The sequence below is a fragment of the Erpetoichthys calabaricus genome, chromosome 11 (genome assembly GCF_900747795.2).
Source record: "Erpetoichthys calabaricus chromosome 11, fErpCal1.3, whole genome shotgun sequence".
NCBI classification, from domain to species: Eukaryota; Metazoa; Chordata; class Cladistia; order Polypteriformes; family Polypteridae; genus Erpetoichthys; species Erpetoichthys calabaricus.
The window spans coordinates 80,314,800-80,458,978 of NC_041404.2; the positions used below are offsets into that span (position 1 = coordinate 80,314,800).

The 144,179-nt window shown below is 38.8% G+C and overlaps 2 protein-coding genes across 3 annotated transcripts; one reads left to right on the top strand and one right to left on the bottom strand.

Moving 5' to 3' along the window:
- Positions 1 to 19,146: 19,146 nt before the first annotated feature.
- LOC114660618 (caveolin-3-like) lies at positions 19,147 to 29,002 on the top strand. The gene is made up of 2 exons (XM_028813418.2): positions 19,147 to 19,469; positions 28,215 to 29,002. Exons 1-2 carry the CDS (start codon positions 19,353 to 19,355, stop codon positions 28,554 to 28,556), a joined length of 459 nt encoding a protein of 152 aa, XP_028669251.1. The 5' UTR covers positions 19,147 to 19,352; the 3' UTR covers positions 28,557 to 29,002.
- Positions 29,003 to 29,747: 745 nt separating this feature from the next.
- arhgap4b (Rho GTPase activating protein 4b) lies at positions 29,748 to 117,554 on the bottom strand. Of its 2 annotated transcripts, none has more exons than XM_051933638.1 (24): positions 117,200 to 117,554; positions 106,669 to 107,433; positions 85,879 to 86,074; positions 85,464 to 85,626; positions 78,762 to 78,824; positions 74,287 to 74,472; positions 72,317 to 72,445; positions 62,114 to 62,335; positions 61,816 to 61,917; positions 61,443 to 61,640; positions 59,583 to 59,667; positions 58,829 to 58,856; positions 57,928 to 57,955; positions 56,976 to 57,036; positions 52,435 to 52,512; positions 50,374 to 50,508; positions 43,415 to 43,517; positions 43,007 to 43,234; positions 41,582 to 41,664; positions 41,228 to 41,408; positions 34,385 to 34,483; positions 33,825 to 33,995; positions 33,536 to 33,653; positions 29,748 to 31,164 (listed from the first exon to the last, which is right to left on the bottom strand). In XM_051933638.1, exons 2-24 carry the CDS (start codon positions 106,733 to 106,735, stop codon positions 30,943 to 30,945), a joined length of 2,946 nt encoding a protein of 981 aa, XP_051789598.1. In that variant the 5' UTR covers positions 106,736 to 107,433; positions 117,200 to 117,554; the 3' UTR covers positions 29,748 to 30,942. The 2 variants fall into 2 exon arrangements, with proteins under 2 accessions (XP_051789598.1, XP_028669237.2); XM_028813404.2 differs by lacking the exon at positions 57,928 to 57,955 and adding an exon at positions 58,356 to 58,458.
- Between the last annotated feature and the right edge of the window lie 26,625 nt (positions 117,555 to 144,179).

Below are 144,179 nucleotides of genomic sequence, written 5' to 3' on the forward strand. Positions count from 1 at the left end.
TGTGTGACACATTATGAGGTGTGCCTAGGTCAGACCAAAATCATTGACCTTGAAATAGCCTAAATGATACCATACATGCTTATGTTTGAAATTTGTCATTTTTAACCTTCTGGTAGTGTCTTTTAAAGGGCTAGGACCACCGGTAAAGAATTACACATCAAAAATACTATTATACTCATGATCTGCAACCTCAGAAATAGTATAAAACAACACTCCACATGCATATATTACAGATCCTCATTTTTTGAAGGAGTAACTTTGACCCGTCTTATCCCATTAGGGGGTACACCCCTGGGGTCAGTTGAAGTGGCCTACACAACTTCGAGTCCTTCTGATTGCTTTTGCTGAACACACCAATTGGTTTACTCTTTATCTTAACACTGTCATTTCCCTCAAGGGTTTTTGGGTCTAGAGGGCCAAAAATAAAAGGGAGCTCCAAAAAGCTTGATATCTTGCATAACTAGACCAGTATATAAAGTATATAATAAGAAGGGTTTTCTTGTACTGGTGAGTCGGGCATTGAACAAAAAAACGAATGTGATTTCTTATGAATACAGTACAACTGATACACACAGGAAATGATAGACTTGTCTGTCCAATATGCATTCTTTGTACAGTAATAAAAGCAGAACACTAAAGAACAATAGCAATGCTCTGAATATGTCCTTGATGGTGGAACCTGCCGTCTTGTTTCCAGTTCTATCCTGAACTTGCTTATAAGAATTACTGTGATTTTTTTTTGTTTTTTTTAAAACCTTACAATTTATACAGGGTCACTAAGGTGGTGCCCCAACTCTTTATCCTTGTTTGTCTCCTCTTTTACAATACAGTAGATAGATAGATAGATAGATAGATAGATAGATAGATAGATAGATAGATAGATAGATAGATAGATAGATAGATAGATAGATAGATAGATAGATAGATAGATAGATAGATAGATAGATAGATAGATAGATACTTTATTAATCTCAATGGAAACTGAAGATCCATAGAAAATTACCAGCAACCTGTGTATGTTATTGTCTTAAAATATTTAATAAGCTGGTCAGATTTTAAAACCTTACATTTGGCCTATCAAAATAGCCGCCCAAAAGCAACCTCCGAGTGTCCCAGCCTGGTGGTCCTGCCAAAAACACAGATAAAAACCAAAAAAAACACTTTGTGAGTCTTCAGAAATTCCTACATAAATTTCTACAGTAGTACAGACCATGAATGTAACACTCTGCATAGCCCAGCAACATTCAATCCACAATGCAGTGGATTGTTGTGTGTCGATAAGTGGTGATAGTACTCTGTGATACTGTGACGACCTGTCGAATAAGACACACAGGAGCTGTTTCTCTGGGGAAGTCTTCAAAATGCTGACTGGCTTTTTATTTGGTGTGCTGCACTATAAATGATGCCCTACCAGTCCTTGTCTGGGGTCACCTCCAAAAGAAAAAGGTGGCCTTCTGCTTTTCTGCCTCCTCCTGCTGTTTAACCATTTGCTCCCCTCTCACCCTGATCCTGTCGCTCAGCCCTGACAAGGTGCCCTGAACCCTCACAAAGTGCCTCTCCCCTAAGACCCCCCCCCCCACACACACACACACACACACACATACATGTGTTGATTTAAAACAAACCTGTGTTCCCTCAGTGTGCAGTACACATTGTATTCATGTGTGCTGGTCACTGTTATCACTTGCTATGGGTTTGTGAACTGATAGTTCTTTTTTATTCTGTTAAATGTACTTTGTGATGTGTGCAATGGTGCAATCATCGAGTTGCTGCCTCACAGTAAGGAGCTCAGGCATTCCAAGTCCTCCCTACATGGAGCATAAAACACCTTGAGTAATGTGAAAAGTGCTATATAAGTGTAAAGAATTATTATATGACCAAAATATTTATTTTATTTCAAAAGGGAAACAAATGTTATTGCTAATACTGTGCACTCTTTGTTTTAATGAGATGTACCTAGGTCAGACCAAAAATGTTTATTTTTTTATTTCAAAAGTTAAAAAAACTATGGCTACTCTCTCAGATTCAATTCAGATTACATGCTGCTTATGCCGGCTGCTGAAAATGTCTGGCCTGGGTACATTTTTTGGTTTGAAAATCTGAAAAACCAAAACTGAATTTGTAATTGAATAGCCCTGCCTTATGTATATTTTATATTCATCATGACTTATTCTGTTTTAGGAATAAGGCAGGGCAAATTCTCACACTCTGACGATAAGTTACAGTTACTCTCTCTCTCTCTTATATATATATATATTTCTCTTCTGGTTTGTCCTGCTTCCACTTCAAAACCAGTCCTGCCCACATGCAGCCGACACGGCATTTCTCGATTCCTATTCATCGTCTTCCATGTCATGCACTATAATGGCCTGCTGAGCGTAAGACATCCAACAAGTACTCGAGGTGCTGCCACAACGGTAAAGTAGCTTTACCACCTTTGCTGGAGCCACCTGTGTCTTTACAACAGCTTCTTACACAGCAAACATCAGAAGCTAAAAGTATCGTGAACACATTTGAGAATACAACTCTTCTTTAGCGTTTGCTTCCATGGGTGCACAGATAACTCAACCTCCTGGCCACGGACCATACTGTTTTAAAATACACGGGAAAATTTATCACCGAATCTCTCCACTATACGCTAACACTTCTGCCTCTCCAGGATATGGACAGTTGTATGTATTTGACACAGTGCAAGCTACTGCAGTACGCTTACAAAATAAAGCAAACTCTGCATTCAGCGAAAATGTACTTCTTCAGCTAGACTCCATACTCAGAACCATCAACCCCTTCGCTAAATCATACAAACACATGCATGAAATCGCTCAGTCCAATCCAACAGCATCTGTACGAATGGTGTTCAAGGAAAACCCTAGGCAGGATTTACGACGATACAATGCCCCGACATTGCAGCGATTTTCGTCGGAGAAGATGGCGAAACGCCTGCCGAAAGGGACATTTGCATCTATCCCATAGGCAACTCCTGAAAACTGATTTCCACGCGCAATATGAATTGCGATCATATGGTTTACCCACTTTTATTCCCTTACGGAGACATTGGCTGGCACAAAGATTTACAACATGTTCCCGATAAAAGAACCGCCAAGCGAATAAGGCTTACTCAATGTCAATTTTACGCATACAGATTAGCAATGAGGAATACATTTAGTATTTTGCACTCCAGCGGCAAACTATTCCAACAGTACGTCATAGATGCGTATGTTAAAACAGAGGGCGTGCGCGTCTCAACTATCTCAGATTACATCATCAAGATCTGCGCTTGGAACAATACAATGTTTGAATACAGACGCACTGCAAGCAAACGCTGAAAATAACAACGTACGTGTAGGCAAAATGATCATATTACCATCCACATTTCCAGGAAGTCCAAGATACATGCAACAAAACTATCAGGATGCCATGGCCATAGAACCATAAGCCATAAATTCGGAACATTCACATGTAATCCTGCTTGGCCGGAAATTCTACATGCACACTGCATCTTTCAAGAAGTATTTATTTCTTCTTGATTTCTGAATTCCTTTCTCACCATTTTCCGTTCCTATTCTTACACCGCCGTATGCTACGGCGGGCGTCGGCTAGTCAACATAAATGTCTGTGTTTGAACTGTAGGAGGAAATTAGGCTCCCTTGAGGGAAAGACATGTACAATTTTGGAACACACAGTACACACTAAAGGTAGGGGGATCTAAGTAATTTGTGGCAGCATCACTAAATGAATGGTAACAATGGAAATCTACTATAGATGTGCGCCCATCTCTCCTGCTGGTGGTCCTGGCAGTAGCGCAGCAATTTTCAAACTGTGCTGCAAATCTATTTTTGAACTACAGTGCAGGTGTCATCAGGGGATAAAGCTTGTGTGTGCTTAGAGGCACACTGGCAACCATTGCTTCACAGGGTTCTCCAATCCCCCCATCCCCTTGATCACTGATCATGTGTCATTTTCACAAGGCGCTTGATGTTTTGCAGGATATTCCAACCCCCAGATCATCAATCAAGTGTCTAAGCTTCACTGAGGACACATTTACAAGATTGTTGAGATCTATAAAGGTAAATTGCTTAATTTATGTTTACATTTTATGCACTGAGTTAAAACCTTATTTTTGAGTTCAGTTTGTAGTGTATACAGTAATCACTCGCTATATCGCGCTTCGACTTTCGCGGCTTCACTCTATCGCGGATTTTATATGTAAGCATATTTAAATATATATCGTGGATTTTTTGCTGGTTCGCGGATTTCTGCGGACAATGGGTCTTTTAATATCTGGTACATGCTTCCTCAGTTGGTGTTGCCCAGTTGATTTCATACAAGGGACGCTATTGGCAGATGGCTGAGAAGCTACCCAACCAGAGCGCGTATTACCTATTAAATAAAACTCCTCAAATATATTGTGAGCACGGGGGCTGTTCGCACCCCTAGAAGATACGGCCGCTCCTCAAAAAACACTGAAAGATTACCTTCACATTGCTCTCTTCCTTGCTGGGCTTAAATGTGGCTGTTTTGTCAAGCGATATGCTTCCTGCATGGTGCTTCGCATACTTAAAAGCTGGAACGGCACGTATTGATTTTTAATTGTTTGTTTTTCTCTGTCTCTCTCTCTCACTCTCTCTGACATTCTGTGCTCCTGACGGAGGGGGTGTGAGCATGGGGGGCTGTTCGCACCACTAGACGATACGGACGCTCCTCTAAAAAAATGCTGAAAGGCTACCTTTACATTGCTCCCTTCCTAGCAGCTGCGTTGTCCGGCGGTGCTTCGCATACTTAAAAGCCAAAACAGCCCTATTGATTTATTTGCTTTTCTCTCTCTTTCTGACATTCTCTGCTCCTGACGCGCACTCCTTTGAAGAGGAAGATATGTTTGCATTCTTTTAATTGTGAGACGGAACTGTAATCTCTGTCTTGTCATGGAGCACAGTTTAAACTTTTGAAAAAGAGACAAATGTTTGTTTGCAGTGTTTGAATAACGTTCCTGTCTCTCTACAACCTCCTGTGTTTCTGCGCAAATCTGTGACCCAAGCATGACAATATAAAAATAACCATATAAACATATGGTTTCTACTTCGCGGATTTTCACCTTTCGTGGGGGGGGGGGTCTGGAACGCAACCCCCGCGATAGAGCAGGGATTACTGTATTGTTTAATTTGTGGTACACAAATTAAAAAATCTTCAAATGTGATACAACTTTTGTAGGAGGTGCAAACATAACTCAGGCATTTTCTAAGGGTGTGGGGCATAAAAGAGATTGGAAACCACTGGTCTAGAGCCGGGGTCTCCAATCACAGTCCTGGAGGGCCAAGTGGCTGCAGGTTTTTGCTCCAACCCAATTGCTTAATAAGAAGCACTAATTGCTCAAGTGACACTTCTGCTTCACTTTAGTTGTCTCGCTCATTAAGATTTTGAATGCTTATTGCTTATTTTCATCTTAAACAGCTGTATTCATTCAGTTTTTAATGGATCCTAATTAGTAATAACATGCGAATGACAAAAGAGACCAGCATTCTCTATTTGGCTTGTTACCATTTATGCCAGTGTGTATTTATCTTACATTATTTGGTTTAATTAAATACTTGGAAGGAAAGTAAAGAGAAAAAAGTGAATGATTGAGAATTGCTCGTCCATTTTAGCCTTCAAATCATTTGGATGATATCCTTAGAAAGGGGAAGAAAGTCTAGGATATGAGAATGACCTGACATAGCAGAGTTAAAGCACTAACAAGCCATGAAATTAAATTATTGGCAGAATTGCTTTCTAATTAAGCAACAGGGTTAGAACAAAAACCTGCAGCCACTGCGGCCCTTCAGGACTGTGATTGGAGACCCCTGGTCTAGAGTATGTGCTGACCAGGAAGTATTATAACCAACAGTACCTTCACCCTGTTTCAGGTTAATGCTTGAACATTTGCTTGAACACTTTCATCCTCAGAAACAGAGCTGATCTCTTTTAGTTTTATTATGCTTAGCTTATGAAGAGAAGTTTTTACACAGAACAGTTAACATTTACACTTAAAACAAGTTAGTTTAGACTTAAGTAGCATGCAAGCATTAAGTCAGCAGCAATTGATGAACAAATCTAACAACTCTGTTACTGCTGAGGTGATTCATTAGACTTTTCAATAAATGGAGATGTTTAGATGTCACTAATGCTCACTGCACCTCTCCGCCATACCAGAAGAGAGCTGAAAACAGGTTCTTGTAAATGAAACAAGGAATCTTCGCCAGGAAATACACATTAGGAAACAGTGTGGGGACACAGATGATATAACTTGGCTTTCGAGATTAAACATTAAATTGCGTTATGTAACAGAAACAGTGCCCAGCACTTGAGAATTTCCCAGTCCACATTTTTTTTTCTGGATGATCTGATACCAGTTGGTTTCTGCTCTTCCAAGAAGAACCTCACAATAGTAGTTCCAGTCATTCACCTTCAGGCAAACAGCTTCAAACTCATCTTCTGACATCATAAAAGAGAGACTTAATGCTTGAACGCACATGATTTTATATTTTTAAAACTAGGGGGCTGCTCGCTTTGCTCGCCAACCCCCGGGCGGGCGCTACACGCTAGCCACTTTGCAGTTCTGCCGCTTGCGAATGGGGAAGCAGATGTACAATTAAAACAGATTGTTATTTTCATGGGAATTGTTACATATGCATAATAGACCTAACTATTTTACATTTCAGCGAGTAAATAACCATAGTAAAAAATAGTAAAACATAATAATTTGAAAGAAAATTATGTTTCATGTTGCGTTAGGTATTCGTTGCATTATATGTTTTCATTCTGTTTGGCTTTAAAATTAACACGCAAATACTTTTTAAACTTACACTTTTACTGTAAAACTTCAGTAAAAACAATATTTGGAATTAGCTTTTTGTCAATATCTCTTTGAATTTTGATTCCATGTTTGGAGTTACATCGTGACAACGCAACATATACTGTAACTGCCTGTGAGTGAATATCGTTTTTTTCCCTCTAATAAATAAACTGGCTTTTCCGAATGTTTGTCCCTGTGATTTGTTAATTGTCATAGCAGAAGCTATTCTAACAGGAAACTGTAAACGTTTCAATACGAATGGCATATCAAGATCTCCTTTGGTATCTAATGTTATCCGTGGAAGATGTACTACATTACCCTTCTTGTCGCCTGTTAAACTTTTATATGTCAGAATTGTTCGACCAATTTGGAATACAACTAATCTGGTCCAATTGCATAGCCCATCACTAATACATAAATTACGCAATAACATTACGATACATCCTTCTTTCAACAGTAATTCGGCTGGTGGAAGACCGGGTAGTGTTAACGGTTGTAGATATTCTACGGGATATTGTAAATTGATGTTTTCATCTTCCACACAATCACCACCAACTGTTTCAACATAGTCTATTGATACTCATTTAACCAATTTGCCGTGTAACTGATCAACAGTTTTCACGTTAATTCATTTGACTTCATCGTTTCTCTGTGCTAGAATTGCCCGTGTACTCATTTCTTCTGTTGATAACCCTTTGGAATGAAATTCTTCAATAAGATTTGGATATAGTAAGTCTTCTTTTATTGGGAACTTAAAGTGAGGAAAACGTAAAAATTTCTAAGAGCTGAGAGCACAGAAACTGTGTCTGACAAAAGCATTCACACGAATGAGAGGTGAGAGGACCGTGAGCGTGGGCCGTTAACCGTAAATGGTTGAGAGGAGGGTGGGACTTGAAAAAACCTCTTGACAATAGTCGCGTCTCATCTCAGGATTTTCTTTTATAATAGAGAGAAACAATTTAAAAACCTCGTTACCTTAGAAACTGAAATGATGAAATGATGATACATTTTTGCATGTAGGCTCCCAGGATTTTGTAAGCATATTTGAGAATAAGAAAGAAAGTTTTTCTTTTTTATTATTAATCATATATCAATTTGTGTACTTTCCTGTATGTTTCATTATTTATTTCATCAGAAGCTGAGTGTAAAGCTGGTCTACGATGTATTGTTCTGGAACTACATGTTGGAACTTGGCTTAACAAAAACCAACAATCTCAGGTACATCATTCTTTTACATGCTCTGTGCTTATTGTGTTTTGTTGTCCAGGGAGTGTTCCAACCTTGCGCTCTATGATTGCTCAGACTGGCCTCAAAACTCTGGATACGTTGGTTAGGAAGTTGGATGGATGGGTAATATGACACAGGTACTGCTTGTTCCAGAAGTCATGACAGCAATGATGGGCCTCAAATGATTAAATATAATGTAATGTACATGTAAGTCTTACCATGGAAGTCATTATTTGAGTTGCCCAGGGAGAGGCTGGATGCTGCCTGAGGTTTCCCTGTAGCTTGATTTCCACAAGGAATACATACTCATGGATTTATTTTCTAGAATAATCATCCATCACATTGGAGCATGATTTCCGAATTTTGCCAAGTGGCTAGTAACATGTACTGCTGTGCAAGTCGTCATACAAAAAGATTTAACTTTTAGTGATGTAACCTGACCTCAAAGCAAATGGAAGAAACAGATCCAACGGCATGGCCCTGTCATGTTGGCACCTCATTCTTGGGCACATGCATACTGTATATAGATGTTTCTATGTGACTGCCAAGATAGTGCCTGAGTGAACAGGTGGTCTCGGTCTGAAGGGCCTTTTCTTAGTGCATGGGTCATTGGTCAACAGGAGTTATTTTATGGTGTAACTTTCGTGTTTTCCTTATCTTTTGTTATTCTGGTAAGTGCTCTGTATTTGAAACTTGCTGCTTTGGTTTAGATTATCTAACTCTTCTAATCATTGTTTGGTTGGCTTGGTGGTCTCTTCAGCACAAACAGCCATGTAATATTGTGAAGAATATGTATTAGATGAAAGTGTTTTATATTTGTATTTAGCTATTTTGTAAATAATTGGTGTTGTCACAAACTTGACAAAAAGACAAAAAAAAAGGTTTGGGTTAGCCATCCCTATATTGTTTTCCTTGCTGCAAAATTGGTTGAATAGTGGTAGTACAAGTTAGAGTCCACAACAGAACTGATTTGCTGGCACAAACATGGCAGCTTTCAAGGAGAACTTATGTCATCATTGGGGCCAGAGACAGAAGTGGTGTCATTGGGCCTGTGACCGAAAGTGACATCATCAGTAGGGCCGGAACCAGAAGTGATGTTATTGGGCCTGGAACCAGAAGTGTCATCATTGGGGCCAGGCAAAATTTCCCATAACTGGTCGGCAGAGAAGTGAGAGAAAGAGTTAGTGTGCTCTGCCACCCCCTGGTCTGGCATGAATTACTCTCATTCAGGCCCTTTAGCTGCCTCCCATGTGCGACAGTGTTTACATATTGACTGCTAATGTTTACATTTTTATGTTGATATTTTGTTTGTCATAAATTAGAGAAATTGTATTCAGGCTGTGACAATGATATCATTATAGACAACAATGAAGCTAGTCAGTAGAGATACAGAGAACTTCACACAGCTCAGCCGGTTAAGTCACCTGTGTGTCTAGTTGGTAGTGACTGTCAGTGTAAGGATCGAAGTTTTGACCCCATCTGGGGAATGAGCCATGGCAGGTGTAAAGATTGAACCCAGTCTCGGTTACAATGGTGTAAGGAGTCGATGATGGTAAGCATACTATAAATAGGAGAAAGCCCAATGGTGTTTGATAGGCAAACTTGTTATGCTGATGGTACAGTAGAGCATCATAAAACACAAGGCCAGCTGCATGCTCCACAAATTCTTTTTAAGATACTTATGAGTCTCCTCCATGGTAGAATTTAGAGTGAGCGGGCCTGGAATTCAAATGTACTGATCCTGCAGATGACATGATGCTATCCATCTGCTCCACGGATGGTTTTCTCTGGCTAAGCTTGGTGAGGTGCTTGTGTGTGTTTACCCAAAAGTGAACTCAGAAGGTGATGGCTTGTAGCGGGGCCACATAGTGTTTAAATGTCAGTTCTGAGTGCGTCTCGTTTCATTGTCCCGTTTACTGTTTGTGCTTCAGTTAATGCCGTCCCCGTAAAAGGGGACGGATGATGGAAGGAGACCACAGCCACAAACCTGGAAAACACCTGTTTACAATCAATGAATCACAGCCGTCACAGGATTATTTAAGCCAGCAGGAGGAGAAGGAAGGGGAAGGAGAGAAGGAGATTTTTTTTCATCATCACGACCACACTGTACCTGTTCTTTTCCATATCGCGCTTAGCCATCCAGTTTGTTTTTCCATCTGCCGGATTTACTTCAAGGACCTCACCACGAGAGACCCCGGGGTAGGACTTAATCATCCACCACACACACGAGGATTCACGGTGAGGCTGTTCCATTTTTCCGGGGAGAATCAAACAACTCAATATCACTAATTCAATCATCCACTTTCAGGACATTTTCTTTATTACCGGACTCACGTTCTCATTCATTTTCAGTTTATCATTCATTGTTATTTGTGTTGTGTGTTTATTTGTTACAGGGACAAGGGAGGGTTTTTGTTGTGTGTATATATATATTTGGTGGTGTCTTGTTATTGCTGGGGTGAAGGGATATTTATATTTATATATGTTTCTATTTTTTTTCCTTATTTTACTTAATACATATAACCCATTTAAATTTTACATCCTGTTTTTGTGTGGTTATATTTTTCACCGTCGATTGTGGGGGAAAAGTTCAAATGGTAAGAAGTACGGCTTGATAGTAGATTATTTCTCAGTCAATTATCCAAGCCACAGGTCTTGGGAGTGTAGCTGCCGGCTGGGTAAAAGGGGTCGGCCGTTACAGGCTTAAATTCCATTACAGGGTGTAGAACTACAAATGAGAACGGGAACAACCCTTACTTAGAGTATTGTCAGTTCCTGTAATCCCATCACTTAGGATGGCATATTTAGGTTAAGATGTAACCACACTTGCTGAGCAAGTGTTGTGTCACAGTGAGGGTTCCTCCCCAGCTGGGGTTCTAATTCATGTTTGATGTCTCTTTTGTTAATGCTTGATTCTTTTATTTATGTTGGTTATGTGTATCATTCTTTATTTTTGATTGTGTCTATATAAGTAAGCTGCCTTTGTTATGTTCCTTGTGTTTTGTGGGTGGTTCTCCAAGAGGTAGGACCACCTGCCAATCACTGCCAGGAACTGCACTCTGCCCTATAAATCTCGAGGGTCTTCCACAGATCCTGGCAGTTCATCGTGAATATGCTAGGGAGTTGTTGCATGTACTTGTGTTTATTATAAATTATTGAATCTCTAGTATTCAACTTTCTGCTCTGTTTTTAGACATTGATTTTGGAATTTGTATGGGGACTTGTTTGATTCCTAATTCGTTTATTCTACAGACAACTCCATTTTTTGTGCTCTATGAAGCTTCATTGTGATTGAAAAACTTTTTTTGTGAAGAAAAAATCTTTTATTTTATAAAGATCAGTTCTTGCCCTTATTACTAGCCAGGGTTTGACGGTGATATCCCCCTCTAGTGTGCATTATTGGAAGTGCATTGGAACTCTTTAATGCTTGATACTCTTAGTTCACGACTCAGGAACTACCTCTTCACCATCTTAAATACCCTTCAAGCTATGATGTCACTCATCACTATTTCCAGATGTCCCATGGTAGCAAAAGGACAACATTGCTAACAACAACATGGCGATTGATTTGAAAAAATGAACCAAAATGGTGTCAACAACAGAAAGCACAATGGTGGCAAACAACTAAATACAGTAATCCCTCCTCCATCGCGGGGGTTGCGTTCCAGAGCCACCCGCGAAATAAGAAAATCCGCGAAGTAGAAACCATATGTTTATATGGTTATTTTTATATTGTCATGCTTGGGTCACAGATTTGTGCAGAAACACAGGAGGTTGTAGAGAGACAGGAACGTTATTCAAACACTGCAAACAAACATTTGTCTCTTTTTCAAAAGTTTAAACTGTGCTCCATGACAAGACAGAGATTACAGTTCCGTCTCACAATTAAAAGAATGCAAACATATCTTCCTCTTCAAAGGAGTGCGCATCAGGAGCAGATACTGTAATGTCAGAGAGATAGAGAAAAGCAAACAAATCAATAGGGCTGTTTGGCTTTTAAGTATGCGAAGCACTGCGGCACAAAGCTGTTGAAGGTGGCAGCTCATACCCCCTCCGTCAGGAGCAGAGAAAGAGAGAGAGAGAGAGAGAGAGACAGAGTTTGTTTTTCAATCAAAAATCAATACGTGCCCTTCGAGCTTTTAAGTATGCGAAGCACCGTGCAGCATGTCGCTTCAGGAAGCAGCTGCACAGAAGGTAGCAACGTGAAGATAATCTTTCAGCATTTTTAGACGAGTGTCCGTATCGTCTAGGTGTGCGAACAGCCCCCCTGCTCAATCCCCCTACGTCAGGATCAGAGAAAGTCAGCGCAAGAGAGAGAGAAAAGTAAGTTGGGTAGCTTCTCAGCCATCTGCCAATAGCGTCCCTTGTATGAAATCAACTGGGCAAACCAACTGAGGAAGCATGTACCAGAAATTAAAAGACCCATTGTCCGCAGAAATCCGCGAACCAGCAAAAAATCCGCGATATATATTTAAATATGCTTACATATAAAATCCACGATGGAGTGAAGCCGCGAAAGGCGAAGCGCGATATAGCGAGGGATTACTGTAAACATAATGATTACATTTTGTCACATCTTGAAAATGAAGATTACAACAAAACAAATACAAAAAAAAAATCTGCACAGTTATAAACCCTGGAATCCTAAAAAGTTCAATTGCAGCACTAACTGGTAGACATGATTCTATACCACTATACAATCCTGGAACACCCTACGGTGAATATATGGTGCATCTTGTTAATTGTAAAGGGGCATTTAGCAAACTGACTTATAGCTCAATGTGAGTTTTATTAATATGTGTTTCAAAGATAAACATTCTCAGCCTTGGTTGCACTGGTCAGCATTTTTCCCGCTCTGCCATATGTATCTAAACACGCAAGGCTCCAAGCGCAGAGATGAAACATTATGAGGATCTAAAAGCAGTATATGAGCTTCAAAGGCGAGGTCGCCTTCTATAGTTAGTTAGGCAGCAGGTGTGTGGGTGTCAGGGGGCTGCAGCAGACCGCAAGGGTGTGTGCATATCTTTACTGACAGGAGGAAGTCCTAGAAAGTTAAATGTGGAGGACTATCAAGAACATGCCCCCTCAGCCTTATAACTGAAATGTAATAAATTCAAGTGAGGAATTTTATGAAGTGATCCCAAGAGTAAGAGGCTGTCTTTTGGTTTGGAGTTAGTAGCTCAATGTTATGGTGGTTACCTTGGCAACAGGGGTGTGGTGGGTGAAGCAGGAATCTGGAGCCACTGTAACGTGACCTTATTACTGCTTTAAATATCATGGATGCAGGTCGGATGGCTAGACTCCCTTTCTGGGCATGCTCAGTTGCATTTACTACAGCATTGCAGAGCTGTTCCTTTAGGGTTCCATTTGCTGTTGGAGACAACAGCTGCAGGGCAGGTAGGGAGGCTGTACAGTTAACTACAGTAATAATACATAAATAGCAGGGCAACTAACCCTTTCAAGGCTTCCACACCTCATTACATAGTCCTTGTCTTGGTCTCGAAATAAAAATAAGCCTGATAAGTAAGGGATGCATTTTGACCAAAATTTTCCCATCCTCAAGAATCTTTGACTGACGTGTCCAGTGTCTATCTCCTGAAGCTGATGCATGGCCTGAATTTGACTACTTGTTAATATGAAGTGTATGGAAATAAATCAAGGTTCCCTCGGCCAACCTGTCTGACAACAGAGAAATAGAAAGTAGTGTGCTGTAACACCTAAGGCGACAGGCTAAACTATGCATTTTTGGTTTAATCCCATTGCTGACACCAAAAGTCCTGGCTCCACATGTATATTTAACAAAAATCCAAAGCATAGGTGCATGCAGTAACATGAATGAGTGGCCCATCAGGGTTTGATGGGGACTGGATCAGCATTCATGTGCAAACATACATACAGTAGTTCTGCCAATTTTCTCTTTAGCACTGTAGTGTTTTAATTAGGTATCTGCATCCGCCTAACAATAAATGAAGCCTAAGTAGGACAGAGAGGGAGAGAGAATAAAGAGAGAAGTAAAAGAAAGGAAAGGAAGAGTAAGGAAGAGAGTCAGGAATGTGGCAGAGCCGGTGTTGTAAAAGGTAGGAGGCAGGTGGTCGGGAAGTGGCTTCTAAGTGGAGTGAGTAGATGGAGCCACAGGGGCACAGTTAAGGTTCCTAATAGGCTCCTTCTCCTAATGGGCTCCCGCTGAAGGAATGGCAGAGGGTGAAAGGAGTAGGGCTCACAGAAGTCACCTGCTGAATGCAGGGACATAAGCCAGATTAAGGAATGGCTGTGCTTGTCGGAAGGCATCTCTCACTCCAGAGCAGACCAGAGGTCAGAGGCAGGGATGAAGTTTTAGAAGAAATCACTAAGGCTCATAAGGATTTTAAAAACGGATCCTGACTGTTTTAACCTTTGATTTTAACTATTTGGATTATTTATTTGCCATTTAACCTCTATGAAACTCTTTATTGTTAATAAAAAGCACAAAGCACTGCCTCGACTATGTTATGTGTCCTCATTGCCTAGTCCAACTTGGTTTAGGTCTATTGATGTCTCAGGTTTAAGGGAGTGATGCCACCTGCAGCCAACTTGGACATCACCCAATGACTACACACCACTTGCACTTGCATGTCACATCATGAAGACCCTTGAGAGGTTGGTATTGGATTATACAAGTCTTGTTGTGTTAGACCATATGGACCCACTACAGTCTGCAAGTCAGACAAAGGTTGGAGTGGAGGATGGCATTATTTGTGTGCTCCACAAGACTTATTCTTAACTGGTCAAAGCTGGCAGCACTGAGAGGATTGTTTTTTTGATTTCTCCAGTGCCTTCAATAAAATATAGCCATCCCTGTTAAGGGGTAATCTCAGAGATATGCAGATGGATGAGCCTATGGGGTCCTGGATAATGGAATATCTGTCAGGCAGACCACAGTTTGTGAGACTCAAGGAATGTTTCTGATATGAATGTTAGCAACACTGAAGAACCACAAGGAACAGTCCTGTCTCCTTTTCTATTCATTCTGTACACCTCTGTCTAGATACAGTATAGAACACCAGGGCATGTCAATTCAGATGATTCTGCACTTAAGGGGTGTATCGATAAAGGGGGAAAGACGGAGTATAGAAGACAGGCGGAGAAGTTTGTTTCATCCATCCATCCATTATCAAACCCACTATATCCTAGCTACAGGGTCACGGGAGTCTGCTGGAGCCAATCCCAGCCAACACTGGGCGCAAGGCAGGAAACAAACCCCGGGCAGGGCGCCAGCCCACCACAGGGCACACACACACAAAGACACCCACACACCAAGCACACACTAGGGACAATTTAGAATCGCCAATGCACCTCACCTGCATGTCTTTGGACTGTGGGAGGAAACCGGAGTACCCGGAGGAAACCCACACAGACACGGGGAAAACATGCAAACTCCACGCAGGGAGGACCAGGGAAGCGAACCCAGGTCTCCTAACTGCAAGGCAGCAGTGCTACCCACAGCGCCACCGTGCCACCCGAGAAGTTTGTTTCTTGGTGCAAATTGGTCATTGACTTTCGCCACACCAAAGAGCTTCTATGTCCGGTCACTATTCAAGGAGTGGATGTAGAGGTGGTCCACTCCATCACGTACTTGGAGGTGCACATCAGTGACAGGTTGGACTGGTCTCAGAACACAGAGGAACAATATAAGAAAGGAAGAGTACATTCCTTAGGAGACAATGTTCCTGTAATGTGGAAAATTACATCCTGTGGTGTGCTGGGCTAGTATCATTACTTCAAGAGAGGCCCACCAAATCAACAAGCTAATTGAAAGGGCAAGCATAGTTGTGGACCCTCTGAAGTTAGAAGTGAGGGAGAGAATTAAAACTGACTGCCATTATGAACAAAGCTGCACATCCTCTCTCTGACACACCAACACTTAGAACTTTCAGCCACCGAAGTGTGTCAAGAAACGTTATAGGGCTTCTTTATACCAATAGCAATACGCCTGTATAATGCCTCACTGGGACTGGGACTGCCAATTATCTCCATTATGTCATCATTATAATGGTAAAAATAGGAGTGTTGCTCTTATCTATATATATGTATATATATATATATATATATATATATATATATATATATATATATATATATATATATATATATATATATATATATATTGTAGCAGTAGAGCATATTAGTGCTCCCTTGAACCCTCAGGTACCACTCCAAACACCAGGTAAAACTATAAGTATTATTTATTTTATGATAATACTGTGCATAAAGCACCCTCCACTCCACACTACACATACAAGTATAAGTACAATAATCAATAATCACTAACAATCCTCCACTCCCAGACACTTCGCCACCCTACCTCCCAGCTCAGCTCAGCGTCTGGGGTTTCCCATAGTCCATTTATATTCTCCAACCCGGAAGTGGCTCCAGCCCAGCAGTCCATGAGTCCTTATCACTTCCGGGTCAGATTAAAAGTCCTTTTCTTCAACCCGGAAACACGTCGTTCCTTCTGGTCATATGATCATGACGTGTTTCCGGGTTATAGGGCATGCATAAGTCCTTGAGCCTCCCTGCAGCATCCTCTGGTGGGCCCCACGATGTCCAGCAGGGTTGGGAATAAAAACTCCACTGTCCATAATTCCCTGCTGGTCTTTGAGGCACTCCCATGCTACAGGGAGGGCTCCATCTAGCGGCCTGGGGGTGCTGGCCTGGATTAACAGCCGGCCATCTCCCACAATATATATATATATATATATATATATATATATATATATATATATATATATATATATATATATGTACTGTATATTTATATATATATATATATATATATATATATATATATATATATATATATATATATATATACTGTATATTTATATATACTGTATATTTATATATATATATATATATATATATATATATTGTCACACATGTGCGAATGGAAGCCAGCAACAGGGTCTAGTTGTTCTTGAAGCACAGCATGGGACTGATTATGTGCACTAATGCCTTCTCTCATTCCTTGCAGGACCACTTAAGAGTTTCCACTTCTTGTTTCAGCATAAAGACGACCCCACGATGATGTCACTTCCCCCTGATGACCTCTTCCTCCCTCTTCACTATGTAATCCCGATGATCCCCCTGGTCTGCAGTTTGATGTATGACTCGGTTCGAAGAGGTTACTCTCGTTCCTAATCAAGTATTTTGCCTTGCAGCAGAGAATAACAGTATATGGGGTGGATCCCCCAAACCCTTTATCTTGTTCCTTTTGTATTATTACAATATATAAAATCCAATGTCCATCTGTCTGTCTGTCCGCTTTCACGAGAGAACTATTTAACAGATTTAGATCAGGTTTTTTCTATAATTTACTTGAATATTCTGGTTGATTTTGCAACTTCTCTCATAGCACTATGTATCATAGATCGCTTGCAGTACTGCTTTATTTGCGTGAATCCAAGAGACACGCAATGAGCCAAGGGGACGGGAGGCAGTGCCCTCCTCATTCACACACCAGCCTCGGGGTGTATCTTACCTCTGCTTAGCTAGAGAACGAGAAAAATACTTAACGGATTTAGATCTGTTTTTTTTCTATAATTTACTTGAACATTCCAGTTGATTTTGCGACCTCTCTCATTGCGCTAAGAATCATAGTTCACTTGCAGGAGCGATATATTTGCGCTAATCTGAGACAGAGGCTGCGGGCCGAGGGGAGGGGGAAGTGTGACGTCAGGAGTGGGGAGCCAAGCAGGGCCCTCAATATCCTTTTTCACTAATACACGGGCGGAACCACGGGGACAGTTAGTACTCTATATATAGAGTATTAGCGGACAGAAGGAATTCTTGGTCAGGTAGCTATCAGTACATGTTATTATATTATCTTAGTTAATATGCATTCTGTGGATCAGTATATACCATCCATTCACATATTCATTTTTATTCTGGTAGTGGAGAGCAGGGTCTGTTCTAGCAGCTTCAGACACAATACAGGAATGAAGCCTCAGCGAGACACTGGCCTGCTTGCTTTACAATGTGTATTCTACATGTTAATTCCATGAGAATGAAGTATCAGATATTAAAGTTCAGTAAATCTGCAACTTTGTTTGGAATTTTTTTTCCACCGAATTTTTGAGGTGAAATAACAGATCAGGAAATGACCCGAACAGGTTTACGACACTGAAAGTAATCCTGAAAGCCAAAATGTTCACCATTATTTATTATACATTGATAACAAATGCGTGCATTGTTATGAAAGAGTAATCACATTATACGATTCAATGAATTCTTTATGAAGAGGCCAAAATTGTGATGTGGAATACAGTAACTGACATCAAACTGGCGCATTTCAACGTAAGAGAGAACCGGTGAGGTTGTCATAAGGCAGAGTCCAACAAATTGAGGCTTTTTCACAAGTCAGGAGTTGAAAAGTTCCGCTAGAGTACAAAGGCACAGAGGCCAGCAGGCTACCCTCTGTGAATTGCCCATTTTATTTTTAGACAATGTGTGTCTGTCTGGGTTTTCCTTTCCTCTCCTTCATTGACTTCTGCTGTTTCACCCTCTGTGCTTTTCATCAGTCAGCTAAATGTGTTTTATGTTACGGTCTGCACAGCACTCTGCACAACAAGGAATAGAAGATATGGGTGGCACTGCTTTGTGACTGCTTGAAACAGAGCAGGCTGACAAGCCTAAGGCCAGAGCAAAATGATAGGATGCATTTGGGAAAGCCATGGTCCTAATGGCATTCGAGAGATTAATGAGACAGAGAGAGTGATGTTGGTGCGTTTGGAGTACAGTAGTTTTCATAGGGCTTGCATGTTACCATTTAGGAAGAGAAGCACATTCGAAAGAGATGATAGCAGCTATGACATAGTAAAGAGCATTCATTACTGAACTACTACTTGTTCAACTACTTTTGTAAACCCGCAAAAACAGTTAGGAGAGAAGAGTGCACGCCAGAAAGAAAGCCAAAAGAAAAATTAGAGAATGGTCCAGCAGTGTTCAGGCCTCTGCACTGGTTCACAACTGGTTAATACCCACCCCTCTAAAGCCTTCAGTTTGAGTGCCAGCTATTCATGTCTCTGGAGCTCCTCAGCTGTTCACATTGGCTCAGTGTCACAGAGTCAGTGCTTAATTTAAACTGCCTGGCTGCACTAGCGGTGAAACCTCACTTCAATCACAAAGTTAAAACTTCTACTGGAGAGACCACCGCTTCAGCCTGGGGCCATAGTGGCTCCACTTCTCCCAGGGAAACAGGCAGAGACGTAGACCCCCACTACAGCAGGAGCAACGCCAGAGGTGCAGCAACTCAACAATAATGGCACTTCAACAGCCTTCGGCAAGTGGTCAGGTGATAAATGGCAAGGAAAGTCTGACCAAAGAGATTGACCTGGTCAACCGTGATCCAAAGAATATCAATGAGGAGATTGTAACGGTAAGTGAGCAAAAAGCCCTGTTGTACTGCCCTGCTACTTTTGCCTTCCATTGGCATTCTTTGTGTTGTACTGTTTGAATGTGAGACGTTTTGAATTGTGTGGTAGGAAAAGGGCAAAAAGAGCAAACAGCCCAGCCTCTGATTCCCTGCATTTACGCTTTCTGAACATCTTGGAGAGACAAGCCGAAGTGGGCTGGTGTGAGGGGAGTGGGAGGGGTTCAGGTCTCTGCAGAATGGTGCACAATGCCCTCATGTGGTCGACAATGGGCTCTGCAAGCCTAGCAGGCACCAAACATCCTGACCCATTCATTCATTTTCAGTCTGATTCATAGTGGTCCAATTCACTGAATGAAGAAATGATCTCAGCTGACTATTCACAGTCAGGTCGCCTGCAGACAGCACGTGTCAGGAGAACATTACGTCATTATAAATAGACACTTGTTTTTGCATGTTGCATTAAAGCTGGTAAGTGCCCAAATAAAAAGAAAAAATATTATTGATTGAATGCAAATTCTACATACTTGCCAGCTAAATGGCTTGACTTTTGTACCTTATCAATTGACACAGTAATGATTTTTACATCAGCATTAATTTTATCAGGCTTTACTGAATTGTTGCCAAATATATTAAAAGGTTAAATGTGATATACAATTAAATAAGAGCTATATAAATAAAAACAATAAAATAAACATCAAAATATTAGTTATGAGGAGTACTGAACATGCAGAATACTTAAATAATTCTGAGATACACATAGCTTCCTAGGTCCCTGCCTTACAATAAACAGGTTAAGACAAAGGGTGGATTGTTACAAGAGATGAGACCCCAATTTCATCACTTTCAAAGACTAGCTTTCTTTATTTTTTGAACACTCACTTGCTATTTAGTTGTTTATCTTAAATTCCGACTGTGATTAATAGAGGACTTATTTGTCATTTATTCTGTGTTTCACTGTGAGGAGACTCAGCAGAAACAAGCAGGCAAACTCCAGTTGTTCAGTTATGTTAACTGTAACAGACAGCTGAGAGCCATTTTGCATAGTCTTGTGGATTTTATTGTTTTCCTTTATCACATTGTTTTGCCCTGCTGGTATGTGATGCCTGGGTAGTCTGCAGCTGTTATTCTCTCTTTGTACCTGGGTCATTGATAGTCATGAACTGAGGATGGACTAGTGCAACGAGAACACATACTAAGCAAAGGTTGGTACAATACATGCTCAGTGCATTTTATTTTCAAACAATAAACAAAGCAGTGCCCAAATTAAAGTAAATAATAATCCAATAAAGACTTGGAGATCAAAATCCAGCAATAAATAAGATCCACAAATAAGTTAAAATCAAGAATAAAATTTATAGTTAAGATAAGTCTAACAACAAAAAAAAACAAAAACATGGGCCTCAGTACTCCTTCCACATCCACATGTCTGCTGCTCACCCACAGGATCTGCTCAGCTGGCAGAGATGCACTCCAACTAGCAAAATCAAACCTTTACGGTTCATGTCCCCATCACCACCCCTTTGAGTTCATGGGGACCCTGTGAACCCTACTCCCTTGTCCTACCGCCATCCCTCAACTCCATGGGACGTTCTTGAAGCAACTGGCTGCTCCTGCTCCTCTGCAATATTCAACAGGAGTGACTCTACCTCCAGATCCCCACTGATCCACACCGGTTAACCTTGATCCTGATATTCTCTTCTTCTTCTCTCTTTTTCACCTCCGACTTCCATCTTTTTCTCCTTCTCAATCTCTTACTCAGTCTTAGCAATCTAAATAATCCAGGCTCCTTTTTGTCATATTGTAGGTGCAGATGCCTTAATTACGACCCACGGAGTATTAGTGAGGAAACTGGCTGACATGATCACGCCTGCACTTGAATACATTCCCCATTAAACACACCAGAGACACACAGCCTTCCAGCAAAGCATTCTCACACCCACCGAGCTTGAACACACTGTTTTGATAATAAAAAACACACACCATCTTGAACCCATAATGCTCTTCACCACATGGCAATCTTGCATTGTTTACAAGGATTCAAGATGGCTCAAAATTGTGACGTCATGTGTTGCAGTCGGCATAGCCAAGCGAGTAGTTCAGAGATGTCACCATGGATTTTTGCAACTACAGAAAGGTGACTTGAAGCATCATAAAATTCTTTATTATTTATTTCAAAAGTAATACTCAATTACATTTGACATTTATTTTTGGAAAACTTGCAGTTACTCCTTTTCTTTCTTGTTTACCATAGGATACATCTACTATATCATAAAACACTATGGTTGGCGTGTCCAGTCCCTCTGAGCTATTTGATTGGTCAGTTTGGCTTTGTTGATGTGATGAAAGAGGAAATACGAGTGTGAGATGCGCAAGGCAAAGTAAATGTGTATGAGGCACGCTGAGAGAGTCGCCTTCAAAGACAGCAAGTATAGAACTGGACAGGAGGTGTGAAAGGAGCCTCAGAAATAATGATAGGAATGTGCTTGAGCGAGGGAGAAAAATTCCGACACATAGGGCACAAGATAGAAAATATTTTTAAATTATTCTATTACCCGTCTTCGACAGATTTTGTGGCTAGTAAGAACATAAGAACTTAGAAATTTGAAACTCAAGAGATACTATCCAGTCCATCAAGCTTATTTGTTTAGCTAATTCCTAAGCTGGTCCAATATCTCGATATCTTTTTAAAGGTTGTCAAGGTTCCTGCTTCAACTAAATGTCTCAGTAGTTTGTTTGAGATTCTCACAATTCCTTGAATAAAGGAGTGCTTTCTGACTTCAGTCCTAAATGCACTAAATGCACTGATGTCCTTGAGGTCGTGATTCACCCTTAGGCTGAAAGAATTCTGCTTCATCTACTGTAGTAATGCTTTTGAGAAATCTGAAGACCTGGATGTGGTCCCCACGCAGTCTCTTCTGCTCAAAACTAAACAGACTTAATTCTCTGAGTATGGAAGAATACGTCTTGTCCTTAAGTCCTAGGATACACCTGGTTGCTCTCCTCTGCACTGCTTCATGTGCTTCTACGTCTATTTTGTATCCGACTTGAACTGCACACAATATTCTAGATTTGGTATTCACTCGTGCAATTTGTAGTCCAAGCATAATGTCCCTTGATTTATATTCAACACTTTTCACGATATAGCATAACATATTATTTGCCTTTTAAATTACATTTGCACATTTCTTCAGTGAAAATGGTTTGTCAACATAAGCCCTTAGATACTTTTTTTTCAGGGGTTGCTTCCTGTAGGACAGTCTCCCATCTTGGGCCCTGCACTTTATGAGCAATTTTTTTGTGATTATTTTTTCAGCATTGAAATATTAGTTTGTGTGTGTTAGCAGCTAGTTCAGTTAGACAGGCACTCATATTTGACTCCATAATGTCCAGTCAGTAAGGTAATCTCATGCTGTCTTGTCCATAAAACCTTTGTCATAAGGCCTATTATGGTTTTGTACACCATTTATCTCTCTCTTTCTCTCTTTGGCTGTTGAAGTTAAATTTAACTATCCAATTGTTATGATTTTTTCAGTTTAAATTGCCAGTAAATGTGCTCCTCAGCTTCTTTTCCCCAGTGTTCCTTGTCTACAATATCTAATAATATCTACAGATCCAACTGGAACTATACTCCATGGAAATGAAAATGCATGTGGGGAGACATTTTCATAAGATCTTTAGTTTTGTCAGTTTTCAGAAACTTTCCTCAGGGAACATGAACAGGATTTGAATATAGGACGGTGTGCAAGTTGTTAGGAATTCATTTAAACTTTTTTTTGTTCTATTTAATTTTTGCAATGCCATCATTTGTTGTTTTTGTTTTAAATACTACATTTTTATTGTTATGTCACCATTTTATAAATTTAGTTTTCATTGTCTGGTCTTTAAGATGATGCATGGTTGCTAGGCACGTTACCCATTGACGCCTTGTCAGCCTTGATATAAAATATGGGTGCTCATTTTAAGAAAGCAAACGTAGGGAAGACTTTTAAATATGATCAAGTAAATGAATAACACATTCTGGAAGATTTTTTTGATTTATAAATCTTGTTTGGTTTTGACTTACAATTTGACTTTAGTTTTGGTAACATTCTCAAAAGAAACTTGTGTAACAGACCCTTTTGTATTCTCGTATTAAAGAAGCATGTTGCTTATCTCTGCAACCTAATGCTGATGGGATTGACACCATCCTCTGTGATTCTGGACTGAATTACGCTGTTCTGATAGTGAAGGGGCAGGTGGACTTTCAGTGTCACCGTCACTTTTCCGATGTCCGATGTTGCAACTTACATGCCCTACATTTTCAAGGAGTCTTATTCATGGAATGTTGAGAATACATTTTTTACTACTAACTATTTATGCATAATTTTTTTTTTATATCCTTTTAAAATTTAAAGGGATTTTTTCCTGCTACTACAAAGGAAAACATAACAGAAATATGTAAAAAAAAGTATGACTTTCAATGTTTGGAGTATTTATAAATCTCTTTAGAGAGCAGTCACTTCAGTCCTGCAAAGCCTGGCCATTCTTCTTGTCCAGCCTCTCTTTGCCGTAAGTTGACCCCAGCACGTTAATACAGTTCTTGCATCTTGTTGAAGAAATGGACACACAACATTTCTTCTGGAAAGTAAAGTTGATTTTAGAATCTTTAATGCTGCATACAATGACCCTGGCATTGATGTTAAATCGATGCTCACAACTATGATGCCATCCTTGCATGACACGCAGTTAAGCATTTCCTCCTGGGCTCCCAGCAGTGGAAAGCTCATTGACTTCAAACTTTCCTAACAAAACACAAAAGGTGCTCAAAACTAAAGATCAGTCAGTATGAAGCATCATCTTGTTTCACTGAGAGCCTTAAAGATGCTTCACTATGTGTTAGATTTATTCATTCATCTAATTCTTGCATCATGAACTGGTGGATAACAATCAAAAGTAACAGTAATTAAAGGAGCAGATTACTGTGTCACACAAAATCTGTTGCAACCAATAAATGATGATCATGTTGACTGGCTCAGAAATATAATTACATATATACAAATACCAAATGTGTGAACATACAATAATGAAAATTATGGGGGTTTTTTTCTGTTTTTTTTTTTCACCTGTATTATTATCATTCTTTAATTTAATATTATTTATTGTATCAGTATGCTGCTGCTGAAGAATGTGAATTTCCCATTGGGATTAATAAAGTATCTATCTATCTATCTATCTATCTATCTATCTATCTATCTATCTATCTATCTATCTATCTATCTATCTATCTATCTATCTATCTATCTATCTATCTATCTATCTATCTAAAAAATATATGGTCAGATTGCTCAATATTCTTAATAAAATTCACTTCTTTTTACTAGCTAGATACCGCATACCCATCATGAGATTCTGATTCAGACACATGGACATTGGCTTATTGGCCGTTTAGCCCATTTTGTTTTCGTGTATTGCCATTACCACAGGGCTGAAATGAAACACAAAGGCAAAAAACGTCTTCTGTTGAAAGCAAGGAATTTAAAAATCTGACTGAAAATCAAGAATGCATGTGTAACATGCCAAACTGACTTCACTTTAGCAGAACTATTATAAATTTTCAGTATAATGACATGCGCACAACTGAGGTATTAATATACAGTATTATGAAAGTGAGCTGGCACCATAGGTTACGGTAAGTGTTTTGCACACACACTTAATTTGGTGGGTCACATCTTCAGTCCAGTACAACAAATCACAACATTGTTCTGTAAATGTACTACTACATCCACAGGATTGTTTTCGGACTGAATTCTTTTGGACTGAAAAAGCACAAACTTACTGTTGGACTGGAACAGTCCTCATGATATACGTACTCAAACAGCAACTCTCACATGCTGCAGATGTGAGGCCAAGTGCTCAACACATCAATACGCCTTGCGCTGACATGGATTCCGACATAGGGGCCGACTAAGTAAAGAGGAATTATACAGCAGCACATTATGTAACAGCAGTTCTCTAGCATGGCAGAAGGAGAAAGCAGCCAAATCCCCAATGCTTGGTCAAATCACACATCTGTCCGTGCTTCAAGTGAAGGGGATATTGTCCCAGTGAAGAGGTCACAGCTTCATACATTTTCTTAAAAGGAAATACAATATTATAAGGTTCTTCATTGATCTAATCAGGACCCACAGCTAGTGGGTCAGGAAGGCATTTAAGCATGAAATAAAATGAAAGCCATTGTTGGAGCACTAAACAACAAGATAAATTTAAATTTGGATGAATAAGGCCATTATTGTCTCGTGAACATCATACAGTGAAATTCTTACTTGCATGTGCTAATTAAAACACAACACATCTTATGTTACTGCAGTGCAAATATTTAATGTTAAGATTATTTTATTTTAATAAAAAAGCTTACTGTTAAAGTGTGTGTATTTGCACACCACTTTAAAAGTATTTTTATTGTTTTCATTTACGAATGTCTAATAATTAGTTACACAGAACAAACAGTACATGTACTTTATGAGAATTTCATATTGTATTGTGAAGCTTGAATTGCAATATGATTTGTATGGTGGGCTTTTTGCATTGCCTCATGCCTAACCAAAAGCTTTTCTTTGTCAAATTTTAATGAGCTCAGTTGCAAGATGTTTCCAGTCATTTGTGGTGATCAGAGAATGGATCTGTTTTTATGTTTGGTCAGTGATGCAGTTCCAGCCTGGTCACCATATATGTGGAGTCTGCATATTTTACCTGTGTCTGCATGGATTTCTCCAGGTATTCCAGTAATCCTCCCACATCCCAAAGCCATGTATACTAGACTTATTAATCAGTTGATGAGTACCGACTTTTATACTTTTTGTTAAGTATCAGATTAAGTGTTTATTAATCAGCCTCAAGTTCTTGAAGGATTATCTTAACTTTTGTCACTAATATATTGTGGTCGTCACTCAATGGTGCGAATGGTTGAGGCGTGCATTGTGAAATGAAGCACATCTTGATTGTGCTACAAAGTCTAAATGGCACAAGACAATCCTGTTACATATGAGAAGCAGGGTGGTTTAGTTATGATGGAAAAGGTGCTTATGGAAATTTTAAAAACATAAATCAGTCTACCAATAGATGTGGTAAAACAAATAAGTTGCTTCCTGCTGTGGAACAGTTGATCATGACTTACTACAACTTCAGGTTTTAAGGAAATAAATCCATTTCATAGTAAGTTACTGTGTTCAAAATGTCGTGCATTAATGGAGCTTTAAGTGTGTCATCTAGTTCTTTTCAGTAAAGAGTTACCAAACCAAAGTTAGGTTAAGAAATTTGAATAAAAATAAATAAGACAATTGTTCTGAGAAGATCAAGTGTCACAGAGGGACAGAAGCACAAAATGGGGGGATGAGACAGTAGAAAGGAGCAACAAGCAGAGAGGGTCATGGTCAGCTTGCCTTTGATTTGTGAAGTCCAGTGTACCTCTTCCACACAAAGATCTGGCCTCATTTAAAAAACTTTGCATGAAAATATGCACGTGCAAAAGAAAAAAAAAACGAACCTGTCGTTCACTCATTTTTACATAACTTAACCTTTATAAATAAATACGTAAATGTGTGTTTGTGAACATGCCTCAAACACAGCCCTGAAATTTCCATATGGAGCTTGCTAATCAGCTTCATACATACTGTATACAATCACAATGCTGTAGAATTTAATTGGCTGGCAGAGCAGCCTCCCACCTGATGCATTAAGATTAATTCACGAATATCTGGTTAAACTCTGCAACTGAATGGGTAAGATCATGCATTGCATTATAACACCCCTCCTCTGCATTCTGAGGGTCAGGGAAAGGTGTAAGTTGCCAGTGTCTGAGTGGATAGCCACTATTACCTGGCACATATATTGACATGATTGCTGGTACAATGGATAGCACAGGACTTATGAAAAACTGAGGGTTTAGCCAGTTACATTACCAACAGGGCAGCCATCACTTACAGTGCTGTCATGTCCGCCAAAGTTACTCTGACTCAAAATAAATGATTTCTAGGTTGACGCAGGTCACTGAGCCATGATGTTTCTCAGGCTTATCCTGGTATTACAAATGACTGGTATATTAATGGAATGTCACTACTCATGATTAACAAAAGCAGATCCATTCTCATTAGGTCCCCTAATTGCAATATGAGTGCAGTAAATTGCTCCAATTATGTTAGGAGAACCAGACACTGCTGCAAATTGCCTTTTAATGCTGGCAAAAACATGGTATGTTGGATGGGAGTGGGTGGTTGGTGTTCCTTCATATGTTATGTCCATTTATTGTTTATATCCTGTCATTTTGTCTTTGTTTAATAAAAAGTTGATCACCAAAAAAAAAAAACCTGTTTTATGAATGTGGACCCACACCATATGATAAATGGATGTAGCGCCCTGTCACTCAGTTAATGGCTTTCAGCACAGCAGGCATGACGGAGTAAAGTTTGATTGAGATATTCAATCGCCAGATAAGGTATTCAGACGCCAGATAAAACTTCCAGCAGTGAAGAAAATGTGGTAGAGGGGTTTCAGAGTAAAGAGAGAAAACTTTTCTATATATGTGTTTTGCAAGAATCTAGTTCAAATTTGCTTTAAATACACTGAAACCCACAAAAATAAAAAAACTCCTAAAACTCAGCCAGTTGCCAGATTTTCTACAGGTGACTAAACCTCACTATCCCATGTAAGTAGTATGCTTGGATGTGATTTTTTCACATGTTGTTATAACTGTCTGTCTGTTCATTTTTCCAGGTAGATTTTGAAGATGTGATAGCGGAGCCTGATGGGACACACAGCTTTGATGGTGTCTGGAAGGTCAGCAGTACAGTCTTCACAACATCTAAATACTGGTGCTATCGTGTTCTGTCTGCAATTTGTGGGGTGCCACTTGCACTGATATGGGGATTCTTCTTTGCCTGCATCTCTTTCTGCCACATTTGGGCAATAGTGCCATGCATAAAGAGCTACCTGCTGGAGGTGCAGTGCATCAGCAACATTTTCACGCTCTGTGTCCAGACCTTCTGTGATCCTGTCTTTGAAGCCCTGGGCAAAGTGTTTAGTGGAATACGAGTAGCCCTGCGTAAAGATGCCTAATGGGCCATTAATCTTAACTAGGTATTGGCTGCTGCAGGACAATGGCCTGACCAGATTAGGTCCTCAAGGAACCGAGGCCTTGTTGCAGTAGTGCCATTATTAATGAAGAGACCTACTTAAGAAGTTAAACTCTACTGTCATGCTATCAAGAAACCTCTTGCAATAAGCCTTGAATTGAGTCATACAAATCAAACCTGGATCAAAATATATGATTATACTAAGCCTAGTTCCCAGTAATGTGTGTTTAACAACAGGTCCACACCCCAGAAGAATCTCTTTCCAAATTCAGACTCTTTCCTCTAGGCAGCTTCTAAGGAGATGACTGATCATCCAGCTCACATTTTAGCAATGCTGTTAAGCCAATGAGTGCACTACAGGACAATCTTTTTGGATATGTATTTTATGAATATTAACATTACAAACCCAATAAAGTATGGTTCACTCCATGGTTCTACTTTTCCTTACTTTGTTGCACTTTACTTTTCTACAACATATTTGACTGGTGAATCTGACACTGGGACTAAGGTCTGTACCATTAGATCATGTTACAGTGCATTACTGGTTCTTGCAAGTCTATATGAATTTTGTGGTGTTTCACAAAATAAGGCAAAAAATTTTGTTCCTGGGTAAAGTGTAAGTTTATAAAAGTGTTGGAATCCTTTACTTAAGAAATGGAACTAAATGGAAGAAATTTGGCTACAGCCTAAAAACACAAATGCAATGTTTGTTGAACTCAACAGGGAACACTTCTTGATCTGCTCAGGTATCAGGTGTGACACTTAAATCTAGTCAACACATGTGCTCCCCTGTGCTCACCTCTTACGTTGATAAAAGGGTCATGACTGATCAGCACATTTCACTTTCTATACTCTCAGATTTCTCACCTTGTAATCAAATCCCAGCCAATGGGGTTCAGTGGGTTGAGTTCAGGCTGCAACTTTTACATCTGGTCAAAAACAGGGTTAGTATTGGATACGACAATTCATCCACATCAGAGCTCAGCGGGTCATTTCTGTTCATATTTTCTGACTGGATCTGGACCCTTTTTTCAGAGTGCTAAAACAGAATTTTAAACACATATTTTCATCTTATTATGAAAGAAATTGAATTGAACATGTCTTGACTGTCCAAAGTTGGACTGGCATAACTGTTCCAACTTCTCAAGCATAAAGGAAGACAAGGAGACAAAGATTCAAAAACATACTGTCTTTACTATTTATAGGAAACATGAAGCATACAATCTGGAATTTTTGTTGGAGTTTTCTTGTCAAAATTTTGAAGACACTAACACATAGGACTCAAGCTTAAAATAATTGAACAACAACTGTCAAAAGTATATGTGAATGAACTAGAGCTTCCCATTGTATGCCACTGATTCAGTTTGTTTGCTTTCATAAAGATCACTTAACAAAAGTTAGTCTGCCTGCTTTATAAGCTGCACCTCCTTTGAATAAGACATTGGAGTAAACAAAAAATTACTGGAGCCTTATGATGGAGCAGACTGCTGTAAAAGATACAGAAAGCATACTGTAATTGTAAGGTTAGCATTTCCATGCCTGCCTAGGCTTGAGAGTCACAGTTTAGCAGATGGGGAAACAGAGCGTCCGTCTGTGCCGTGCTGGCAAGGGACTTGATGCAAGAGTTTTAGAGTGTTTGTTTAGCAGTACATCCTACTAATAAAGAATAGTGGGAGAAAAAAATAAATTCCAATATTGGATTTTCATAGCTCATTTCTGTAGCAAAGGATAGGTGCAGGTTATAAAAGAACAACGCCAATAGATCATGAAATGGTTACCTGTACAGCACACAGCTAAAGACAGACCTGCCAAGAACGCAGGGAATGCAAGGCAACTGCAATAACGATGGCTTTGGAAAAAACACAAAACAAGCAGGCCAAGAGGCAGTTTACAGACAGGGGATGACTACAGCATGTGGATGCAGAGATGCTGAAGCCAGTTTAGCACAGAATATCCATTGTGATTAGAAAAACCTAACTGGTTAACTTGCTTACTGTGGCATGATTGCTACTTAATTCAAAGAGTTAAAAATATAAATGAAGATGAATAAATCCAAACTAAACTTTAAAAAAAATCATTTTGTACAACAAAGTGAAGACGAAAGAATATTTGATGCCAAATGAATTAACTCAGTCCTAATAACACAGTGCAAAGTAGCCATTTGGACACTGGAATAAAAGAGCCACAGTGTGAACCAGCATCTTTCACATCAAACAGGATTAACAAATAGATCATCCTGCTCGGATCTGTCTTTCTCTGTCACTTTGCTTTTTCCTAGCCCCTCTACCTGGGGTTTTATTTCTGCTGTATAAAATCACCAGTCAGAAGCCACTCCTTTACAAGGGGCTATAAGAGATTTTTCTCCCCCTCTAATCCTGCTGCTCTCCACTGGGATTTGGACCTGTCCCACTTTTAAACAGAGCCCTCCCTCTCAGGCCAAATGGCTTCTTTGGAGTGGAACTTTGCTTGGCATCAGAACCCATGCTGCTTCCTGATATTTTTGTGGGTGTACTCTCTGCCACCTCTTCTGGTTTCCCTTGCTTCAGAGACAGCAGCTCCTTGAACACACTGTTCATTTGTTTAGTAACCTCCTGGAGAGAAAAGCAGAAAACATTAACTTGTCTCAAAGTATAATCCAATGTTGTAAATGGTATACAGTAATTCATGCTAATGTGAATGTTGATCAATGTTTCACATAGCAAACTGTCCTATCTGGTACTTTTCATTCAAACTGAGCTCCTTCTCACTGTATAGGTCTTTTTCTAAAATGTCTGTGCATCATTCATTCTCTACTACCTTTCTTCAGTGGAATCACCAGTTTTAACATTGAAATCTAAATTGAACAAACTGAATGATTTCAATGTTGCTTTTAGATATTCCTGTGTACACTAACATTTTTGTCACTATTCAGGTATTTGCAATTATCTTAAACTTCAGATCTTGATCTGAAACCATGTTTGTGCTATTGACTGTATCATTCATAATCATGCCATATCTGACTGGCAGTATAGCTTGATTACCAAAAGTATGTTGTCACACATGTGTGCATGGGAGACAGCTAAAGGGCCTGAATAAGGGTAATTCCATGATAGATGAAGGGGTGGCGGAGTGCACTGACTCTTTCTCTCTTTCCACTGCAGACCGATTACGGGTAATTCTGCCTGGGTCCAATGACCTCACTTCCGGTTCCAGTTCCGATTACATCACTGCCAGTTTCCAGCCCTGATGACCTCACTTCCTCTGCTCGCCCTTAAAACCGCCATCTTTTCCTCCTCAAGTCAGTTCTGTTTTGGACTCGTATCTGTACACAATGTACTCCCAATTTAACTCTTTCACAGCCAGAACAAATTATACAGGTGGCTGCCCCAAAACTTTTTTCGACTCTATTGTCTCATCTTTGACAATGTACATCTTCAAATTTTACAGTTGGTCATGTTACATTTCCCCTTGTATTTGTTGGAGTAATAATATCTTACTTAATTACATTGTAATATAAATGCTCCATGAATGGTGCTATATACCAGCTGATACATTTACATGGCAAGGTCTCAACACCTGAATTGGAATTGGCAAAGAAATCTGATCCGATGTCTGTGCTGTTAACATTACATAATGGAGATGTCAACTGAGCATTTACATACATACCCAGCTTGCATGAAATGTTTCCTGTGCACATGTGTCGGACCATAGGCTGCATATTTTTTTTCTACTGAAGCTCTTCAGTTTTCTAGTTTTCACTGAGTCAGCATTACACATGCCTCTGCATTTTCTATTATGATTTATTTCCCTTCCATTCAGAAAAGAATACGGATACACAACAGTAGTCAAGAGTAGTGGGCCTGTATCATTAACTGTTTTTGATTTGGACAGCCAGAGAACTTTTCAATGATTTAAGTAAAACTTTAATATCTGTGCAATGTGAGTAAAAGCTTGCCATGAAACACGTCTAGCATTCTCACTTACAGTTCAAGACACAAAAACTTAATTGACAGGGCCAGTGGGTTAAAGTAAGTGCACTGGAAAGGCAGTAGTGAGCCAAAGAAATTCTCCATTATTTAAGAGTATTGCAAAGATACTACTTGGTGTGACATAGTAATTCTTTATGCGAAGCAGCAGAGTTAATAAATAATAATATTACATTTGATTTATATAGCAGCTTTCTAAAGCTCACAGTGTCTGTCAGACCACTCAGGCTTTTACACAGGTTGCAAGGTGAGGGGTGAACTAATGTTTAGATACATTTCAATGCAGTATCATATTACAGTTTTGGGCATCAAGTTCAGTCATAACAAAGAGACAAGGTAACAAGATGGTTGCAGTATCAGAGGATCCCAATGCCACAGTGCAATGACAGGAACACTGTGCTGTGCTGACACATAAAACTGAGGTCCTGACTCTCTTTGGTCATAAAAGTTCCCTGGGCATCTTTTGAAGAGTAGGGTGTTTCTAGATATTCTGGATAGATTGCCCACCATGGCCTGGTAATTCTAGCCACCTAATCAACTCTTGTCCCATACTGGCTAACTATCTCGCTCACCCTTTCTGCCACCTAACATCTAATGTATGGTGAGCATACTGGTGCAAGAGTGGCTGCTATCACATCATTCACATGGATGTGACACATTGGCAGTGACTGAAGTAGTTCTCCATTGTGTATGTAAAGTGCTTTTATAAAGTTAGAAAAGTGTTAAATAAATGTAATTAATTATTATTAGTAAAGTAATAGTAACCTGTTAAAAGTCTTTAACATTACAGAATTAATAAAACCTGTTGTTTTACAACAGAGAAGCATAACAGTGCTCATGAACTAAGAAAGAATGGGAAATTAGGTCTAAAAGAAAGGAAAACAATAACAAGCATCTTTCAAGATGCATGAGAACTATTTCAGATTTCTCTGTGTTCTACATTAACTGAGTCCAGTATCCTTTACTTACAGGTACCTCATTAATAACAGTGATTTACCTTGTCCACTGCTATGCTAGTATCCTGCATATTACGGTCTGCAGAGATGACGTGTTTCCCAAGTGATGCTCCAAAACCACCTGCAGCATTATCAGAAGCACTTCTTCTCTCCTGGCCTCTGGAGAGGAAATAAAAGTTTCAGTCAGTACAGTAGACCTCTATGAAAATCTAATTTTCACTTGTTTAAAAAAATAACATAATGAAAATGGCCCCAGTTCCTCATTTTCCCTCCACAACCGTTACACTTGACAATAAATATATTGTGCATGACAGCAGCTCAGCATCATACTTGTCTGAGATGTCTACTTGACTTCGTGGTAGCAGGAACTTTCCTTGTATAGGATGGGTTACAGGAATAAGCAGTCGATTACTCTCTATAAATGGCGAAGTCAGCTTCCTGGAGGGGCTACTACCACTACGGTTTCGGGGAAGAGAGGCACTATCTGAGTTGACTCGCATTCTAAGGAAAGAGACATAGAAAAAAGTAATGATGAATTTGATCAGAGCTCTCTAAAAATTAAAAAACAGTTGCAGATTTTCTCCCCACAGAGATCTGCAATCAACTGCAACTGAATATGTACAGGTTCTGATCAGCAAAAAAAAAATCCTCAACAACAACTCATTAACCTCCTCATTCACAAGGATACCTTGTGTTTCCAATTCCAGCAGTGCTGATCTCTCCATAATTCAACACAACGCAAACATCTACTCCTACATGCATCACGTGTAAGCATTTTTTAGTCATTGTTTAATTAGTTAAACTAAATACATTATGAGAATATCTAACTAATCTTTTCTTTTTTTTTATCATCCTGCGGCCAATGCAGCCTTTAGATACTGTATGTTTACCTGCCCCCTGTTTCTGTCCCCACTTCCTCTGGAAGATTCCCAATGCTGGCCGCTTTACTCTCTTCTTTCTTGTTCTGCAGCTCTATCTTTTTTGCTATACTGTATAAATTGTAGAAGGAAAGTGATTAATCATGATGCACAAAAGACTGAAAACACTGAATTTAAGAGTCACTTCGGTCAATGCTTCTATAAGGCACTGCAAGACATACCATATTCAAAGAGTACATTTATAATATTTATTTTCCATTGTACTTATAGAAAAGCATGCAAATGTGAATATATCAGAATATCAAATTGTCCAAGTCAGGATGGAGGCCAATCAGAAAATACATCAGCTAAAAGAAACTAATAAACGTGATAAAATATCAAGCCAGGGACCATAGTAAAACAATACAGTAGGCAAAAAGAAGATAAATTTACAGCCTTTGTGACATGTTAGAGGAGCTTGCCATGAAAGAACAGGACAGGATAAAGTCCTTCAGGCATTCACAGGTTTGTACAACTGAAAGACTGAAATTTATGAAAGAAGAAATCAGGTCAATTATTGCTAACAAGATGGCTCTTCATAAATCTTGTCTATCTATCACAAAAGTCATTTTTGTATAAACAACTCATAACATTCCACAAAAAAATATGGTAAATTCAACATATGCAGTGAGCAAACCACTGGTACATTCAGGGAGTGAAAAGTGCCAAACAGGCAGTCCTTAAGACAGACATGGACCGGTCAGTGGAGAAACCGTCTTGAAATTATTGTGAATAAAAGATTGCAAATAAAGACCTCTAACATTGTTTTTTGTAGTTCAAGCCACAAAGGTACATTTACAGGAACATCAAGTTGAAGGAAATATAATCAGGCCTAGCAGTGAGCCATATTAATTCTCCATGGTTTAGTCACACTGCAAATATACTGCTTGGTGTGACATTGCAATTCCATTTGCAAAGCAGCAGAGGGAATTGTCAGACTGCTCAGGCTTTTAAATTGGTTGAAGGCTGAGGAGCACAGTAATGTTTAGATACATTTCAATGCAGTGTTATATGGTCATTTTGGACATCAAGTGAATCATAAAAAGGAGGCAAGATAACATGGTGGTTTTCATTATCAAAAGATGGATGCATGTGTGACCAGATACTAGAAAGGTTAAGAAATTACGTATTTTTAAGATGTTTTAAAATTAGAAAATGGACTGCTTTCCTATCATCTAAAAGGGGCAAGAAGAAATATGTAGTTAAGGCCATTAGAACATCAGCAGGAACAGCATGATGAAACAGTGGCTTTCTGGGTTCAAGTCTAATACCCAGTTACTGTCTGAGGATATGGCATGTTCTTCCATTGTCTGTGCGCATATTTCACCAGGCATTTCTTCTTACGACCCTGAATTGGATAAGTGAACTAAAATATAGAAGGATCATCCAGTGTAGAAATAGAAGTTTATTTTGTTCTTTAAAATTATACTTTCATTGTCCTGCCATGACAGGCTTTAGCTCCACAAAACCCTGTAATGGACTAAGCAAGTGTATTGTAATATTTTGTTGCCCATTCCCCCAAGAGTAGAATAAAGACTTTATATTTGTACATAGTGCTTTGAAACCATTTTTTTCTAGGCCTATGTGTCTTGCAAAAGTGGCCCCTTCACATTAAGTTATTTTAATGGGAAAATATGCCCAGTTTTGAATAATTTTTGCCCAGTTTTAGAGAGTTTTGAATAATTAATGACCCTAAATGATAAAGGTCATTTTAAAAACAGTTTCAAAATTAAACTGGCAAAGATTCAGAATTGGTCTAAAACAGGGCTTTATAAACTTTTGTTCATGGATTTTGTTTATTTCCTAAGTTTAAGATAATATAGCGGTAATGACCTACAGATGCTGTAGCTGATGGGTACCATTACATATTATAGTGTACTGTGCTTGCTTTACATGTTTACATCAATATTCATCTTCCTATATTATGTGGACTGAAGCTCACCAAAATTAAACAGTCCAAAATGCAAGTAAAGCAAATAAAGTCTTCCGGCAAGAAGCTGTTTAAACATAATAATTCATTTAATTAATACATTTACATAGCGCTTTTCTGACAATTCAAAGCACTTGAATATAGTAGCTCTTTTTTGTTTAATTTTGCCTTGTTCATAAAGGCAACTAACGCATCTGAAAAACCAACTTCTCCGGAAACTGCTGCACTGCCTTGTAGCTTAGTCCTTCTGTTCTTGTCTTAATGTGAACCTGAAGGCTCTGGAAAATTTAACTCTATTAAAAGGTATGATTGGAAATAAGACACAAGTATTTTCTTGACTTCTGTGCTCCCCATGGTAAATAAATAAAGCCTTTATGAGACACAAAAATGTATTGTGTCTGCATCTTTTTGATTAAACTCAGGAATGGACTCAAACGGCTAGACTTTTTGACAGAACACCCTGACTGCTCAGAAGAAATAGGCCACAATTGTAGGGCCATTGCCCCTTTAAGTGTGAGATATGTACTGAACCTTTTCAGCTTTTCCCCTTTGATTATACATTTTGAGGTTGCACACAAAGGAACAATAAAATCTGATTTGTAGTCTTTTTGCACCAGAACCCACCTTAGCAATAAAATATATATTTAATAACCACATGTGCAAAAGAATTGAACCTTTTTAATTATCAGTATAGCTCCCACATAAACTGTGAATATGACTAAATTGTAAAGTAAATTAAGAAGAAAAATGGGTGTGTGTTTGCTTTTAATAATAATAATACATTTTATTTATATAGCGCCTTTCCCGTGCTCAAGGCACTTACAGAATATAATAAAGAACGGCAGCGTATACAGTATATAGCATTGTACAAACCAGATAAATAAATAAAGAAGATTAAGACAGTGAATTCTGAAAAAAACAGACAACATAATTGATGGTCTAGCACACACACACAGGTTACATTAGCATCTTGACAGAGAGGTAAACTGAGAGAAGGGAAATAAAGTCAAGTAGAGCTAAAAGCCTTCCTGAACAGATGAGTTTTGAGTTGTTTTTTAAAACAATTCATGGAGTCAGTTGACCTGATTAATTTCAGTAGGTCATTCCAGAGTCTGGGCGCTATACAGCTGAAGGCCCTGTCACCCATGGAGTGTAGATTAGTGTGGGGTACAACAAGATTGCCAGAATCAGAAGACCTTAGTGGGTGGGCAGGCACATAGTGATGGGGAAGGTCACTGATGTAGTTTGGCGTGAGATTATTTAAGGCTTTGTAGGATAGTAGGATTTTATATTCGATTCTGTAAGACACAGGGAGCCAGTGAAGACGGAGCAGGATGGGTGTGATGTGCTCGCTGCTGCTGGTTTGAGTAAGGACTCTTGCAGCTGAGTTGTTGAATAAGCTGGAGCTGTGATATAAGATTAGAAGGGGCACCTGCCACTAGGGAATTACAATAATCGATGCGGGATGTGATAAAAACATTGACAAGTTTCTCAGCATTAGGGAAGGAGAGGAAGGAGCGAACATGGGATATGTTATGGAGGTGAAAGTAAGAAAGTTTCTTAATGTGATTTATGTGGGTGGAATAAGAGAGGAATCAAAATGACACCAAGGTTTTTTACAGTAGAGGCAGGTCTGATGAGTTCACCGCCAAGACAGACTGGGAAGGAGCTCATTTTATTAAGTTGCATTTTAGTCCCAATTTGCAGGAGTTCAGTTTTATTGTAATTTAATTTTAAAGAGTTCTGCTCCATCCAGGTTTTAATTTCACTAAGGCAGGTTGTGAGCTGAGAAAGCTCTGATGAAGTTCCACTTTTAACATTGAAGTAGAGCTGAGTATCATCTGCATAAAAATGATAACCCAGTCCATAGCTACGGATAATATGGCCAAGGGGAAGCATGTAAATACAGAAAAGCAGAAGACTGAGGACGGAGCCTTGAGGGACTCCTTGTGTGACCGGCGCTGAGCTGGATCTACTGTTGCCAAGACTAACAAACTCTTGCCTATCAGTCAGATAGGACTTGAACCACTGGAGGGCAGTGCCACAGATACCCAGCATGTTCTCCATTCTGGACAGTAGGATGTCATGTCTGACAGTGTCAAATGCTGCACTGAGGTCTAACAGAATTAATATGCTGGTTTGTCCAGAGTCTGCTGCCATAAGGAAATCATTGGCTACCCATAACAGAGCAGTTTCACAGCTGTGCCGCGCCCTGAAATCAGACTGAAAGGGTTCCATCAAATTATTAGAGGTTAGGTAATTGGTGAGTTGGGAAGCTACAACACGCTCAAGAAGTTTTGACAGGAAAGGTAAGTGGGAAATGGCCGGAAATTGTTAAGATTGTCAGCATCAAGACAAGACTTTATTAACATTGGGGTTACAGAAGCAATTTTAAAAGTGAGTGGCACAGAGCCAGTGTCAAGGGATGAGTTTATTATTGTTGTAACAGTCGGTATTATGGCATGAAGGCAGGATTTAAGTAGTGTGGTGGGGATGGGGTCCAGTACACAAGTAGTCAGCCTCATCTTACAAAGCAGGTTATTAACAAACGCAGATGTGACTGGTGAGAACTTAGAGAAGGAGCTGGATGGAGTGGGAAAACAGGGAGAAATATAAACAGATAATGTATTTATGTTAGTTGAATTATTTAGATCGTTAATTTTGTTACGGAAAAAGTGGAGGAATTCCTCACAGACTTCAGTAGAAGAGGTAGTTGGGCCAGATGCGGGTTCGAGTAGTTTATTAACTACAGAGAACAAAACCCTTGGGTTATCATGGCCACTTTCTATTATTCTGCTGTAATGGGTGTTCTTGGCAGAAGTTAATGCTTCTCTGTAAGCTCTTTGGTGGTCAGAGAAAGCCTGGATGTGCACTGTGAGGCCAGTCTTACGTGACATTCTCTCAAGGTGTCGGCCAGCTGCTTTCATAGATCGCAATTCTGAGTTATACCGAGGAGCTGAACGTTTAAAGAAAACCTCCTTATGTTTTAAAGGAGCTGTTTTATCTAATGCTGAATGAAGGGCTGAGTTATAGTGGTCAACAAGACTATCGACAGTTGATGGAATAGGTGAAGATAGTAAAAGATCAGAAATGAATCCAGAAAGGATAGAGGGACAGATATTTTTAAGGTTTCTGTAAGAAATTTGTCGTTTACAGGTAAGAGGAAGGAAAGGCAGTGAAACAGTGAAAAATACTGCTTTATGGTCAGAGAGTCCCAAATCAGTGCTGTAAATGTTGGCAACAGATAGTCCAGAAGTGCAGATCAGATCCAATATATGACCGCCAGAGTGGGTTGGAAAATCAACATGTTGTGTCAAGTCAAAGCAGTCCAGTAAGGATAGGAATTAATTTCTCAGTTTAGATGTGGGGATGTCAATATGGATGTTGAAATCACCAAGAAGGATAATTCTCTGAGAGTAAGAGCTTAGGTGGGACAAAAGTTCAATCAGATCGGATAAGAAGGATGCATTGTATTTTGGGGGACAATAAAGAACAATGAGTGAGACAGGACCTGATTTCATTATTAGTTTAAGAGTCAGGCACTCAAAAGACAATGGAAGGTCAATTGGGATTTGTTTAATGTTGAAGTCTGCTCTGACAATAACTGCAAGCCCACCACCTTGTCTTGAGCTGCGAGGCTCTGTGTGGAAAGTGAAACCAATTGGTGTCGCCTCTGTGAGAGATGCAAATTCGTTTGGATTTTGCCAAGTCTCCGTTAAACACAGAATATCAAGTTTGGTGTCAGTGATGAGTTCTGACAGCACCAATGCTTTGCCATTAAGAGACCTCGAGTGCAATATTAGTTAATGAGGCTTCTTTTTGCACAGAGCCGCGATCAGGGTTTATTTCCACATAATGTAAATTTGGCACATTGACACTTCTATTTCCAGGGTCATGAGAAGGACGGCGTATTCCTGAGCAAATGCTGCTGGTGCCCGGCGATATATCTTTTATACAGAAAAAACTTAGAATAGAGGAATGAAACACATGGATATTTCTGTCCAGATTCAAAAACCACAAAATTCACCTATGGCTTTAGTCAAAAGGGATATTAACATCTGTCAGATTTAAGAAAACATATATAAAGAATGCTACAGACTTGCCTTAGTAAATGAGTGCAACCACATTTCATATGGGTGTAAATTGACAGCATATGAGATGATCTTACATTTGATGCAATATTATTCATACCAAAATCTTTTTATTACAACTTGATTCTAATCAATTAAAATGAAGGCACGCTATATTTAAACTGCACCAGAGTTAATAAAAAGAATATACATTTACGCTATATCATGGAGAAATATTAAACAGAAAGTAAATACATTTTTCCGTCCACACTGTAAATGCAAAAATAGAGGAAGATGCTCAGTTAATCAAAGTTAATCAAATCAGAGTTCATTTTAAATAAGAAAGTATTTAAGTGGTCATTTGAAATGAAAACACAATAGCCACAAGAGAAAGCAGAATCAGAAAACCTTTTCTTTAGATAATCAGTTTTTGCTAAGACTCATAGTACTGACTTGTTTAGTCAGACTGCATCCACTCATTTTCTGGACCCAATTAGTCCATTATAGGTTTTTGTGAAGCTGAAGCCTGTCCTGCCAGGATTAAGAACAAAGAAATACCTAAATGTAAACATTGTGTAATTCCAGTTCTTTAGTACTAAATATTCATCAGAAATTACTGCAGTTTATTCGGAATATTCTTCTTGTTCAATACCATAAAATCCCATATAATATATAAGGGGGACCAGCAAACTCTCTCTTATGTAGCAGTATAGATGCATAGTGTCTTATCTTCTATAAAAATAAATTGTGTATATTATAATTATTACACACCTCACTCTCTTGTGAAATACTGTGGAAAATTAATTGTATACTCACGCTTCTGGCACACTGATGTACTTATGAGGAATAAGACCCTTGCACCCTCCCAGTTCCCCACGCCACCAGTCATCTGAAGCCTTGCTGTGGAGAATTAGAACATCTCCTTTCTTAAAGGTGAGTTCCTGAGGGGAACGGCCTGTATAATCAAACTGGGCTACCACTTCAGGATTGTCCATTTCTGCCAGTTTCATAAAAGAAAATCCAGAGTTAATAAAGCAAGCATATCCAAGACATATTTCCTTTATAATCATACTCTAGGTTATATCATTTTTCCAAACCAGAATCATAGGAATGCTTTGCAAGATATTCATAATATCCAATGCACTCTAGCCAGCTGAATATATCTATTACCATCCTCGCTAGCATGGGGTTCAGCAAAGCCCTCCATCTCTGCATCAGCTTCTTCAGCGATTGGTTCTGGCAAAATACTATCACTGCAGGTGAAAGAGAAGAAAAATCCATTTGCTGAGGTTGAAAATAAAAAAATACACTGAAATCTGCATTAGAAGTCCCTTTGAAAAAGCTGTGATACAGCAACAGGAAACCAAATTACCAGTGCCTTCAGATTAGACAGTAGAGTACACTAAATATCAGAAACACTCAATGTAGGTACTGCTATTAGAACAATGTAAAAATGCATTTCACAGTTAGGTGTCTGTCTAATCATATCATCTCACTTTAATCAGATATTTATACACAAGAAGATATTGAAGATCAAGAAAAGTGATGTGGGCAACTTTGTTCATAATTCTTCCAGGATACTATCTCACAGAACAATTAAATGCCTTTAAATCAAGAATGTAAGATTGTCATCCATATCTTAAGTGATACCAGAACTTACGTTTATGTTGTTCATGATTTTTTTTTAAGTTTAATTCAGTGACTCCGTTTCAAATTGCAATTTTATACCTCTCTAATATGTACAGTGTTATACTGAAAATATATCCTTTAGTCAAATGCGTATGCATATCTGGTCATATGTGATTGAGAAAGAGGAGAAAAAAATGACACTCTTCTTATAATGTAGCTGCAATTTTAGAATCATAATATTTTGCTGTTGTTTTATATTCAGAGAAGCAATTTAAAAGCATGAACGTAAGAAACTGGAGCATCTAAATTAAAAAAATAAACATGTTAAATTCATTCACTTTTAGACAAGTATAAGCAAAACACTAACTCATGCAATAATTTTTCTGTCCTTTCTATTCACCATGTCAATATGAAAACAAACTTTGATACTCAAGTATTTAAACTGATAAAGAAAGAAAAACAACTTGGTGGAACAAATACACCAAATATTGAAAACATTAATCTCTATTGGTATTCTTAAGTTTTCTAACATAATTAGTCTTCTGAGATTTGTTTATATTTTATGCCTGACAATTTAGCAAATGTAATTTTACAGTGAATGAAAGATGATTGATACACTGTATTGCCATCTAATATCAAAGTGCCCATATTCATTCACTACAAATCACCTCTGTATGCTGTTGATAACCTTACTAAAATAATAATATAAATAATAGTATGTCCTCCTATAGCTTTAAGTCCTCTGAATTCACATCACCTGGCAATCTGTATTGCCACTGTTCAGCTACAGAGCCTAATCTCGCTGTTTCCTCCGGTTGTTCTTACACCAGTATTTCACACAGAAATAAGCACTCCAACAGTTATTATGTTCACAAATTCTATCTCCCAGAATCACAAACAAACTATTGAACATGCCATCTGATAAATTAAGTTTCCCTATCATAAGCTACCACACTTTTCACTTACCTGTAATCCTCCTCGCCAGTCATACATTTTTCGTACACAGGACCCGCCAGCTCTTTTGCTCCCGGAAAAATCTTTTCATGGTAAATTATTATAGTTTTCACCACCTCATTCACATGTGCTTGGACAGATACGGGATCCTGCTCAACTGGTACTGACACAAGTGTAGGACCAAAGCACACAGCTAGATTATATGGGTCCATCATGTTCTCATCACTGTACTGAGACAAGCTAGACAATGTAAAAAGAAGAAGAATAGATCACAATAATTATCAATTTAATGGAAGAATCTTGAAAGCAAGAACGAGCAGGAGAAAAAGGCTTCTTTTAGCTACAGTAAATAGTTAGATAAACTTGGAAATAAAACCATTTGCTATTAAAATTCTACAGTTTTAGAGGCAAAAAGCTTACTGGTTCAAGAAAGCAAACAGATATCTCATAACCACCAGCACAGTCTGTGGGAGCACTGCTACAATCTTCTGAAGATGACTAGGACGCTCCAACTTCTCAATCTCTGAGGATGAAAAGAAGCAAGACAGAGATATGTTAGAGCAAAGAATTAATTAGTCTGATAAGAACTCTACATGTTCAATCATGGAAAGAAAACTGCATCAACTGTTTTACACCTCAGAATGTTTCAATATGAACATTATTTTATGAAATTCTTGCCTACAGCAATAATCTCTAAGGATATATCTGAAACTGTAATTGTAACATGCCAGAAGTCCAGTACTGACTCACTATGCAATACTTTTCTTTATATGAGTGTGTAAAGCATGACATTTCTTATTAAGGGGCCTACATAAAACACTGAACAACTCGTCCTGCAAAACAATGATAAAATCAGATAATAGTAATCAGTCCAAAACAACTGATCAAAGACACAGCCATGAAGTTGATTGGGAGAAAAAAAATCGTCTCTGTTGGATTGAGAGTGAAGAAGTGTCGGAATGACCCCTGTAAGTGACTAGTTGGCTAGTCTGGGATGGTCTCAGTCATGTTCATGATGCTTTATAGGCTTTCCTTTTCCAAAACAAGTATAGCAAATATATGTATATCACTGATTTACATCCAGATGTTATAACAGACTGTGGTGGGTTGGCACCCTGCCCGGGGTTTGTTCCTGCCTTACGCCCTGTGTTGGCTGGGATTGGCTCCAGCAGACCCCCGTGACCCTGTGTTCGGATTCAGCGGGTTGGAAAATGGATGGATGGATGGAACTACAGACTGGGATATCCTGCAGGTGAGAACATTGAGGAGGTTGTTAACTGCACTACTGACTACATCAACTTCTGTATGGACATTGTAGTTCCAGTAAGAACTGTACGCTGCTATGCTAACAACAAGCCATGGATTACAAATGACATCAAGGGACTTTTGAACCAGAAGAAAAGGGCTTTTAAAGGTGGTGATCAGCATGAGCTCAAGCGCGTGCAGAAGGAACTTAGAGTTCAGCTCAGGGCGGCGAAGGAGCAGTACAGGAGAAAGCTGGAGCAGAAGTTGCAGAATATCAGCATGAAGGAAGTGTGGGATGAGATGAAGATCATCACTGGCTGCAGCTTGAAGCGGGGTGCTACTATCAAGAGAGACGTGAAGAGAGCAAACCAAATGAACAACTTCTTTAACAGGTTTGACCACCCTAACCCACTCTCACCTCGGAGTACTGCACCCTCCACACATCCTTCTGCTGATACCAGCATAGGAGAGACATCCCCACCCACAATTACAACAGCGCAGGTGAGCAGAGAGGTGAGGAGACTTCGTGCCAGCAAAGCAGCGGGTCCAGATGGAGTATCGCCACGACTGCTGAAGGCCTGTGCATTGGAGCTGGGGAGTCATCTACGGCGCATCTTCAACCTGAGCCTGGGAACAGGGGAGAGTCCCGAGGCTTTGGAAAACATCTTGCATCACCCCCGTCCAAAAGGTATCATGTCCTAGTGAGCTGAATGACTTCCGGCCTGTTGCTCTGATATCACATGTGATGAAGACCATGGAGAAGCTGCTGCTTCACCACCTGAGGCCACAGGTTCAACACACCCTCGACCCTCTGCAGTTCGCATATCAGGAGAAGGTGGGAGCGGAGGATGCCATCATCTATATGCTACACCAATCCCTCTCCCACTTGGACAGAGGCAGTGGTGCTGTAAGAATTATGTTTCTAGATTTCTCTAGCGCCTTCAACACAATCCAACCTCTGCTCCTTAGGGACAGAGATGGGAGTAGATTCATACCTGGTGGCATGGATCGTGGATTATCTTAAAGACAGACCTCAGTATGTGCGTCTCGGGAACTGCATATCTGACATTGTGGTCAGCAACACAGGAGCGCCACAGGGGACTGTACTTTCTCCGGTCCTGTTCAGCTTATATACATCGGACTTCCAATACAACTCGGAGTCCTGCCATGTGCAAAAGTTCGCTGACAACACTGATATCGTGGGCTGCATCAGGAATGGGCAGGAGGAGGAGTATAGGGACCTAATCAAGGACTTTGTTAAATGGTGCGACTCAAACCACCTACACCTGAACACCAGCAAAACCAAGGAGCTGGTGGTGGATTTTAGGAGGCCCAGACCTCTCATGGACCCCGTGATCATCAGAGGTGACTGTGTGCAGATGGCACAGACCTATAAATACCTGGGATTGCAGCTGGATGATAAATTAGACTGGACTGCCAATACTGATGCTCTGTGTAAGAAAGGACAGAGCCGGTTATACTTCCTTAGAAGGCTGGCGTCCTTCAACATCTGTAATAAGATGCTGCAGATGTTCTATCAGACGGTTGTAGCGAGCGCCCTCTTCTACGCGGTGGTGTGCTGGGGAGGCAGCATTAAGAAGAAGGACGCCTCACACTTGGACAAACTGGTGAGGAAGGCAGGCTCTATTGTTGGCATGGAGCTGGACAGCTTGACATCTTTGGCAGAGCGACAGGCACTGAGTAGGCTCCTGTCAATCATGGAGAATCCACTGCATCCACTAAACAGTGTCATCTCCAGACAGAGGAGCAGCTTCAGCGACAGACTGCTGTCACTGTCCTGCTCCACTGACAGACTGAGAAGATCATTCCTCCCCCAAACTATGCGACTCTTCAATTCCACCCGCGGGGGTAAATGTTAACATTATTCAAAGTTATTGTCTGTTTTTACCTGCATTTTTATTACTCTTTAATTTAATATTGTTTTTTGTATCAGTATGCTACTGCTGGAGTATGTGAATTTCCCCTTGGGATTAATAAAGTATCTATCTATCTATCTATCTATGAACGACATTGTGTTCTGAAATAACAACATTGTCAATGACGTCATGTCCAGCTGTCTGAGGTCATTTTGACTAATTGGGATGTGCATAACATACAGCATAAATACTCTTTGCAGTCTGAATGTATTTTTCATTTTTTCAAAATGTTATCTTTTTATTGCTCAGACCAGTCAAATTCCCTCTTATATTTATATATATTATTCATACATTCTGTAAATTACTGCTAACTGCAGTACTACTGCAAAATATTGTATAGTAGTAAACCTATTGATCAAAGCAAATGCTTAACTACAGCACAATGTTGACTCATAACATATGCAATTTCATGTGATATCTCTAGGCAAGAGGTTTTTAACCTTTTAATTTGGCATATCACCTGCCGGAAATTAAATGTTTTGAAGTATGACCATTTTCTTTCAGTCTTAAATAAGTACTAATCTCTGACTATGCACAACTAAAAGTAATATATCCAAACTACTACTCCACCTTTTTAGCTTTTCCTATGTATATCAAAATCTTTTTTTAATGAATTATTTTTTAATGTAAGAACAGTAACATGGTTTAACAAGGCATAAAAAAACAGAAAGCCTAAAATGTCCATCCATCCATCCATTTTCCAGCCCGCTGAATCCGAACACAGGGTCACGGGGGTCTGCTGGAGCCAATCCCAGCCAACACAGGGCACAAGGCAGGAACCAATCCCGGGCACGGTGCCGGGCAGGGTTGCGTTTTATGCAAGATTATTGTTTTTGTTTTGTACAATTGTACAGTGAAAAATGGAAAGGAGCACTATGCAAAGGTTTGAGCATCCAAGGTCTCAGACCATAATTAGCTTATTAAGTTATGACTTGTTCATACTCATCTTTAGGAAACCCTGATACAAATTTCAAAGCCTGTATAAATTCTCTGACTCCTCAAACCTTGTCCCAACAATCAGCAGCCATGGGCACATCTAAGTAGCTGTCTAGCACTCTGAAAAATTAAACAGTTGATGCTCACAAAGTACGAGAAGGTTACAAGTTAGCAAAGCGTTTTTAGATAACAATATGAACTGAGGGAATAGCTATTAAGAAATGGCAGTTAACAGGAATGGTGTAGGTCAAGTTGAGGTCTGGATAACCAAGAAAACATTCTGAAAGAACTGCCCACTGGATTCCTAGACAGGCAAATAAAAACCCCCATTTGGCTGCAAAAGACCTTCAGGAAGATTTATCAAGCTCTGGAGTGGTGGTGCACTGTTCTACTTTGCACTGCCACCTGAATAAATATGACCTTCATGATAGAGTCAGCAGAGGAAAATCTTTCCTGCGCCCTAGCCACAAAATTCAGCATCTGCCTGATGCATTTATGAAAGAAGTCCTGTGGACTGTTGAAGTCAATATAGAATTTTGTGTGGTGTTACACACATGCGATTGGGAGGCAGCTAAAGTGTGTGAGGGTCGGCCAGCAGATCAACCTGGCCGGGACGCCCAAAGGATGGAAGGGAAGGCTGATATTTTTGGACATTGACTCCCCCAAAACGCTAGAAGACAGTCCCCTGGAGTATAACGGTTCCTCGGATTCTCGCAGGGCATCCTGAGACTTCGAGCTGGGTTTCTCAGCCCTGTTGGGTACCGTGGGTGCCGCCAGGAGGAGCTGTAAAAGGACGAGAGGAGCCATGCCTCATCCATAGCCTGGAAGTCACAATGACGGAAGCTCTTAAGTACTTCCAGGCTGAAGAAAAAAACAGTTCTCTATCTGACCCCGAAGTGCTAGCAAGTCATGTGGGTGGAAGGACAGAAGCACTTCTGGGTCAAGGACTATATAAAGTAGGTGTGGAGGATAGAGTTATTATTATTATTATTATTATTATTGAGAATTGTATTTATTTACTTGCCTGTTAACTGTGGCTGTGGTTCTTGTGGAGCACTATTGGAGAAGAGAAGAATTAAAAATACTTCTTCGTGCTTTTAACCTGTGTTCTGTACGTCTGTCTGTTGGGTTTAACGGGGCAACACCGACCCCTAGCGTTTACAAGGGCCTGAATAATAGTAGTTTCATGCCAGACAAGGGGGTGGCGAGGTGCACTGACTTTCTCTATCAATCCTCTGCAGACCATCCACTGGAAATCCCACAAGTTTCCGGCCCCACTGAGGATGTCACTTCCTGTTCTGGCCCCACTGAGGACGTCACTTCCAGTTCCGGTCCCACTGGTGACAGCACTTCCTGTCACTGTCTTTAAACCTTAAGATCAGTTCTGTTTTGGACTCAGACTTGTGAACATTTCACAAGCAAATTTACCCATTTTGCAGCCAAGGCACAATATAAGGGTGGCTGCCCCAAACCTTTTTGATGTCTTTTGACTTTTATTGTGACAGTGAATAGATCTAAAAAAATTTAGTGCATGCAAGACGGTCCAAGAATCATGAAGAATTAGAAGTCTTTTGCCAGGAAAAATGGGCATAAATACCCCAAGTAAGAACTGAAAGACTTAGCTGGCTACAAAAAGCATTTACAAGCTGTGATACTTGCCAAAGGGCGTGTTACTAACTACTGACCAATGTCGGGTGGCCAAACTTTTCCTTCATACCCTTTTTTTTTTTTTTGGTATTTTGTACCCGTGAATGATGGAAATAGAAATGTAATATTGATTAGAATATTAAAGAAATGTGTCATCTTTAACTTTATGCATTTTGGTGATCATTTCATCTTCTGCTCACTTAACTATTCACAGTACCAGACATTTTAAGCAAGGGTGCCCAAACTTTTGCATGCCATTGTATATATATATAAAAATATATGAATGTATATATATAGGGTGGCACGGTGGTGCAGTGGGTAGCGCTGCTGCCTTGCAGTTGGGAGACCTGGGGACCTGGGTTCGCTTCCCGGGTCCTCCCTGCGTGGAGTTTGCATGTTCTCCCCGTGTCTGCTTGGGTTTTCTCCGGACGCTCTGGTTTCCACCCACAGTCCAAAGACATGCAGGTTAGATGGATTGGCGATTCTAAATTCGCCCTAGTGTGTGCTTGGTGTGTGGGTGTGTTTGTGTGTGTCTTGTGGTGGGTTGGCACCCTACCCGGGATTGATTCCTGCCTTGTGCCCTGTGTTGGCTGGGATTGGCTCCAGCAAACCCCCGTGACCCTGTGTTCGGTTTCAGCGGGTTGGAAAATGGATGGATGGATGTATATATATATATATATATATATATATATATATATATACATATATAGAGAGAGAGAGAAAGATATGGATGGATTGGAATCCCGGATGAGATGGATTCTGTTCCCTTGCCTGGTTGGGAGGCCAATATAATGGACTGTTACTCTTGGTAATACCCTTAAGGATACCCACAGGGCAGCATGGAGTTGTGGTTCCACAAGATTGCCATGTTGGGTTCCATGGGTGCCACCAGGGTACGCTGTTGGAAGGAGGATCCTCTGTCCTAGGGTGGTTCAGATTGACCGAGAAGTGCTTCCTGAAGACAATGATTTGGCACCAGAAGTACATCTGGATTAGGTTTGAGACTCAGTGTTATTAAAGGAGTTTCTCTTACTTTGAATGTTGAAGTTTATGAAACCTGTATACTTCCTATGAAGGTAAAACATTGCTGATCAAAACAAAACATGAAATAAAGCTTAAAGTACTGAGAGAAGAATGATCAAATTGATGTGCGGAATGGAAGGAAGATTAATGCCGAGTATCAAAAAATCTCGAAATGCTGGTATCACACTGTTATAAAAATTGGGGTTTTCTGTACTTTCCAGTACCAGTATAATGCACAACCCTACTCTAGAGGCATTATGGTACAAGCAAAGTGAAAGCAAATGAGGTAAAACATACATCTCAATAAAAAATGCAACACTCTGAATTTAAAAGCAATAATATGTGACTACATATTTGATTCAATAGATTTACAGATGATAGGAGAAAATAATCTCAGATTTAAAGGTGCAACCTTGTTTAAAGTTATAGATGTTATTACTCTACAAATGGAATATTTAAGAATACAATCAATAAAAATGAAAAACTGACTGACAGACTTACTATGACACCCGATAGATGATTCTGTCCTGGGATGGAGCAAACAAAAATTAATGCACAATATAGGACACATTAATTTAATTAATCACTTACGGACACAATCGATTAATTCTTGAAACGTTTCCATTGGGAAGAGTGGTTTCTCCAGACCTCGAAAGTACAACTTAAGCACACCAGCCACTGAATCAATATCATGGTTAATCTGACTGTCTGTTAGAGGGTCTTCACCTGGGAAGAAATAATGAATTATTAAATGCAGTAAAAATTAATCTACTTAATCTGTCTCCATCAGAGATTTCATAGTTGAGAAAGGGAAGACCTCAAAACTATTCATATGTTTTGTGTTTTTGGCATAGAAATTCAGGCAGAGATGCTTAAAGGCTAGAGCCATCAAGAGAAGCTGTGCACAGTGTCTGTGATTGTGTGAGTGAGTGAAAGAGTGAGTAGGTGAGACAAAGAGAGAGAAAGAGAGAGAAATTAGCAAGTATTTAAGCAGCAGAACTTAAAACAAGTTGGATTTGCTGATAAAGTTGGGGAAAGTGCAGATTATGTTGCCTCTGACCCCAATTGAATGGTGTGATGTGCAACCAGTGGTATGAACTGTGACACATCCATTGTTTGAACAATAAAGATCCCTGGAGGCACACAGAAGGAGCCATGGCAGTTCTCAGAGGTGTAGCGGGAGATCAAGGGAGTGGATATCCTCCAAGAAGTATTGCATGATGAATCGTAAGGAAAGACACTGGGTTTATAAATGTAAATATATACATATATATATTGTGATATATGGCCGACAGTTTATCCCGGGCAATACCCTCACGCCGCCAGATGGAGTCCTCCCTGCCACATGGAGGTGGTCCAAATTCCCGCAGGGCATCCTGGTCAATGGAATTCAACATCACAGCCCTGCTGGATACAATGGGGCCCGCCAGGGGATGTTATAAGGAGGTATGACAGTTTTTATTATAGCCCGGAAGTACTCCCTAATCATGAGGACTGAAGGAATGAAGTACTTCCGGGCTGAAGAAAACAAGAAGTTTTCATCTGACCCGGAAGTGCTATGAAATCACATGGACTGAGGGACAGAAGCACTTCCAGGTCAAGGGATATAAATGGACTATGGGAAACCCCAGCAGACTGAGCCAAGTTGGGAGGATGTGGAATGGAGCTGCTGGGAGTGGAGGATTGTGATTGATTATTATATTGTGATTATTGATTTAGTATTGCGTATAGAGGAGGTGGAGGTGCTTTGTGCACATTTTGTTATAATAAATTTATTATTGGACTTTTACCTGGTGTCAGAACGTGTTGTCTGCGGTTTCAGGGGTCGACAGGGACCCTAATTTCCGACTATATATATATATAAATACATACATCAATTGATATACAGCAATATACCAATTGATGATAAAATATCACTTCAATAATGTCCATTAAAAATAAATCACAAATAAGGAAGATTATCAAAATATTGTCATACAGTACAACAACCAAAGAACAATATTAAAAAATATCTCAGCATCAACATGAAATACTCATGACTGACAGCAGAAATGCAAATGAATGTTTATTATTGTACTTAAATAATCAATGTGATTCACGATAATGATGATGACTACACCAAAATAGCGAGATGCTGTACAATGGTTTGCCTAAAACGCAGCAGGGTCCAAAGGCCTGCCCAAACATCCTGAAAACAGATCAGCAGTGCCAGACACAAAGAAAATATCACATACTCCAAAAAGAAATACTTTTTATATAAAATTTGCAGTAAACTGATGACTTACACCAAGGATGATCATACTGTCTTCTACAAATATCTTAAATAACACTTTCTGCTTTAACCTATATTTAAACTTTCTCATGGGTGCTTATAAAAATCAATAATCCAACCTCAAAGGAATATCTAGATGAAGAGGATTTTATCCATCTACTGGCTGTTATTATCTTTACTAAGATGAATCGGTTCCCAGTGTTAGCTCCACTAGATGAAAGGCACTGTTAAAGTAAAAAGTGTTTTGTATTTTAGCTCATTATTCATTGCACCTGCATGAAAGTCTATATGGTTTATTTTAGGAATCAAGAGTCTTTAATTTTTCAATTTTTAAAGCTTTTTGTATACAGGAAACAGAAAATATGTTTCATTATACTCACCACGCTCAAATGCATTGCGTATTTCATTGACCTCTGTCTGGGATCCAGGAACCCGAAATATACCTTCATGATGCAAACCTGTCAAAGTTAAGTAGAAAAAGTTAAATGAAGGCAGGAAAAGATAAAAACTGGAAAATACAAAATAAATGAAGCCTGTATCACGTGTCTAACAATTGGCAAATAAATAAAAATATCAAAAATTTTTAAGGAATTATTGCCATTGGAATATACTGTATCATTAACAAACTGAACAGTTTGCATGACTATCTTATGTGATGTTTGGATTTGTAGAAGCAAGTTTTATGGAGGTTGTCTCTTTGATGGAGATTACAGCTAAACCACACCACTGAAATCGTTATCTGCATTAGAATAGATAACAGATGTCCTTATTAAGGATTGCATAGTAACACAAAAGGAGATTCTAGTCCAAAAAGATAGAAAGAGGTATGTCATTACGGAATGTGAAAATTATCCATGGGCATTAACACAAATTAGGGATATCCAACTATCCCACCCCATCTTCCTTCAAAATTGTACAGAATATCTTATACAGTGCAAGTAAAGCCTGACTAGAGGCTCAGTGAGTTAACGACTCAGAAAGTGGTAAGTACTGGACTAAATTATAGTGAGACTGACACACCAGTTTACATGAGAGAATGGGGGCCTTAAAGAGTGTGTTGTGTTCCAGGTGAAATACCTTCTTGGGTGTCTGTATATGCAAGTGGCCAGAGCCAGGACAAATACAGTTACCATTAGAAACTGAAAACTGGCTAGTTAACATTGGAAACTGAAAAACACAATTATATAAAGAGCAGCAAGGATACAAACATGCATGCTACTGTATTTCTACTTCTCCATAAAGCTACACTAAGTTGAGTTTCCATGAGTCACGTGCCCTACTCAACACTGAATTTAAAACAGCTAGAGCATGTTGCTCCTTTGGCTAATGCAAATAGCTTAAATGGGCTGAACTTTCCTCTCCTTGGCTTGAATGAGAAGTATCTCACCCTTTTTAAAATGAATACTTGCTAAGGACACGATCACAATTTTTCTGTTATTTTACTACATGACTGCCTAGCACTTTTATATTTCTGCCACTATCATAAACAAGAGCTGTGTTAGATTGCTCCTTTAAGGATAAATCTGCCTGTCCATGACATTTGCTTTCCTGTTTTAATTTCACTACTTTTTACCTTAAAATTATTGGAACCACTTTGGAATTTTGTGGCTTGTTTGATTCCCATTCAGTATATGGAACCCGTGCTGATGGGAATGTCTTCAAAATAGGCTGCAGTGATTTTGTGGTCACTGTTTAGTATTAGCTTGTGTCATCAAAACAATCTTAGAGTTGAGGCATTGCTGCTATAGGTGACATTTTCAAACCTAAATGTTGTTTGATATTTTATGACTGGTACAATATTTGTTCTGTCCAAAATTAAGTCACAGGTACACAGGACTATATATGACGTAAAAGCAGTTATTGTAGTTTGGGTTGATGACGGGTTTCAAAGGGATCTGGAAACTTCAGTTTAAAATTAGAAAGTATATAGGCAAATATAAAAAATGTCTGAAGAAATGGGAATTATGTTCTGCATAAAACTGTTGGGAATATATGTTTGCAATTTAAGATCTTAAATTTTTACCATTTGAACAATTTATTTTTCTTTTTATACTTATGTTTGAGTTATAACAGTAATATCACTTCATTGCCATTTTAAACTAATGTCTTCTACCTTCATCAGCATTTTGAATATTCCTTTGGCATTCTTCACCCATTGATGCATTGGTTTCGTGGTCACCACGATACTGATTGTGGCAACTACCACTGTTGTTAGTCATGTAGTTTAGGTCTGTGATGTCACCTTACTTTCCCTATAAAACATAGCATTCCTTTTTTTATGTTCTGGCCATATCTTATATATAAACATCTACGTATGAAAGTGTGTGTGTCTGTCTGTCCGGCCCAGAAGTCCAAGGCAACATGACACTCAAAGAAAGCGACACGGTCGCTAAAATGAAACTTGCTTAGCCGCTAATACACAAGCAAGGCAAGCACATCGGCAAAACGAAACGTCAGAGGAGAGAGAAACTCGCTTAGCCACTGATAGACAATGGAGGCGACTATATCGGCAAAACAAAACCGCAGAGGAAAGAGAACCTCACTTAGCCGCTAATGCACAACCAATGCAATTGATTGATTGAAGTGCCAGAATCCATGGTTTCTAGGAGCCCAGGCTTTTTACAGCACGGGCTTACACAGCTAGTTAGTTTTAATATTAACTCTCTGACACATGATAAGTCTCATGATGGCCATGACAAAAACAGGGTATGGAAAAAATTTTCTTCATACCTTCTATGTGGTAAGTATGTAAATATCTTATGTCTCATACAATCAATGTATGATTAGAATTAGAATTACAGAATTAGAATTAGAATTCTTACTTGTAATGGAAAAACTCCAGAAACCACACTATCCTTCTGATTCTGGTTCTTAGTGGTTCATGGTGTTAGTGGAAAAACAGCACATTTGTTCATATGAATTTTACCAGAATGTCCAGTTTTAACTATCTGCATGTAGCAACGATGTAACAATAAAGGAATATGTATTCATATTACTTAACAAGGCTACAAAACAATGTATCCATTAAATTAAATATATCTGAGGCTTTTTGAATAAACACAATTGTGTTTAATTCTTTCTTGAGTTAGTATACATTGAACTTATCCCATTTTCTTTACAACTTTCTTAAGTTTTCATGCACTGCAGACTGCAGTTGCCCTAAAATGTAAGTGGCAGAATACTAAAAGAGATGGCACATGCTCAATAAGGGAAGGGAGAATGTGGCAACATTAAGGAATGACCGTCATGGTGAATTAAATGCTAAATGAAATTGTAAGTATATTGCTTCTGAATAACCACTCCAGGTTTTTCAGTTGTCAATGAAATATATAACTGATAAAATTCTCTGAAATGGCCTTCCCAACAAATACATTAATATTTATCATAAACAGATGTGTTACTTTATAAAATGAAGGAATTATGTTATTCTGCTTTATTTTTTCAATTTTTTGGAAGATTTAGATTTAGCTGGAATTGGTTATAGGACTGGGATGAAACTTGTTATCCAATGAAATCAGTGAACTACTCATTAAATCAAAGATACGTTGTTTTCACTTGACTGAGCCTTGTGATTCAAATTATTTTGTTAACATGGGAATTTTTATCACTATGCAGTATTGCCAGGTAGTATATGAAAAAGTAAGCTTTGAAGTGCAGTTCCTTTACACATGTAACAGTGTTAAACTAAAATGAAGCTATTGCAAGAACAGGTGAGGTTGCAAAATGATAAAGCAATTATTTCAATTAAAGGACTTCTGACTGCTTGGCTCGCTAAGTTGGTTATTATTTGCAAGACAAGACCCAAATTGTTTGAACCAGGTTACTATCAGAATTCCAATTTTCTCTCACATGCTTAGTGACTTTAAAATGACTCACTGTACGTTAATGTAAGCTTAGTTGTATAGTGCATGTGGTGGCATTCTGACCAGAGGTGGTTTCTGTCTTGCTTCACCTCCTTCCAACCCCCAGACAGAAAAATGAATCTGTTCCAATGTAAATACAACAGTGAACATGGATGTTAGAGTTATTAAGGGCTTATTATTATTATCCATCCATCCATCCATTTTCCAGCCCGCTGAATCCGAACACAGGGTCACGGGGGTCTGCCAGAGCCAATCCCAGCCAACACAGAGCACAAAGCAGGAAACAATCCTGGGCAGGGTGCCAACCCACCACAGGACACACACAAACACACCCACACACCAAGCACACAGTAGGGCCAATTCAGAATCGCCAATCCACCTAACCTGCATGTCTTTGGACTGTGGGAGGAAACCGGAGCGCCCGGAGGAAACCCACGCAGACACGGGGAGAACATGCAAACTCCACGCAGGGAGGACCCGGGAAGCAAACCCGGGTCCCCAGGTCTCCCAACTGCGAGGCAGCAGCGCTACCCACTGCGCCACCGTGCCGCCTATTATTATTATTATTATTATTATTATTATTATTATTATTATTATTAATTACAACTGGAAACACTAGAGTAGGAACCAGATGTGAAAGCACTGGTGCCCTTTTGCCATAAAAAACAAAGACATTTACAAGAAAGGCCTAATAATGCATTGAGATTCTCACTTTGTTTGCTACAAAACTTCAGAATATAGTAGCAGCATTTTAAACAAAAATAAAGATTAGGAGATGGGGGGCTTTGGTGTTGGGAGCCCCCCTTCATTGGGAGAGAACTGTGTGGGATGACCATCATTTTAGAGGGGACAAGGGGCAAACCCCAAACCATTCCCCTGGTAGCTCTGCCACTACTCATATTTCATAGGTGTAATCTGGATCCCTTCCATCAGATGATAATCTAAACTCTATTACAGAACTCCTGCAGAATCTATTATGAAACTCCATCTCTCTTTGACAAATGTATATTTGACAAATAAACCCCATCCTTCCAAATAGTACAAGTTTTATACCTTACCATGCAAGTTTATGAAGCGAATACAGCTTTCCACCACAAGGGGGATCTGCTGGCCTGAACTCTGTTAAAAAAGAGGATAAAACAGAAAACTATGAACTGCTTTCTTTGCATAGAAATAGATCTTCTAAAATGAATTGCTTCTTCAACTCAGCAAAGAGGAACACATAATAATCTTAAGCACAAGAAAAAGAAAGGTCAACATATCTTGGATGAATTACAGTTTATTGAGCTGTCACTAAAATTACTTATGTGGCCCATGAATCTGGACCATGGCCAGATATCTCATCTGCTTGCTGTCAATCAACCAATATATTGTGACAGCTTTGTAAAAATATGTTTAAACAGATAAATATACTGTACTTTTTAAAAGACAGTGCCAATAAATTCAGATTGTGTCAGATTTCAGTGGTTGTTAAATACTTTTATTGTGTTGAAAGTCACCTAAACAGATAACAGAAGAGCGCAAAAGATGGTACGCAAGTCCTGGAATTCACAACATGAGAGTGCATCTTCAGTGCAGGAACCTATGTTCCTAGGTTAGATCTGTTGTGGTGGGAGAGAAACCTCCCCTCCCCCAAGCAAACATATGCATTACATATTTGGTTGTGAGTGCAATATTTCATTTGATGCAAGCACTGGCTTAATTTATGTAGCTCATATTCTAACAATTCTTTGGTCTATGAAAGCCAGTAATACAAAATAAATATAGATGTAATTTATTCAAATACTGTTTAAAAATACTAATACTAAATCGGGTAGCTCAACCATTTAAAACATAAGATAAAAGTAGCTTTAATATGAGAATGCAAAGGCTGAGCACAACACAAAAACAAAATTAAACAAATACAAGATTGTGAGGCCTTCTGGCAAAACAAATAATCCAATAAGAGTCTGAGCACACTCATCAAATATACAAAAAAATGAACAGAATGTGTCTCTTAATATCCCCTACCTGAGTTCGGGACATCCGTCTCCTTCTCCTACATCAGTAAGGCAGCAAACATGTAGACAGACAAGCAGACGAACGGACACACAGATAGACAAGCAAACAGGCAAAGAAAGTTAGAAAACCCCTACAAAGAGTACAATGAAGTTCCTCAAGCATTTGGGACCTCCAGAACAGTAGCAGAGGAGCACAGCACACCATACCTAGAAGCTCCATCATCAGCCCACACTGGAGACGGACAATGAAAGAGCTTGCTGTTGATTGTGAAGGAGCTCTACAAACACAGACAAAGAGACAGAGAGCAGCACAGGGGCTTCCTAAACCCCCACTAGAGGTCCATGTCCAGAGCACCACATTTGTGGTTATATGAGAACAGAGAAAGAAAATTAGCTGATAGAGACACAGAGAGACAGGTGCAGGGCTGACTAGGGTACCTCCACGAACTTCTCCAGGTCTCCAGTAAACAGTTTGTGGTGATACTGGGAGCAGGGCCTCGTCTTTCTCACACGCAGGGACTTAGTGGAATATTGCTGCAGCCTGAAAATCACCAACCGGGGGGGTGTTATCCCACAAAAGAGATTAGCTGGTGTCCAAAGGACCCCAAATGGTAAGCAGTTCGACTCTTTCTTTTCCATTCCTGTTATTTCATGCATTGTTCATTTTAACATTAAACCCTTTATCACTTTTATTTTTGACTCTTCTCTTGGATCATGTTCTCAATCACTAAACAAGACCCCATGTACAAATAAAAGTAAATTGTGTCTGTACTCTCACTATTTTCTGACATCTCAGATGTTAATAATCTAACTGTAATGTAGACAATGCTGAAGCATAGTCTATACTTCCCACCCACCCTATTTTCACAACACCATAAGAAAGGTAGATGGAAGGTGAAGGTAGTTCTTACCTAGAGGAATCATTGTCTGTGGACTCAGCTGTGGAGGGAAAAGAAAACATTAACTGTTTTGTTTGATCCTAAATCTAATTTTTCCAAAAAACAAAAACTGGAACTGCAAATCAATTTTGTTGAACTAGCCCAAAGCACAGAAGGAAGTTCAGAAAATGCTTTGCTTCACAGGAGTTAGCTTTGTAACAATGGAACAAAGAAGTAATCAAAGTTCACCAAAGTAAACTATTATGCCCAAGAGAATTACAAGATCAGGGACTGGTATAAATCATAGTAGTAAACATTCAAAATCATATTTCAAGTGGTAAGTCCTAAAAATTGAAACAAGAAGCCAGAACTAGACAGTTATATTTCCTCTACTAATCATAATAATAGCAAAATTATACAATATGTGACACAGTTTCAAAAAGAATCTGCTACTTTACACAGCCTGCATTTGTATTTCCATATTTTGAAAACAAACACACAAATGTGTTTATTTCTTTTAGCACAGAATCCAATTAAAGTTTACACCATCTCCCTCTGAAATAAAATCCCTACTTAACCAGTTGCCAAGGTGGCTCTGCTTTACTCTCTGCTTAACTACTTACTCTGTAAAACAAAACCTATTTCTTGTGAATGATATCTGCTACATACTTACTCAGAGAGCAAATGCCTATCTTTCATTCTAAAACTCTGCTCTGAAACTATATATTCTGTCACAATATATATATTGTCTTTGCCACTATCAGTTTTGCCATTCTATCTTTAATACCTTTATCAATGGATTCCTTAAGAAGATCATGTTTGGCTTGGAGCTTTGAAATGAGACTACTACCAGTCAGAAACTCTTTCACTTTCTGAAATATATAGAAAAAAAAGTATATATTGAATAAGTTATGCAGGCAGAAATAGCAAAGTAAAATGATACATTGATATCCCTTCATATTTATTTTTTATACTTTTGATCCAATATATGGAAGAAGATGATCTGCTGTGGCAACCCCTAATGGGAGCAGCCGAAAGAAGAAGAAGAATACTTTTAATCCAATAGACAATAGCTCAGTTGGGTTTTGTTTAAGTATCTGCATTTCATCTTATTTAATGATGGTATTCATCCATCATTCTCCTCTTCTTACTCGTGCCTTCAGATTTTTCCAAACATCAGTGCCATCTCAAGAAGTATCTTTTCATGGTATGATTTAGATAGATAATGTCAGGCTTCAGTCAGGCTTGATCTGACAAGAAACTGTGTGATCTGTACATCCTACAGATATTACTTTTCTATGTCATCACTATTTGAATTTAAATAGGATGTGTTATAAGTACTACACAACTTTGATTGAGCATACCATCTCTCACATATTTTAAAACAATGATCCTGCCATAAAAGTCCAAACTTATTACTGGATTCAAATCTAAATAGTTTGTTTACTGGACATACAAAATTCACATTAACTACTCCTAACAAGACAAAGGTCCTCTGTTTGATATTATTTAGATATAGGCTCTTTTTAGAAATGGAAGATGATCACAAATAATTTAATTAAGTAGGTTAAAATAAACACTCATGTCTACAAACAGTTTGATAAGGCCATGACAAATGACTTTGAGCAGCCTGAAATAACTTTGACAAACCATTTTAAACACAGTAGGTATGTGCATGGTACATCCCAGGCAATTCTCAGCAAATTAAAAAACTTTTGACCTTAATTAGAGATACTGGAACATTGTGAAGAACTCCTGAAATTAGTCATCCTCAAAGAAAGTAGCAATAAAAGTATTTGTAGGTTTAAGGCAATCATTTTGGTAATTTCAGAAGCTCTGCAATAAGAAGACTGCTGACAGAGGACTAAATCGATAGAGTTGGTTGTTTTGGCCCCGCATACTTCTATGGTATTGTGTAAAAGGAAGAGAATGTACCTCTCTGCTGAAAGAGTGAGGATGGGGAGGGGCACCACCGGGTGTGTTTCACAGTTTTTGAATTTCTGGGCAATCTATATACTCATCATCACCTACAATCACAGGCCATTTCTCATCACAGAGAAATGGAACAAAAATTAAGCTTTTCTACAGTGCTGTAGGAATCATGTTCACTGATAAGGGGAGGTGAATGATAAACGTGAATGATAAACTAGAATAACATTAAAAAAAATAGTTGTCATGGTGATTTTGGGCATCTAATAAGGATGTTTGTAGAAACATAAACCAGCCCAGACAGACAGACACTGAAAACAGTAAACTAGAATTTTATATACATGTCATTTTGTAACCACATAAACCTGTTCTCAAATTCAGGTTTTTCTTTGGAAGCTTAGCTGTACCTTCACCTAACACCTCTAAACAATATCTGCATCTGTAGCACAACAACATGGTACCTTTAGCAATATATCAAAGAAGACTATAGAAAAATATTCAGGTTGAAAGTACTCATAGCATATCAAACCTTAACTATTATGTTTAATGTGATGACATGTTCCAAGGAGCACTTCTAAACCTTGTAAAACAAGGTTTAAGCTTGATCATGCATCCAAATATATTAAAACAGCTAACTTACCATGGAAATATGCATTATATTTTTTTTGTAAATTTGCCGATTACTTCTGATGACCAACTAGTGTTACATAATACTTACTGTAAAGTAGTATGTCTCTGTCTCTTGCTGTGTAGCTCTTCTCTTTGCTAGGCTGGGTTTACTGCCAGGTGGTTCAGACCCAGTCATCTTCAGTAGCTCAGTCGATTGGCTGGTCTGACAGATGTCAGGTGTACAATATTCTTCACAGGTTATTGACTCCAAAAGCGCGTTCATTGTTGCTTTGAGGGTCTTATTCACCTGACACGCATAAAGTTATAAAATTATAATCCTAATAATTAAGAAGGACTAAGAAATAAGAAGGATGTCTCTTTTAAAATGAGCTTTGCATAGCTTGGAAAGCAGACTGGTCATCTGAGCCTCCTGTCTTATGTCATACTTTGTTATCATTTGGAGGAATGTGCTGTAATCTTACCTCTTCAGTTTCTATGGTGACACTAGAGAGTCTAGACTGGAGCTGCTGAAATCGGGTCACCATCTCATTTCGAACCTGAGCTTCCACATTTACTTCACACACCTGTAAGGACACACTTTTAAAGTCAGAGGTATAATGAAGCAAAAATATAGATGTTCAAACATTACCAAAACATAGCAAAATCTTTCTTCCATTACCCAGCACTCAAAGATCTCATCTGGCCATGTGATGTGCGTAAAGGCTAATTTACAGTTCTAATAATGCAATTCTTTAGCATCTGAATTTGTATTACCCATACCTCATCTCCTTCATGTGGCTGGTACTCAAAATGGAAAGGCAGGCAAAACACACTATTGTTCATCTCCATGATCTTCTTCTGGTCACTATCAGGATCTAGGTGTTCCACTGCAGTCTCTAAGACCATAAGGCTATCGTGACGTGACTTCTGCACTCGATTCTCAGCCGATAAATATGTTTTCAAGGTTTTTCCCAGTGAAAGGTGAAATCCAAGGTCACAACACTACATAATACCAGTAAGGAAGCAAAACAAAAATGTATAAATCATGAGAACAAAACAAAGACACAATGATTTTAATAAACACTACTGAAAACAGTTTTACAATAATTAGAACAATTTAACAATACAATGCAAAGAAAATAATTGTCATCATAAGACTAACCAGGGGACAAATCAAACTGATTTTTACATTAATATAAAATCTTACCAGATGTTCATGCAATTCAGTACTCAAGTAGACTGTATTAGAGAAATTCCTGACTTCTGCATCAGCTTTGCTTGCCAAGCCCAACAGAAAGCCACAAAGAGCTACTCATGCTGCTGTGCAAACACAGAGTGCTACAATAAGGTATTTGGGATAGAATTCATTAACATGATCAAGACTCATTATTCCTCTCTTTCAGCAATCATATTTACCAAATATAAAATCTCACAATCCTTTCTTGTTTATAAAGGGACCTCTTTATATTTAAGCCTCTAGCCAATGACCTTTATAAATTCAATCTGATCACCCCCACTAATATAGAGGATGACCCCAACAAAGTCTCTTTGTATACCAATCACATCGCGCTCTTTCTTGATAATGCTCCCTCTGATCTCAACTATATCCTTAATTTGTTTATAACATTATAGGACATGTCTAAGTACAAAATGAATTGGTCCAATCCATCTTTATGCACTTAAATAGGCTTTGTCAACAGTACTCTCTAACACTATCCATCTGAATGCAAAATGAATTTCAGATGTTTCCTGATTAGCGCAGGATTCCATTCTTATTTAGCTGTTGCTAAACTTATTAATGTTCCTTATTTATTTTTGTTAACACCATGCTTACCCTGTCCCTCATGAAATACTTGTCCAAAGTTGGATTTCTTCTTTACTGTTTTTTCTACAATTCCAAAAGATCTATAATCTGGAACTGGTCAGACTTTTCCTCACCAGACCTAGCATTATACCATTGTGCATACACCCTTCATCCAATCTGAATTTGCATTGACTCTTACAATCCTCCTAATCCTCCTCACTGAAATGGCTTCTCCTCATTCCTATCTTGTTCTTCCCATCACTTCTGTTAAATTAAAGTCTCGACTGCCGGACGCTGGTGATCAAAAGTTGGAATTACAAAGAAGTGTTTTTTTTTCATGTATATTGAGATTTTTTTATTTTGTCAAGATACCATTAAATTGATTTTAAAATACAGCCAAGACATTACTAATGTTGCAAATTACTATCACTGTTCAAAATTAACAATTTATGATTTATTATTCACATATGACTACAAAGCCCGATTTTCCTCAGTCACCATTCAAGTATCCCAATGTTATAAAACAGATTACATCAGAAGGTTATTGGGAGTGCAAACAGGACCAGGGGAGGAAAGAGTATGCCAAAGTCAGAAGTCAAGGACAAAAAGTAGCTCAAAAATGATAAAGTATGACTCTAGAGCCTGCATGAAGTAAAGCTAACTAACATTAACAGAGATTTGCACAAAGCATAGATTAAGAAATCACATCCCAGGACATACGATAAATGGTACAGCAATTTTGGTCACATGACATACAAATCGTGTCACAGAAAGAAATACAAATGGGACCCAATCAAAATAAACTTCATCAAACATGATTAAAAATAAGTAGAAAACTAAAATCAATGCTACATGGTAACAAATTGTTAACTAAACCAAAAAACATGTATAACACATGTCAGTTTTTACACATAATAGTATACTCTCTTAGCTTATACTTCATTTCATAAAAGCTTTTTTTGGACACAGAATTTAATTTTAGGAATTCCAGCACCTTGAAAACTAAAGTATGACAATTTGCTTGCTTTATTGAAAAGAAAAAAATGTTTCAACAGTGATAACACAATTAAAAAGATTTACTAATAACCAATTGTTACTTAACAATATTAATTATGAGCTAAGAGAGTTTGGACATTGCAGTAATGTCTGCTAATATTGTTACTTTTCAGTTATACATTATGTCAATAATAAATTATACATCTGTTATTTCAAGCAGTAACAGCCATTTGCAACATTAGGAAAGTCATGGCTATATTTTAAGACTAATACTTTTCAGGGTGAGTATATCACTAGAAAATCTCACACAACTTCCCTCATACTGGGCCTCTTTTCAGACACAAAATAACCTAAAATGTTCATCTTTCAGACATGGAATGACTGGCATTTCAACTTGGTCCCAAGAGTTGAGAGGCAACCACACTAGCCACTGCACCACTATGAGACCACAAATAAATGCACATTGTAAACAAGACCTCTCATTTCTGGTCTACAGTTGGGTAGGTTCCTCTCGGGGATCATTGTTAAGATCTATCATTTTTTTCTCTACAATGCATAAGTTGCCTCTAGAACATGCAATGTGGAAATAAACATTTTAATTTTAGCATTCATGGTACTCAGTTTTACTACTCAGTAAAACCAAATAATACTTCTTATGCCATTAATTAATTAGAAAGAAGAAACCATAAATGAATGAAGATTACTTTTCCTTCAATTTTAGAAAAATAGAATATAGTAAATGTGCATATAACAAGAAAACAATGGTAACCTTTAATTTCATGCATTTTAATTTTATGTTAATGGAGCAACACATAGGTATTATATTTGATACTATGTCACATGCATGCACTTTTGGAGCAACTTATGGGCTTAGATGATGACAATATTATACCAGGCCACCCGAGGGCTCTAAACAATAATGGTATCGCTTCTTCTTTCCCCTCAGCAGAAAGGGTCAACTCATCTGTATCTTCCTCTTCCAGAAACCATCTTAAATGGAACCACCACCATCTTGGGGCAGACTTGACCTATTCACCAGGACCAGTCTCTTTATAGCGTTACCACGCATTTCTTTTGAGCCATTTGCACTATTAATAACATACGGGGTTTGCCTTTGGATGCCCTAGACATTTTATGAGTGAATATGTGCTTTTTTACAACAAATACAAATTTTAACCATTACATTTTCTAGTCACTAAAACTTGCTTTCACCAGCACCAGAATACAGATACTACAAAGTAAAAGTGACTTAGTAACATGCCAAGTATACAAAGTCTAGTTCATTCAGGTCATCTTCATCATTAAATTTACTAAATTTAAGAAAATCCAGTATGCCTTCATCTTTGCACACCAACTTCTACAGGGAGTGCAGCTTATACCAACTACCTATATTCCGGGGGCTGGCCGGTCTTATGGCCTGGAACCCCTGCAGATTTTATTTTTTCTCCAGCCATCTGGAATTTTTTTGTTTTTCCTGTCCTCCCTGGCCATCGAAACTTACTTTTATTCTATGTTAATTAGTGTTCTCTTATTTTAATTCTTATTTTGTCTTTTTTTTCTCTTTCTTCATCATGGAAAGTACTTTGAGCTACATTATTTGTATGAAAATGTGCTATATAAATAAATGTTGTTGTTGTTGTTATATTTCATTATGGCACCTGCTTAGTTGAGGACTACAAAGCACTAAAAAGAGGGTGGTAAAGGCATCAAAGAATATTATTGCCATACAGATTCATGCTTCTAAAGATATATAAAATAATGGATACCTTAGGAAGGCAAGAAGGATTAAAAATTAGATCAGCCATCCTTCAAAGACCACTTTCTCCCTCCGCTCTTTTGAAAAATTAGAACATGGCAAAAGATTCATGACTAGGTTTTATCTATGGTTCATAAATTTGTTCACATTGATAAGGCTAAGTTTTTAATAACTATGCTAATTTATTGTCATCTACTTTTACATCTTTTTCTTGTCTTGATGTGACACTTGATTTCAACACCACTTTAATGTATTATAGCTTTCCTAACTTTTGACTAGTACTTCCAATTGTGTGGGACACATTACAACTTTAGAATATCTGAACAATCTAGATGAGGACAGCCATTCATCCCAACAAAGCTCGCCAGTCCTACCCACTTGATTTTCCTAAAAAATCATCAAGTTTAGTTTTCAAAGTTACTAAAGTCCAACTGTCTACCACACTTCATGGTAGCTTATTCTAAGTGTCTATAGTTCTCTGTGTAAAGAAAAACTTTGGAATGTTTCTGTGAACCTTAACAGGTTTCCAACTGTGTCCCAGTGTTCTTGATGAACTCATTTTAAATTAATAGTCTCGATCCACTGTACTAATTCTCTTAATAATTCTAAACACTTCGATCATGTCTCCTCTTAATCTTCTTTTGCTTAAATAGAAAAGGCTCAGCTCTTTTATCTTTCTTCATAATTCTTCCTCTGTAGCCCTGGAATCAACCTAGTCACTCTTCTCTGAATTTCTCTGGACTTTTTCTAGCGCTCTAGCATGGAGACCAAAATTTACACTTAGTACTCCAGATAAGGCCTCACTAGTGCATTATAAAGGTTGAGCATAACCTCCTTGGACTTGTTCTCAACACATCGTGCTATTTAACCTAACATTCCTCTAGTCTTCTTAATGGCCTCTGAAAACTGTTTGGAAGTTGATAGTGTCGAATCCACTACAACTAAATCCTTCTCATATTTTGTACTTTCAGTTTTCAGACATCTCACTGTGTATTCAAACCTAACTTTTTTACTTCCTACATGTAATACTTTACATTTACTGACATTAAACTTCATCTACCACAAATCTGCCCAAGTCTGTATACCATCCAAGTCCCTCTGTAATGATTCAAGGAATTCCAAATTATCTGCCAATCGACCTATCTTGGTATCATCTGCAAACTTAACCAACTTGTTACTTATATTCATATCCAAATCATTTATATATTTTAAAAACAGCAGCAGCCATAGCACTAACCTCTGTGTAACACCACCCTTAACATCAGCTAATTCTGATAAGGTTCCACACACCATAACCCACTAAGCCAATTTTGCACCCATCAACAAACATCACCCTGAACTCCTACTTGTTTTAGTTTGATGCCCACCCTCTTATGTGGCACCTTATGAAATGCTTTTGGAAAGCCCAGATAAATAATATCATATGCTCCACTTTGATCATACCCCTTTGTTACTTCCTCATAGAATTCCATCCCTCTTCTGTACAAATGCTGACAGTTCAGTAAAACTCCTGTTCTTGCCATGTGTTGCTTAATTTTATCCTTAAAAATTCCTTCCATTAACTTTCCTGTGATGCATGTTAAGCTTACTGGCCTATGGTTGCTTGGATTTGCCCAGTCACCCTTTTTATATACCAGGATAATACATTGCCATTTTCCAAACCTTCGGAATTTCTGCAATGCACAGTGACTGAGGCTAGGGATCTGCACTGGCAATCGTAAGGTTGCCGGTTCGAATCCCATAAATGTCAAAAAGAGACTCTGCTCTGTTGGACCCTTGAGCAAGGCCCTTAACCTGCAATTGCTGAGCGCTTTGAGTAGTGAGAAAAGTGCTATATAAATGCAAAGAATTATTATTATTATCTGCGGTGGGTTGGCACCCTGCCCGGGATTGGTTCCTGCCTTGTGCCCTGTGTTGGCTGGGATTGGCTCCAGCAGACCGCCGTGACCCTGTGTTCGGATTCAGTGGGTTGGAAAAAATGGATGGATGGATATTATTATTATTATTATTATTATTATTATTATTATTATTCCTAAAAGTATATGCATCAGAAGGGTTTATATGTACTTGCTAACCTCCTTAGGAACTCAAGGGTAAATATTATCTGGTCCCGGAGATTTCCTTGACTTTAGCCTATTTAATCTAAGCAGTACTTCTCCCTCTACAATTTCAAAATCACTCAGTACATAATTTTACTGCTGGGAGGTTGTCTACTTCCTCACTTGTGAAGACCTCTGACAAATGTGAGTTTAGAGCATTTACTATTTCACCGTCTGTATTTTTTAATTACTCTTTACTATTTCTGATGCACTTCACCTTCTCCTTGACTGTTCTTTTTCTACTAAAATATTGAAAGAATCCCTTTGGGTCATCTTTCACCTTATCTGCTATATTCCTTTCTAACTGTCTTTTAGCCTCCCTAATATCCTTCTTAATGATTGCCCTCATGTTCTGATTTACCCTACAATTCATATTTCAGTTATTTAGTCTTATACGACTTTTATAGCTGTTGTTTCCTTTGCCGCTTCTTTTTTAACTCTTTATTTACCCCCAGGTATGTACCTGTCTTGGATTACATGTAAAACTTAACCCTAGTAGTTCAATCACCTCTACACCCTCAATTCTAGCCTGATTATTACAAAATACTAAATCTAGATAGGCTTCACCCCACATTGGTACTTTAAAATACTGTGTTAAAAAACAGTCACTGATTACTTCCACAAACTCCTCTGTTCTGCTATTTGCAAGGTTAAACCAGTAATATTTGGGTAGTTAAAGTCCCCCATAACTATAATATCCTCCTGTAAACTTGTCTTTTTAATATTACTAAAATGATATGCGTTGAAACATCTGTCTGCATTGGGCAGTCTACAACTCCTAAAATAAGACCTCTGTCCCTAATGCTTTCCAGGCAAAGTCACAAGTCCTCGCTAAGATGGGGCTCATCATCCAACTCAAGATGACTTGAGTTTAAATTCTGTTTTACATAAACAGCAACCCCACCTCCTTTTCTATTCAATCTTTCCTTCCTAAAAAATGTGTATCCGTCTGATGTACTCATCCCCGTCTTTGTTATTTAGCCAGGTTTCCATTATTCCTATAATATCATAATTATGCTCCTCTACATACAACTCCATCTCATCTGTTTTATTTTTGATACTTCTAACATACAGTGGTGTGAAAAACTATTTGCCCCCTTCCTGATTTCTTATTCTTTTGCATGTTTGTCACACAAAATGTTTCTGATCATCTGATCACCAAACCATTAGTCAAATATAACACAAGTAAACACAAAATGCAGTTTTTAAATGATGTGTTTATTATTTAGGGAGAAAAAAAATCCAAACCTACATGGCCCTGTGTGAAAAAGTAATTGCCCCTTGTTAAAAAATAACCTAACTGTGGTGTATCACACCCGAGTTCAATTTCCGTAGCCACCCCCAGGCCTGATTACTGCCACACCTGTTTCAATCAAGAAATCACTTAAATAGGAGCTGCCTGACACAGAGAAATAGACCAAAAGCACCTCAAAAGCTAGACATCATGCCAAGATACAAAGAAATTCAGGAACAAATGAGAACAGAAGTAATTGAGATCTATCAGTCTGGTAAAGGTTATAAAGCCATTTCTAAAGCTTTGGGACTCCAGCAAACCACAGTGAGAGCCATTATCCACAAATGGCAAAAACATGGAACAGTGGTGAAACTTCCCAGGAGTGGCCGGCCGACCAAAATTACCCCAAGAGCGCAGAGACGACTCATCCGAGAGGTCACAAAAGACCCCAGGACAACGTCTAAAGAACTGCAGGCCTCACTTGCCTCAATTAAGGTCAGTGTTCACGACTCCACCATAAGAAAGAGACTGGGCAAAAACGGCCTGCATGGCAGATTTCCAAGACGCAAACCACTGTTAAGCAAAAAGAACATTAGGGCTCGTCTCAATTTTGCTAAGAAACATCTCAATGATTGCCAAGACTTTTGGGACAATACCTTGTGGACTGATGAGTCAAAAGTTGAACTTTTTGGAAGGCAAATGTCCCGTTACATCTAGCGTAAAAGGAACACAGCATTTCAGAAAAAGAACATCATACCAACAGTAAAATATGGTGGTGGTAGTGTGATGGTCTGGGGTTGTTTTGCTGCTTCAGGACCTGGAAGGCTTGCTGTGATAGATGGAACCATGAATTCTACTGTCTACCAAAAAATCCTGAAGGAGAATGTCCAGCCATCTGTTCGTCAACTGAAGCTGAAGCGATCTTGGGTGCTGCAACAGGACAATGACCCAAAACACACCAGCAAATCCACCTCTGAATGGCTGAAGAAAAACAAAATGAAGACTTTGGAGTGGCCTAGTCAAAGTCCTGACCTGAATCCAATTGAGATGCTATGGCATGACCTTAAAAAGGCGGTTCATGCTAGAAAACCCTCAAATAAAGCTGAATTACAACAATTTTGCAAAGATGAGTGGGCCAAAATTCCTCCAGAGCGCTGTAAAAGACTCATTGCAAGTTATCGCAAACGCTTGATTGCAGTTATTGCTGCTAAGGGTGGCCCAACCAGTTATTAGGTTCAGGGGGCAATTACTTTTTCACACAGGGCCATGTAGGTTTGGATTTTTTTTTCTCCCTAAATAATAAAAACCACCATTTACAAACTGCATTTTGTGTTTACTTGTGTTATATTTGACTAATGGTTAAATATGTTTGATGATCAGAAACATTTTGTGTGACAAACATGCAAAAGAATAAGAAATCAGGAAGGGGGCAAATAGTTTTTCACACCACTGTAAGCTATAACGTAAGCCATTTTTAATGTGCTACTTGTTTCACTTTTACATTTACACGTTGGGTTAGAATTTACATTACTATGCATTTTTAGTTTTATACTATTGTACAGTTCTAAACCTGGTCTGTCTGAAACTTCCTGCCCCTCCATTCCCTAGTTTAAACAATCCTCGACTAATATACTCATACGCCTTCCTAACACATCGGTGTCCCTCCCTAACAAATTGGTGTTCAGATGTAACCCGTTGCAGCTGAACAGGTCACATCTGTTCCAACAGGAGTCCCAATGCCCCATACACCTATACCCTTCTACCCTGCATCAATACTTTTAGTATCAACAACGCCCAAACTAGGGCTAGACTTTTGTCATGTTAGATTATAATCTTGAATACCTGCCACTGCAAATGGAGAGCATACTAATGACATCTCTCCATACCAAAAATAATCCCAAAAGATTTCTTCCTAACCATACTGACAGTTTTAAGTTACAAACCAGGGAGTAAGACAAAAAGGTATAACACAAAGCAAAAGAAAAAGAACAAAACAAAAACTGTGCTATCATTCCCGACATGAATATACATTTGATGTCCCAGACAACTAGCTCATCTTCTGCACAGCATGTCATAATAAAGAATGCAAGAGTGTACCTTCTCACTCTCTCTCTGTCTCTCTATCTCCTGGGCTACAGGAAAACAATTCAAAATTGAGACCAGGTCCCAGTCCATGAAGTGGATGGTCACACTGTTTTTACATACCAACCGGCCTTTTTAATAAAAAGAAAAGCACTCTAGGGTTCTAGGTGCTAGTTTAAAGTATTGTCAGTTTTTGGAATGACAAAGCTGTTACTGATCAGGTATACAATAAAGGCTACAGATTGCTGCATGTGCTTTACAGCCCTGGGTGATAATTCATTTTCTGATATACAGTCCATATAAATTTCAACTCACTCTTATTGCCTCTGTATATGACTGAAGTTCATTCAAAAAGTAAACCTTCCTTTGTCTCCCTTAGTATTCATCCTAAATAATAAGCTTAAATAGTTGCATGAAACTGACAAAGCAAATGAGGAAACTAAGATCCATCACCCAATACTCAGGAAAAATATCATGTTGCTATGGTGACTGAAAGGAAGAGAGTGGTTGGAACCGGTTTCAGCCTGACTCAGATTTTACACCCCACACTGGGTAAGACATCCGGTGTGCAGTTAAAAAGGAGTCATCAGCAACTTTCAAATAAGCATATTTAGATATACACAGAACAGGCAGAACCTATGACTCTTTCAAATAAGGAATGTGCATGTAACAGTCATTTAAAAAATATTAAGTACTGATAAGTTTACACACCAAAATGCCTTAACTAAAATACAGCAAAAGTTTTGAAAACCACAAGCAAGAGTGTGTGAGACAGGAAGCCTCCTATGACATTATAATATGCATCATACAACATATAAATATGCGACAATATGTAACAATTAAATAGCAAAATGGCAAATAAACCCCAAGGCATTGTTGAAAGTGATTCTGACTGTTAAGTCTTGTTGTATTTCACATTGATTCTACAGCTAATTAACTTTAAGTTATTACTGTATTTCAGTATTCATTTGAGTGAAATTTAAATAAAGTTAATACATGCCCTCTGACTTACATTTATTAGAGTGGAAAGATCCTTCAGGTAATATTTGTTCATTGCAGCATTGGCTGCTGCAAGGTTGAGGAGGTAGTCATTACGGGCCTTTGTGCATTTAAGCTTATTTTCCTGGAATTTGGCTTGCCTCTGAAAAAAAAGTCCAAATCAAACCTTTAGATAAACATATAAACACACAGTGAAAAGCAGTAGGATACAACATTTAAAATATAAACAAGGAAAGTATGAACCACTGACACATTATCCTTTCTAAAATAATTCTCTGCATTATATAATATGTTTAAACATCATACTCTTCCTGTATAACAAGCAAGATAATGAAATAGGACAACAGTTTAGAGAAGAGAGTTAACAGCCAGTGATAACTTCCCAGAATAACATTTGGCATATACAAGCCAATGACAGGTCAAGTTTTATTTAAACCACATGCAGTATTTTTGATGCTTTATGGTGTGAAAGCTTATTTTCGCAACTCAAAAAACATTTTAAATGCATTATTTGAAAAAAAGTATTATGTTATTTTGCAAAAGAATTGCATTTTTTTGCAAAATAATTGTATTATTTTAAAATAAATATTACATTATTTTGCAAAACGTATTGCATTATTTTACAAAACTATTGCTTTACTACACAAAAGCTTTTGCCTGATATTGTTGGTATCATCGTTCACAAGCATGCTCTGGATATCCCATGAAGGCCAGTGAGGTATAGATTAAGGATGTGCAATCAAGTGACAAGAACTGAACAAAAGTCATAGGTATACATTTAATCAGTCTTTTGCAGAAGATGAAAATTTCATCCACACAATTTAGGGTCCAAAGCAACCAGTGATTTCATAGAAGTGCTAGGTACAAAGCAAGAAGCAACCTGCTGCTGCCATTAGCATCACATGTGTAGAGGTAGAGGTTAAGAACGCACAAAGTTTGTAATCAAGTGACAATAAGTGAACAAAAGTAATAGCCATACATTTAATTTTAATCATATTAAAGTTTAGTTAGTTTAGTACAGATGTTTTAACATAGGAAGTGTGGTAGCAAAAAGCTGTCATTCCTGCCTCACAGCACCAGAATCCTATGCACTTTCTCATGCCTGTGTTTGATTTTACCAGCATCAGCAGGCAAAATCATTGAGAACTAGAAATGTGGCAGTAATGCTTCTCAATTAACAAAAAATGTTTAAACCTTCATGTGCAGTGAAGTAAATAACATCTATCCCCTTTTTTTATCCCCAACCTGAGCTCCTGAATGTTCAAACTATGAACACTGACTGTTCTGCCACCACACCAAAAGATTCAAAATGTCTACAAATGATAACTAGATTAAAACTAAACAGATACTTTATTTATAGGTTTCTGTTAGTGGGTTGCACGGAGCACACTCTTTTCTGCATGGATTGTGCCCAAAGGACTGGCACACCACATTTGCTTCTTGCCTTACACTCAATGCAGCTGTAATAATCAATGGCTCCCTGTACCTGGGAGAATTAAATCTACCTCTCAACACATGAAGGATTAAATGTATACTTATGGCTTTTGTCCAGTTCTTGTCACTTGATTGTATGCTATGCACATGATCCTTGTTCTGTCCCTTACGGAATGTCACAGGACACCCAGAGCATGCGCATGCACGATGATACCAGCCACACTAGACAATATCTCTTGTATAATAATATAATACTTTTGCTATATAATGTAATACTTTTGCAAAAGAACACAACTCTTTTGCAAAATAGCACAATACTTTTGCAAAATAACGTAATATGTATATTTTTTGAGTGGCAGGAATAAACTTCCTTAGTATGGTACATCATTACACAAAATAAATACCAATGGCATTAAATCATTCAAGTTGTAAAAGTAATACATTAAGGTACTAGTATCCACAGTAGTCTTACATATAAGATCTTTGCTGACTATGATAACCAGGGTGCATAGTAACACTATCTGAATGAATTTAACAAAGACATCCAACCTTTTCCTTCAGTCGCTCCATCTTTTTCATAGAGCTGCGGCGCTGTTGCTTGCTATCAGTTCCTGGTTGGCTTTGTCCTGCATCACCTGATTTTCCCATGTGCCGTTCTTCTAGTTTTTCTGCTTCCTTTAGCTTACTCTCAGAACTAACACTGTCAGTGTGATACAAGTGATAGGTTCTCATAGCCTGCGAAAGTACAAAAACATGGATGGTAAGCATTCCATAACTGAACCTTTACTTTCAAGCAATTTTAGTTGTACACACAGTCTGTACATACTTCTCAGTAACATAGTTACATTACAAATCATATACTGAAACAGCCAAATGCCAGTAACTTCTGCTCTACCAAATATCTGTAGTCTTTCACTCTAGTAGAAACTGTTGTGTTTCAGTGCACAAGCTTATAGTTTTCCTTTTTTTTCCTTTTTATTAACTGATTTTTATTATCTGAGAATATGTATAGTCCTTTTAGGACTTCATTGATTATTTTTTTCATTTATGATATGTTGTATGACATGTAAAACTAAAATTAAATGTGTTAATTGTTTGACACAGAATAAAAATGGGCGGCATGGTGGCACAGTGGGTAGCGCTGCTGCCTCGCAGTTAGGAGACCCAGGGGAGTTTGCATGTTCTCCCCGTGTCTTTGTGGGTTTCCTCCCACAGTCCAAAGACATGCAGGTTAGGTGTATTGGCAATTCTAAATTGTCCCTAGTGTGTGTGTGTCTTGAGGTGGGCTGGCGCCCTGCCCGGGATTTGTTTCCTGCCTTGTGCCCTGTGTTGGCTAGGACTGGCTCCAGAAGACCCTCGTGACCCTGTAGTTAGGATATAGCAGGTTGGATAATGGATGGATTGATAGAATAAAAGTAATATCTTCATTTTATAACTATTCATCCACTTTAGAATGACTCTACAAAATGAGCTCTGATGCATCTCTTAAACTTCAGTGAAGACTTTTTCTGGTCACTTGATTTAGCTAACATGAATTCAAAACACGTTTATATAAGGTCTTGCAGTGTTTCACTGTAGTCATCAAAAAATATCATTAAAATGAAGGAGGTTTCTGCACAAATTAATGTGTAAATTGTGAGGAAGCAATGATTTGGGGGACTATCAATATTTCAAAAGTGGTAATAGACAAGCTCTTTTTAAAATAATGCATTAAAATGGAACCTTCAAAACTATTGCTAGAGAAAAATAAATATGCAAGCATGAGCACTTTACTCAGTAACGTCACTCAAAACTCAATGTCCACATTGATAGACCTAATGAACTACCTAATTAGGAGATGGGAGATGGAGTAATATGCCAGAAGACACCAGTCCTTGTTATTCCTCAGAGAAAAAAGCATGCAGCTTCAAGAAGGTGCATAGAACACTTTGACATCATATGGTTAATCATTGTCTCACTTGATAAAACAAAACAACATTGACTATTACTAAGTTTGGCACTGGCATGATCATGTTAAGGCAGATAACAAAGAATGATTCCAAAAAAGGAAAATCCTTGCAAAGGATCCTTTCAGGCCTAAGGATACTGTGATGATTCAAGTTATAGCAGGAAAATGATTCCAAGCATACAGAGAAAGTAATACTAAAGTGCATTTACAAAACAAAGTGGGAATACTTGAAAGGATATCTAAAGCTTAGATTTGACTCTCACTGTATACCTGCAGAAAGGCTTTTAAACAGCAGGTTGATTAATTGCTTATCCAGTTTAATAGACACTGAGCAATTCTGCAAGGACAAATTAGAAAAAAAAATGTAAAAATCCACATGTACAAAACTCACAAAGATTTATCCAAGACTGTAAATACTGACAAAGTTATTTCTACAATCTACTTCTACACTCAGAAAGGTGAATAAATAAGTTTAAGTTTTTTGATAGTTAAAATAATATTTTTCATATTTCTTTTACCTTCAAGAATTGTCCAGTGTATTGTCAATTGAATACAAAATTAATGTATTTTTATAACTCCCAGAATAAGTAAAATTACATTGGCAGACAAGGCACTTAGCTACAGGGCCACCATTCCCTGAAATGTCACTTCATGGCAATATTAGAGGCTGGGATTAGTGTTTAAACCAAGGTGTAGACTAATTACATAATATCTTATTATTATTGTGGTGTGGCTGTTCATCCCGTTTAATAATTATAGTGATCACTACAACTGGCTGCTAATAAATCATTACAATTTTGTTTAGCTTATTAGTGTGTGTCTGCAGTGACACTTGATGGGAGTTATTTCTCCAACCCTTGAAACAGGATCCGGAAATGAAAGCATCATTGCAAGAGAAAGACCAAAGTCAGCCCTTCATCGTATTCAAGAATGCATTTTGAAATGTCCAGGGAGGGGTTAGACAACTGGGAAGGAAAGAGATGACGAAATTTGTAATGACTATACTTTTGTCTTTCACTTGCCAGCTAACCTGACCTTAATATATTTATGCTTTTACAGTTATTTACGATATCTGTCAGAACCTTTAAAACACCTCAGTTTTTCCAGTTTTTCTTCAAATAGAATCAGTTGAAATGCAATGAATGACCTAAGAAGGTGAAAAGGTAAGCAGCAAACTGCATGAGGTTTTATTGAAAAAAAGGAAATTTCATAATATTATAAATGGACATTCTTCAAGGAGCAATTAATAGGTTACAACCTACGGATGTTCTGCAGCTATTAAAGTAAACTAAGTCTTGCAAATTGAAGCAAACAATTTACACAGGTGTCCCAACGTCTGTTGATTATTTAAAAACCCTCTGTCTGTCTTAAAGCAGAGTTGGAACAGACTGTGCCACCATACCCTCTGAAGTACTATTTGGACAATATTCCAGTGATAATGGCAAGAAAACAGTAATAAACAAATGAAATGAGACAGAGCATTATTACCCTTAGACGTGTAGGCCTTTCATTAAGTGAAATTGCAAAAAAAATCAAAGTGTCAGTGAGTACAGTGAAGTCCTACACAATCCAAAGGCCATTAACTGGAAGAAATTCTGATAGGAAGAGATCTAGCAAACCCAAAGTCACAACCCAATCAGAAGACATGTTTCTAAGGGTCACCAGCTTGCATGATAGGCACCTCAGAGCACAACAGTTTCAAGCACAGCTTAACAGTGATCGAAAAATGCAAGTCTCAGTTTCTGCTGTGAAGAGAAGACTTTGTTCTACAGGTTTGACAGGAAAAGTGGCCGTAATAAAGCCATTCTTTAAAGGACAAAATAGGGCCTTGAAATACCAGCTGTGGCTTACTGCAGACTGGAAGAAAGTCTTATGGACGAATGAATCAAAATTTGAAATCTTCAGTTGATCACACATAGTGTTTGTACGTCATTGAGTTGGTGAAAGGATGGCTCCCTAATGTATGATACCAACTGTGAAACATGAAGGATGAAGTGTAATGGTGTGGGGTTCTTTTGCTGGAGGCAAAGTTGGTGAGTTGCACAAAATGACTGGCACTCTGAATCAATAAGTTACCACAGTTTGGCTGTTATATAAGCAAAAGGTAGCCACTTTGATGAATCAAAAATTTGAATAAGATTTTGTACACTTAATGATTCTTTGACTTATTTTTTATTAGCCATTGCTTATTTATTTGTTCTATGCCTTGATTTCATGAAACATTCAGATATTAAACTGAGTGCATTTCCACATAAACTGAAAAAACTTAGGAGTTCTAAAACATTTGACTGGTAGGGTATTAATATTTACGCATGTTAGATACTAAAAAAATGAGAAAGTCCACCAACAGGTATATTTAAACACATTGTGGAGGGTGTCCAGGCAGTAGAAACTTGTCAATGGCAGAAAGTCACTCCCTAGGGAACAGATAGGATAAGAGGCTAATAAGAAAAATAAAACCTACACTGACAAAACTATAGGTCATTCCATGCTACTGTGGATAGGCAGGAACTGATAAGGAGCAATGTGTCCTGTCAATGTGTAGGATATCCCAAAAAGGATGTCCAGCAAGAATACCAAAGCAAGACATAGTGTCGTGAGCAGAGATGAAGTCTACAATTTTCCATCAGGACAGTAGAGGATAGAAAATCAAGTTCAATGTATATACTGTTCTGGGCCCACAAATGAAAGTGTTATATATAAAAATAAATAAATAATAATAATAAAATTGAATGGAATTAAATAGTTACTAACCAATAAATGTCTTTGCTCATTCAAACTGTTGAATGTGCTAAGTAAAGAATATAATACATTAATTGCTACAGTGTTAATTAATTTGAACTTGCTGAGGAGGGTTGGATACATCCTGATAGCACTCACATGTACTTCATGCATTATACCACTGTTCCTTTCTGTCATTAATGCCCTGCCCTGTGAGATATATATATTTATTTTTCATTTTCTAATATTTTTAAAATTTTAACAAGGTACAAGAGGCACTGAAAAAGAATATAATGTAGACATCATGATTTACACTTAGAATCCACTAATTTGTTATTAAATATTCTTAACTTACTGTCTGTAGTTCACTGGTAACCTTCAGCAATTCATCTTGCAATATAAGACCAACATCTTTGCTCTGTAAAGATAATTTTTGGGTGTTAGCCAAGTGGTCTGCTATACATAGCAAATCTCTTCACTCAGGTACATGCTATACTAAGAACATTCTTTCCAATTAAACTAGAACAGATGAAATTAATTTGTGCTCATATCAAAAGCTAAATAACATTCACCTTCTTGACCTGTCATAGAGACAAATGCACTCAGTAAGCAATGGATCTGCTTTTGCAGAACAGTTTTAAGCATAGCATAAAAACGTTTCAGAAACTGATGCTCGTTCCATACAATAGGAAAAAAATGAGGACCACTTATGTATCACTAGCTTGATATTTACATTAAGATTACACCTCTAATCAATAAAGGATTGCACATTAGTATCTTCCATTAAAAGAGGTACCCACTCTGATCTTTCTGGCCATTCAGAAGATACTTCAGACAAAACCTATTGCTTGTTAAGAAAACCAAATAAGCATGCTGCTGAATGACATTTGTAGCAATTTTAATGTCACATCTATTGAAGTTTACATTTAAAAAGAAAATAACCATTTGAAAAAATTATCTTAAAATCATTGCCTAGTGTTGCAAGCTAGATAGAGCTTTCTAAAAATAAAAGAACATCAACTAAAGCAGCAACTGACTTTCAGCTAACCTGTAGTCTTATAAAGTATAGCATCCTTTTACTGGTAAACAACCTTTGGCAAGGTTAAAAAAAATAAAATCAACGCAGTAAGTCAAACTAATAGTCAAAAAAGAAAGCCAGGAATGTATGCAAATTCTGGTGGACTCAGCGGTAAAAAGTAGTTATACCCAAGTTAACATCCCTATGGTATGATACGCAAAACAGCATAAGATAATTCTAAAATTACATCCTATCTACTTCAGTCTGGTTGTAGAGATAAAAGGATGGGCAGGTCAGGCCAGACATCCTCGTTTTAGTGACCATAATCCATTATATCCAGAGGATTTCATAGGTGCTACAGAATCAATTGAGAGCTATAATCCTTCCAGCATACGTTGAGTCTGCTTCTGTGGTCTCCTCCAAGATGGCAGTGTCTGAGAGGCTCCCGTGGGAATCCTCACTAGATGCTCATACCACTTCAACCTGTACTGTACAACCTAGACTGCAAATGTCTTCATTCTGTTATTGATATTAATTGCAGCATCCTCCAACATTCATCTCTTACAACTGTGATATTTTTATTGTCTATGACTAATCATAAATGTTTTTAAATTTGTTTTCAGAGACATCCAACAATTTTTATTTTCTGGCTTTCGAGAGTAAAAAATCGTTAACTAGGAGATCTCACACCCACCAGGGGCACCAATATTTTGCACCTTGCTCTTAACATTCCATAGAATTAACAGTTCCATGAATCTAGTGTATTTCTTTAACATGCATACCAGCACAAGCCAGTAATTTCCCAAGTCAAAAATTTTCACACATGACAAATAAGGTAAAGAGGCAAGTAACCCATAATTAGCATAAAGGTCTACAAATGCCAGTGTGACTATTGATATTTTTGTTTGTCTAAATTAAATTTGACTGGTGAAAATGGATGGTTAAAAGATATATTTCTTTCATTAGCAATGTTTTGCAGGCAAATATTTTATGAACAAATTACTCAAGTCACAAAAACATAATTAATAGTTAAAATATGGATTAGGAAATTAAAAATATTTGTTTAAAATATGATGTAGAAAAGACCTTAAAACATTTCTGGATTCAGTTCAGTTCAGTTTTCACTTAATGAGCAATATCCATTTTCTCACTGCATCACTGCTATTATAGTACATAACTCCCATGGCAAGTACAAAGCAGCAGGTATGACACAGGAACCGCATGGCAACATTTGATGGTAGCCAGGTTTTAACAGTTTCATCTTTGACTTAAACAGAGACCTGTCCACGTATTTCTGGTTTAATTCTGTTTCAAGACACTATCCAAATAGTTGGTGTTGCAAAGCAAACAAACTAGTTTCCATAATTGCACATGAAAATTTGATACAGACAATTATTTAAACTCATCTATGTGCTAGTCTTTTATGCTTGGTAGACTTCAATCTCAATTAGCATGCTTTAAGTAAGGCTTCTGTAATGTTTCTTCTGTTGACTCAGGAATTTTATATCTTTCAATTTTACATCTTTCAACATTGGACTCCCACAAAGTAGTTTGCTGAGTACCATTCTGTACTCTTTTTTTAACTATAACTGAGCAGCCAGTCACAGATCCACCTCTGTCATTAAATGTGTAGGCAATAACCATCATTGCAAGGCCATATTACCAACAATGATGAAATGGCGAGAAGTGATTTTCGACCTGACTCAGTTGTGTTCTCCCTGAATCTCAGAAAAGACTAGGATCTTTTTATTATGTTGGAATCAGACAACACTCACTCTGAGATCAGCTGGGGTGCTGTAAAGAGGTTTTCATTTAATATAAAATGAGCACAACTAATCTCAGCTATCATCAACACCTTTATTAATTCTGAAGTCTTGAGTAAGAGTTGAGTCTAGATGTTTACATTTATGCCTATTAACTTCTACAGATACCCAGTGGAATTCATCATCACAAGCTGTATAATATCCTAATATGACACCTGCTCAGCTCAGGACTGCAAAGAATTAAAAAAGTTAATCAACTCAGAATATTACTAGCACAGTGCTCTGATTTAGATCATCCGGGCTATCTCTTCTCTATGATGTTCCACCTCATATCTCCTTCATACTACTCAAAAGTGAAGAAAATTCCCTTAACTGGAATAATAAGTCAGTGAACTGACTGCCAGAACTGAAAGACTAGGAAGTGTGGAAAGGACAGTGTGGAACGCGTGGAAAGGACATGGAAATAGAAAACAGTGAATCAAAGTACAAAGAGTTCAACACAATTATGCACCTAAGTCAATATCAAAATAATAAACTAGATAACACTATCACACTAGATAATCAAAAGAAAACTCTTAAAATCACTCGCAAATCTCCTATACACATCCAGAAACTTGAGAGATGCACAACGCTGACCTTTATATAGTCATACTAGTGACATTACAACCGATAAGGCTACAAACAGCAGTGCACTAATAAACAACATATTTTAAACAAACTGAAAACAACCCCAAATATGAAAACCAATAACAACCATTAATTCATTGTTTTCAGAAAACCCTAAAAAAAAGAAAAAAACATGGAACTACATGAAGAAATTACTGTACATAGAAAAATAAAAAACTGTTCATATTCATGGCCACCAGGAAGCACATTTTCAAGTATTTTTGAAAAGGTCCAAGGTTTAGTACATCTGGATCTGTCTTGCACAAGGCTGTCATTTGATTATAATCACATCAATCCCCAAATTGTCACCTTGTAGATTGTAATCCCGTATGACTTCTCTGTTTTGAAACAACAAGTCAGCACACAAGTAATTTGGTGACCAGGCAGTCATTGGTGAACACAGCCACCAAGATATGGCACCCCTGTTCTGGATGGGGTTATTATGTAAGCCGCTACAGGAATATATTTCTGAATTGCTCTTTGTCTGGCCCCTACCATTAGATCAACATAGTTTTGGGGTCCCAGAATTGCTTTGCGGGTGATGTTGAGATATGTTTACACAAGGACAATGTAAGGATTTTGTGAAGTACTAGATGTATGTTTGGTGAAAGAGAAACTTAATGTTGCCAGAAAGCTTGAATGAAATAATACCTTTGTCCAGCTAATGCTGACATATGAAATATATGATGCTTTCTTTTGATTTTACGGTAGAATATTTTATAAGACTGTTGCCTAGTAACTGCCTAGAACCAATACAAGAAGGTATCAAGTCACCCTGCTATCTGCTGAACCAATAGTTATATTTGATCCTTGCAACAGGTTTTAAACATACATCTTATATTTATTGTAGATTTCAAAACCCTTTGTCCGGTTGAGCTGTGAACTTCTCTTCTGCAAATGTAAACAGCTGATTGACTTAACTTTGAGATCCTGTGTTGGCAACTACAGGGGGATAACACTGCTAGGGTCAACCTCAATAGGATCCGTGATCACTTGCTCACTTACCAGTGACCGGAGAAATCTGGTTGTACGCCTAAGGAGTCTATCATCGACCACATCCTATCACTGTGGATACTCAAGGAGCGTAAATGCTAATATCGGCAGAGTTTTGATTTTCTTAAAGCGTTTGATTCAGTTGATCGAGCTGCCCTGTGGGACATCCTGAGACTTTGTGGGATCCCCCCAAAGTTGCTGGATATCATGGGTGGCCTGTACACTGGTACTTTGTGTACTGTGCAGAGTAAAGGCAGAATCTCTGCGTTTTCCCAGTTGATTCTGGAGTTTGTCAGGGGTGTGTTCTTGTTCCTACTGCGATCAATGCTTGCATGTACTGGGTGTTGGGCAGGGTTGTGGCATCTAGCAGCTGTGGGACATCTGTTGGTGAAGAAAGATTCACTGATCTTGACTTCACTGACAATGCTGTGATCTTCGTGAAGTCAATGGAGGCTCTGATCAGGGCTCAAAGGAGACTGAGCGAGGAGTCTGAGTGTCTGGGCTTGCGAGTGTCCTGGATAAAAACAAAGATCCAGGCCTTTAATGACCTCTTGGGCACTGCCATACTTTACTTATCTCGGCAGCAGCAATCATGCCTCTGTTGACTTTTCCTATGAAGTCGATAGATGGATTGCGAGAGCATGGGGGGTCATGAGGTTGCTGGAAAGAGGTGTGTAGCACTCCCAATATCTTTGCAAAAGGACGAAGGTCCAAGTTTTTAGAGTCCTGTTGCTTCCTATTTTGCTATATGGTTGTGAGACATGAACACTATCCAGTGACTTGAGACGAAGACTGGATTTCTTCGGTACTGTGTCTCCTCTGAGAAAAGTTGGATACCGCTGGTTTGACTTTGGGTTGAACGGGCAGTTGCTCATGGAGTCCCGAATGAGGTACATTACATTCATTGTGAGGGAGCATCAGTTACGGTACTGTGGCTATGTGGCACGATTCCCCGAGGGTGATCCGGATCACAGGATCCACATTGTTGTGGACCCGAGCGGCTGGACCAAGCCAAGGGGACGCTCATGTAACACCAGGCTGCAGAAGATAGATGGTCATTTCCAGGGGGTGAGACTGGACCACGTATCTGCCTAGCGGGGTTGCCAATCAGAATTCTGAGCTGTTTTGTCGTGTGGTGGATGCAGCCTCACACATTACCAGTGCATGCTACCCAACCTGATCTGACCTGACCTGTCATGCTTTATTTGCAAAGCTATACAAGGACAGATGTTAACACTAGAACCCAGGATCTCAAAACTCCCAATAACATACTGTAACTGTTTGGATCTTTGGGTATGTAAGCACATTTCCAACAAAAAGGACTCTCATAAAAAAAGGCAACTGGAAAAATAATCTAAAACTAGTTAACCGAAAATGGTGTACTGAAATTAAGCATCAATTATACTACTCTGATAAAACTTTACATGACAGAGCCAGAAACTGACAGGAACACATCATGTTTCACAGTTAGCAAAGACTGAATACCTGTACATCTCATGCAACAATGCTAACAACAAAAGCCGGTTGAACACTAATTTCTGTGTCATAAAACAATACATAAACCAAAGATTTGTGGCAAAGCCAGCTTGTCAAATAACCCATGTAAATAGGAACTTCAAGTCCACTTGATTCAACAGTGTTAAGAAGGCAGTGTATAATATACAGTACATTTTCCAATTTAATATATATAAAAAACATAATATTTTCATTTTTTCTTTTACAGATTTGTTGTTTTAGGGATACTGGTGAGAATTAAGACTAATATGGATTACGTCATGTGCTGTAGGACTTGAATGCTCTGGCTGATGCCAGCATATGATTTCAAGTATTAATCACCTATTATGCAAAAGAACAAGAAATGGGATGGTACCTGCTTCTTTTGAATGCTTTTCATGGCTGAAAAACCTTGTTTCCAGCAGCCAAACAATAATGCAATACAAAAAAGGAAAAACAGTTGACCACCTAGCATGATCGTGTTGACAGAGCTCTCAGAAAAAGAACTATCTGGTATGGCAGAGTGAGATTACTTACAAGCCATTGAATTAAATATTTAGTTTAATTTACAGTAAGAACTAACTTTTAATTAAAAAATTAGTTTGGACACGCACAAATGTTGGCCCTCTAGCCCCCCAGCTGGTCATCTGAGGGCATGCTTTGCATCTCATTATTGTTTGGCTGCTGATTAAAGAAAAAAACAATTAAGGGTTGAATATTTTAAAAGACTAAAATGTTAAAGTTATTTTAACATTAAAAAAAGAAAGATGTAATTGGTTAATGATTAAGAAAGTGATTGAATTGAAAACCTTCCACCACCACAGTGCTCTAAAACCTGTGTTTGACACTGATGATGTTTTTACTGATGAATGGTGACATGTAAAGAGCATTAAGTGTTGAGTAGGGTAACTCTTACTTTTGATCTTCTGGGTGTGGAAAGGTTTGCTATCAATGTGGTTACCATTTTATGAAACAATTTTAATAAATAGTTTTTTGTGGTTATAATATATATTTTATATGCATGTATCAATATTCAACTTGGTTTTTTGTGTGTGTTATGGCAAATGTTGTACCTGGTAAGGAATAGCACTGAAGGATATACAAATAATATCACTTGATGCACCTTTTTGGAGAGTCGAGAAATATCCTCTGTGATGTGGGACAATCGGACAGTCATGTTGTTGGTGTAGACTTCACTCAGTGCAGCATGCTCTTTACTTTCCTGTCGTGTCTGATTTAGTATCACATACCAGCAGTTAACAGGGGATAAAAGATTTTGTTCTTTCCTGACAAAAAAAAAAGATTTAAAGCAAAATCATTAGAAGTGGAATAATTAAGAGCATGATGAATTCCTATCAGTAATTAAAGTCAGAAAATATGTATTGCTTATTGAAGAGGCAATGTATGAGTGCCTACAATAATTATTTGTGAATTTAGCTGAAATATTATAAATATTCTCTGGCACAGACCTGCATTTTTGCATCTTCTTCATTCATGACACACGTACTGTATGTATTACCCACAATAAAGTATTTTACCTGAAATTCTGATGGTCTTTGGAATTACGGATCCTGGAGGAGAACCTCTCAGACAACTTCTCCAAACTGCGGGAATATTCCAACTCAATTTCAGACTTACGACGAAAGAATTCAGAGAGATCTTGCATGAGCTGGATGCGGATCTCCACTTGCTGGTCCAAGCATTTTAGTTGTTCAGCAAGCTGAGTACGCAATTCTAGAAAAGCAAGAAAAGATGTTCAGAAAATGTTTGCAAAAATGATAGTATCATTAACTTTACTTTCACATGCATCAACAATATCAGTTCCCAGTGGCCAAATGCAGCTGTCTTCAGTGTTCATCTAGGTACTGTATATGTATCCTACAGAAGCTTATTCCCAAAGATAGTGCCTGCTTCTGCCAGTGTTGTCATATATGTGTGTGCTTTGGTTGTCTAGTGAGGGATAGTTAGAGAGAGATTAAGCATGCACATAGCTTGCAATCAAGAGAAAATAACTTTATAAAAGTTATTTGGAATACATTTAGCTTTAATCAGGTTAAAATTTAATAAGTTTAATACAGGTGTTTAACATAAGCAGAGAGGTAGCACAGAACTGTAATTCCTGCATCACAGCACCAACAACTGCATGGAGTTTGCAAGTTCTCCTTGTGCCTTCATGGATTGATTGATATCAGCAAGTGTGCTTAACCATGTATGCTTGCATGTTATAACACTGAATACTGGAAATGTGTCCATTAGGGTTAGCATGATACCAAAATTTCAAACTTCGATAAGGTATTAAGAAAAGTATTAAAATTTGATACCATTTTTCTTGCACAGTTCAGTATATAATGTAACTCAATAAAAATGTATTTATATACATTGTACTTCTCTATGCATTAAAATCTTTAAATATATAAAAACAAATAAACATTTAGTTGTTAAAGCACAAAAATAATTAAGTACAATATCAGTTAATAACTTTGACATTAACTTTAATATGCATTACAGGCAACCCAAACACTATAGTTCCTATCCAACGGCAGCCATAATCTTATATAGGCAAATTTGGATTTTGAGATGGTTTCTCCAACAATTTGAGGAACCTGCAACAAAACAGGGCCGTCATCAAAGTAAAAAAAATCCTCAAATCACATTCATTGCTATGCTAAGCAGTGTTTTTATACAGCTCAAATGATAGTACACCACACTGCTGCATTCATGCATATTCCATCTATGAATTTTCCGCCACAGCCTGCCAAACCCAATCAGCTTTCACATCCTACAATTCAGTTTGTACTACAATATACAGAGTATATAAGGACACAGAGGAGAAGCCCCGCTATTTACACAATAGAGCACTGAAAAGTTAATGTGCATTACAATATATAGTAAATGTGATTAAATATTATTTCAAACTCACACGTAATAAAATAAAGGGAAATAATATGCTACAGCAGTATGCTATAGCAGCACGTTTCGTGCCAATGGTTTACAAATTTTGGGAGCAACTGGGCCCTAGTACTAAATAGTGTTGCCCTTGAATGAACAGAGAAGAATAAAACTAGCCTGCAAGTAAAAATAATTCAAAACACCTGTCTCATTTAACTGACTAACATCACATCCCTACTTTAAATGCAGAAGTCTACAGGCTTATCCTGATTAATGTTTCTGTAATTTTGAAAAAAGACACTATAAGAAATGGAGCTGCAACACTAGCTATTTCCATTGGCATCCTACTAGGTTCAACTTTCAAAAGCCAGAACAAATGTAATGTGCATTTGTAATGTAGTCTGTAAATTCGAAACCATGAAAAACAGGTATTGAAACAATTTTCAAAATGTTAAAATCGATACTTACTATATTGATATACTTTTGACAAGCCTAGAATTAGTAATAATTAGTTTTGTCCCTCAATTGCTACGAAGGAAATAACATTCATCCCCTTTTTCCACCCCTAAAAGGAGCCCCCAATGATTTGCAGTATAAACACTGGCCGCTACATCACTAGCTTGATTACATTGTTTCAAAATATCTATAGCAAAAAACTGGATTAAAAATCAACACATACTTTATTAATAGGTTCCTGTCCTGGGTTTCATGCAGCACACACTTTTCTGCTTGGCTTTGTGATTTTGCAAATGGCCAATCTACATTTGCTTCTTGCCTTATACCCTAGCACATGCAGAATTAAATGTATACCTCTAACATGTTTAATCCTTGCCACTTGATTGCATGTTATGCACAAGTTTAACGTCTCCTTCAATAGCTGTCACTAGACAACTGCAGCACGTGCATGCACAATATACCAAATGCACCAGATAATATCTTTCAAAATAACACAATACTTTTGAAAAATAATACAATTATTTTTTTTAGTGGCAGCAATTAGCTTCTACATGTATCAGCATACAGGAAAACAAAAAAATTGAGAAGGCCAAACACTGACCTTTGGTCCAAAATTATATCAAAGGCTTTTTGGAAGTCTGAGTATACAGTATTATGTTCTATGCTTTACATTTTTCTACTTTTCTAGTTCCTAGTTTAAAAAGGTCTAACATTTACTGTATCTATTATAATGATATGCAAGTAACCTTGTAATTTGTTTCTGATAATAATTTCCATAATTTTACATGGATTGAAGAAAGGCTAATTGTCCTGAAAGGGATCCATTTTGTTTCCATTTTTGTTGATTTTATGCTCAGTGCATTCACTGAATAACCAAAGGAACAGTTTCCAGCTCATTAATGGCCCAGACCAAACATTCAGGAGTGCTATTAAAATACTCTTCATAGCATTTAACATGTGAACCCACTCCATGCTCTTAAGACTGTGCTGGGAGACATAGCTAGCCATCTTGCAAAAACATGTATGGATGTGCCATCCTGGAGGAGCTGGACTACCTGTGCAACCTGAATCGGCTACAGGTACCAACTCATGCTACAAGTAGTGACAAGGACACTAAAAAAACAAAAAACTAGAGAAGAATCAGTCAGAAAGGATAAGTAGAGAGCAATTGCGGGTTGCCACCTCCTGCAAAACCATTCCCTTTATGAAGGTTGTCTTGCTTTTGGCTCTCAGGTGCACCTGTTGTCACATTCATTTGCACCAAAGCAATTGAAGTTGATTCACAATCGCTTATGTTTCCTAACTGGACAGGTTGATATCCCTGAAACTTCACTGACCTGGTGTTAGACTGCAATGATTAAGTGTTCCCTTAATTTTTTTGAGCAGTATATCTTCTTAATTATTCCTATTTTCCTGTCTGTAATTCAGAAGGGTAGTTCAATGTTTTAAAGATAAGGAGATATATTGACTCAGCTTTGGGCATTAACATACAGTGCATCCGGAAAGTATTCACAGCGCATCACTTTTTCCACATTTTGTTATGTTACAGCCTTATTCCAAAATGGATTAAATTCATTTTTTTCCTCAGAATTCTACACAAAACACCCCATAATGACAACATGAAAAAAGCTTACTTGAGGTTTTTGCAAATTTATTAAAAATAAAAAACAAAAGCTGTAACATAACAAAATGTGGAAAAAGTGATGCGCTGTGAATACTTTCCGGATGCACTGTATACAGTAACTGCACTTTTTGCTCTTTTCTCTAAGGAGAGTGTTTATGACAGCAAAGGGGTAAGTCAATTCCTGACACTTAATGTCATGTTAACTTAATATGTTTGCTTCACCTTAAATCTAATGTGAATAGTGCCTACATCATTGACGGATGCAACTTTATTTATTGTTCACAACAAGCAGATTTAATTATTAAATAGGAATGAAAGAAAAAAAACATGAAAGTGGAACACTTGGGAGTTCAGCTCCCTGAAGCATAATAGTAGAGGTGCATCAAAATAAATTATGTTTATTAAGAGGATTGTAGACTTACAAGAAATAGTAAAATATCTATATCTTGTGGACCAAGCAAGAGGTCCTTTGGTCTTAAAAGGGAATAAAGACATTCAGCCTCCCCTGTGTAGAATCATAACTTCACTAGGTGGTCTCCTACAAGAGCTTACACCATAAATAATACTTTCATCTAATGCCCTCGCCTATTAAAGAGGCAGCTTGTCCATTGCAGCCTTACAGTACATACACAATCGCTGCACCATGACTGTGTTATCATCATTATTAGGAGGTTACAGTGGAGGAATGTTATCATAATAAACATTTTAAAACTTCTTCACTTTGGGCTTTTCTCTAATTCCTCCTAACAATAAATGAATATTTTATACTAAGATTAACATGCCCTGAATCTGTCACTTGATAATAATAACAATGGACATTTTCACCTTATTTTAAAGTCATCTTTTTCAACTTTCTGTTGCCTTTTGCCAAAAAATACTTTGAAAATTTAAGAATAGTTTTAGATCTTCCCATACAGAAATAGCTATAAAATCTATACATGCCTAGTTTCAGAGATGCCCTATGCAAAAAAAAAACAACTTTCCTTCACCAAACTGAAGTTCTACTGTAAGATTTCTAACTATTCAGCAAATCCCTGCTGAACAGTATAAAATAGGTACAGTGGTTAATGTTGCTGCCTATCACTCCAGAGGCCAGCATTTAAATGTGACCCCAAGCACTGTCAGAGTTGAGTTGATATTTCCACCCCATTTCTGAACAGGCATTCTTTTAGCAAAGAAATGTGGTTTAGATTAACATTCAAATTATACATACAATACAATGTATGGTGAAATGCTTAGCTGCTAAGCCCTGTGACTGTGCATCTATGAAGAACATAAAAGAACAATAGCAATGATAAACGACTTTAAATATATGCAATAAAAATCATTATTTGAATTATAAAAAATGTAAATTTGATAAGTAATAACTAAAAAAAACTTAATAATTTAAATAACTTAATGTAATAAGAGTTAACAAAAGGGCATAATGTAGTTCTAGACACTTTCCTTATTCATAATGAGGCCTTCCCCATATCCCTGAACAAATACGAAGTCAGACAATGTATAGATTGACTATTAAAAATAAAGATAGATGAAATCAATGGAGGTGTCATTACTTTTTCCTTATCTTCTTTTTCGTTGTAAGCATACTACACTTTGTAGAAGTTAGTTTCCAAATGAATTTCAAATTATTTAGATGAATGGAAGCCGGTACTGAAAAAAGACAGAAAAAGCAGGACTGTAACAGTTAAAGGCCAGGAGGCAACACAGCTAAAACAGGAACACGTCTACTGTAAACATAATTATTGACAAGATGAAGGCAGTTCTCCAGCTGTTGTCTAAAGACAAGAAAACAAAAGAGAAAATGATCCAATCTACCTGTGGCAGAAGTCATAGCTATGCAAGGCACTGTAAAACACACCTCATGAACACATTTACATAATGGCTGGAAAATTAAATATCATTAACTAATGTATAATTATGTAGACATTACATGCAGATGCCAAAGCAATGATGAGTAGGGATCAATAAAAAGCATTCTAGAATTGCCCACTGAAATGTTCCATATTTATTTTTCCCCTGAAATACCATGAGTGGCAACTCTCCTAAACACACTCAGGTATATCCTTGCAACCTTGAGTTAATGGTTCCCCTCTAACAAGTCTGCCAGTTCCTGGCAGGAGGACAGGGCCTTATTATACAGGCAAAGTGTAAACAGCCTCATGCTTCAAAACTTTCAAACAGACATATTTGCAAAACAAGGGTTCTTTCATAAAACTCAGGATGCTCAATGAGGCAGCCTCTGTACCAGTGCAAATATGGACCTGGCATGAAACCATGCTCACCCTTTGAAAAAAGGTAAAACGTTTAACATTAAATTGTTACACATCTGATCCCCATAGTTTAGGAGTATAGGAGTACAAGTATGTAGCTCTGTAGCTTTAAGAAAACTAAAATAACATTCACAAGAATTACATGTCAGACACAGTTTAAACATTCAGTTAACACATTTTCTGCAAGCAGAATCATCAAAAAAGAAAAATACTGTACTCTCATTAACACAGCCTACTCGGGCCATCCTGATACACTGGTGTCAGACTGAAAGCACAAACAAACTGCAGAGATCTAAAATGAAAAAAAAAAAAACACTAATACAAAAGTCTAATCTGGTGCTAGTCAGTATTAGGTGGATAAATGTATTGTTCAAAATAGCTTTTTATATTTTATGACAAAAAAAGTTTCACCCAGTAGCAGTGGGGTCCAATCTGCATGAAACTGCCATACAGAACATGTGTTAAATCTGTAAGAAAATATTGCAAAGACAGAAGATACAAACAATTTGTTGAATAAGAAAGCTACCACATCTGCAGGTAAAAGGAGCCATTTGTCATGGCATAGAATTGTACAAGTGTAAAAGAGTGCCCTGTTGTAAATCTAATTAAGCATTGCGGCATCTCAGAATGCTTCAAATATGCTCCATGAGAGAACAAGATGAAACCAAAAGTCATAAAGACATTCCTGGGAGAAACATGTTTGTGTGCCTGGGTCCTACCTACTGCAAAACGGCACCAAACAGACCTACCACTGAAGAAGATATGATGGGTGACACATTTACGTTTTGTGTTCAAACGTCTCTTGGCAAACAGTGAGTTATCACAGACAATGGTGACCCAAACAATGTCACCCAGTAATCTGGTTGTATGCCAACATAGAATGTTGTATAGATTGCAACACTGTCTTTGTATCCAATGCTGATATACTTGGAACTCACTGTTGAAAATAACTTAATCAATAGCAGTCTAATATTCTCAAGCTTGTCACAAGTCCAGATGCAGTAGGTTAACATCATTCATCAATGAAATGCATAACAATGGAATGCTCTTGCCCCTCTTCAACCTACCAGCCCAAAATGCAAGGTGATTCAGGCACTCCATAAAAGGTGTTACATCTTACCACATTGTGGTAAATGTTAACATCTTCACCTCATTTCCTACCAACCCGACCACCTAGCCTCAAGAGGACCTACAACTGGAGCCCTGTCAAACTAACATAATACTTTAAAGATCTATCTGTCTATCTATCTAATATCTACATTAACTACTGAACTGTTATTGCATTGTCAAGGGATTCTTCTGCTGTAGCAGCAGAACATGAGTCCTGAGATCACTATTATCCAATATTTTAAGGATATTACTGGTGGTGCCATGTCTCAGTTTAAAGCAATTAATTCATTGTGTTTCATTATACTATAATGTCCATCCATCCATCCATTATCCAACCCGCTATATCCTAACTACAGGGTCACGGGGTCTGCTGGAGGCAATCCCAGCCAACACAGGGCGCAACACAAGAAACAAACCCCGGGCAGGGCGCCAGCCCACCGCAAGACACACACACACACACTAGAGACCATTTAGAATCGCCAATGCACCTAACCTGCATGTCTTTGGACTGTGGAAGAAAACCGGAGTACCTGGAGGAAACCCACGCAGACATGGGGAGATCATGCAAACTCCACACAGGGAGGACCTGGGAAGCGAACCCAGGTCTCCTAACTGCGAGGCAGCAGCGCTACCACTGTGCCAACGTGCTATACTATAAAGTGAAATTCAAAAATATTGACAATTGCATTAATTCAAAGCATTCCCATTTTGAATAAAATGAGTTTCTGGTAGATTTGCAATGGCAAGTCTCTTCATCGTGAAACCAATACACTGCTCTCAAGCATATTAAGCAAACAAATCTAATCATCTGTATATCTGGCAATGTTGTGTCCTAGTTCATTTTTTATATAAACTGAACCACTGATTCTGGGTGTTATATTTTTCCACTAAGTGTACCTTGACTAGATGGAAGGAGGAAAAGTTTTATTCTATTAGCAGTTACTGTAATTTCTGAAATATCATGGTCAAAAAATGACCTCTAATAACCAGAAAACTGAACTGTATATACAATCAATTTATGATAGATATTAGTGAATGTTTTATAATTTAGACAACCATTTTTGACCCTTATCCTTTCTGGGGGTTGGCTTCAATTACAGGAGAAACACAAGTCCATTCTACCAGTAACATTCTAGAAATGAGACATATGAACACTACCAGAATATTGCTTGATTTTGTTAAAAAATTATTCCACATATGATTAAAGAAATTCATATGTAATAAAAAAGCATGTCTGTTGTGACCAGTAGGGGGAATTGCAGAACCCCAAATCTCAAACACAACCACACAGACACAAGACTTCAGGGTAAATGTAAGGTTTATTATTAACAGTTACCTTACAAAAGGCTTCTTTATCAATATAGAACACCACAAGTATTAATTCTTTCACTTCTTCCTCTATTGCTGCTCCTCCTCTCATCTCCAGGCTCTGACTCACCCAGATGTGAGGGAGCAGCTCCTTGTAACCTTGATCCAAGAGTACTTCTGGTATCAGGGCACAGTGCAATGGAAGTACTTACAGGGCAAACATAAGTCCCAAAACCAAGTAGCACAGCTCCTAGCAGTGCCCCCTTACCCACTGGAGACCTGTCCTATGACACTACAATTCCCAGCATGCCCTGTGGGTATCTCCTGGTATAACTGACTCCAAGGTTGCAGCCATCTAGCAGTTTGGGGGAGTATGTAGCTTGACTACATTGTCTTCTCCTGTTCCTTAATTACATTGGCATCCCGACCAGGTAATGAATCATGCCCTGTCCTGGTGAGGATGCCAGCCCATGCCTGCCCTCCATTACACTATTCATAATGCTAAAATGGAGTAAATGTTCCAGAATACTGAATGACATACATGTACAGATATACTGTAGTACACAGATCAACACTTAAAACAGCATTAATGGGGACCCTTCACATAGCAACAATGAAAGGCAAGACATAAAAATTGATACACAAAATACCACACAAATAGTATGCTCAACATTTGTGAAAAAATGTAAACATCATATTTTAATGAAAAATCATAAAAGGGTAAACCATAAATAAATAGAAATAGACCAGGTCTGAAATAGGTTTTTTTTACATGTGAAAAAAACAGCATTTAATAATTTTTCATTTTATAATTATTGTATTGTGATAACGCAAAGAATGAGTAAAAAATCAACAGGTATAGGAAAATAAAGACTATGAGTAGAAAGCAGAGAAAATAAAGTATGAGCAAGATAATAAGAAATAGAAAACCACCAAAAAAGACAAAATGTAGATCAGAGAAAAATATTTATTAATTATATAGAATAAAAAATCAGTTGTGCAAAGTTTATGATTGAAAACAGCGTCATGCAAGTAAAGAGGATTGAGGAACGAATTATATTGCAAACACATTGCACTAAAAGTTTAGATAATAAACTTAATGAAGAATTGGTTAAAAATAAATATAAATAAGGTGGGACAAAAACAGTTGATTTTTATGTAATAATTGCATAACTAAAGGTGTTAGCAAGGTCAGCAGGGAGCACTCACCATGTGGTCTAAATAGGGTTCAGTCCTACAAGATCAATCAAATTAAGTTTGCCTGTGTCTAAAAGGAAAAAAAGAGCCAACACCAATGCTTTGCCATCCTGCAAACATCTAGGAAACTTGTGTTTTAAGTGGCTTTACTTATCACTGATCTCCACTAAGGTTTAATTTACAATGACATTTTTACTGTAACACCAGAAGTTTTCATGAGTCAGACAGGGTTCAAAAGCATTATTATTGGTTTCTTTTTTTTTGCACCATAAACAAAAACATATGTAACATTTTGATTAAAAATAAACATAAATGATGGACATTTATGTAATTATCTACATTGAAAATTACTTTAGAAACTGAATATTCTTAAATGTATATTTTTATAATCTTGCCATTTTTAAAGGTTAAAACATATTAGGAACACAGTACCACCATGGTCTAACTGATGGCATGGCATGTTGGCATGGATTACATATACTTCATGCAGCAGAAAGCAAGTGAGCCATTAAGTTTTAGAGGTGGCACTTTGCATAGCAAAATGAAACATGAACCAAGCTTAACCTATTTGTGCCTGGTGCTATCAACAAAGCAGCACTTTAGGGCTCTCCTGTGAAACACACAGTGCTCAATGTCTAGAGCAGAGTGCTCTATCATCACAAACTACTAACAGACATCCAGTTATGTATCACTGAAACTGCAGATCTCCAACTGCCATTATTCTCCCTGCTAATGCTTGCTAGGCAACTTGAACCAGCAGACCATCCTGCAAAATGTTGCAACTAAAGCCAATGTCCATTTACATGACTTCTAGTCAGATGGGATGTCATACCTGACAAATGAGTTGCTGATATTTTCACCCGAGTATGTCATATTACATGACTAGATATACGCAGACTACGTCAAATTACTGATGACTTCCACCATTGTTCCATATTTCCAAAGTGTCACAAGGACATCCTCTTTTTTTGATAGCCAGTAACATGCTGCCTGACAGAGGTGATGCCCATGCAAAGGCATTACAGTTAAGGTGAGTTCAGCCATAATCTCTGATATTTATTTTCTTTTTATTTATTGAGAGTTCGGACAAAATATCTGCCCTTTTTTCCCCTTTTTTTACATTCTGTCATGGCAAGTTAAACACACAGTACCAAGGAGACAGGCCCCTCTTCTGCTTGCAAGGTCCAAAACACCTGCATTCCTTATTCTTCATAGCTACATTATATGTGTTGTACTTTCAGATGAGCACTTATTGGTTGACACCTGTCATACACACAGAACTCACCCCTACAATGTAATCAAGAAGAGTCACAGAATGATTAGACTGAGTGGTGGGTATGTCAGACTAACCGATGGAAGCTTGCAGGAGCATACCACAACTGCCGCCAACTCACTAAGATTATGTAAATGAAAACAGCTATTGAAAATGAGGGGAAAGGCTGTATAATGTAACATGGCCTTAAAAAATAAGTTTGGTATTTTTGACGTCAAAGTTACCTTTCCACAATCATGCGCACCAGGGTCCCATTGCGAATAAAGCCTTAAAACGAACTGAATACATTGTTTGTTAAAGCCAAAAAATATCATTGAGTGTTGATCCGCATCTTAGGACTACACACAATTGCAAAACAGTATATCCATGTTGTTTTAAGAAGAAAAATGAAACAAAAAGCAAACAACTGTTGTGTAATTTAACCATTTTAATAAGAGACTGGTTGTGCACGTCACTTTGTCGTTTGGCTTCTTCTGTGGGATCTATCAAGGCCATGGGCGTGGATTCACCTCAGAACACCATCTCTAAGCACCATTACTGACACTGAATGCTGATGCCAGGATGTGAATTGCTGTCACTATTGTGAGGACTACTGGACAATAATAATTGAAAAAGTCACACTTAATATTGCCTTATGTAATTTCTCTATAAGGAAACTTATTTTGCTATTCTACAAAAATGTTGCCTGCTTCTCCTGGCAATAATGCACACATGTACTTCAGTGAGAGAGAATATTGAACATGCATATAGTATGAAATAAAAGACAAGAACTGAAGAGACATTATTGGCTTACATTTGTCCATCCATCCATTCATCCATCAATCGACCTTCCTAACCTGCTAATCTGAAGCAAGATCGTGGGGCACCTGAAGCCTGTCCCTAAAAGCATCGCATGCAAAGCAGGAACAATCCCTGGACAGGCACCAGTCCACTGCAGGACAAGCACACCCACATCCACACCCACACCCACACCCACACACACATACGTACATTAAGACCACTTTAGCAATTTAATCACGCTGAAGTTTAGTAAGTTCAGTACAAATGTTTTAGCATAGGCAGAGTGGGAGCACAGAGCTATTATTACTGTCTCAGAGCTCCAGGGTCAGTCTGAGTGTGAGTTTCATGGGCTATGTAAAATAACAACACAGAATGTAATGGGCAAAAAGTAGGTGCTCATATAATTTCAGCAAGCATCTGTCTGTTATTATAAGCCATGGCAGACCATGACCACCAAAGAGACAGAACTGCATAAGCAAAAGTATGATAAGCAGAATATAGGGTGGGGGGATTGCAGCTACAAGCACACAAGCGAGCAAGAAATACATCCTTACTTTAAAAAAATAGTCCAGTAATCTGTGCTAAAATGTACTGTATTACTTCCAGTTTACTTTTGTTGTCACAAGCATGCCTCAGAAATGCGGAAGACACATTTTCTTAAATTGAAAAGTATGCTACTTCATAATGAACATATTCAGTGATTTTTAAGGCTTTTTTCACAATGAAAACAAATACCAATAGCTCCATTATAAATCGTAAAAATGGGCTAGATATGTTTTAAAATTCTATAAAATATGCTTCACTTTAAAAAGTAATTTCTTGCGGCAAATTAATATATACCCTGGATGTGAAGAAATAACTGTTACTTTGAAAATATTGAACCTGTCATTTAAATAAAAACATTTTTGATAATGTTGATTTATCAGAATACCATCAGTGTGTTCATCTTCAGCCCATATTTCACCTCCTTAAACATTACACATTTTACCAATTTCTGAAAAAAAATGCAGTGAACAATCATGTGAAACTGTAGATAAGCCACACAGCATGTGAATAAGTAGTATACATACAGCTTAACAAAATAGTGAAATAACAACAACAACAACAACATTTATTTATATAGCACATTTTCATACAAAAAGTAGCTCAAAGTGCAAAAATAGAGCTCTTTGCCCTTAGAATCCTTATTAATAGCTGCAGAAGAGTTATAAAAAGTGATAAGAAAAAAGGAAACAGCAACATGTTAAGAGGTGAAAAAGTTGAAGAGGTAGCTCAGACTCAAAAATAACACCCACGCCCATAAGAGCAGATGTACTGTAGACAACAGAGAGGATATAGGCTTTTCTAAATGAAAAAAGTATGAGAGAGAACGAAAATGATAAGATAAAATAAAGAAGAAGAATAATCAGATCTATAAAAATACCAGTTGTGCTAAAGAAGAACAAAATGCTGGTCAAGAATTCAATACCAGAACAAAAGGGAGTAAATGTCCATGTGACTAGCCATCTCTACCTGCAATAACAGCTGACATTTGTAGTGGTGGATGTCTGTGTTACATAAATGAATTTTAGAACAGCAATAGGTTCACACATGTTGCTTACCTTGCTAGATCAGTCTTCCATGTTGCCACTGAAAAGCAGGATAGATTCCTTAACCTGCTTTGCATGTTCATCTGATGAAAAGTCAGTTGTAAACTAATGTGACCAACTACTGTAGAAGTTAAATATCTGTCACTGAGTGCCCATTAACATTAGGGGTTGACGAACAAGGGGGACATTCCTCTTTTTTAGGTTAATATTGGTAGCAGCCATAGCTTAGAAATAACTTAAGACAGTCCACGTTTGTTTTCTAGGAGAAAGACTATAAAGTACTAAACTATGGATGCAAATTCCAACATCATCTCACTGTGTGCTCCTAAGCAAGTACAGAAGCTTAACCTCCTTATCATGTTTTAACACTAAAATATAATAAAGGGGTTAGTAAATGGATGGACGAATTGTTTATATGTAGAGTTAATTGGTGAGGTGAGTTCTTCTAAATCCAAATGATGCCAGAGAATATAACTACATTACTGGCCAGCTGTTATGCTGACCACTTTAAAGCAAGCTTTTAGATACTGTAGCTAGGAGGAAATAAACTTTAATCCATTTTACTACTTGAAGTTTCAGCTAAAAATATTTCTACCATGAAACTCTTTGCAGGATGTTTAAGTCATTACATTGCTTCTCTTGAGCTAATTCGATATATGGCAACAACGATTGTAACCAGAATTATGAAATATGGCAGCAAAACTTTAGTCTTTAAGTTGCTATACTGGCTTCTATTTAAGTTGAGAAATAATCTGCAAATCCTCCTTTTCATTTATTTAATGTGTGTCCAAGCAGTTCTTATCACCCTAAAATAAAATGTTTTGCTTTTCCTTGTGCAATCAATACATGTCTTCATCACTGACATGTTACATACAACAGAGATAACCTAGCAAACTGGGAAACAGGTAAAAGTAATATGGGGCCAGGTCTAGACATATCAGTGTGAAGTTTTACAGAGCAAACATCCTGACCCTTTTATTGTCAACAGGGGAATTGTGGATGCCTTACTTTTCCTTGATCGACTCCCACAAATGCTGAAACAATATGCATATAATAAAAATTCCCCCACCCCAGATATCATAAACAATTCTGCATGTGATTTTGCATTCATTGGTTTGAATGCTGAATTTCTTTGGTGTTAGTGACACTTCATGCGTCACTCTTTTTGCTTGTTGCTTGGACTCTAGAATCACAGTGATGTATTCAAGCTTTACATCCAGTTGTAAAATACTCCTTAAATTTCACCTAGTCAGAATTAATATACTTGGAATTCCTTAATCATTGGAAGTGCTGACATTTCTTTTCAGTGGTCAACATTCTGGACACCCAATGTGTACAGACCTTTCTTATGTTTAATTTGTAGCAGGGCTACATAGTTAGTGTTGTTAAATGTCAGTTCTAAGTGCGTCTTGTTTCCATTGTCCCGTTTGCTGTTTATGTGTGTGTATCAGGAAATGCCGTCCCCGTAAAGGGGGACGGATGATGGAAGAAGACCACAGCCTCTAACCTGGAAAACACCTGTTCGCAATTAATCAATTACAGCCGTCACAAGGACTATTTAAGTAATTAGAAAGGGGAGCGAGGAGAAAGGAGACCATTCGTTTTCAACCACGTATCAACTTACTTGCTGTTTTTCCACATCGCGCCTTTGCACCAGTTTGTTTTTCATTTTGCCGGACTGCATTCATCCTTCATCTGCTGAGACCCTGGGGTCGATTCGCCATTCACCATACGCCGAGGAATCACGGTGAGGTTGTTCCATTTGAAGGAAAAATCAAATGACTCATTTACCACTAGTTCAGTCATCTGTATTCAGGACAGTTTTTATAACCGGACTCAAGTTCACAATCATTCAGTATATCATTCATTTTTGTTATTCGTGTTGTGTGTTATATGTTACAGGGGCAAGGGAGGGTTTTGTTGTATTTATATATGGTGGTGTCTCATTGTTGATGTGGTGGAGGATATTTATACTTATATATGTTTCTATTTTTGCATTTGTCTTGTGGTTTCATTTAATCAGTTTAATTTTACATCATCTGCTTTTTGCGTGCTTATTTTACACCGTCGATTGTGGGGAAAAAGTGTAATTTGTTAAGAGGTACAGCTTGATAGTTAGATTTATCTCAGTAAATTATCCAGGCCACAAGTCTTGGAGGTGTAGTTGCTGGCTGGGTAAGGGGTCGGCCGTTACAAATTGATCATGAAGGATAAATTCTTCTGATCGATAAGTAATCTCTCTACTGTCTTGCTATCTTACACAAAGTGACTCTCTGAATTCTCTGTTACAATTCAGTCCACGGAGGCATTTTATTTTGTCTTCAGTGTCTATGACTGGTCAAACCTTTGATTGTCCATGACAGATATCCTGTTACAATGGAATTCTGCAGTTCAGCCTGGTACGCAAAGCGAGAACAAATCTCTGACGACATTGTTCACTAGTATTAGAAATTAAATGTTACCACATACTTTACTTTGTAGTTTTTGCTATCCACGTGGAATTGGATGTGAAAAAAGTAGCATGAACTATAAAGCACAAATGTTGGAAATTTGTTTATTTGGCACACAGAAGCTCATTTTTTGCCATTCACCAAGTGAGCACCTTTGAATACGTCTTTCAGGTTTAAGACTTTTGCATTACCGATTGTTGAATCATAAAAGGCTTACCCTCACTTTACCTTAAGAAGTGAATCATTTGTTCTTACAGAATGTACATTAATATCAAAAGCTATAAGTCCTCTTGATGTTCCTAAGATAATGAAAATTAATGTGGAGGAAAAATTGAAGTTATACTGCACCCAGACTATCTACCAATATTAAATATTCATTATTTTAGCAAAGCAGAGTTTTATTAAATTTACTGGTAAGTTGTTCATATATTTCTAATAATTTGTCAATTATTATGATTGACTTTTACTATTTCTTTCCCTTTTTATTTTCTTCTTGATGACCAATGTTGACACTTATCATCATTGCCTGTTTGCCTACTACCAGTTTTTTCCACCATAGCACACCGTAAAATGCCATATATTGTGTTTTATTGTATTATGCTCCATTGAAGTTCATCCTAATGGTAATGTGGTCTAGTGGCTGAAGCACTGAATGTTAAACCTACACTTTGCTGGTCCAGTCCCCATTGACTCCCTATGACCCTGTAAATGTCACTTTAGCTTCAGTCTCCAACTGTAAATAAAAAAACACACAGAAATAAGAGATGATCACTACAGAAAGGCCCTTAGTAAAATAAACGTTTTCTAACTATACTTTAATTACGCACAGATTTCTGAACTTGTACAAGAAAATATGCTATTTAAGAATAAATGGTGATTGAATAAAAACTCTCTAAGACCAACTCACTTCCATTTAATTTACAGAAGCAGATGTAATTCATGTTTCTGTTATCAATGATCATCTGTCATTAGTGTGGAGCTAATTTACAGTTAGTGGTGCAAAATCTCAGATCTAAATCCTTGAGCTGACAGTAAAATAGAACGTTGTGACAGGAATTAGGTGAGTTCATTATATTTCTTTAACTCAAATTGAATAGTTCTGGCTTTGCCCAGACATGAAAAAGAGCATGTTATTTGTTTCAAACATTAACTAAAACTACAATTAAATAAATAATCAATGAGATGGGGTTTTCATGTTACAATCAACAGTACCCCTTCTAAAATATTCATCAGCTTGAACCAAAATGTTTTCTGTAAAAAGCAGTGCTTCCATAAATAATGCAAGAAACATTCAGGAATGGCAACCCCTGCAGGTGAAGTGGTGTTGAAATAGGTCCTTTTGGACACAGAAGGCCTTTGAATACTACAATCCAAAAGTAGAACCTTGGCAGTTAAGTAAAGTATAGATCAACTTTTTCAAAGAGGTTATTTTTACCTAGGAGTGTGGAGGCGTAGGTACTGTTATAGAAACACACTCAAAGGAGTACAAGAATGAGAAGAGGAGAACAGTGGGCAGAGATGAATGAAAGAAAAGCCTGTTCCTATCAGTTTAAAAAAATCAGCAGATTAAAAGCTAAATAAGATCAGATCCTACAACAGCAGGTTTACAGAAGTCTACAAAAACCTTGAAAGACAATAATATACCTAACCTGAAAAAGAGGAAGAAAAGACACCCATTAAAAACAAATAGCTAATTCAATTATTCAATTCCTGAGCTTAAGAAAATAATCACATCCATATTCTTAACATTTGGGTGAGGACACAATAACATGACAAACATCTCATCTCTAATCAAAGGAAGAAACAAAAGGCGACCCCTCATTAAATAGAAATGTCTACATGGGCAGCAAAACTTCACACCAAGTAACCTATAAAGTACAAAAGTATACAATTGCCATCTTAATCAAGAACATTCTCTCCAAGCTAATGTTTCTGCAGTTTACATCCCCAGTAAAAGATCTTCAAAAGAATTTTACTTGTCAAACCAGCCATGTTCTGTATCAAACCACAATGTGCCACCAAAAACAAAATGGCATCTTGGAAATGAGACCACCTCTAAAAATGCAAATAATTTCTAATTATATACAACTTCCAACTAATTTTCATACCAGCAAGACTAGATACTTGAAGTTATGTATTACAATACTGTCTGTACACTAGGCCATGTCTAATGAAACTGAAGAGTGTCTACTGAAAACTGATGGATGTTTGTTCTTTCCTGGACTCTGTACAAATTAAAATAGGCATTTCAGCATGTGCTTTCTTAACAGAGAATATGGAATATGAAGTACAGAAAACATACTAGAGTACAGCATAGACACCTGATCTGTCTTTTAAAATAAGGAATAGAAACCTCTGCTATAGTCAGCAGGAGCCTTGGTGAGGAAGCATGTACTTTTAGGAGCAGTACACTTGGGCTGAAGAGTTTTACCTTGCTCCTCAATTTAAAAGATAAGGAATGTGAATCCATAAGTCATGCAGGTCATGTGTTTCTCTCTTTAATTCCTTCTGACACATTCATTTTCTTATCCCTCTTTTTCCACAGAGCTATTCATTCAAGATCCTTTTGTGGGCTGCTAACAGTATACTAGCAAATAGCTTTCACAGAATGTCTTTGCTGAATGTCAGGCAGAATTGACTCTTGGCTTCCATGTAGAAGCTGAGAGTCAGTGCCTGAACTGAGACTCATGTGCACTGTACCAGATTTAAATAGGGCTTTGGGACAGTGCCTGACAAAACCAATCAACATTTTTTTAAGTGTGCGCGAAATATTGTGTGGGGGAGGGCAAATCAAATGGCTGCAGATGGCGCACCATTAAAGAAAGTAAGCAGCCAAACCAGTCTGCCTTTCTGTGCTCACATAATTTCATCATATCCAATAGGCCAGGACTGGTTATTTTTTACATCCAAACAGAAATTGACACAGTCAAGAAGATGACAAGATCCAGCAGACATCTTCTAAAAATGAGCAGCCAATGAGAACAGCTTCAGATGGCAAAATACCAGGTTGAGTAAACAGCTATGTTTCTCATTAAAAAGTCACCACACTTTCAGCACAATTCCTCCATCCTTTTCATAGTGTTGGAGTGCCATGTTGCAATAAGCAGTACAAACTGGCAGTGCAAAGACTCTTGAAGTCATAAACATGCTGCCCAGTGGTATGGTAAGTACAGTTTACATATTAGGCTATAAGTAGGCACAATACAATGGTGTGTTATCTGAATGTAGTTTTTGACATGTAAAAATATGGCAGTAAACACTATGTTCCTAGTATACTGTGTCCAGAAATTTCCCAAGCAAAACACAAAACACATTGTCCTTTCATATATAGCCAGCTAGAAGCAACAAATTCAGAGTAAAAAATCGCACGCATACAGATTATCACAATCACCATGAACAAAAAAACTAAGAAAGTAAAGTACACCTTCTAAATATAACCTTATATAACACACGGCACAGAGAAAAAAAACAGAACAACTGCACACATGCTGTATACATAAAGGCACACACTTCATCTAAACGTGTACAATGACACCAATGTCTAAACACGGTGCAAAAAAGCTGATTTCATTTAAGCACAAGCACAGTCCCATTGTGACACACACATGCTGGAGTATGCAACCAATGAATAAAGCAAACAGATTCATTGATTATACTACAACCACAACTGCATTCATAGTCACAAATGTGTAAACAAATAAGCACACAACAGATAAGCACACTAGCAAGAACAAGGTGATTCACACCTAATTTTCACAAAGTTAAAATTCACACAAAAAATCAGTTATCTACACACTGACACACTAGCAGACACAGCACACACATTTTGGCAGTCACTGATATTGATGCAGGCGTGTACACAAGCAAGCGCACAATTAAGGCACACAGCAACATAACTCACATACACTATACATACATACTGTCAGCAGCAAACAGTGCCAGATCCCTGAAGATAAGTGAGCCCAGAAACATCATAAGCACAAATGAACACACATATTGCTCACCTCAGACATATTGAGGCATTTTGATTGGTTCACATTAACACCGACATTTGCCCATTTAAAAAAAATCTTGATACATATACACTTAGGCATTCCACCTACACAAACATACAACATCATGACATACTCAGAGACTGACCTCAGTACCCTGACACAGACAGGCCCTTCATGCACTCACATACACATTTACGCAAGAACCCACTCTGTCACACAGATATACACCCACAGAGGACTGGCCTCTTTGCCACGAAACACGGGCACTCTATAAATAAACACAGGAGTTACCTCTGACAACTTGCTCACAGACACACACACTGATAAGCCATTTGCACCCATCCACACACTGCCACACACATACACATGAATACAGGAGTCCACCCTGACAATGGCACCTACTGTCACAGAAGCACAGCTCTTTACTCAGAAACACACAAATGACACTCAGGAATACAGACACACACATCCAGAAACTCTGTCATGAGACACTATGAAACACTCGTACACATATACATGAAAACAGGAACCCACACTGACAGTAAAACCCATTGTCCCACACATAGAGAACTATGTACTGTATATCCATAATGACACTCATGCACATTGCCACATAAGTACATGCTGGCAGAGCTGTGTACCCTGGCACACCCACACTGACAATGTAGCATGCACTGACACCTGCAGACAATGCCACACATACACACATCTGCATACATATGGGTGCACACATTCGTTTGCTCATAACGCTGCCACAAACAAACACACACACACTGGCAGTCATCTATACCCTGACACACACTGTCACACACGCACACACACTGGAGAACACACCTACTTGTATGCATGGGTAAAGGTGCCCTCACTGACGTTTACATCCCCTTCCATCCACGCGCACACAGCAACAACGCACACACTGACAGCACTGAACCCTGATAAAAACACAGACATGTCCATTGAGACTCGCGTGCACGCAGCCAAAAACACACGCCCACTGACAGGCCTCTGGACCCTGACACACACCGTGAAAGACACGCACACGTGCGCACACGGACGTTCGACTAAAAGGGGGTCTGCCCAAAAGTGGGTACACTCTGATTCACACAACCATCACTGACAAGGCTCAATAAGCCAAATGATGGGGGCACATCATCGTGTGACACACTCACACACACCCTGCTTCATAGGGGCACATCACTGTGTGACACTCGCACACACCCTGCCTCGCTGTCAGTGCTTCTCTCACCCACTGCAGCTGCACAGGCAGCCTCAAGGTATGCACACGAGACCCGAGGGCGGCTCCTGGCATCTTGTTCACTGACACGACGCGACTGATGTGCAGCACACACAGGTGTAGGGAGGACGAAAAGGACGCTCTACCTACCTTTAACCTGCGTCTCGTACTCCGCCAGGATGGCTTTCTCCCGCTTCAGCTTGGCGTGGGAAGACATGCTGAGTGTACCGAAGGTGTCGTTCAGGTGACGGCTTGTCACTGCGCACACGCCGTCTCTCCAAGTGCCCGCGTTCGGCTGTAGCTGCCACTCGCATGCGTTTCTATGGCTGCAGTGCTCGGTGCTGCACTGTAGTGCGCTGGGCTGGCTGCTCGAAACACAAAACTGGAGCCTCAAGTGAATTACCGCTTGGGAGCAGGCTGACCGGAGCGCCCTTTCTTATCCTCGCGTGCACGTTCCACTAAAATGGGCAGTTGATAAATGTATTCTTATTCTAATATTTCAGCTGGATATCTTTGTTTTCCATCAGAGCTCTCTTCAGGCTGCGGTGCTCCGTCCGTGAGTGGTGACGAAAAGTGCGCGGCAGGCACCGCACCGAATGACCGCTGCTTTCATTTCGTTCGTCGGATGTTCACGGATAAACTACTATACCGCTGAATATTTAGTTGTTTGCAAAATTATGGAAAATCAGTTTATGAATAAAAAATAAAACGACAACCTTCAGAACTCGTCAGTTTTAGAACTGTTTGATGTAAGGAGAATCTTTAAAATTCACCACGAAGGAGTATAAATCCCAAAGGCTTTGAATAATTCACTGAAGTAGACGACTGTGGCTTTCCTAGAAGGGTTAGGAAAAGCAGAGGAAATAATGCCTTTCAGCACGGAGTGGCCACGACTATTAGCTGTTCTTCATACACCTTAAGAAACAAAGAGAGAAATGAATTAGAACGGCAGAATTCAAGTGTTTTTTCAGTTTTTGTCAAGAATATAAACTATGACTAGTACCACTCCAACACTGTGTGGCGCTGGCACTGAGTTACTGCTGAAGTCTATTAAGAGGCTACAAAGCCGATTTCTTTGGAAGGTATGGATGTTATTGAGCTCTTCTCATGTATTAGGCAACAGGCTGGGAAAGAGCATTGCAGTTACAGGATTATATAGCCCTCGGGCCAAAAACAGACACCGTTTATTCTTCACAGAAACAGAGAGGTTTATATGCAAATATACATCCATTCTCAAATCTGCTTGATCCATTGCAGAGTGGTTTTGGAGCCAGAGCATATCCTAGCATTTTTGGGTGTATGGTTGAAAAAAAGTCTTGGACAGTGCACAATTAAGAATTTTACTGTAGAGAAAACAAAAATGGCTGCTGCAGACATAAAGCTTGGAATATAAACTGAACACTCCTGGAGCACCTAGAAAAGAGAAATTGTGTTCAATTAAATGAAACAGATTTCTGCACACTATGACAGAAAGATCAGTGTCCAGAACTGGTGTCTAAAACTGTTTCCTGCTAAATCAGCAAGATCAGCAATGTTAAATAAACTCTTAAAGTAACCATTAAATGTGTTGATATGAAGGTGTTTTTCCAGTTGTACATTTTAAGTGATAACTGAACACTGGTGGTTTTGCTATGTTCTAAGAGAGAGCGAAAAATGGTGCCCGTTCTATAAGAAAAGCTGCCATTTCTCATGTCACTGAAAAAGAGCTCTCTCTCTCCTATATGACAGGCAGAAAGTGATTCCTGATTACCAAAAAAGGAAATAGGGCGTAATTCATTGAGAAACAGATCTCTGTCCTATGAGACAGACAATCTTTGTTCACTCTTCACTAAAATAGAAACAGTGCATTTTTTTCTGAGAAACTGCATGCTGATCACTGGTAGACATATAACTTCATAACTAAAAAACAAATATAAGTTTAGCAGCACCTTCCCCTTCCCCACAGAGCTAAGTGTCTAATGAGAGACTGAACCCTGTCCTATACGAATACCATAAAAGACAAATTTGCAGAAAGAATGACAGACACTAACTGTTCATCATAAAAGGCACAATGCACCATCCATTGAGAAACAGCTTCCTCTGTTGAAATAGACAGACACAGACCCTTCTTCGATGAGGTATGTGCTCATTTACAGACAGTGGCAGCCAAAAGTGTCATTATCAGTTTACAGAGAAAGTAGGATATCAGATGTAAGTGTACACGGAGCCTGCAACAATAATAAATTCATTTTTAGTGTTTATTTTAAAAATCAGTTTAAGATTTGTTTTAATCCATATAAGGTATAAATGTAATCCATAATGTTTAACCCTTTCATAGAGTGCATATCTGTTGCAAGTCACATAATTGCTATATATATAAAATTGGTATTTATTTATATATGTATATAATGTATATATACATACACACACAAGGTATATGTATACAGTATACAGTTACAGTATATAAACTGTGGCACGCGGCTGGGGGTGGTACCCAGCTGGGACGCCCAGGAGGACCGGAGGAGGGCTTGCGCCTCCTCCAGACCACAAGGGGGCGACCGCCCTGGTTGCTTTGGGAACCACGGGTACAGAGCTTTGAAGCTCAGCCCTGTAGGGGCCCGTGGTCACCGCCAGGAGGTGCCCCGATGCCTACGGAGCCCTGGACCTCAGCACTTTTGCCACACCCGGAAGTGCTGGGGGGAAGAGGAGCAGGGACACCCGGAGTGCTTCCGGGTGTGGAGCCAGTACTTCCGCCACACTGGGGAGTGCCGGTGGAAGCTCATCGGAAGACACCTGGAGCACATCCAGGTGTGTATAAAAGGGGCCACCTCCCTCCATTCGATGGCTGGAGTCGGGTGGAAGAGGACAGAGCTCGGAGGAGAGGAGTGGAGGCAGACCAGAAGAGAGAAAGGCATTGTATTGAGGGCCTGGACTTTGGGGTGATTGGTGCTGCGGCACTGGGTTGTGCGTGTTCACCTTTGTAAATATAGTGTATAATAAATGTGTTGTGGTGCATGTACTGATGTCTGCCTGTCTGTGTCCGGGCTGTTACCCACAATACATATATAATACATACATATATATATATATATATTCACATACATAAATATATATAAATATATATATACAGTATATATACATATATATATATATTTGCAGTTGGAGATCCACAAAGGGAGAAAAAAACGAATCACGTATCATAAAATAGTTTTATTCCTGAGCTTTCAACCCCTGTCAGGGGTCTTCATCAGAGGATAATGCTTAGACTTACAAGAATCAAAGGCAATATATAGCAACACATTCAGTGGGGGGGGGGGGGTGGGTGGAGGTGACTAAGTCCGTATGATCAAAGGGGGGGGGGGGGGGTGTATCATTAAATTAAAGTGCATATGTCCTTCTTAAGTTGGCATATGCTGGGTTTATGTCCAAGTGTCTGTTGATGGCATTTTCATCTGATAGCCAAGACTCGGCCAACTCTCTGGCGCTTTTTGTACTGGCCTTAAATTTTACTTTCACGTTGTCCCAGTTGAATGTGTGTCCTGTCGATTTAGTATGTGCATATATCAAAGATAGTGCGTCCTTTCTTCTGACGGCGTTGCGATGTTCCTGTACACGTGTTGAGATTTTTTTTGACGTTTGTCCTATGTATACAGCTGAGCAAGAATTGCATGGAATACTATAAACTGCGTTTCGTGTTTCGGCTGTCGATTTCTTGTTTTTAGCATTAAACAGGACCATGCGCAGATTGTTGGTGGGTTTATGTGCTATTTTGATGCCCCACTTGGTCAGGGTGCGTGCCGTGCCTTCTGACACATTATGGTGGTACGGGAGTGAATGCCAGGTGGGGTGGGGGTTCTGATTTACGTCGCTTGTATGCTGATTCCTTTGGCGCCTGCTGTGTAGACTCCGATTAATGAATGATTTTGAGTATCCGTTCGAGGTGAAAAGTTGAAACAGATAGCTTCTCTCATTAATTTTTGTTTCCTTGGTATTACAATGAGTGTGGACTCGTTTAAATAGGGTTTTCACGCAGCTCCGTTTATGAGATACCGGGTGATTGCTGGCGTAGTGTAGAATCTTGTCTGCGTGGCATTGTTTACGGTAAACACTTGTGGTCAAGGTGGCGTCACTATTTCTTTTGATGTAAATGTCCAGGAAATTGATGTGTCGATTATTTTCTTTTTCCATTGTGAACTGGATTGCAGGGAATATTGTGTTAATATGATTGAAGAATTCATTCAGCTGGCTCTTTCTTAATATGACGAATGTGTCGTCTACATAGCGTATCCAAATTTTGGGTGTAATCTGGGATAAAGCTATGTTTTCAAATCGTTGCATTACCAGTTCAGCTAGGAGTCCCGATAACGGTGATCCCATCGGCATGCCTTCTTTCTGTGTGTAATACTTGCCGTTGAAATGAAAGTGCGTTTTTTGGCAAAGTGATATTAGGTGCATTAAGTCTTTGATGGACATGATACGTGATTCGTTTTTTCTCCCTTTGTGGATCTCCAACTGCAAATATGCAAACCGTATCACAGACCTTCTCTTCCATTCGTACAACCTTCGGGCACGAAGCCCTCCAATGCATTAGACGATGGGAAACTTCGGCAATCCGTGAAGCGCACAGCTATGAAAAACTCTTCTTCCTCCACAGTTGCATCAGGCACGATGTAACTCCGAGATGCCTACGATTCAAGCCACCAACGAACACCCCAAAAATGTCAACCATCATGCAACAGTTTACTAAACGAGTTTTGTATGAACTCATCACGGAAACACACCGCCAACGAAACTTTTACCGATCTGTAATTATGGAGCAACACGCTAAACTAATCACAACATGTGGACAAACGGTTACGGAGGAATGGACAAAAAGGATCCAGGACACCGCTTCCAAAAACCGTATTTCTAAACGAAACACACTCAACAAAAAATGGGGTAAACTCACTGGAAATCAATATATGAACAACCCCCAACCCGGAGTACACAACCTATCCAAAAGACGGCTCTCCACGACAGAACACAATATTCTCTCCAGAGGATTAAAATTCAATTATAAGGACGCATCTAACATGAACTTCCTCGGTTCGTTAGAACATATCTTAGCAACTGAAAAAATACCAACAGAACAGGCACAAGAAATAAGATGCAACGTCGCCAGCCAGCTACACACAAGACAACCAACCACACGTATTCTGGCAAGTGAACAGAAAGTTTTAAGATCTTTACGGAATGACAACAGCATTATTATTACACCAGCTGACAAAGGAGGCGCAACTGTTATCCTAGACAGAGAACAATACACCACAGCTATAGAAGAAATGCTTTCAGACACTAATACTTATCAACAGCTAAATAACGACCCAACAAAAACCACACAGAATAAAATAAACTATACTCTGACAAAACTCCGAAATGGTAACCGCCTGGATGTACAGAACTTGCACAAAATGAAATCCAATGATGCTAACTGCCCGGAATTTTATGGACTCCCAAAAATACACAAAATACCACTAAAATACAGACCAGTGGTTAGCCTAATAGGCGGACCATCATACAACTTGTCAAAAAGACTTTTCCAACTACTTAAACATTTATCGGACGACTCCGATTATTCTGTCAACAGCGCGGAGTCGGCATTACAGCGCTTGAATGACGTATCCATCGCCGAGGACGAGATCATGGTCTCGTTTGATGTTATATCGCTATACACCATGATCCCGATCCAACTGGCCACAGAAACATTATTAATGAAACTGGATAGTGACCCCACCATAGAGACAAGAACCAAACTGTCCATCAAAGACTTAATGCACCTAATATCACTTTGCCAAAAAACGCACTTTCATTTCAACGGCAAGTATTACACACAGAAAGAAGGCATGCCGATGGGATCACCGTTATCGGGACTCCTAGCTGAACTGGTAATGCAACGATTTGAAAACATAGCTTTATCCCAGATTACACCCAAAATTTGGATACGCTATGTAGACGACACATTCGTCATATTAAGAAAGAACCAGCTGAATGAATTCTTTAATCATATTAGCACAATATTCCCTGCAATCCAGTTCACAATGGAAAAAGAAAATAATCGACACATCAATTTCCTGGACATTTACATCAAAAGAAATAGTGACGCCACCCTGACCACAAGTGTTTACCGTAAACAATGCCACGCAGACAAGATTCTACACTACGCCAGCAATCACCCGGTATCTCATAAACGGAGCTGCGTGAAAACCCTATTTAAACGAGTCCACACTCATTGTAATACCAAGGAAACAAAAAATTAATGAGAGACGCTATCTGTTTCAACTTTTCACCTCGAACGGATACTCAAAATCATTCATTAATCGGAGTCTACACAGCAGGCGCCAAAGGAATCAGCATACAAGCGACGTAAATCAGAACCCCCACCCCACCTGGCATTCACTCCCGTACCACCATAATGTGTCAGAAGGCACGGCACGCACCCTGACCAAGTGGGGGCATCAAAATAGCACATAAACCCACCAACAATCTGCGCACGGTCCTGTTTAATGCTAAAAACAAGAAATCGACAGCCGAAACACGAAACGCAGTTTATAGTATTCCATGCAATTCTTGCTCAGCTGTATACATAGGACAAACGTCAAAAAAAAATCTCAACACGTGTACAGGAACATCGCAACGCCGTCAGAAGAAAGGACGCACTATCTTTGATATATGCACATACTAAATCGACAGGACACACATTCAACTGGGACAACGTGAAAGTAAAATTTAAGGCCAGTACAAAAAGCGCCAGAGAGTTGGCCGAGTCTTGGCTATCAGATGAAAATGCCATCAACAGACACTTGGACATAAACCCAGCATATGCCAACTTAAGAAGGACATATGCACTTTAATTTAATGATACACCCCCCCCCCCCCCCCCCCCTTTGATCATACGGACTTAGTCACCTCCACCCACCCCCCACTGAATGTGTTGCTATATATTGCCTTTGATTCTTGTAAGTCTAAGCATTATCCTCTGATGAAGACCCCTGACAGGGGTTGAAAGCTCAGGAATAAAACTATTTTATGATACGTGATTCGTTTTTTCTCCCTTTGTGGATCTCCAACTGCAAATATGCAAACCGTATCACAGACCTTCTCTTCCATATATATATATATATATATATATATATATCCTTCCATTATCCAACCCGCTATATCCTAACCACAGGGTCACGGGGGTCTGCTGGAGCCAATCCCAGCCAACACAGGGCGCAAGGCAGGAAACAAACCCCGGGCAGGGCGCCAGCCCACCGCAGGGCACTCACACAAACACACCCACACACCAAGCACACACTAGGGACAATTTAGAATCGCCAATGCACCTAACCTGCATATCTTTGGACTGTGGGAGGAAACCGGAGCACCCCCACGCAGACACGGGGAGAACATGCAAACTCCACGCAGGGAGGACCAAGGAAGTGAACCCGGGTCTCCTAACTGCGAGTAGGCAGCGCTACCCACTGCACCACCATACCACCCATTATATATATATAAAATAAAAATAATCTTTTTGCAGCTAACATTTGACCACAGATCAGGCTACTGTTTACCAGTAAAGCATCCTTGAAAGACAGCTGTCTAATCTCTTTCTCTGTGGCATTGCTTCATCAGTGTTCAAGCCTTTATGACAAGAAGAATTACTTGCTGCAGCTTGCTCACTTTTCTTAATTCAGCTGTTCACAAATCCATAGACTTTGTGAATCGTGTCTGTGCTACCAGGTGTAGACACCTGGCAGAATGATTATCTGGTCTTGATGAACAGGACTGAGTGACTCAGTTATATAGCTATCAGACCAACCAAACTCTAGAGCCTCAGACTCAAACATTGCTGCTGCACTCCAGGTAAAGGATACTGGTAGATATTTTTAAATGACTTCCATCTTTAAAATGGACACTAAATCAAAAAAAAAATGGGGAGTGTTGAAAGACTAGGGTCATTCTCAGCAGACCTTTCCCTTAGATTAAAAAATTAGTTCAGACTCTTAATGCTCAAGAAAGAACACGCAAGTCTGATATTTTCATATAAAGTTCAGAAATGTCTTGCTTCACCCACTGTGTAAGGTGCTGGGGAACAAGAAACATATCCCACAGCCAAAAAGTAAAGCAGACTTACTGTGCTTACTAATTCCAGACTTAAAATCACATGGTAATATGGTTTGATATATGCAAGCTGGAATATAGGAGGGCAGAACTAGACAGGAGCTAAAACCTCAGTTTGAGGGACAAGCATTTTAAGCAGCCAGCTACCAAGATTCAGACTTGAGAAATACAGTCTTAATGAATGTGCAACACTTGGGTAAACTTATATATTAAATGATTGCTACATCAGTCGTGGAAATTCCATAGTCTGGGTTTAATTCACTCAAATGTATAAAGTTTCATCTTGACTGGATGTGGGATCAGCACCTTATGGGAAGACTAACACATAAAGGAATGATGCAGTCCATTTGGGCATGGACTCCACAACCTGACTGCAGACTGATACAGCTATATGAGCTATAAACTGATGAAACATGAAAACCCTATAGTCTGAATGTACACTAAGAAAGTTTTTTGAGTAGCAGTCTAAATTGACCTAACGGCTTGAAGACAGACTGTTCCTTCCATATAAGATGCACATTAACTGGCTATTGGCTTGAGAGAATATCAATGGACTGATTAAAATTGTACATGATGAAGTCTAACTGGACCCCATACTTTGCTTGTAGATTGATTCAGATCTATGATGCACAGTCAGGTTTAGATGTGGATAACTTATCAAGTGAATGTAAGCAGATTCAAATGTGCAAAATGCAGCCTGATTGGTTATGGATTCAGTACTCTAGCAGTGGACTAATCCATAGGATACAGCCTTAGAGAAACTCACAACATGGGGGTGGACTAATAGAGCTGTACTATGCTCAGTTTGGCTTATCATGTATCTCCTATAGCTGGAAGTTGATAGATCTAGCTGTGGAAGATGTACAGTAACCTGACTGGATGTAGATCGCACAGCCTCATGGTGAATTGATCCATCTATAAATGACATAGTCTAAACTGACCCAGCAACACAAAGGTAAATTGATACAGATGTCTGGTATCTAGACTTGTTAGATACCATTAGGAGAGAGAGGGAAAGCAGACTGTTTGAACTACTGTGATGGACTGGCACCCTGTCAAGGGTTTGTTCCTGCCTTGCACCCTGTGCTAGCTGGGATAGGCTCCAGCTGACCCCCGCAGCCCCGTTCAGGACTAAGTGGATTAGAAAAAGATTGACAGACTGCTTGAGCTATACAAGGTGCAGCTTGAGTGTTAATATATGACTTCAATGGTCAATCAATGAACTGAACTCTCTGTGCATAATACATCCTTACTGAAAACTGCAGCTTGCTCTTAGACTGAAACAATTTTTTAGTGTTAATTCAGCTGGACAAGGTGATCCTGTAGTCTAAAAATATGCTATTCCTTTTGTGAAAAGTGCTGCCTGAATGGATGAGAAGATGAAACCTAATAGTAGGCTGGTCAATCTGTACACTGTAGAATCTGACCGGGCAATACAAGATGAAACAAGATTGTTGCAGATGTGTAGTGTTCAGACTTGACTGTCATGTTGAATCTTAAGTTTGAAAATTGACTGAACCAGCTGTGTAAAATGCAGCCTAGCTCATTTTGGATTTGGGTTTAATAATCTGGCAGCAGAATGATTCATCTTTCAAATATTTGAATTGGATGGCATGGGTGTTGACTGATAATCGTGCGATGCCTATTCTCCTATAGACATAGCAATGCTATAGTAAGAAAGTAGATTGATCCCACTATGTAACATGCTGCCTGAGTATGGACTTGAAATTTTAATGGTCAACTGAGGCAGCTTTCCATGTAATAGCTCAGCTGGGACACATACAAATCTGGTTGTATGAGAGTCCAAAATTGGACAGCTACAGAAACCCTGCAGTCTTTATGTAGAACATTCCAGCTCTGTGAGAAGGAGCCTGACTAGACATGTAAATCTCAGAAAAGAGGAAAAGCTCTACATCTGCACTTAAAGCAATCATACCAAACACAAAATCCTCATCTTATTGGCCAAGTGAAAAGGCTTGTCAGACATGGCTGATTTATAGTCTAAGGGTTGACTGATCCACCTAGGTGAAATACAGTTTGACTGCACACTTACCTAACTGCCGGATGTGTGAGATACAATCAATATGAAGATGTGGTTACAGTCCAGGAGTCAGGTAATCTAGGCCAGCACAACTATCATACAGTGGTGGAAACTTAACTGTATGGCCTGCTTAAGTACTGTAGGTGTGACAATAATGAACCTTGTGTATTTCTGTCAGACTTTCAATTAGCTGCACTAACCCAATCTATGACAAGCAAGGCATTTGCAAGTATTACATTTGCAAGTCTTGCAGGTTTGTTGTAGTCTGTCATCCTTCAGATATGTGATTAGTACTGCAGGAAAAAAATATGAATCTAGAGACTTTGGTTTTGTATCTCTCTAAACTTATTTACACCGGGGTGGGTCTTCATTGTGGCCTGCAGAAATAGAGTTCCTATAGTGCTAGACAAAACTATAAAATCTGTCAGGGTCCCCCAGTGGACTCTTATTTCATCATAAGCCAGTTTAGCCAGAATTGCTAGGTTCCCCTTTTCGCCCTTCCCTCAGCTGTTTCCTTACCTTTGTTTCATATATCTTTCTTTTTGGATCAACAGGGTTCCCATAGAATGTCCAAAATCCTTTAACAATATGGACCAAAGTAGCCGTTTGCCAACGTGCTGCTATCACCTGTTCACTGCAATTTCTCCTCAGCACACATCAGGCCCATTTCCTGTCCCAAATCTCCAAGCATAGAATGCAAACCTTAAAGAAAAACAAACAAAATTGTCGTCTGCTGGACAAGAAATCCAGTGAGATGCTCTGAGACAGGAGCCAAGCTTGCTGTGAAGTCAGCAGGCCCCCGGCAAGCAGGGAGATGATGCTCGCAGCTGCCGCTGTTCTGTGTCTTGTTGGAACAGGGCTGTTCTGCTCCCCCTCTGTGTGTTAAAGCGCGAGTCAAGCGAGAGGCCACGCCTCCCCCCTCTAGCCTTCCTCTTGTTAAGCCACTACTTTCTCTCTGCTTCTTTCACACCCCCCTTTAACCGCACCACTTTCTTTATTGCATCTTCTTTTTTCCCCTGCTTCTTTAGATCCGTCTCATTTTGGTCTTTGTGTTTTTCATTTTTTGGATAAGAACTCACCGTTTTATTTTTATTTTTCTCACTCACTCATACACTCACTCCTGCAATTTAGCAAGTATGATCAAGCTTTGTAGTTCTGTAAAGACAAGTAAGATTCAAAAGGCTCTGGTGCTGTTAACTCTTTGCAGACTATTTCTAGAGAACTTATGTTGCAACACATACTTACAACAGCCTATCAATCTGTATATTTATAGCTCCTTACACTACCAGCTCTTTTTAAAAATTACTTTGACAACAATTCACAGAAAATGTAATTCTTGTAAATGGGAGTGTAAGCAAACAGGATATCAGAAGGAGGGAGGAAATTGCTGGTGACACAGGCTGAAAGGATGCGTTATGGTTTAAGAAGCAGCTCCAACAACAAAATCTTCGATTTGGACTTGAATATCCCCACTTGCATACAGCAATAGATTATGACAAATGTCTTCTGAGACTTTACAAGTGAGGACAACAAAAGTTTCAAAGTAAGGTAGTTATTGAAGGTAAGCAAGGCAGACATTTTGATGTAAGGTTATGTTTACTAATAATGTGTCCAAAGAATAGACACATGTTGCATGTTGATTAGCCCATTCAAGTGTGAATTTCACTGTACTTTGTACATGTTACGATAATGACCCTATAAACCTATACTGAAAAGTGAGAACATTCCAGAGTGTATACACTCTAAAATTGAGGAAGTGTTAATCAATGGAAGTGTAGTAGAGCACTGGTGTATTACGAACACCAGTGTCATAGTCAGGTTCATAGTTAGTAAAACCAAAGGCTGATATTCTAAACATCTCCATAAGCAAGAAAGTTAACAAAAACTCTTTGTGTCTATCGTGTTTTGCACATCCCAGGCATAGCGATTAGTTATAAGCAGAACAATTAAATGAGTATACTGGTTAATGCTACTGCTTAGTTAATTTGACTCACTTTTACACTATAGCGGCACATAAAACTTCTGAACAGCTCAGCACCCTCTAATCACATAGAGCAGTATTTGTATGTTAGTGGCCACCGAGGATAGATAGATAGATAGATAGATATTTAAATAAATAAATAAAAGGGTAGATAGGGAAGTAAATAAATAAATATACACACACACTTTGGTCTGAACACACACATTCTGAAAAGTTTAAGAGGAAAATTTGAGCAGCGTATATTTTCCCTATATTAACAGTGTTCTTTTTTTTTAGATTGTGAGGCTCATAATCCAATGAATTATCTCATCCATACATTACTAAACTCATTTAATCCAGTTCAAAATCTGAGAAGCTAAAGCTTGTTCCAGCATCAGTGAGCACAAGAGAAGAACTAGCCCTGAACTGAGCATTAGTTCAATAAAGATTTAATTAGTGTCCATTGTCTAAGGCACACTCCATGAGCCTGCGTAAGTACTGTCATTTTCAAACATGTGCACTTGGGAGACAACTCCACAGCTCATCTAATGGTAATTCCAACCTGAGTCGCGAGTTGGCGCTACTGTGTAATGCTTCGCCTCTTATTTCTCTTGAAGATCCAATGATTGGCAACAGGATCATGAGTGTCACTTCTGGGTTGCACTTTTCAGAGCCTGCTTCTTCTGCCTTACCTGCCTTTTAGTGAGATCCACTGCCATCTTGAGGCAGTCAATATTGACTCATATTGTCACATTCTTTAGTGCACACCACTTTTGTTATTTTTGACTTCAGTTATACAGAGATCACCGGCTGGTGCCCAACCCTTCATGATCTCTTTATTTGTTACAATTGTATATTTGTCAGTATTTCCAGCCGGAGATAAGTGAACCAGTGGAACAAATGTATGTGGTGGCAGCCCTGATGGAGGAAATGCAAGCTTTTAGATTCAGATTCAGACAGACCCAACTCAACAAGTTGGAGGCTCATCTAGTGGCCCGGACTGCTCTCCATGAAGAGTGATCATTCGGGATCTCCCAGGAATTTGTCCCAAGGAAGATGTGGAGACTTATCTCCTCATTTTCAAGCACACAGTGATCCATCAATGCTGGGATCTTGCTGAGTGGACACATATATTGGCCCCATTTATAATGGGCAAGGCTAAGAGTGCTTATTACAACCTCTATGAGCAGGCCACTGGGAAATATGATCAGCTCAAACCAAGGTACTTGCCTAATATGGCATGACTGCAGACCAGCAGGCAAGGAAGTGTAGGGAACGAGTGTCATTTTAGCTTGAAGCAGTCACTGTGTGCTCCCAAGTGTTCAAGTTCTGGGGGAAGCTCAGACACTGCTTCAAGAAAACAGGCCAGCAATGCCAAGACTGCTCTCCCTGAGTCTCTTGTCCAACTGGTCTGCAACAATTGTGGAAGAACATGGAATTGCTAATCGAGACCTTCAAGCAACTCTGGGCTGCAGAACAACTCAAGCATACATAAAGTCCCAATGATCGCCGAAAACCCTAAATGAGTCATGGTCAATGCAGTGAGCCTACATGATGTAATACAGAGTCAAACATCCAGCCGAAAGACAAATGTGCACCTCCATTGCAATGTGTCAAGTACCAGGAGGATAGGTCACACCATTCCTAACTGTCCCCACCTTGACGAACCAATGAACTGCAGTTGCTCATTGGTATCTACTCCCACAACAGTAGGGCTCAGGAAGAACCAGTCTGAAATGTCTGTGAGATCACTTTTCAATTATTTGTATTCTTTTCTAATTTGTGGAATCCCCCTTACCAGGTCATAATGGAGTAGGACTGGTCAAAAAGAAGGGCCTGGCTGTGGATGGGGAAATCCCTTCCCGAGTTGTCTCCATGCTGTGTATTTCCCCATCTCGAGAGAGGGATAATGTGGCCACCCAAAACGAAGTGGATGACGTTGTTCCATCGCACTCTGACGTTACCTCAGAGGTGGCAAGAATATCATTGTGGCTGGAGGCTGGAAGGTCTCAGCAAATCCTCTCCCAGACTTACATTTTCATTTCTGGCAGTTGCTGGCCTTGTTTAAAAAGGAACATTGGAATGAGAATTCCTTAAAATTTACAAAGAATGTAGTCATTTTCATAACTAGACAATGAACTGCACAAGGGCCACATTTTGTTATGGAAAATTATTTACTATATCATGCAGCGAAAGATGAAGGAGAGGTGTGGTCACTGTTGTTAGCACCAAAAGCCTGCTGGTGGCAGATCTGTGACCTGGCTCATGCCCACCTCTTTGGAGCCTACCTCGGATCTGACAAGACAGTGGAATGTATCAAGGTTAATTTTAATTGGCCTGGAATTAATGAGTAGGCCCATCTCTTTTGTAGTTCCTACTCTGAATGTCAACTGCAACATATTCCTAAGAATGACTGTCCTCCCCTTTCCTGTGCCTTTAACAAACATTACCTTAGATAAAATCAGGGTAGGTACAGTTGGTCCACTCCAACCCTCCACAGGATGACATAAATACAATCTGGTCCTCACGGATTATGCTACATGATATTGTGAGGATTTGTCATTAAAACAAGATAACTTGAAAAACATTGCACGGGAACTTGTGGTGGTATTTGCACACGTAGGTATGCCTAAAGATGCATTATAGCCCAAGGGATGCCTTTCACCTCAGACATATTCAGAGAGGTTGCCAAATTACTCAGAAATAAACATTTGAAAACCTCAGTATACCATCTTCAAACATGATTTAGTGGAGCACTTTTACCAAATGCTTAAAAATTGTTATGCAAGGTAGCTACTGTGAATGGGAGAAAATGGGATCAGCTACTCCCCCTCATTTATTTACATACAGAGAAGTCCCTCAAGCTTCTATGGGGTTCTCACCCTTTCAGTTAATGTTTGGAAGACAACCTCAGGGTCTACTGGACATCCTAAAGAAAGGTTGGGAGGATGAGCCACTCCCTTCCACAAATATTCTTGAATATATCATGGAGTTACATGATAGATTTGATGAGATTCAACCCATTGTCAGGGAAAAGTTGGAACAGGTACAAGTTACAATTGCATCTCAACCTTTCTTGACTTCAACCCTGGCGGCTGAGTTATGATTCTCATTACCACCACATATTCCAAATTGATAGCAAATTGGCAGGGGACCTGTGACATCAAAAAAGGAATGGGTTGGTAGATTATTTGGTGAAACAAACAAGTTTTCGACTGACTGAGTACATTCACAACGTCAATTTATTGAAACCATGGAAGGAGCAGAAGCTTGATCCCGACTCCGGTCATCCACAATCCTTCTTTGTCCTTAGAAAACACCAGAATATCAGACACAATTTGATACACCAACAACAACTGGTGCTGAAATCAGCTCCAGTTCATCCCACAAGTACTGGATTACAAGCCTGGAAGGACCACTCTGGTTGCACACAACATTGTTACTGACCCAGGAATAGCTGTCAGAGAGCATCCATATTGACTTCTGTAATCAAAGAGAACAGGAGCAGAGCTTGAGATCAAGTGAATGCTAGATGTTGGTGTTTTTTTGGAAAGTTTTAGTCTCTGCGCTACCCCATTGTTTTGGTCCCAACATCTGATGGCAGTGAGCACTTCTGCAGTGACTTCAGTCTCTTTAATAAAGTCTCCAGATTCAAAGCATATCCAATGAAATGAGTGGATGGCTTAGAAAGGTGCACTATTTGACTATTCTTTACATAACGAAAGGGTATTTACAAATTCCCTTAACCAAGTCCATTAAGGAAGACACCCCATTTAGTACCCCAATCCTCCCATTTGGATTGCATGAGGCACTGGCCATTTTTCAACATCTGGTGAATAAAGTGGTACATCTCCCCAATTCCTGTAGTGCCACCCATCTGGATGATGTTGTTGTCTATTTCACCACCTGGGAGCAACACAAACAACACATTCCAGCTTCTCTTCTCATACTTTGCAAAGCCAGGCTCACAGTGATCAAATATTTAGACTACATGATGGGGGGAGGCATGGTTTGACAACAGTATTTCAAAGTTAATGTAATTTTACTCTGGCCGCATCTGCAAGCCAAATGGCCACTACAGGCTTTTTAGGGTTACTTGGTTATTACCACCAGTTTGTTTCTGTCTTCTCAGAAAGAGCTACAAACTTTATTAATCTAACAAAAAAATGGGATCCTAACACAGTGGCATGGGATGATAAACTGGAAGCTGAATTCCATAACCTGAAGCAGGCCCTCATGCTAGCACCTGTTTTGATGACTTTTTTCTTTCTTTTATCCTCCATACCAACACTTCAGACACAAGTCTTGGGCCTCTGCTGAGCCAAAGAAACTATTGAACCAAGAGACCACTACGTAGCCATTACATGGAAAGCCCTGGCGATAAAATTGACCATTCAACAGCTGAGGAACTAACTCCTTGGACAGGAATTCACATTTTCAGCTGACCATATCCCACTTCAGTAAATGGTCATGGATAGGGAGTCAACCCTCATGTCATGAGATGGTGTTTCGACATCTAGCTGTTTAAATTCAAGGTTCAGCATCGCCATGGCTTGCTCTACACCAACACTGATGCTGTGTCTCGGGTATATATCCTCTTAGTTCTGGCCATCCAACTCAGTGGGTCTGGGCTGAGGGGGGCAGGCTATGTCACACATGTACATTAAGAAGACAACTCAAAGACTTGTCTAGTGGATCATGCTACTCAACCATACAAGGAGGTGGAAACAAAGTCTGTAAATGACTTGTTTCTTAACTCTACCAAAGTACTGAAGTGTGTGTTTAGTGCCACCCTGGATTTCCTCATCCTGTATGTCTCTGCTGGAACAGATGTTGCCTAGGCATTTGAGCTCAGAAACTCAGATTAGTAGTTGTTTTTTATTGTGAAAGCCATTATGTAGGAGTTTACTGTCAGGCCAACAGCAGTGTGGATACCTTACAGTGGTGGGGGAACAAACCTCTTGATTCTCAGTGATCTGTTCATATCTGAGGCAGCTGAGCAATGCATGATTGATGCTAAGTCCTGTCTGCACATCATAATCTTGAGCATCACCTGTAGTCCACTACTGCTTCAAGACTCTTATCAATGTTCTTGTATCTGCAGGGGTAGTTGCACGCCCACATTACCCTTAGCCTGAGTATTATATCTCTGGAGAACTTCTCCAAAATTCCCTGCCAAGCTTCTGTATTTGTTAAGCTTGCAGTTGCCATGAGAAAACCCAGATGAAGCCTTGGCAATTGAGGAAGTATGGACCACCTAAAGAACATTGCTTCCTAATTAGCCAAAGAGACTATTGTGAGCTGTAAGCAAGGGACAAGAAATCATGCATTTAATTTCTACATGCAAGCCACTAGATATATCACATGCACCTTTTGAGAAGCTCTCTGCCAACTCATCCTTCTTTCCCTAAGGCAGTTTTAAATACCCAAGGAACGATGCTGCCATCTGCACTATTGAAGGGTGTGTTAAATATTTTGCTTTAATGACATAGCCAATCAGGGATTTGGATCTTTGTTCTGGATGGCATGGATAGCAGTAATGCTTTCATTGTACAGAACCCTATGATTTATTAAACTGGTTCTTATACAGTATTTGCACCCAGAGTACTGGTAGAGCAGTAATATAAAAACATACAGTAAATATCAGAATTATTACCATTTTGTTTAGTACATAGCAAATACATTTGTCATCTGGCATGCTTGACCGTGATATATTATTATAAAACAGGCAGTGTACATTGAAAAACTCTGGTTGCAATGAATAATTAGCTACACAGTGGCCATGCTGTAGAATAAATCCTCCTCTTTTAAAATTTAGGCAGAAACAGAATGTGTATTGACCATGTCGATGTATGATGATCAAACTCTATGATCAGAATATCTTGAACTCAGATATTATTGTTCACATTTTCACAAAAAAGCCAAATGCCAATGTTATTTTAAATCTACCAGGGAAGACTCAAAATTAGCAAGTACGGAGTAAAATAAACAGCGCTTTCAGTACAAAATTGAAGTGTGAGGCTAACTGCAGTAAAACTTACATCCAGGCTTAAGAATGAGAATCCCTGTAGAGAAATGTATCCCTTTGCTTTGCCCTTGTATTCCACGTAACTCATTTCCTCTGGTCCTTTAATGTGTCATCTACCATTCTGACATAATTAACCCTTTTACGTATTCATATCCTTAACACCACTCCTGGCAACCCAACGCACAGTGAGTTTCCACCCATTGTTTAACTATGTAAGCTTAAAAATAGATTTGGCTCACAGTGTGTACATTTCCAGGACATCTACTGTACAATATGAACATTTTAATGAATATCAAAGAAGGGTCATATTACTTTTCACAAAATATTTTTTTAACTTTTTTTTTTTTGTTCAGAACCATTTTAAGGAGTTTTTTTGACCACACTCATTCACCAGTTCATTCTACCTAAACATATAATTGTATGGTCACTTCATAAAGGACATCTCCCTTTCCCTTGTAGTAAACTGCTTAATCATTGATAGCATTATTTGTATACATACAGTAATCTTTTATAAGCTGGTGGTGAGTGCCAATCAATAAAGAGGGAGGATTGGCAAAACTAAAAATTTAGGTGGCATTGAAGAGTGCATGGTAGTGGATGCCAGATGTACTGCCATGACAAGACCAGCATTCAAAAAATCCATCCAGTGGAGCTCCTGTGATCAGACATAGGCCATTGATGAAGAGAACTGACAGTCTAATACTACTTTTGTTGAGTAGCTAACAGTCTCAGAATCAGCAACTCTTCATAATGTTTCATTTGTGGGGTAAAGCAGCTGACATTCCAACCAAGTTCCATTCATATCAGAAAAAAAGGTGTTGTAGAAAACTTTGGAGTACATTGTGCAATGGAGGTTCAGAAAAAAATCATCTGATCTCATCAGTCTGACTTTCTTTTAGTTTACTCTGAGCTTTGAAAATCCATGGATTATCCTTCAAAATGTAGAAATGCAGGCTGATGGTGGCATGCAAAATATGAGCAAAACAATGACTGAATGAACCTCATTGTCAACCAAGTGTGTCTCTTCCTGATAGTAGTGTACCCATCTGTGAATGAGATTTTTCATCAGGACAAAGCTCCAGGCCACAAGGCTAGGAAAGTCCTAGAATGGCTTAAGGAATTTGACAATGAATTCAGCTGACTGCAATGGCCTCCCCAGTCATCAGATCTCAAACCAATGAAGCATTTGTAGGAATCATGGAACAAAGTTACTCAAAGTGAAAATTAAAATCCAGGTCATTTTTAGTAATTGTGGGACTATAAATCATGTAGAGTCTATGTTCTTAAGGGGTTGAGCTGTTTGACTAATTTGAAATTACAGTAGGTACTCTTTGATCACTCAGTGTGCACAAGTTCCAGAAATGAGAAACACAACTGTCAGTCAAACCTCTGGAATATAATTAGTGACTAGGCTTATTCAGTTTGTAATGTTTTATTTTGTGCTTTGTCAATCGACTGCCTTCTGAGACAGTATGCAATTTAACATGATATGAAAAATAAATTACTGTACAATTATGAATAAACCTGACAGTCAGGTAATTCAATGATTGTCAGTTCCAGTACTCCCAGAAATCCTGCTAAATTCCCAGTGCATGCCTATATGGCCAAGAGTTTGGAAAGCAGCAAAACCTCACGTCCAATGCTTTAATTGTGGGGGGCTTACCAGTAACAGACCCTGCAACCAGTACCAGCTATACAGGGTGGTGCACAACTGTTGATGTTAGACCAACCTGTGCAGAGTACTTTGTATAATAAGAGGTGACGAACAAGCTAGAGAATGGTAGAGCAAGGTGTGCTACTCAAGTCTAAAGTTCAGACCCTTACAGAATTGAATTGAGAACCAAAGTGTATACAAGCTAGTTACAAAGAGAAAAATGCAGATAAAGAGGAGTTCCCTGAAAGACTGAGAAGCACCTTACTTAGGCAGTGGCTGCCAATGCAGCTGCTTGACCTTGAGTACCATCACCCAGCATCTGAAAGTGCTTGACAATGTTCTCACCATCTTGGGAAGCAAGCTGAAAAATAAAGCCTGTGTACACATTTTTAATATGGTCAACACAACTGTTTGTAATTTCTTAGTAAGCATTTGATCATTTAAATGTTACATTATGTTACTTTCTAAGTGAAAACTCAGTCCATGTTGAAAGTTTCTGTCTCTGCTGAAATACATGATGGTCAGATTTATTGATTTACTTGCCTTTGAGAACCTCAAGCAATTTGACATATCTGAAAATGGTTAATGGAAAACAATAATATATGTGTCAAAGTCTGCTCAGTTATAGAATGAACTCTCCACCCACAAGCAACAAGATATTATTTTTTTCCTGTGCTATTTTTAGGTCTACAAAGGCGAGATGTAAACCTGGCCCCAGTTACGTGACCAGTGTGAAAAGGAGTAATGAGAAAGAAGCCCTTCTATAAACTTTGCATGGTTTAATATCATTGTCTCAAGTCAATATAGTTTGAAATCAACAAGACCACAGTTTGATGATTGCATTTATTTGTCTGTTAGATGGGAGATCAGAATCCAACCAGCACTTCAGTAACATTCTGGGGTCCAGATAGACTCATTTAAATTAAATCATATTTTAGTTGTAGCTAGCAGAGGTATGGTAAAATAGTTAAAGCAGTAATCTCATTATTGTTGGATATTATAATGATTGCCTTGAAAATGGCTAGAACATTGTTTAGTATAGATTCCTTCCTTCCTTGCACCTGATACTGCAAGTCTTTATCAAGCGAATCAAAAGGTGAATATTTCAATGATGACTATAAATAAATATGGATAACCTGCTGTACTTAGTCAGCTTGATTTTCCGTCAGCATGATTTCTATTACATTTTAGCAAAGGCTCCGGACCGCTATTTGACTATTTCTTTAAGCAAATATGTACACTTATGCATGAATACATTGTATAGCTATGTAATTGTCTGTTACTGTTTTGCATGTGTACATTTGCGTAGCCACTCTGAACCTTTAACCAATAAAGAGCACTACAGTATAAGAATACTCTTACTTTAATTGAAAAATGGGACGCTTTGAGTGATAGATCAACAATGGAAGGAGCAGAGAACATGCTGCATATGTCCTTGGGCATCACACTTCCTCAGAGAACCCATAGATACAGTAATTAATATGCTATACTGAACGATTTGGTGGACTCTGTTTTGCCAGGCCAAAGAACAGAGACTGTCAGTTGTAAGTCCATGGTTCAGGAAGATGAGCAGGGGTAATCACTCTTAAAATTCAGATTGTAAGACACTCCTACTCTGACATTCTCAAAGAGTGAAGCTTCCATAGTCCAGCATAGAATCAGCAAACCACACAAAATGCAGAAACATTGAAAAAAGGAACATGAGAAACATAAGGTTATATTCACTAAGGACATCCTGCACTAGAGGTTAACTTTAAATGATGTGCACTCATGATGTTGTTGAGCTACCAAGGATGCATGTATGTATGAATGTATGTATGTATGTGTATATATATATATATATATATATATATATATATATATATATATATATATATACTGTATACTGTGTGTGTGTATATATATATATATATATATATATATATATATATATATATATATATATACTTATAGAGCTTCTGTAAAAAGAACCCTCAGTACCTGGATGTGTTCATTGGTAGACTTCTAAGTTGTAAAACAAGACTGCACCAGTCGCTGGTAGGTGAGCAAGTGATCACAGATCCTCTTAAGGATGACACTAGCAAGGACCTTACCTGGCACCGAGAGCAGTGTTATTCCTCTGCAGTTGCCGCAATCCAGGCGAACACCCTTCTCTTTTTCTAGTAAGTGGAAATGACACCCATCTCCCAAAAGGAAGCAAAGATTCCTTGCAATGCCAGGAGGACAGCCTTACCACCAACCTGAAGAAGATCACCCCAAATACCACAGATCCCTGGAGACTTCCCTACCCTTAGATGGTTCACCAGCTGTGCAATTTCAATGAGATTGGGTGGTTCACAGCTAATTGGAGGATCAGCCTCAAGAACCATGGACCCAGAGATGTCCAACGTGAATATCGGAAGAGTTTCTTTGCAGCCTTTGTCAATCTTCATAAAGCCTTTGACTCTCTCAAAGTTACTCAATGTCATGGTCTGTACACTGGTACTGTGAGTGCTGTGCAGAATGGATGCAGAACCCCTACATTTTGCCCAATTGATTCTGGGGTTCATCAGGGGTTTGTTCTTGCTCCTACCCTGTTCAATGCTTTCATGGAGTGGGTGTTGGGCAGGGATGTGGAGTACAGTGAATGGAGGGAATCTGTTGATGAGGAAAGATTCACTGATCTTGACTTTGTTGCCAATGCTGTGATCTTCGCTGAGTCAATGGAGGCTTTGATCGGGGCTCTCAAGAGACTGAGTGAAGGATTCCCGAATGTCTGGACTTGAGAGTGTCCTGGATTATAACCAAGATCCAGGCCTTCAATGATGTCTTGTGCACAGCCATTAGCAGTGTGTCTGTCATTGGAGAGAGTAACAACCACGTTGAGAGGTTTACTGACCTTGACCATAACATTCATGTCTCTGGTGACTGTTCCTATGAAGTCAGTAGACAGATTAGGAGAGCATGGAGGATCATGAGGTCACTGGAAAGGGGTGTGTGGCACTCCCAATATCTTTGCAAAAGGACAAAGGTCTAAGTCTTTTGTGAGACATGGACGCTGTCCAGTGACCTGAGACAAAGACTGAACTCCTTCGGTATTGTGTCTCTTCTGAGAATCCTTGAGTACCACTGGTTTGACTTAGTGTTGAACGAGCAGTTGCTCACGGAGTCCCGAATGAGGAGCATTATTTGAATTGTGAGGGAGCATCAGTTATGGCACTACAGTCATGTGGCGTGATTCCCCGAGGGTGATCCAACTCACAGAATCCTCATTGTTGAGTATCCAAGCGGCTGGACCAGTCCAAGGAGGTGCCCAGATAACACCTGGCTGCGGCAGATAGATGGTCATTTCCGGGGTGGGGAACAGGACCGCGTCTTTGCCCTGTGATGGACTGAAGCCCTGTCCAGGGTTTGTTCCTGCCTTGCGCTTTATGCTAGCCGGGATAGGCTCTGGCACCCCCTGCAACCCAATTCAGGACTAAGCAGGCAAGAAAATGACTGACTGAAGGAAATTAGAGAATCAATCTTGCATTGCCTTAGTCATCTCATAAGATATGAGCACAAGAATTGTTAGATCAGTGTTAATTTGTGTTTATTTGAATAATATTAGTTGTATTCATGAGCAAAAAAAAGCAAAACACTGCTTCAACAATTAGTTTTAAACATAAATGTAAATGTTTTGAGTGGCCTAAGACTTTTGTACAGTACTGTATTTGCTGTATTTGTTTATATAGGATAGTTATGTCAGAACTTTTTACTTTAAATAAGATCTTGTATCTAACAATATTTTGTAGAAAACAAATAGCTCACTTGTCAAAACAAATACAAATTAAAAAAGACTTTTAGTAGCTTGATTCCCCTCTGTCAAATACATCATGAAATTACTTTAGTCTGTAAGTCTTTTTGGAGGGGTCTCTTAGCACACACATGTTGTGCAATTTTACACCACTACTTTTTGCTGAAGTGTTGAAGTGCACTCCGTTACAAAGGAATCCCCTTCAGGCAAGTCCACCAATTTTCTTCAGGATTAAGGTGTGCCAGTCCTCAATCCTTAAAGATTATTGTTCATTCCAAAGTGAGGCATCCCCATAAAATGATGCTACCACTATTAGTCACTGTGTTCTTTGTAAAATAAGTCTTTGTTGGCATTGGGCCTAATACGTTTTAAGGCCAAACCTTTCTGCCTTGGTCTCAGCAGACCATAAGGCAGCTACCTTAAGACTTTACAGGAATGGCTTCTGTGCTGTCACCCTGCACCATGGCTTAGACTTGTTGAGAATGTGTAAAATGGCTGTAAGCTGATTGCTGCTCATTTGTGTTAGCCATTGGTCTCATGGCAGCATCCATGATGACTTTATTTTGTCCATTATTATTATCTGTGGAAGGAGGTGCTGATCTCTGCAGCACCCTTCTTGTTTCCTACAATTCATCATGAAAGTCTTCATGGTGTTGCCTAATAAGAAATTTCTTTTCTATCCTCTTCTGGTCTGTGCTTTTGAGCAATAAGATCCAACAGATCTTTTTTTAGATCTGTGTTTACCATGGTTTTGTTTGCACTATGCAACTAATAGATTTTCAAGGGAAAATCCTAGGTGAATAGTTGATTTTATCTAGTAGAAATTGGGACTGATTTAGTTTCTGTCAGGTGAAGCTGTTAACTTTGTATGGTATAAGCTTTTTTTTGTACAGAGCTACAATTACAGCTGTACTTACTTAAGCAAAACATTGAATGCTTTTTATTTGTAATTCCATCCATCCATTTTCCAACCCGCTGAATCAGAACACAGGATCACGGGGGTCTGCTGGAGCCAAGCCCAGCCAACACAGAGCACAAGGCAGGAATCAATCCTGGGCAGGGTACCAACCCACCACAGGACACACACAAACACACCCACACACCAAGCACACACTAGGGCCAATTTAGAATCGCCAATCCACCTAACCAGTATGTCTTTGGACTGTGGGAGGAAACCCACGCAGACACAGGGAGAACATGCAAACTCCATGCAGGGAGGGCCCGGGAAGCGAACCCGGGTCCCCAGGTCTCCCAACTGCGAGGCAGCAGCGCTACCCACTGCGCCACCATGCCGCCCTTTATTTGTAATTATTTTCCCTTACGTTTATTTTTCATTGAAACATTGTTGATTGCAAGATCTTAAAGGTGAAAAAGATGTCCATTGACTTCAGCCTTTACATGAACAAAAGCTCAGAAGCTATTCCAATATGGATGTGCAGACTTATTGAATATACAGATATGTTCATGTGTACTGTATATGTAAGCCAAAAAAAGGAAATCCAGTATGAGTATTTCCAACCTTTGACCAGAAGTAATATTTTATATTTGCTGTGTAAATGTAACGAATCAGTAAATGCAGAGTTCAGAGAAATGAAGAAGTGAAACAAAATGCAGAAGTTCTCTTTTTAGAAAGCAGGTAATATAAGTGATTCTAGCCACAGCTATCAGGTTGTCAAGCCCATGATTCATTTTCACAATAAGCCGACTTTCATTTCTAGCTGCAAGTGGTGGTAGTCATATTGAGCAGGAGAACGAACAGGTTCTTGTTTCATTTTAACAGATTAATGTTGTCAAAGCAGTGGTATGAAGAGTTAACCTCATGCCTGCTAACAGTCGCTAGCCTGGGGACATCTCATGTTGCAACGTGCACCAAGGCCCCACCCTGCTGGCACCCTGCTGTAGCATGTGTTACATATCCCAAGGCCAGTGTAGAGAGCACTAGCATGTTTACTAAAATACAATTTCTTTTTATATTGTTCAGCACAGACATGCAAAACATAAAACAAAATACAACACGATAGGTATCAAATTATAGACAACGGAAGAGACTGAAATAAAACTGAAGCTACAGAAAACAAACCTCTGGAGTCCAAGACTTTCTGGCTGCCCAACCTCAGATGCTGAACATTGCAGCAAACTTCTGCTCAGATCACTATCAACAATTTTTTGAACTCGCATTTTGCCGTCTATCTTGGCAGCAAGGCAGGAGCCAGCCATAAATGGACAGACACATCCACTCAAGGTCATTTATGGCAGGAACATTTTTTTTTGAGTGATTAAACAAAAACACACAACTTTATGAATGGGAATACAAAAAAAAAATGTAGCAAGACACTGTGACCAAGCATAAAACCCAGGGCTCTGGAGCTGTGATGTAACAGCACTAACCACCATGGCACAATGCTGCCACAAAATGTACCATATAAAAAAAATGATAAAAAATAAACATTAAAGGGGAAGACCTCAAGGGGAATAACTCAAAAGGCAACACCACAATCCTCACCTGCCTAAAGTATCCTTGTGCTTCAGTAATTTTCAGTAAACATGTGGCTCATTTACACATAGCCAGTACAAGCCCTGCATCAAATGTTAAAATAATACCATAAAAGAAAATAGAATGATATGTTCCCATCACCAAATACACTTGTTTAGTTTAGGTGCTCTAGGAGCTGGAGAAAATCCCAGCATAATTAAACCCAAGCTTTGGATGGGATGCCATCTGTGACAAGGTCACTCCAGGCAGATTTAGCATTGTCTAAGAGAAAAACACTGCACCTTCTGGAGTGATAGCTCTGAAGTTAGGGATCTGCGCCGGCAATCGAAAGGTTGCAGGTTTGAATCTCGTAAACGCCAGAAGTGATTCTACTGCATTTGACCCTTGTGCAAGGCCCTTAACCTGCAATTGCTTTGTCTGGGATATGACGTTAATCTGCATCTAGCCCAGCAAGCAGGTATTCCAACTTACAGGGAAAGCTTGGGAGTTGGTGGCAGGTTTGGTACTCCAGGCACAATGTTCCAGTGTGGTGCTGAGGTGTCACCCACTGCACTTGGGTCCCAATCCAGGTGGTTCGGCATGTGGTGGGTGCAGCATTGCACTGTATCAGTGTATTCTCCCAACCTACCTGTACAGTCCTCACTTGGGGTACCATCTGTGTCATCAACCTCTGTCTGCATGTGTTCTTGCATGTTGAGTGAATGCTAAGCTGTGTGTGGTCAGTGTTACTGAGAAAACCTCAATCAGTCTAAATTTGATAATGGCGATTTGAAAAATGGAGAAGCCTCTGAGTCTAAATGTGCAGCACCCCTCTGTCTTCACTTTATTATATATGACACTTCCTATGGTAAACACAGGCTTTGCATATTGCAAAGGCAGTTTATAGTTGTTGGTGTCTTTTTATGGCTATTTAAGATGCAAGAGTTGTTGTCACACAATGAGCCCATCATAGTTCAAACTATACAGCATGCAGTAAGGTCAATTATATGTTCCACATATAGGCAAGTTAGATGAAAGTAGCAGAGGAAAGGAGGCACTTGACACAGGACAGGAAACATGAGTGTGGGCAGATGTGTGTTCACCCACCTTCTTGTTGTTTGTAACACAGCTCATAGTGGATAGTGTTACACAAACCCAAAAATGGGCTGACTAGATGTCCTGTTATCAGTTTTCTCATCATTTTCAATGCCAGTCCTTTTCACTGAAAGTGACTGAGTTGTTACAGCATGGCGGGACCGGTGGCTGAGGGGTGATTGGAACCTTATTTTAGGGGACATCAAAAGCTGCAAACTCATCACCTTTGTCTCTCACGCTGGGATACTTGTGCTGAATGTCTTAAGTACACAGGATGTGGCAAAAAAGCAAAATAAGATAACTTCTCATAACTAGCCGCCAGCATTCATACTGGAAGGGAGGGAAATGTGAAGACAGCTCAGCTATTTCTTTTTATGCTTTGGTTTTTCTTTTTTTTTTTGCATGTTAAGGTAAAGATGAACATTTTAAGTTTTGGGGAACTTATCACTGTTTGCTGAAAAGAACTAAAAGCATCAAGTGTGTGAGTGTCAGCACATGCTTCCTGTAGCCGTTTTCAGCACAACAGCAAAACTTTCCAGAGAAGCCCTGCAGCAATCCCCTAAATCCTTGGTCTGTACTTTCAGATCTGTTTTCACAGCAACCAGATGTACAAACATTTCTTCTTGGGCTTTCAGGCCACTTGATGGTAACATGCACAAGTAACCTTTATGTTTCCTGCCTTAAAGATCCTATGGAGTAAAACTGGAGAAGAAGCAAAGGTTACAGTAGAATTATCATAGCTCAGACTGATGCACTTGTATGACTGCACCTGTGATGGATGGATTGGTTCCTGCCTCTCACTTGATGCTGCTGGATTACGCTTCATCCTCCATGGTCCTGAATTCAATGAAGGAGATTCAGTAATGAATGGATGGATGAGCATGATTGTACTACAGTGCTTCCATAACATAGTGAGGTAAAACAAATTGTACACCATGTCATTTCGCATGATATACTAGACGTACATAATACAATCGAGGTTATACCACTCAGGGTCTACTCTTATATAATAAATGCCTTTTTTCTTGCTAAAATCAATTGATTTAGCCATTATTTCAATTGTTTAATCTTGTTCTAGATCAGTGTTTCTCAAAATTGGTCCTGGGGAAGCCCTATGGCTGCAGGTTTTTATTCTAACCAGCTTCTGTTTTTAATTGAACTCCTGGGCTAATTAAGTGAACTGATATTTCCCAAGTTCTGTGTTTAGGGAACAATATAGAAATTTGAAAACTAAGTTTGCTAAAAAAAAAAAAAATATTAAAATGTACCTAGCAGTTATATAGGAATCATGCATTTTTTTTCTTTTTAACAGTATTTTCATCTTGATTTTCATTCTACTTTTCTAGATGTACTAATTGTTTAATTAATCCATTATTTACTAATTAGTAGATCTGATGCTAAAGTAGTTGCAGCCTTTGATTATTCAGTGTTGTTTGCCTGGGTGTCTGATCTGCTCGTTTTTAATTGTTATTATTAAGATACAACGAAGAGGGGAAAACTGCACAGAGAAAGGGTAAAATATAATGAAATCAACAAAAGAGAGTTAAGCATTTAAATCTATAGCAAAAGCAGAAATATTTCTAAATGTCTTATAAATGTAAAAATCATGCTGCTATGCTTTTCTGAATTTCGAATAAAAGAAAAAAAATACGAGCTAATTAAATAAGATCAGTGCTATCAGGTGTTGTCACTGATTAGGAATCCGGTTGGAACAAAAACCTGCAGCCACAGGGGTTCCCCAGGACCGAGGTTGGGAAACACTGTTCTAGATCATAGGGCCCAGAATCCATTGTGGGTGTAAGAAACAAATAGCTGTGGACACGGTGACTGCCTATACTTAGTTACAATATACTATACTTATATGGATTTAAAAAGAACATATATTTTATATAGTAGCTTTCTATAGTGGCACTGCCCTGGTACACCTCCCAAGCACACAAAAGTATAACAGAGTAAATATTTTTAAAACTCGAAAGTAGGTGCTAACTTTCCTCAAGGCGTTTACATTAATATTGTGAGTTTAATTTAAAATATATACAATAACACATAGTTTATGCCTTGATTACATTTTGATTGCAGTATACGAATGGTGTTTTTATTAATACTGTACCTTTCCAATACAGGACCTACAGAATAATGAATGAATAAACTGTCCTCATCCATCTGTTTATCTCTATCTGTTTTTCCATTTTATGACCCACAATTGATTCAAACTGACAATTATTATTATTATTTAAAGTGTAGAGACATACTAAATAGAAAGCTTGATACCAAATCATAAACCTTTCTATAAAAAGTTTCACACAGGACCCATGCACGTGAATGTAGGTTCCAGGTGCCTCTGTGATTTACAGTATACATTCTAAATTGGCCCAATGGGGGGTGTGCTTGAGTCTGTCTAGTGATGGACTCCCATCCCATCCAGAGTTGGTTCCTGTCTTGCACCCTTGGTGCTTGCAGGACAAGCTCTGGCACCCATATTTCTGCCCTGGGGGAAGTAAATCTATCCATGTTCTAATCCCACATATATCTTTTCAAGATTTCTGGGAACTAAACTAAATCTTGTCAGTACTGATTATAAATATACATTATACAGCATAGTTAGCAACCATTCTTTATAATAAGGACAAAAACTAAGCTACTCCAAGAAAACTTTACCAACACACACAAAGAAGGAAGGCACACTCCTCGCCTACAGCTATTTGGCAGAGCTTTAAACCATAGCTTGTGAGCTGTGTGGTCGGTGGAAGGAACTGCTGGCCCACAAGGGTGCACCCTGGTCATCCCTGTTTAACTGAAACAAAATATCAAACAAAAATGTGAACTTGATGGCACCAAACAAATGAAAAATCAGAGCCCTTGTTTCAGGAGCCGTTCTTGGCCGATAAAGCCTCTCAGAGTCATGGTGAGAAGGAGCTCTGTGATGCTTAATTCCAGGAGCCACGGGATATGTAGTGGTGGGACCAGAAGGAGTCAATTGCCCTCGCTGGGTGTCTTCTCTGCACTATGGAGGGAACAAAAAAGGACAAGGCTAGCACCTCTCGGCAGAAGTACATACCTCAGAAGAGCACCAAGGATGATCCACTGACATGCATGCATGACAACTGTAATGTAGAAATGGTGATACCTTATGATTTCAATTCTTGTAATGTGAACTGAATTTTTTTTATATAAATTGGTTGTGAAATTTATCCAGAATATCGTCAGAGCAGTCAAAGAGCACAGAATGATTAGCAGTTTAAACAGAGCTGGTCTTTTTTACCAGTTTATATTAAATGTTACAACATACCTTCAGGCTAGACAATGATTTTTCTGTCATTTTTATGTTTAAAATGCAATGAAATTATAAATATACAGTTAATTCCATAAGTATCTGGACAGTGACACCATTTTCATAATTTTGGCTCTGTATGCCACTACAATGGATTTGAAATAAAATAATCATTATGTGATTGAAGTGTAGACTTTCAGCTTTAATTTAAGGGGTTTACCAAAACTATCACGTGGGCCGTTTAAGAATAACAGATATTTTTCTGCATAGCCCCCCTATTTTCAGGAACTCAAAAGTTTTAGGACATTTGACTGACAAGCTGTTCCATAGTCAGGTGGCAGCAGTCCCTTCATTATTGCATTAACTATTAAGCAGATAATAAGTGTGGAATTGATTCCAAATGTGGAATTTGCATTTGGGAATGGGTTACTGTGATCTCTCAAGTTGACGTCCAATGCAAATAAAAACAGTGCATCACTAGTCTGAGAAAAAAAAATTTAGAGAGATAGCAGAAACACAAGGAGTGGTCAAATCATCCATCTGGTAAATTTTAAAAGAGAAGGAACACACTGGTGAACTCAGCAACACCAGAAGGTCTGGAAAGCCACAGAAGACAACTGTGCTGGATGATTGCAGCATCCTGTCCTTGGTGAAGAAGAACTCCTTTACAACATTTAGTCAAACCAGGAACAGTCTATGCCAAAGTCTATCATTGCCAAAGTCTACAATCAGGAGAAGACTTCATGAAACTAAAGACAGAGGGTTCACCACAAGGTGCAAACCACTGGTAAACCTCAAGCATAGGAAGGACAGATTAGACTTTGCCAGAAAACATGTTTAAAAGCCTGTCCAGTTCTGGAACAATTATCTTTGGACAAAGGAAACTAAGATCAATATATAACAGAATGTTGGAAAGAGAAGAGTATGGAGAAGAAAGAGCTCATAATCTGATGAATGTGAAATGTGGTGGAGGCCGTGTTATGGCATGGGCATGCGTGACTGCCAATGGAAGTCAGTCACTGGTGTTTTTTGATGATATGACTGCTGGCAGATGTAACGGATGAATTCTGAAGTGTATAGGGCTATACTATCTGCTGGGATTCAACCAAATGGTGCCAAACCTTAAATGACGATACTTCACTGTACAGATGGATAATACGGAGAAAGCAAACCAAGTGGGTTTCGCTGCAAAGTTGTGGAATACTCTTCAAAAGCCAAGTCGATCAACTGACCTCAGCTCAATTGGACATGCATTTCACTAGCTGAAGACAAAACTGATGGCAGAAAGTCCAAAGAAGAATCAGAAACTGAAGACAGCTGCAGTAAAAACCTGGCAAAGTATCACTAGGGTGGAAACCCAGAACTTGGAAATGTCCATGGGTTACAAACGTCAGGCAATCATTGACTGTAAAGGATTTTCAATAAAAAATGTTAATGATCCTTATATTTATGATTATGTTAACTTGTCCAAATACTGAAAATAGAGTGCCATGTATAAAAATGTCTGTCTTTTCTAAACAGCTCATCCAATATTTTTGGTAAACCCCTTTACTTAAAACTGAAAGTCTACATTTCATTCACATAAAGATTGCTTATATCAAATCCATTGTGGTGGTGTGCTGAACCAAAATTATGAAAATTGTGTCACTGTCCAAATACCTATGGATCTAACTGTATGTATTTCTTGATTGATTGATTGATTTTTCTTACTGTTTCATCTTGAGTGTATTCTGTATAGTGTTTTTGTATGATCTGCTGAAACATTGAACCTTCTTTATGGATTAAACTTATCAAGTGAATGACAAGGTGAATACTTCATTAATTACTATAAACAAATCAGAATAACCTACTGTACTTTGTCAACTTGATTTTCAGTTAGCATAATTTCTATTACATTTTAGCAAAGACTCTGAACCTCTGTTTGATTATTCCTTTAAACAAATATGTATACTTAAGCATGAATGCATTGTATAGCTATGTAACTGTCTGTTCTGCATGTGAACATCTGTGTAGCCACTATGAACCTTTTACCAATAAAGAACACTATACAGTATAAGAATAAACTTACTTTAATTGAAAAAAGGGCACTTCAAGGGATAGATCAAAAACAGAAGGGAGCAGAGAATATGCTGCAGATATCCTTGTGAATGACACTGCCTCAGACAGCCCAGAGATAACTAATATGCCATACTGAATGGTTTGGTGGACTCTTTCACCAGACCACAGAACTGAGACTGTCAATTGTAGGTCTGTGCTGTGCTGGTGTTGAGTCCAGGAAGATGAGTAGGGGTAATCACTGCTTAAAATTCAGATTGCAAGACACTCCTACTCTGACATTCTCAAGGAGTGAAGTTTCCATAGTCCAGCATAAAATCAACAAACCACACAACATGCAAAAGTGTAGAAGACGTATCATAAGAAATATAAGGTTATGTTCACTAAGGACATTCTGCACTAGAGGTTAACTTTAAATGAGGTTGTTCAGCTACCAATGACGCACCTCTTCATTAAATAAAGGTCTTGCTGTCATACAAAGATCGTATTAGTGGAATGTTGGTTCAACAATCCTGTAAAGCATGATGTAAGCATTCAAAATCGACACTGTTCTACATATAGCACTCTAATACAAATTTGGTGAGCATCTAAATCATATAATGTTTCTACATTATTGAACTAGTAATGTAGGTTGAAGTGAGGGAGAGAATTAAAACAAAAATAAGTGCCATTATGAACAATGCTGCACATCTTCTCTCTGACACACAGAAAATTATTCAGCAAAAGTGTGCCAAGAAATAGTACTGGGGGGCTTCTTCATACCAACAATAATATGTCTGCATAATACCTCACTGGAAGTGGGACTGCCACATTGGATGTTTTTGTTCTTTTTAATTTCCTTCATTTTTTAGTCATACTGGTGTGTGTTCAGGCCTTGATGTATGTGTGTGTGTGTATATATATATATATATATATATATATATATATATATATATATATATATATATATATATATATAAACGTATACTCCTGGAACTGTGTGTGTCTGTCCGACCCGGAACTGAGAGGTGGAGTCAGGGTAAGGGCTCCGCCTCCCAAGAAACAGAAAACTCACTTTGCCGCTAATGCACAAGCAATGCAAGCACGTCGGCAAAACAAATCCTCCTAGGAGAGAGATGCCCAGAGTAGTTCCTTTCAATTACCTGACATTTCTACATTTCAGTTTCTTTTCTGACAATTTCAGTATGTTTTTATTTAAAGAGCTTCTATTAAAAGCTAAATTTCACCCTGGGGATAAACAAAGTTCTATCTATCTATCTATCTATCTATCTATCTATCTATCTATCTATCTATCTATCTATCACCATAACAGAATATTATATTTAACAACAAATAAAGAAATTATATTATACAATAAACACAAAATGTAGAATTTATAATCACTTATGCTCAATAACATAACACATATGCTCAACACCATAGTCAGTCCATAAAGTGAAACTTACACTTGGGAGCTGAGCCATTTTTATGCTTGTCAAATCGGGCACTCTCCCTAGGCCCTGTAGTTTGGGTAGGCCCCGCATCAACCAGACCAACCCACATGCACAATATGCAAATCCTTTTTATACACACATAAAAATATGATGACATAGATATTGTAATATTTTAATGAAGTGACAGGCAAAACTTTTTACTGTTCTCACCCTGCTTTTATACTGGTCTAACCTGTCATTTTACTTACATTGAACTCTACTACTTGCCCACACTCCCCTAAGTCATACTCTGATGTTCCCACGGGCCCCATACACTGCTTGGGATGGGAGTGTAGATCGAATAATGTTAAAGTTGAGTGTGTGTGACTGACCAGCTTCAAGAAGCTATTGAGATTATGAAAGAAAGGTAAGTATGAGGAAAACTCCATGTGAATATAGGGAGAACATGCAAAATTGATACAAATAGACCCCAAGTTGAGAATTTAACACAGATCCTGCTAAAAGAAGTGTTGGGGTAGAATGAACAGAATATATACTATGCGCATCAGTAAGGCAGACATGGTGGCACAGTGGTTAGTTCCTCACAGGTTCAAATCCAGTCTTGATACATGCTGTGTGGAGTTTGCATGTTCTTCCTGTACGTCACTCATCCTGAACATGTGCACGTTAGGCAGATTGGTGACTGCATGTGTGAGTGTGCTTAGTGAAGGGTTTGCACTGTGTCTTATACAAGATGCTGGTGGGATAGGCTGCAGCCCCCACAACCCTGACTGGAAGTCAACAGATTCAAAAATAGATGGATAGATATGAGTAATCTTTGTCAATGCATCATGCTAATCTTTCCGTGATATTTTAGTAAGCTGGTATATGTTTTTAGGTCCTTGGCACATTTGGTATGTTAGTAGGTGATCTTATTCCCCAAAGCAGGGGTAGGCAACGTCGGTCCTGGAGTGCCACAGTATGTGCAGGTTTTTGTTCCAACCCAGTTCCTTAACGAGAACTCAATTATTGCTGATGAAGCACATATTGCTTAAGTGACATTTTAATGCTTCATTTTAGTGGTCTCGCTTGTTAAGGTTCTCCAACCTTAATTGCTTATTTCAATCTTAAACTGCTGCATTCAGTGTTTTAATTGCTCCTTATTAGCAATAAGATGTAAAACAGGGGTAGGCAATGTCGGTCCTGGTGAGCCGCAGTGGCTACAGGTTTTCATTCCAACCCAATTGCTTAATTAGAAACCAATCATTGCCAATCTCAGACCTTATTTAATTTTGTGGCTTGTTAGTCTGTGCAATGTAAGGCTTTTATATCGTAGATTTTTTTCCTTTCCAAGGATATCATCCAAATGATTTGAAGCCTAAAACAGATCATTTTCAGTCTGTCACATTTTTCTATTAAGTGTTTTATTAAATCAAACAGTACATGATGAACACACACAGATGTAATTGGAAAAAAGCTAGCTGGAGAACTGCTGGCTGCTTTGTCTTTTACATCTTATTGCTAATAAGCAGCAATTAAAACACTGAATGCAGCAGTTTAAGATTGAAATAAGCAATTAAGGTTGGAGAACCTTAACAAGCGAGACCACTAAAATGAAGCATTAAAATGTCACTTAAGCAATATGTGCTTCATCAGCAATAATTGAGTTCTCGTTAAGGAATTGGGTTGGAACAAAAACCTGCACATACTGTGGCACTCCAGGACCGACGTTGCCTACCCCTGCCCCAAAGCATGTTGTGAACCCGTTTTATGCAGGCAGGCAGAGTACAGGACAGAACTCAGCTCTGGGTGGGATGCTTGTCCAACTCATTGCTCCAACACACGCTCACTGAAAGTATTTAAAGTCACTAATCAATTAAGATAAAAATAAGGGAGGAACACGGAGGACATGTAAATTCTGCACAGAAGGTGCTCAAGCTGGAAATTGAATGAAGGTTCGAGAACAGTGAGATGAAAACACTGCTTAGTGGACACCATTGTATAAATATAAGAGGTTTGGGAGAGACTGCATATTGAAAAAAGCAAATAAAGCCAGCAGAACTCAGCATGCTGTAGACAGCATGGAAGGATGTGATGTTGCAAGTCTGAACAGCCGCCTGATTATAATCACAAGAACTAACTTGCTATCAGCAGCACAAAAAGGCTGCCATGCTGCATGTTGCCAGGCATATTGAACTAAAAAGCCGATGCAAAACGTCGGAGGAGCTGCTTTAGCTCGCAAGGCTCCTGCTGAGATCTCCCATTTTCTTTCAGTCAGTTTAACACAACAAACAGAAATGTAACACTGCACAAAGAAGTACATGGGCTGAGGGGGGCAGCCTGGCAAAGTGGAGGTGAATAAACTCCGCAGCAACTCACTATAATACTTCTAACATGTCTCTGACAACTGGGCTAAAAAGCAGAAATAAAGAACACAAAAGTGCTAATCAGCCAGCTTTGGTTCTGCTATTTCAGAGAAGTAGCAGCTAATTGATCAAAGGCTAAACTTGAGAAAGAAGACAAAGGAAAGCAACTTAACACTGAATATGTCACTGAGCAATCAGTGCCCTCAATCTCACTGTGACAAGGCTAACTACTCTGGAAAAAACATTCCTCCATTCCTTTTTTCTTTTTACAAAGCATAAAGACTCCATTTGTACAGGGGTCTATACTTAACAGCATCGGGTGTAGGCAAGAACTTTCCCTGGGTGGGATGCCTGTGTATCACAGGGCGTACTCACACATGCCGACACATGGAATGGGGATGTATAAACTCCACAATAAGACAGCTGCACTAACTGCTGTGCCATCTCCATTGAGTATCTGAGTCCAATAATTAGCCATGGCTGTAGATATATGGTATTTGGGCAGTGCGTTATTTTTTTTAGATTTGCTTGCTACAAAAAATGATTGTAGAATAGAAAAGCACTCGTCATGGCATCATCATTCACAAGGCAGGTGTGAGAGAGCATCCAGGTTACCAGGGTTAAGAGAAGGAAGGCCTGTCTAAGACCTCCAGAGGAACCCACACCAGCAAAGAGTGTTGTTACAGTGTGCTGCCACCTAATGAAGTCATAGATGTTCTGACTTCCTGACAACCACCCATTCTATACAGCGGGTTAGGCATTTCTGGCACTTCCTGAGTCACCTGCTTTGTAATGTCCTAGTTAAAGTGACATGTTTCTACTCAATTCTCAACTCTCTTCTTTCTCTTTCACCCATGCATTCATGCTTAAGTTTTGTTGCCTTTCCAGGCTACATAGGCTTACAGAATCTACTTTTCCTTAAAAAGTACATTTGCTGGTGTTCTTCAACACATGAAAAAAATTACGTGAACACCATGGTCCCATGTATTGTTATACAGCTTTAATTGTTAACTTGGCCTTGACCGTTTTGCTGTGTAACAACCCAATGCTGGCATACCGTGTCACTTCCTCCCTGCCACTGTTGGTCTCTCTCTCTGCCTCTGTCCTCACGTGGTTTTGCTCTGCTTCCTGTTGAACCGTTTTTCCCCTCTCAGAGCTGCCAGTCAATAAATTTAACACCATGGCATCGACTTAAAAATCAGCATACCTAAGACAAATTTGGTGCTTCAAATACTACTGTGTTGTGCCGTGTTTATAAGAAATCAGAAATTTGGCACACTATTGATAATGCCTGCCCAGATCACACTTATTAGGTTGGCAAAGGGGTCTGCATTAATTTCAACAGAAATATTCCATGATTGGCAACTCTGTATGGCATTTGCCACCTAAATTTATCCATAGGGCTCAATG

What these genes read in the sequence shown, in the direction of transcription:
- LOC114660618 (XM_028813418.2), top strand. Translation starts at nt 19,353, where the DNA reads ATGGCACTTCAACAGCCTTCGGCAAGTGGTCAGGTGATAAATGGCAAG. An exon ending in TCAATGAGGAGATTGTAACG is followed by an intron (nt 19,470 to 28,214) that starts GTAAGTGAGCAA and finishes TCATTTTTCCAG; the next exon opens with GTAGATTTTGAAGATGTGAT.
- arhgap4b (XM_028813404.2), bottom strand. Translation starts at nt 106,735, where the DNA reads ATGTCTTCCCACGCCAAGCTGAAGCGGGAGAAAGCCATCCTGGCGGAG. An exon ending in TCGCTTCATAAACTTGCATG is followed by an intron (nt 52,513 to 56,975) that starts GTAAGGTATAAA and finishes TAACTTTGACAG; the next exon opens with GTTTGCATCATGAAGGTATA. An exon ending in TACATCAGTGTGCCAGAAGC is followed by an intron (nt 34,484 to 41,227) that starts GTGAGTATACAA and finishes CAATTTATACAG; the next exon opens with TATAGCAAAAAAGATAGAGC.